This window comes from Hippopotamus amphibius, chromosome 1 (genome assembly GCF_030028045.1).
Source record: "Hippopotamus amphibius kiboko isolate mHipAmp2 chromosome 1, mHipAmp2.hap2, whole genome shotgun sequence".
NCBI lineage: Eukaryota > Metazoa > Chordata > Mammalia > Artiodactyla > Hippopotamidae > Hippopotamus > Hippopotamus amphibius.
In genome coordinates this window covers 16,889,785-17,033,963 of record NC_080186.1, presented here as the reverse complement: position 1 = coordinate 17,033,963, position 144,179 = coordinate 16,889,785, and the positions used below count along the sequence as shown (strand labels likewise).

At 47.4% G+C, this 144,179-nt stretch overlaps 2 protein-coding genes and 1 long non-coding RNA gene across 6 annotated transcripts; 1 reads left to right on the top strand and 2 right to left on the bottom strand.

Moving 5' to 3' along the window:
* Positions 1 to 33,873: 33,873 nt before the first annotated feature.
* LOC130831238 (uncharacterized) lies at positions 33,874 to 45,040 on the bottom strand. Of its 2 annotated transcripts, none has more exons than XR_009048016.1 (3): positions 44,974 to 45,040; positions 34,912 to 34,975; positions 33,874 to 34,788 (listed from the first exon to the last, which is right to left on the bottom strand). It is a non-coding gene; the product is annotated as an uncharacterized LOC130831238 (long non-coding RNA). The 2 variants fall into 2 exon arrangements; XR_009048015.1 differs by lacking the exon at positions 44,974 to 45,040 and adding an exon at positions 42,873 to 42,921.
* On the top strand, positions 42,880 to 68,731 carry WNT4 (Wnt family member 4). The gene is made up of 5 exons (XM_057699118.1): positions 42,880 to 43,004; positions 57,479 to 57,714; positions 67,058 to 67,189; positions 67,286 to 67,428; positions 68,160 to 68,731. Exons 1-5 carry the CDS (start codon positions 42,928 to 42,930, stop codon positions 68,625 to 68,627), a joined length of 1,056 nt encoding a protein of 351 aa, XP_057555101.1. The 5' UTR covers positions 42,880 to 42,927; the 3' UTR covers positions 68,628 to 68,731.
* A 20,046-nt stretch (positions 68,732 to 88,777) lies between these two features.
* Positions 88,778 to 133,569, bottom strand: CDC42 (cell division cycle 42). Of its 3 annotated transcripts, none has more exons than XM_057699039.1 (6): positions 133,461 to 133,569; positions 107,316 to 107,470; positions 104,763 to 104,835; positions 95,199 to 95,308; positions 94,879 to 95,076; positions 88,778 to 90,305 (listed from the first exon to the last, which is right to left on the bottom strand). In XM_057699039.1, the coding sequence occupies exons 2-6, from the start codon at positions 107,418 to 107,420 to the stop codon at positions 90,216 to 90,218; spliced, it is 576 nt and encodes a 191-aa protein (XP_057555022.1). In that variant the 5' UTR covers positions 107,421 to 107,470; positions 133,461 to 133,569; the 3' UTR covers positions 88,778 to 90,215. The 3 variants fall into 3 exon arrangements, with proteins under 3 accessions (XP_057555022.1, XP_057555041.1, XP_057555033.1); XM_057699058.1 differs by lacking the exon at positions 133,461 to 133,569 and adding an exon at positions 132,767 to 132,788; XM_057699050.1 differs by lacking the exon at positions 133,461 to 133,569 and adding an exon at positions 132,541 to 132,676.
* Between the last annotated feature and the right edge of the window lie 10,610 nt (positions 133,570 to 144,179).

Below are 144,179 nucleotides of genomic sequence, written 5' to 3'. Positions count from 1 at the left end.
GCCTGACCCCTTTCCCCGTCAACCCTTCCCCGCCTTCAGACTCAGCTTCATATCCTTTCACCAGAAAAGCCTTTCTCTACCCTCATTACGCCCACCCAGAGCTGCCTGCCCTTCTCCCCCAGTGTCACCCAGGGCACTTGTTATCACCTGATGTTCATGCATCTTCCCACGAAGCTCCATAAGGAGAGGAACTGTGTTGTGCCCACAGTCTGGCACAAAGTAGGTGCTTGGGAAGGACTTTAGGATGATCAAATGAATGAATGAGCTATATGGCTGTGTCCACAGTGATCACGGTCCCCTCAGTCATGTGACCCTCAGGAAGCCTCTCCCTTTGCATTGCAATGTACCCTTTGGAAAGAGATGTTTCGGCTCTTCTCCTGACAGTGTCTATTTCACTCCCCCAAAATCACGCATTTTGGAACAAAATCTACCAGGCTTGCCATGGCCTTGAATTGACCTTCATTACTCAGGACCATTTTGACTACAAGTGACAGGAACTAGCATGAAAGGAAAAGATTATTCACACACACACACACACACACACACAAGTCTGCTCTGGCTTCATGCAAGGCTGGTGGCAGACCATCAGCCATTACATCAGCCTTCTGTTTCCCTCTCCCCATCTCTGAGCCAGCCTAACCCTCAGGTGAACAGTCCCTCTCCTCATGGAGACAGAATGGTCACCAGCAGCTCCAGGCTGGCCTTTTACCCTCTCATTAACCCCAGCACAGAGAAGGCCTCTTTCCAACGAAAGTCCCAGATCTTGGTTTCATTGGCCAAGCTTGGGTCTATCCCTTAACCAATCTCTGTGGTCCAAGGGATGAAATGCTCTGATTGGCCAGGCCTGGTCATGTGCCCACTTCCTGGAGATGTAGACCCAGCGTGTTGGCGAGAGCCCCTGGTATGAGTTCTAAAAACAACAGTGACCATTTATTCCAGACTTTGCACGGTCCAAACCTTTCACTCAGCCCTTTCACTCAGTCCTACATCCGTGGTCCCATTTCACCTTTACAAGGATCCTGCAAGGACAAGATTATGATCTCCTTCTTAGAGACAAAGAAATGGGGCTCTTGGCAGGAAGTGACTTTCTCAAGGTCAGTGGTGGGAACAGGACAAGGACCTGGCTCCCAAGTCCACAGCTTTAACTAGGTCAGCTTCTTTCTGCTTCCATGATCCCACCCTCCACTCTCCCAATCTCCATCCCAGCCCACTAGTCCCTGCTGTCGCCCAGGACTCAGCACTCCCAGGTACCAGGAGAGCCTACAAAAGATGACAAAGGGCATGCCCTCCATCCCTCCATCTGCCCGGATACCCATCATGCCTCCTGCCCAAACAAGCAGGCTGGAGATGACAGGAACAGTCACCATGGGTCACTTTTGGCAACTTGCCACTCCAGTGCTCCTGCCCCCCACCTGTCCCAGCCAGGACCAGCTGCCATGGCAGGAGAGGGGGTGGTGGTGAACCCTGTCTGGGCAGCTGAGGGGTTCCTGGGCCCCCCAGTCTGAACGAGGCCAGCCCCCTTGGAAGGGCAAGTCCCCCCAAGGCTCCCACAGAAGAGTGGAGAAGAGGAGTTGAGCCCAATGCCAATCAAAGGACAAGACAGGAATAAATATCACATTTGGATTAGATTCATGTCTTAAATGTATTTGCCCTTCGCAAATCCTTAGTCAAACCAAGATATACCCCAGGTGCCTTTTTCACATCCTTCCTTGAATCAAGTCCCAGAAATGAGGTTCTAGTTCCAACCACACATGTGGCTCTACCCTTTAGGAATAATAACAATAGTAGCTCTTATATCACATCAGCTCCACGCCAGGCGTTGCTCTAAGCACTTCACAAATTGTAACTCAGTTCATCCTCTCAATAATTCTGTGAAGTAAACATTATTATAACCCCATTTTACAGGTAAGGAAACTGAGACACACAAAGGAAAATATAAAGCCACTCGTTGACGTTCTTGGTGATATCTGACTGCAGAGAAGCCTGCGTGACAAAGCCCAACACACTGGGCCTCGGCTGACTTCATTGGGGTTTGCTGCATCTTCATCTTTAATTGTCTACTTTCAGTATGTTCTGTTTTACAAACAATCCCAGAAGCTTTTGGAAATAGGTATGCGATAAATCCTAAATGATTTTTGAAACTAATTTCTTCCAGTCATTTGTACACTTAATTAATTTGCTGAACAAATAGCACCTGACAGCAAAGCTTGTAGGGACAGTGTAGGGGGAAGACCTGGGAGGCCCGATACAGACAGGGGCCAGATCACCCAGCACCCAGGGGCCACAGTCAGGCAGTTGGATTTTATCCCACAGCAATGGGAAGCTGATCAAAAAGGCCATAGATCCTATTTGGAAGTATGGGCTCTGGAGCCAGATGGCCTGGATCTAAACCCTGGCTCTTTCACCAACCAGCTGCACGACCCTGGGTAAGCTACTGAACCTCTCTGGGCCTCAGTTTCCTCATCTGTAAATGGAGTTTGAAATAGCACCAACCTCAAAGGGTAGTCATGAAGACTGAATGAGTTTGTACATGTGAAGTGTTAGAGGAGGGCCTGACACACAGGAAGTGGTCACCCTGAAGGTCTTTAAGCCATGTCCACTGGAAAGAGTAAGGACTCCCATTTTGCCACTAGGAAACTGAGGTCCAAGTGATGTGGCCACCTCCAAGTTCACACAGGTAGTTAAAGCCACTCAATATCCATGTATGAGGGCCTCCTGAGAGCCAGGGCTGTGCTGGTACTGGAGCACCGTGCTGCCTCAGACCCCATCCTAGAGGCGCTCACCCACATGAGACTCAGAAGGAGACCCCCAGGCCTGGGGTCTGGGGTTAAGTGCATTCGGTGTTCCAATGCTCTGCACCCTCACGGGGTTCCAGTCACTCTCTAATCAAACTCAGCTCCCCACTCTGCAGTCCAACCAGCGTGTTAACCTCAACAAACACCCACTGTGCACCCGGCACTCGGGGAAGAGGTCAAGGTGTCGCACGCATGATTCTGCCTTTAAAGAAACCCTCTGTTTTCCACATCCCTCCTGGGTCCTCCCCCAAGACAACAGAACTTGGTGATGTGTGCGAAAGCACCAGGCCAAGCCCTTGACACACAGTAGGCACTTTGTGAATACTCACCTACTTGCATCAAGGAATGCCTCACTGGACAGGTGCAAAGAACTGATTGCATTTGTCCGGAGGAAAATAAGCCCCAAATATGGTGGGGTCATGGGATAATTGAGCACGCCAAGCTCTGTCCCATTAGTGGTCTCTCACCATCCTGGCCTTGTCTGATGGGACAGACTCTGAAATGGGATCCAGGCGCTTGGGGCTGAGTCCTAGCTTTGCTGTTAATTCCGTTTGGGACTTTGGGTCTTCACGTCTCTGTTGGTGAAACGAGAGGTTTCGAGTAGGTGTCTGTGAGCTCTTACAGCCACTTGGCCTCTATTCAAGGCATATTCACTGCTCCTTACTCTGTGCCAGGCCCCTGGGCTCAAGGATCCCACAATGCTGGAGGGGAGCGCCTGTGCTGGGGGCACACAGTCACTTGACCAATCCTGGAGGACTTCCCAAAGGAGGTGATGTCTGGGCTGAGTCTCACAGGATGAGTAGGAGTTGTACAGGTCAAAGAGTGAGGATTCCACCTTGTGGTACTGTGCAGTCACAGTCGGACTAGTGTGACAGAGGAAACACCATGGCAACTCAGTGGAGCAGGGACTAGAGGGGATATCTGGAGTCCAGAGAACAGTTAGGGGCAGGTGATGGGATCCAGGTGGCCTGTGGACATCCCAGGTTGGAGCTCATTACAGAATGTTCTGGACTAGGGGCTGGGGACTTCTCAGGCTACAGGTGGCAGAAGAGGGAGGTGGGAGAACCAGCCCAGCATCCACCAGCCAAGAGCAGGAAGAGGAGGTGCAGACCAGGGACTATGCTCCCCACTGTGCTCTCCACTCAGGAGGACAAGGACCTGGAGGGTCTGTTTCCTGCATATCCCCCCGCCTCAGCACAGAGGGGACACATGGCAGGTGCCCAACAAATGTTTGGGGTTTTTTAAGTCCTTTAAATTAAGAGATTAAGGAAACCCAGGAGAGGTGGGGGAACGGAAAGTCCAGGGAGGAGAGTGAACTCCCAGGAGGAGGGAGCCACCTCCAGCTTCAGAGCTGCCGAGATGTCAAGACCATGGGGTTCTGTCCCAGGATGCTCCTCGGTACACTTGGTGGGACTGGGAGGTGGGGAAACAGACTGCAGGGGGGTGGTAAGGAGTGGCCAGCAAGTGAAGACATGGAGACCGACCATGAGTGCAGAAGACTCCCTCTAGACCTTCTGATGGAAAAATAGAGAAGGACGAAGGAGAAGGGGGAGGAGCAGGGGGTGGGGGGGGGAAGGAGAAAAACAATAGCTGGAGGAGAGTGTGAAGGCGATTTAAATCCAAAGTGGTTACTTGCTGAGTGAGCTCAGGTGAGTCGTCACCTCTCTGAGCCTCAGTTTCCTCAACTGTAAAGTAAAGGGAAAGAACCACCGCCTTACAAGGGATTGGGAGCACTGAGTGAGTGAACCACGCAAAGCACCTAGCACAGTGCTGGCATGCCACGGGTCCCCAGGTGTGTCTCTGTCATCCTCGCACCCGAGCCCCACTCAGCTCAGGAAGGGCAGGACACTCTCACTAACAAATCATTATCCCCATTTACATACAAAGGAACCGAGTCACGGGAGAGGCAAGTGGTTTGTCAGTCTCTACTGTCTCAGTCCTGCACCCAAACACACACAGCAGCCCCAGTTCTTCACTCGGCACAAGGTCTGGCACATGAAAACATCTGTTGTTTGAATGAATGGGAGAGAACAAGATAGAAACCAGAGGAAGGCTGCCTCAGTCTGGCAGCAATAGTGCCACCAAATAAAAAGAGGATCCTGGAAGGTAGCCAATCAGAGCCAGGCATCTGGGTCTTAGGGGCCAATCAGAGCCAGGCATAGGAGCCACAGGAACCATCTAGTCCAGGGAGTCTCACATTGGGGTATCTCTCAGTTCACCCGGAGAGCCTGTTAAAACAGAGTCCTGGATCCCATCCCAGACCTACTGGATCAAAACATCAAGGGGGACAGTCCAGGAATCTGCACTTCTAACCTGGGGCCCCAGTGATGCTGAGGCCAATGGCCTGTGGGCCACGCTTTGAAAGAGACAGATGGACCACTTCCTTATTTTACAGACGAGAGGACCCAGGTCTAAGCAAGGGAAGACTTAAGGTGGAGATCACAGGCAAAGCCATATAGGGCCTGACTGATCGCCTGGGTGTCCAGGCTCCAAGCCACTGTCACTCCCGGGGCCTGCAGGTCCTCTAAGGGTGGAAGGCAGGACAAGGAACAACAAAGGGGAAGAAAGAAGGGAAAGTATAGGGTAATAGTCACATCTAAGGCAAGTAAGTTTCAAGAGGTAAAGCCCAAAGGCCAACCTCAGAGCTGCTACGTGTCAGAACGTGAACCCAGATCTGTCTGATGCTAGCGTCGACTCCCTAACCACCTGGCAGCACTGCTTCCCAGAGAAGCCAAAAGAGGAAGAAGGAAGAGGAGAGGAGGGGGCAGCAGCAGAGGGTCTTGCGGAGGCCCCAGGAGAGGGAGGTGGTGGGCCCTGCGTGGAGAGGGGGCAGAGTGCTCTCTCGCCTGGTGGCGGAGACAGGCTGGTTGCTGCAGGGCCGAGAGTGCCTGCCCATCCTGGTGCCCGCGGTTGCCATGCCGACCCCCAGGCTGTGTTTGCGGATGTTGTATTTGATTTCACACGTTTGGAACTCTAATTACGTCACTTCGCAACACAGGGTTGCCATGACAGCTGGCCCCATGTTCCCCGGGTGGCTCACACCTTGGAGGAGGAGGAGGAGCTCGGCTGGCTCCCCCCTGCCCCCCCCCCCACCAAACCTCAACCCAGAACCCCCTGGAGCAGGGAGGCCAGGAACGTGGGTTTGGGAAGCACCTTAGAAATTAGTTATACTTCGTGGTGGGGAAACCAAGGTCTGGGTGGAAGCATGTGCCTCCTGACTCCCTGACCGGTGCGCTCCACACACCCTACACCCTACGTTCCTTTTAATGGAGTCTTTGCACACCTGGCTGCCCCTGAGCTGAGCGCCTGACAGCTGGCACCCAGCAACCAGCCTGGCCGTCTGCCCTGACCCAGCTCTCTGGAGCCTCAAAGCCCCTGGTTGATACGTTACATTTACGGACTCACACACATGGGCAAGTGTGGAAGAGGCTGAGAGCACCAGCTTTGATGTCGGACCTGGGTTCAAACGTTGGCTTCCCATTAACCAAGCGTGAGCTCTGAATAATTCAGACCACCTCACTGAGCTCCCAGTTCTACATATGAAAACAATCATAGAGGTACAGGCTGCTGGCTGCTGGGAGGATTAACTGCATTAGTACATAGAGAGCGCCTATTACCTTACTGAACAGATACAGAAAATAGTGATCTTTGGTTTCTTTTTTTTTCCTTTTCTTTTCATTTTTTTCTTTTTTTGGCTGAGTTGGCTCTTCACTGCTGTGTGCGGGTTTTCTCTGGTTGTGGTGAGCAGGGGCTACTCTTCATTGCAGTGCGCGGACTTATAGCAGTGGCTTCTGTTATTGCGGAGCACAGACTCTAGGTGCGTGGGCTTCAGTAGTTGCAGCATGCAAGCTCAGTAGTTGTGCGTGGGCTCTAGAGTACAGGTTCAGTAGTTGTGGCATATGGGCTTAGTTGCTCCGCAGCATGTGGGATCTTCCCTAACCAGGGATCGAACCCGTGTGCCCTGCACTGGCAGGTGGATTCTTAACCACTGCGCCACCAGGGAAGTCCCAATTTTGTTGTTGTTGTTGCCCTGTCACTGTAGCTAAATTCTAAACTCAGCTCCACCAGCCTGCTCTGTGACCTTGGGCAACAAACTTTCCCTCTCTGGTCCTCTAAACTAGTAAGGCGATGATCTTTCCCCAGTGCTCACTCCCTCAACATTAAACTCTCCATCCCATCCCTTAGCCCTAAATTCCAATTATTTAGCCTCTTATCCGCTGGCTTCCATCTATCAGGTAAAGTCAAATAGAAAGGCTGCTGGACTTGCTTCAAAAACCTCAGCGGTCCCAGCTCCTTCTCTCACCAGCTGTGAGAAGACAGCAAATCCGTCCACAGCCAGAGGCCCTGTCTTTCTTATCTGTAAACAGGGACTAGCGATCCTTCCCCCACCTCTCTGCCACAGGCTCCCAAGAGGAGGCAAAGTCTCTCAAAGCACGTGGGGATTTTGTCATCAAGGCACTGCCACAGTCACCCTTGCAAAGGATCTGTCCCCAGAAATCCAAAAGAGAGATGCTATTTTAATTCCCATTTTTCAGATGAGGAAAATGAGAGCCAAGGAGGTGACAGGATCTGCCCACAATACTAGCAAAAAATAAAATAAAATCCTCAAATATGAGAAGAGTTGTTACTACAGAGGATGGTCGTGCCCTTGGGGCAGCCACCATAGACTGAGGGCTTCCTGAGCCACCAGGGAAACTCACTTACTGCCCCCGAGGCCATCCAACTCCCCACCCAGCCTGGACAACCCTGAACGCTTCCCCATGCCCAGAGCCAGGGCCAACACAAGCTGTTTCCCCGGATGTCGCCTCCACCTCGTGTATACTCAAGTTGGCTGGAAAAATCAAACATTGCCACATGTGTGGGAGACATGCTCACTCAACCCAGTCTAACCCGGTGAGTCTCCCTGGGGCCCAGACTGTGGCCAGGAGCGGAGCACAAGCTTGATCCCCCAGGGTTCAAATCCTTGCTCCCCCACTGCCACTGCGTGATCCCAGCCCCTTGACCTTCTGAGCTGCAGTTTCCTCATCTGTAAAATGGAAATGATAATGTTCATTTCAGAGTCCCCACAAGGATGAAATGACCTGGCAGGTGCCAGCATACCTGGCACCAAGCTACTCCCTAAATGTCCACTCCTGCCTTTCTTCCAGGCAGCCAGCCCCACCCTGGGGACTGGGGAACAGGAGAACGGAGGCCACGGTCCCTGCAACCCAGGATCTTTTTTTACCAGCTCATCAGAGGCAAGACTAGTCCTCACGAGAGAACTGAGGTAGAGACAGGGTCCGATCAAATACTGAAATGGTATGTCCACTAGCTTGCAAGAGATTGTGAGCGCGGAGAAGATGGAGGGCACTGTGGGCTGGAGGAGTCAAAAAGGACGTCCTGGAGGAAGAGGTGGGAAGCTGAAGGATGGCCTGAAGACAGACATGTAAGCAGATAATCATAGCACGGCGTGATGTGTACGGCAATAAATGGAGACGGCAAAGGAGTGGTACAGAGGCCAGAAGAGACAGTTTAGGGAAGGCATCACAAGGGAGGAGACTCCAGAGCAGCGTTTTAAAGAATGAATGGGCTGTGCAAAGGAGAGAAGGCGGGGTGTCACTGCGAGTAGGCAGGGGGAACGGCACCTGCAAAGGCACAGAAGTATGAGCTAGCCCAGGGCGCTCGAGGGATTACTGGACCCCCAAAAAAGGTAGGTGTTGGCCAGGGAGACAGGGAGCACATCGGGGGGGCCTTTAAAGGCCAGGTTAAAGGGCTTAGAATTAGTGGGGACCCCGGATGGCTCTATGGGAGGAACTGACATGAACAGATTTGAGGTTTAGAAAAAAACACTGATTAAGAGGGAGTCGGGCTGTGGACACTGAGAGTGAAACTAGGGGCAGGGAGACCAGAGAGAAGGTTCTGCAGTGGTCCCACTGAGAATCAAAAGTATGAAGAAGAATAAGACAATTTAGAAAGTAAAATTTTTTTGTGGTAAAATACACATAACATAAAATTTACATTTTAACCACTTTTAAGCGTACAGTTCTATGGTATTGAGTACATTCCTATTGTTTTGTAACCATCACCACCATCCGTCTTCAGCACTTTTTCTTCTTCCGCAATGGAAACTATACCCATTAAACGCTGACTCCCCATCTCCCCTCCACCAAGGCCCTGGCAACCACCATTCTACTTTCTGTCTCTATGAATTTGACCACACTAGGTACCTCCTCTAAGTGGAATCACAGGATTCCACTTGCCCTTTTGTGACTGGCTTATTTCGCTTAGCATAATGTGAACCTTGAAGACAAGGTTCATCTGTGTTGTAGCATGTATCTGAATCCCTTCCTTCCAAAGGCTGTACGACATCCCATTGTATGGAGGTACCACATTTTGTTTATCCATTCATCCATCAATGGACATCTGGGTTGCTTCCACATTTATGCTATTGAGAATAATGCAGCTACGAACTTGGGTGGACAAACATCTCTTTAAGACCCTGCTTTAGTTCTTTGGGGTGTATACCCAGAAGTGGAATTGCTGGATCAAATGGTCATTCTTTGCTCAGCTTTTTGAGGAATCACCGTACTGTTTTCCACAGTGATTGCACCGTTTCACATTCCTACCCGGCAATGCACAAGGGCTCCAAATTCTCCACCTCCTTGCCAACACTTGTTAGTCCCGGTGTTTTGATAACAGCCATCCTACTGGGTATGAAGTGGTAAATTACTAGATCTTGATGAATGACTGCACATGAGGAGCTGAGGCAGTAGGAGGACAAGGAAAAAGAGGAAACTGACTCCTGGGTTTGCAACTTGGCCAAATAAGTGGATGAAGATTCAGCAGCTGAGCTGGGGCCCCTGGGAGGAGAAACTAGCATGAGGAAGAACTCGAGGGCCATAGAACTTGAGGGTTCTGGTTGAATATGGGAGTCTGGAGGTCTATGCTGCAGATTGTAAGTCACCAGCATATGATGTGAAGCCATGAGCAAGAACAAGATTACTTAGGAAGTAAGGGATACAGGGAAAAAAAGGAGACTGAGAACAGAGACCTGGGGTTCCCCACATTTTAGAAGTAGGATAAGGAAGGCACCCACAAATGGAGACAGGGGGTAACAGCCTGAAAGATAGGAAAGCCAAGAAACCATTCTGAAGTTGCATAGCCAAGGATTACATTCTGCTGTAAGCAACAAAAAACCTAATCAGTGGCTTAATCAAGATACAGGTTCTCCAGTGACAGGGCAAGAATAAGGATGCAGATGCAGAGAATGGACTGGAGGACACGGGATTGGGGGGGCGGGGGACAAAGGGGAAGCTGGGACAAAGTGAGAGAGTAGCAAAGACATATACACACTACCAACTGTAAAATAGATAGCTAGTGGGAAGTTGCTGTATAACAAAGGGAGATCAACTTGATGATGGGTGATGCCTTAGAGGGCCAGGACAGGGAGGGTGGGAGGGAGTCGTGGGAGGGAGGGGATATGGGGTTATATGTATAAATACAGCTGATTCACTTTGGTGTACCTCAAAAGCTGGTACAAAAGTGTAAAGCAATTATATTCCAATAAAGAGCTTAAAAAACATTTTAGCCTTTAAAAAAAAAAAAAGATACAGGTTCTATTTTCTCCCTTATAAAAGAAGTTTGGAGGGAGGCATCCCATCATCATCAGAGACTCAGGCTCTTTCTGTCTCTTGCTCTGCTATTTTTAGCCTTGATTTCCACATTCAAGTTCACTTCATGGTCACAAGATTGCTGCTGCAGCTCTAGCCATCATATTCATGTTCCTGCAGCAAGAAGGAGGAAGAAGCAAGAGTAGGAAATTTGCCTCCTTGCTGAGACTGCACAGACTCTTTAAAAGAGCTTTCCTGGAAGCTCTTTCCCATTGTCCCCCATAGCTTTCACTTATACCTCACTGGCTACCCCCAGGTGCAAGGGAAGTTGGGAAATATGCCCTTTTAGCAGAGCACATTGCTTTCTGAAAGAAAATCTGGCTTCTATTAGCAAGGAACCAGGGGAGAATGGCTCTAGGGGAGGCCATTGGCAGGCTCTACCACAGAAGGGAGAAGAAATTTCCAGAAAGGAAAAAAAATGATAGAATGCATTAGCTAAGACATAAAGGGTTAACACTGACACCTTTCTACAGGATGATGGGGGAGGGAGGATGGCAATGCCTTGAAGCATGAAAGGGGGAAATGAAGGATGTTAGCCTGACCACACTTGGGAGGTTCCAGGTGAAGGGATGAGTACCTAGAGACAAGACATGGCATGAAGGGTCCTTTATTTTGAGATATGAGGACTTAAAAATAATATAGGCTACAAGGGCTGAACCAGATAATTGGGGTGAAGGTGTCAGAGAGAATGGGAATTACTGAAGGTGCAAGGCCCCAGGGGAGATGGGAGAGAACAAGGGTCAAGAAGACAGGGGAGGGAGCAGCCATCACCAGGCAGAAGGCCTGAACCTGGGGGCCAGAGGACAGAAGCTGAAGACGGTGTGGAGGAGGGTGGGAGGGGTGAAAATCAAGGACAGTCCCACCAAGCCCTGGGGGTCTTGATGAGGCAACAGGCAAGATCGCCTCTTCCGTGTGAGGGGGTGGGAAACAGCGAGGGTTCCCAAGGAGGGTGGTGAAGCCCAGACAAGGTGATCAGGGCCTGGAGAAGGGACCACCTGCTCAAGAAAAGGGCCTAAAAGGAGGTGCTGAGGGCCCAGCTGAGACTGGAAACCATTCATCTGTAACAACTTTGACCCACCAGGCAGCAACTTTCTTCAGCGATGCTCAGGTTGAGAAAGCAGCAGAGAGAGCAGGGTGGGGTGATTAGGACCGGGGGCTCTGGCGGCAGATGGAGCCCGGGGGGAGGGAAAGAGAGCACTCGGGAAGGCCACCAGCTCAGCGCGGGGGTCAGTGCAGGAGGATCCAGGAGGACAGGAGCTGCTCACTGTCAGGGAGTAAGGCCTGGAATAGGGACAGGGATGACAAGGCCCAGGGTGGCCACGGAAGTGGGCAGGTGGAGGGAGTAGAGTCACTGGAGACGAGACGGTCCAGGAACTGAGTGACCAGGTGCTAGATGGGCCATCCACGAAGTCGCTAATGTCACCCTGGATGACAGTGGGATGGGGTGGAGGAAAGGGCATGAGCTGAGTCTTCAGGGAAGGTGGAGGGTGGCAGGGAGCTCAGGGGGGCAGCAATGGGGAGGACCCCAGCCTGGCAGAGCATGGCAGGGTTAGGAGGGAGTGTCCCCAAGGGAAGCAGGGTCCCAGGAGGGCAGGGGAGCTGGTGTCAGGCTGAAGAGGTGGCAGAGCATTTGTGAGCTGTAAAGACACCCAGGACCTGCACAGGGGACCAAAGGCCTGGGCAAGGACAGCATCCGTGGTGAGGGGAAGGAGGGCAAGAACGTGGAAGGATGAGACTGCATTATCCTATCATACAGATGAGAAAACAAAGAGCCAGAGAGAAAAGACTCACCCAGGGTCACACAGAAAGTGACTGCACTTGAACTGGACCCAGGCCTTTTCTCCGGCCACTCAAGCCTACACAGGGCCCTTCCCGTCTCTAGGCCTCAGTTTCCCCATCCATCAAACGAGATCAGCTGGTATGGTGACTGGACCTCAGCTGCGATCCATGAAGATTTGGGGGCTACACAAAAGTTCTTGGGGTGAGAGATCCCCTTCCCCCAACCCTGCCCTTTTAACTGAATCACCTCCAAAATGACAGAACTTTAAAAATTCCCCCAATGCTGTGTTGGGTCCTCAGGAGGACTGAGTCACAGGAAAGGTGACTAGTTGATGCAGGTGAAATGGAGCTGCCGCCAGGACCATTACACAGGTGCCCTCTTTCACAAGAGGCGGCATCCCATCTGCTCTTCGTAACCCACCTGTGTTGATCTGGACACAACAAACCCTGTACAGTCAATGGTCCTCAACACCAAAGGCTTATTCCCCACCTCCCTGCCTGTCTCCATCCCACCCCAGTTCCTCCACATGCCTCTCGACCCATCTTCCCATAGCCAGCTTGCTTCTTGTCCCTCTCCTGCTCTAAAATCTTCCATGGCTCCCCACTGCCTATACAAAAAAATCAAGTTCTTACCTAGCATGACAGGCCCACGTGACCCAAACCCATTGCCCTCTACAGCAACACCATCCAAGAGTCCTCCATTCCAACCCCACACGTCTCAACTCCAGGCCTGTGTCATGCCGTTCTCCCAGCACCACCCACATCCAACAGGAATGGCTTTTCCTCTCTGCTGATCCAAATGGTAAAAAAATAATACCATAACCCCAATGTCACCATATCCTCTAGGTTCAAAATAAAATAATTTAAAACTCTATACCCCATACTTAGGAAAGTCCAAAGCCCTTTTTGATATTTCTGGGACCTTGTGAGAAGGTTCATGGCTCCTGTCTCCTTCACTCCTAATTCTGCTCTTGGCCTGAGCCGCGCCTGCACTGCATCCTACTGTCGGCCACCCGTCTCTGCTCCCATGTGCAGCTCTGCCCTGACTCCCTCATTCCCAAAGGCCACAGACACAAGGCTGTGTGTGCAACAGAACTCACTGCAGGGTCAGGGAAAGGAGGGAAACGTCTGGACCTAACCAGCAACAACACCCATGTGACCAGTTCACTTATGGTTTGGAACGTTCCAGGGCCCTCCTGGCCAGCCCCCTCCCTGGCTCTGGCCGCCCCCACGTTCCCGAGCCCCTCTCTACTGAAGAACCCGCTGCTCACCCCCACTCCGCTCTGCGTCCTGGGCCTCCCAGAGTCTCTCTCCAGCAGCCCGGAGACGACCCCCAAACTCCTGCTCCTCATTACACAGACCCTCGTCCTTCCCTTTGTGAGGACCTTCCTCTCCTGGACCAGGCCTGATGTGGGGTGGAGTGGGGAGACCCTACCCTTTCATAACCAAAAAGGGCCCCTCAAGAGCTCTTCTGAAGTGAAAGCACAGCCTCCTTCTGTTATAGCCCCATCTCAAGCAAGGAGCCGCTGCCCTCAGGCCTTTATTTAAGTAGCAATGTTTTTGTTTTCATAGAATGGAATTTTAGAGTCAGAAGCAGGACCATCAAGTCCAAGGCCATCATTTAACAGATGAGAGGTCGACTGAGACCCAGGGGTCAGGATTCCACCAAAAGAAAGCCCAGCAATTCAGTGCCAAGCCTGGGGCAGGACCCAGTTCTCTGACTCCAGATCTGGGGCATCTCCACTCGCCATGCCACCTGCTCCTCCACACATAGTACAGAGTGAAGGAGAGACTTGACATTTACTGAGCACCTACTATGTGCCAGGCATGACGCCAAGCACTTTCTGTGCATTATGTCATTTAATCCTCACATCTACTCTTGAAATGGGAACTGCTATTATCCCCATTTTACAGATGAGCAGACGGACACCTGAAGAGGAAGCCCATGGTCAGTTGCTGAAGGTCCACCAGCTCGGAACTGGAGTTAAACCAAAGCCAACTCTTTATGGAACTGACCAAGCTTGGTCTGAAGCAGGGTTCTTATTCTAATAAAAGCAAATGTTGGTGGACTCTTTGATTGTGCCAAGCACCGGTATAAAATTTTACATGATTCATCCTTGTTTCATCTTCACAATAATGCCGAGAGGCATGTAGGATTATTCCCAATTTTACACACAAGGAAACTGAGACTCAGAGAGGTGAGGTGATCTGCCCAAGCTCTCATAGCTGATCCGCGGCAGAGGTAGATTCAAACCTAGATCCATCTGGCTCCAAGCCAATGTTCTTTCCACTCCCCTTCCCCCAGGGCCCTCACCACCCCCCTTCTTCTGGGGAAGGACAGGTGTGGACACAGAGCCTGCCTCTCTCCTCTGCCTCCCACCAGCCTCAGGGCCTCTTTTTCCCTCCATTTGTAGAAGCATGTCTAGGTACCCGGAATGTGGTTATGGTTATGGGGCCAGCCTAGAAGGGGCACGCCCTCCCTCCCCTCCCCTGGGCCCCACCATCTCCACTCCCAGGTCTCAGCAGAAAGGACTGGGTTTGGGGCTAGGAGGCTGCTCTGGGTAAAGTCCTGGCTGCCCGGCCCAGACGGTGCCTGGAGTGGGACATTGGGCACCACTCAGGTCCCATCCAGGGCCAAGAGGGATCCCCCTCTGTCCAGACCAGACACCCTCACCACGACCCTCTCCCCTCCGACTGGGGCCCTGGCTCTCAGCTCCTCTATCTCAGGAGTTTGTAGATTTGCAGGGAGTCTCCCTTGATTGCCAGCCACAGACTCCAATTTGGCTACCTTCAGCTTGAAGGGTGCTTACTGTGGGGCTCTGGAGAGCTCACAGAGTAGCAGGCAGCCTGCAGAACCAGGTCCACTCTCAAGTCAGGAGAAGGAGGGCTTGGGTCTGTCCCACAGCCCCAGCAGCATCTCATCATGTCCCACTGGCTCTTAATGAACCACCCCCTGTGGCTGAGGAAGCACAAAGACCAGGCTGGCTTAGGCAGCTCACATGTCCCACCTCGAAGGAGGAAGAGTCACACAAAACAGTGCACTGAGAGGGCAGGGCAGGATGCCCAGGGATCCTGGGTGCTGGGCGATGGTTGGGTCAAAACGCAACCAACTGCCTCTATAAGGCGAGCTACAGGCATTGTTTCTTCTATCCACGTAGACTAGAGTCTTCTCTGGCTTGTACTGTGCCTCTCACTTCATACTAAGAGTTCCCCTAGAGCAGGAAGGACCATGCTTCCACATTAGAGGGAGGGAGAGAGGAGGGAGGGATGATGGAAGGCACACTTTTAAGCACTGATTATGTGTATAACCCAGCACTGGCCTCTTTCACGCAGGCCATCCCTGCAAGTAAGGGAGGGTGATCCTAGGAGAGCAAACAGCCTGTGCAAAGGCCCGGAGGCGACACAGTGAGACTGCTGAGTGGTTCAGGTCTGGAGGCAAGGGAGGTAGGGCAGGGGAGGAGGCTGGAGGGGTGGACCAGGGCCTGACTGGGAAGTGCCTGGAACACCAGGCCAAAAAGCTGGCCTCTCGCTAAAGACTGGGCAGCCGCTAGGGCTCAGTGTGGTCTCCCTCCTCCCAGTGGGGCCCAGAGTCCAGCCACCCCACCAAATGAGACCCTCCTAGGAAGTGCTCCTGCCTGGGCCGTGGTGGGGGCTCTTCCAGGGAGCTCCCCATCACCCGGGGTGGGGGGTTCAGACCCCCCCACCTGGTGAGGCTTTCATCTGAACGCAGCCTATGCCCGTGCCCAGAGGGGCTGAACAGACATGCGAGGAGAGACAAGCAACAAGAGACGGGAGCCCAGATGCCACGTGGCCAGCCTGTCTGCAGAAGGGCAGGAGGGGAGCGCTGAGCAGAGATGAAAAGACAGCATAGATTTTTAAACTACTTTCATGAGGTTAAAAGTGAGCTGGAAAGCAAAATAATCACTGCTTTTTTAGCTAAAGACATACAACATTGTTCTTAGTTTTAACTCAACTAAGATGATTGCCTGGTGGTCACAGATTTGTTGTATGATTGGATCGGTGTGTGAACAGTCACCAGCCCCAAATCTCTGCAGATGACCTCTACAGATGCCCACGTGTCTCTGTACATTTGTCATCTCTTGGTCCAGTCGGTCTGCAACTTGTGAATGTGCTACTGAGGCGTACACAGCCCTGACCCACTAGGGCAGCTCGATCAAGCCTTGGGGTCTGGACTGAGTGGGATTGGGGTGGGTCTTAAGGAGAGGCCTCAGGATGTATCTAGAGAAGGTGAATGGCCAGGGAATGACCTGGACTCAAATCACAGCTCCACTTGCCATGAAAACTTGGCCAAATCACTTTCTGAGTCTCAACTTCCTCATCTGTAAAATGGACATAACAACATTGACCCCTTGGAATTGTTGTAAATATTAAGAAATCGGACGTAAAGTCACCTAGCAAGATGCAGCACACATAGCAGATCCACAGAACATGGCCACTTTCCTCTCCTTAATCAATCTGCTGGTTAGTTGAATCCATTCTCTTGCCTTACCCAGAATGTTCACCCACCCCTGCCCCAGGCTCCATCCTCGAAGCCTGTGGGTAGATAACATCCCCTTATGAAGTGAATACTGGAGCAGGGCTCACTAGGTGGGTCCCACCAGCCTCAGAAGGAGACACGTCCAGGGCCCCAGCCTGGAGCCCACAGCACGAGGGGTGATGGCTGCTGCCAGACGATGATCTACCTGAGTCACCGCAACAAACAAAGCCTGCAGCTCCCCCTGGCAACAGCCCCACCACCAGGTGAGCCCATTTATCTGCAGCATCTTGGCACAGCCACCACTGCCAGTGCTGCCAGGGCTGGCAGGGTACTTGATGAAGACCTAGGTTGAACATGCCAGGCCTCGTAGGAAGCAGAGCCACTGGACTCCACGCACTGGGCAGGGTCTCATGGGGCTTCAGAGATGCTGGAGGCCATCACAGATGGCAAAGGGCTCCATCCTTCCATTCATTCAAGGAGGGTCCGATGGCAGCCACCGTGCAGCTCACCCACCCTCTGCCTGCTCAGCCTTCTTTCTCATCAGGACCAGGACTGCCCCAGGCCCTTTCCTCCTCTTACTCACCCCCCAGAAGCCACAAACTGCTGAGGGGGCAGGTCCAGGCTGCAGATGGATTCTGTGGATAAACGCATGGGCTCTGGAAGCAGACTTAGCTGGGCATGCATCTTGCTCTGGCCCTATCTAGCCACGGGTCCTTGGGTGAGTTACACAGCCTTCCCATGCCTCTGTTTCCTCATCTGCAAAACAGAGGTAAATACCTCATAGAGCTGTTGTAAGGAAAAGGAGCTTGGAACCACCCGTAGTAAGTACTACCCAATTTTGCCTTTTAAGTTGAACCAACATTTTAAAATAAGGGTATTTCACAGAAAAATCCAGATTTCTGGCTTTTCTTGAAAAAAACTAAAATTTGGAAAGACACATTCCTGCAAGGCACCAACTGGCATTCCTTTTGGACCAGTGGTTTTCAGCTCTGGCTATACCTTAGAAACATAGAATCACCTGGGCAGCTATTAAAATATTTTGCTGTCCAGGCTCCCCCCGGACCAATTAAGTCAGATTCTCCAGGGATGGAGTCCAGGAATCCTATGTTGTAAAAGCACCCCTGGTGATTCTAGTGGGTAGCCTAGTTTGTTTTAGGCAGACTGTGGACTTTCCAGTTGGCCATGGGGACACTTCTCTTCATCATTTCACCGTGGTTTGTTTTAATTAGAGAGCAATTATTGGATCCCTACCCTTTTAAAAATGGGAAATAGAAGGAGACTCACAGAGCCGTAAGATCTCTCTCACACCTAACCAACTTAGCTCATTCATGTGCCTGCCTGGCCCCAGAAAGCAGCAGCCTGTGACCCTGGTCTCTGCTCTCTCCTTGGCCAGCCTCATCTCACATGTTACCTCAAGAAAGGCAACTTCCAAGTCCTTGTCTCTAATCCAAGCTCATCACATCAGGAACTCTTACTTTTCAGTGCCTTCACTTCCAGTGCCTTTCCTGCCTTCTTTCCCAGCAAACTTCTATTCATCCTTCATGGCCCTGCTCAAGGGCCACCTCCCCTAGGAAGCCCTCCTCAATTTGCCAGGCAGAGTTGAAGTCTTCTTCCTCTATGTCCCAGAAGCATATTGTACATCTCACTATCTGTACACTGAGGTCCAGTCTTCATTCCTTAGGGGTCTGATCCCACTAGACTGGAAGCTTCTCAAGAGTGAGGTCCTATCTGGAGCCCCAAGACCAAGCTCAGGACCTAGTTTCCTGCCCTCTCAGCCTCTCTCCATATCTCCTCCAGCTTCAGATCCCCCTGTCAGCTGCCTCGGCCTCTCCTCATTTCGAAGCTCAGGTCTGGAGTCTGCTCAAGCCAGTTTAGCACTTCTCATTGAGTCACAATGAGAGTCTGGCCCTGGGTTGGCTGCCTTTGACTCGGGACCCATTCTTGTCCGATTAACTGTGGCTGGGGGAGTCATGAAGCACAAACATGGACTCCTTGTGCAGCAGTGAAGATAGGAGCGCTTCCTCTCCCAGGGGGTGGTGGCCGCTGCAGGCGCAGAGATGGCCATGCTGAGTATCTTTCCCCACAGGGTCTCAGGGTCCCCATCTGCTGACATCCTCAGTGACCCTACTCCTCTGTGTTCTCTTCCCTCCCCACCCCGCCCCCCCAGGCCAGTTCGCTCCTCCCTGGTCATCTCTCACATCTCCAGGCTCCCTGTCCATCCAGTGACAGCTCACCATGCACCATGCCTGTCTCCTCCTCCTCCTCACCTTGTGAACAAACCTGTCCAGGGTAACTTCAGAGGAAGTCTGGGGTAGGTTTGCCAGATTAAATATGGGAAGCTCAGTTAAATTTGATGTTCAGATACACAATAATTACTTAGTATAAGTATGTCCCAAATAGTGCATGAGACATACTTATACTAAAAAAAAAAGTATTTGTTGTTTGTATGAAGTTCACATTTAAGGAGATGTCCTCTATTTTTCTGTGCTAAATCTGGCAACTCTAAAATGGGTCCCCTAGGGAGGCGGGTCCCAGTGGAATTCTCACCTTGCCAGGAAAGCAGGTCCCTCGATACACTAGGTTGAATTACACTGAAAGTGCCTTTTCAGAGAAGCAGGTCTCTCTGGGGTGATGAAAACTGGATGAGTCGCAGAATTGCAGCACCGCCTCTCCCCTGTGTCTGTGAGGACCCTTGAATGGCTTAAGGCAAAGGAGATTCTTTGGCTCCTGTCACTGAGGAGTCCAGGGGTGGGATGGCTCTGTGAGGCCTCAGCAGAGGCCCAAACTGCTCTCAGAGGACCCAGTTCCTCTGTGTCCATCTCAGCTCCCCTCTCCTGCATGCTGGCCCCGTGCACAGACAAGTTTGCCCTCAGAACGCATCACCTTCAGTCACCGAAGACCTCTGCGCCCCTGCAAGTTTAAATCCTCCAAGTCACAGGTGGGCGGCTCCTTCCCAGAAGCCCGAGAGACACTCCCATTGCTTCCTATTGGCTCTAATTGGGTCACGTCCCCATCCCTGAGCCAATCAGCGTGGCCAGGGAAATCCAATGCTCTGATTGGCCAGATCTGAGTCACGCGCCACCTTTGGAACCAGTGAGACCAGCCAGTCTCCCGGAGCTCTATCGGGGTGTGGTCCTGCAGGGAGAAAAAGTGGGTCCTAGGGGCAGGAAGGACAGATGCCCACTGTGGTCCTGCAATACACACCCTCCGCTCACCACTCCCACAACACTCATTCTAACACTTTCAAGTGGAGCATGCCTTTTCCATACAAACGTTCTCCCAGATTTTACATTTAGTATTGGTTAGATGATAAACCACCCAATTTTTTTTTAATGTGAATTCAGAAATTCCTTGAAACTAATTTGTATTCTATTCATCACTTCAGCATCACTATATATGTGTGTATTCAGCCTACAGACAATCCCTGATGCCTGACATTGCACTATGAATTTGAGGACACCCTTCACAATTACCCAGTCTGCCTTCCCAAGAATAGACCCATAGAGGGCATTGCCAGATCCTTGTGGGAAATCACCCAGCCTGTGTTTGAAAAGGCTCCTCAATGAATGACAGACTCCTCTCCCACCTTACTGCAGCCCCTTCAACAGGAGCATCACTGAGGACTCTGGTTGTAAACAACAGAAATGAATCTTGCTAGCTTCAGCAAAAGGAAAAATATTGGAAGGCTGCTACTAGGAACTCACAGGATCCACAGGGGGCCAGAGCACCAAGCTTGGGAACCAAGGATGCTGCAGAGGTTAGATAGCAAAAGGTACATGGGGTTCACGGCTGGAATAGTATGGTGAGGATCCTGACACTGAGATAGATGGACCAGTCTCTTCAGCTCAAGATTCGATCTCAGTAAAGGAGCTTCTGTTTAGCCCACCTTTGGCAAGGGAAGGTGGGACCCCTGCCATAATTCCAGGAAAAGAAGCCGGAGTGCTGGCCTGCAGGGGAAGAGATGCTGACAGCCAGAAGCAAGGAACATTCCCTGTAGGGATGACACACCCTTCAGGTGGTTTAGATTGGGATACACCCTCCTCAATCAGGAGTGTGGCAGTCAATTATTTTGCTATTAGAGTTGCCACCACTTTTTTTTCTTTTTGGTTATTCTGGAAGCATTCATTTGGATTTTTCCCTGCTCTGGTTTTCTTTATGTTTCCATAATCTTTCGGCTTCTGGGTGGTCTGGTTTCCGACAGGCAGCAGCGTCAGCTGGTTCTCACAGAGTCTATGTGCTCATGGAGGAAATGTGGCCTGAGCCGATGTCACCACACCCACAGAAAGGAAGTGACAGCTACACAAGGTGGAGAAATGTATGTGTTGTATCCGTAAGGGTGACTTTGGTTACTAGGAACAGAAAACTCAATTCAAACAGCCATAAATAATAAAGGCAATTTATTGGCTCACATTTTTTGAGAAGTCCTTCAGGAAAGGCTTGATCCAGCAGCTTAACAGTGCTAGCAAGAACTCAGTGTCTTTCTCTTACTCAACTTGCCTTTTTCAAGACTGGCTTCCCATACAGTCCCAAGCTACCTCCCAGCAGTTCCCAAGAAAAAGATTGCCTCATTCGTGATCAGTAGGATATCAGAGAAGCATCTTTGTTCCAGAATTCCCAGCAAAAGTCCTAAGGTTCACTCTGATGTGACAGATCTAGATCACACGCCCAACACTAAAGTGATCACTGAGCCAGGGGGTTGAAATGCACTTATTGCCATAACCCCGCTCCTGCCTGGCACCAGCAGTGGAATCAGTCCCGGAAACTACATGACTTCCCAATCCAAAATCAAGGTTATCTGGGAGGGCAGAGGGGTGCTGGGAAAGCCATGCACAGGGACCCACTGTGTTGGGCAGCCATATATTGGGTTGGCCAAAAAATTCATTCACCTAGCCAACCCAATACTTGGGACTTAGTTGATTAATCACCGTAATTGCAGCTCCCATCATGAACTGCATTAAGTACATCACATGCATGAGTTATATGATTTGACAAATCATCACAGAACCCTGGGAGGTGGCCTTTTAATCCTATTTTGCAGAGAAGGAAGCAGGTTGAGTGAAGTGACTGAAGCATTGTAGCTGTTATGAGTCAGAGACAAGATATGAACCCCAAATCTATCTGATCCCAAAATCCATTCTCCTAACCTGTACCCCATCCTGCCTCTTAATAATGTGCAAGGCTCTGCTGGGGACTCCAAAAAGGGAGTACAATTATTTGACAGGGCTTAACTGAGCACCTACTCTGTGTCAGGCATCCTGCCAGCCTCTGAGCACTCAGAGGTCAGTGAGGTATGATCCCTACTTTCTGTGAGGCTCGTGGCCTAGCAAGAGAGACAAGCACAGACCTGTAATGACAGCCCAATGGGAGGCACTATTTATTGCTGTGGTGGGCATTTCACATACATTATCTCACTGAATCCTTAAATACACTTTGGTGAAGATGGTCTTATCGCTCTGGATTCCTGAGTTAACAGGGGGACAGTAAGTTTAAGTCACTCCAGGTCACTCAGCTGGCTGGGCCACTCTGCCTGGTCTCGCTTTCTGGAAGCTGGGGGGTCACTCACAAAGGTCAGATCAGCAAGAAGACAGCCATGACAGGTACAAGTTCACTGAGAATTCATGGCCTGGAGGAGGGGAGGTGTGCTGTGGATTGGGGTGGGCTGGAGAGAAACAAGTTTTTCTGCGCGTGGAGAGTAAGAGTACAAGTTCAAGGTGCCCAGGCTGGCACTGGTGCCGACCACCTCCCCCACGTGCTCTGGGCATTTGTCTTTGCAATATTCCCACCTCTGGGAATTCCCATCCCAGAATCTCAAACAGGAAAACCTGCTTGATTCTCTTGATATGGCTCAGACCCCAAGGTGAACAAAAGAGAATTTTAATAGCTACAATTTACAGCCCTCCTCGGTGCCAAAGCTTCATCTGCCTTGCAATCACCCTGCAAGGTAGGAATGTAGACATCATTTTACAAGCAAAGAAAACTGAGTCCTAGAGACAGAGGTCAGAAGTCGTGGGGCCAGGATACAACCCCCAGGCCTGACTCCAGGGTTCTTGCTCGTTGCGAGATGCTGAAGTTCCCCAGGCTGTACACATCCTGGCTGTCAGGGGTGGAGGAGGCTGTGTTCACCCTGAGTCACCCTTCTGCAGGCTTCTCTCTGTCCAGCCTTCTGACTTGGGCTCCTGGCTATGGACATTCTAGGAGCCTCAGGCACCTCATTGCAGGTGATCCCTCAGCAGGGTTCCCCAAGCCTCTCTAAACCTGCCAATCATTTCTCAAAGCCTTCATGGAAGAGATAATTGCAGAGAAAGAACCATGGAAAATAAGAACATGGGTTTTGAAGATGGGCAGACTTGAGTTTGAATCCAGGCTCGGACACTCACATGCTGTGTGACCTTAAGCAAGTCATCTCTTGTCTCTGAGCCTTAGTTTTTTGAGCAGTTAAACGAGAGCCAATAATCCCCATTCCATAGATTTCTGTGTAAGCCTGGAACCTAGAAGCCGTCCTTCAATTGTTTATCTCTTCCCACCCCTCCCCCATTCAATCAGGTCCCAAATTTTATTGATTTTATCTCCAAATTGTATTTTTTCTTTCTGCATTGGCTCTTCAATGCTGTGTGTGGGCTTTCTCTAATTGCGGGGAGTGGGGAGGGGGTGTGGGCTCCTTATTGCGGTGGCTTCTCTTGTTGCAGAGCACAGGCTCTAGGCACACAGCCTTCAGTAGTTGTGGCATGCAGCCTCGTTAGTTGTGGTGAGCAGGCTCAGTAGTTGTGCCACACAGGCTTAGTTGCTCCACGGCATATGGGATCTTCCTGGACTAGGGATCGAACCCGTGTTCCCCTGCATTGGCAGGCGGATTCTTCACCACTGTGCCAGGGGGGAAGTCCCTGCAAATTGTATTTCAAATTCATCCTGTCTCCTATGTCACTTCCTTCACTCAAATCACCATCGCCTCCTGCCTGAACAACTACTGTAGGGAAATATTTTTTTCTCATCAGTTATCCATTTTATACATATTAGTGTGCATATGTCAATCCCAAGGTTCCCTCATTTATTGATCTCACCCTGTACTTCTTTGTGACACCAATCACAATTATAATAAGTATTGGTCAAATTGGTCCTTGAATATCTGCCTTCTTAGTCGTGGACACGTTATTTTTGCGTCTTCCTCAAGAGAACACCCCCCACCAGTGGTCACAGAAGTGGGTCCGAAATTAGATTGGCTATATGGATGTTACTAGATGAGGGGAAGATGTAGGGACACAGGTTGGGGCAGGCATCCTCAGGTCCCCATCAAGAATGCTCGGGTGGGAATGAAGCCCCAGGCAGAGAAGGTACAACCAAGAAATAGACACAGAGTAGCTGAGCCTGAAGTGTTCTTTTGCCTTGGAGCCAGCAGCATCAGAAAGTCTTCCCAATCACACGATGCTCCCCACCCCTTGTGTTTTGTTTCATTTTGCTTTGCTTGGGCCGGTTTCACCTTGCAAACAACAGACTAGAAGAAGCCAATATGTGGAACTTTCTAGACTGAAGCTCCATGAAGATGAGGACTGTGAGTTTGGCGACTTCAGGGCTGTACCCCAAGCTCAGAGCCTGCTCACTCACCATTTGTTGGACGAGAAATGAAACGGCAAGTAGACAGACCACAGTATGGGACAGAAAGGATGATTAAGAAAGGTGGTGTACATAGATAACCAACAAGGACCTACTGTATAGCACAAGGAGCTCTACTCAATATTTTGTATAATCTATAAGGGAAAAGAATCTGAAAAAGAATAGATACATACGTGAGTGTGTGTGTGTGTGTGTGTGTGTGTGTGTGTTAACTGAATCACTGTGCTGTACACCTGAAACTAACATGACTTTGTAAATCAACTATACTTCAGTAAAATTTAAAAAGAAAAAAAGGAAAAAAAGGGAAGGTGATGTCCTTCTTCTCTCCTATCCCACAGATGCTGCCAGGTTGACCAGAGCAAAGCCTCCCTGATGTCCTGACTCCAGGACCCTCCTCCCTGGCGAGTAGACAATGCCAGCCCTCCCCACCTTCTGTGACAGGAGACTTGTCTTGGGCCCTCCTGCTCGTGCCCTCCACCTCCCTCTCAGAACCCAAGGCCTCTGGTTTCTCTCCTTCACTTACCGGAATATTCCCGACCTGACCTATCACCCAGGTGCACACCCAAGTAGCCAAGGTGACTGTTTACCCTCTGCCCTTAGAAACCATCCCCGGCTTGTGGCACTGGGCACCCAACACAGCTGCCCTCTGCCCACAGCCTGGCCGAACAAGCAAAGGTGCTTCCTGCTGGGGTTGGCATTGCCAGGCTGGGTTTCCTACCCATCCACAACCCCACCCCATTGCTCCTGTCCACCCCGGCTCCCCACAGCCCCAGTGTACCACACACTCACCTTCTGGTCTGTCTGGGAGCCAAGGGGAGCGAGAGTTATAATTCACCTCTTCCTGCTCCTCCAGTCGCATGGCCCAAGGCGTCAGCAAACACCAGGCAGACGATGGAGATCAAGCCCTTGGGCTCGGGAGTTACAGAGCCCCAGGTCCAAATCCCCATCTCCACTTGCTGATCTGTGACCTTAAGCCAAGCACTCCATCTCTCAGAGCCTCTGTTTCTCCCTGTGTAGCCTGAGGATAATAACTGTCACCACCTCTTGGGGCTGTTGTGACAATGAAATTGGCACAGTGCCTGGCATGTGACTAAACACTGACTGACTGGAGGGGACCTGGCCCAGGGGCTCTACCCTTTTCTGGGGCAAACTGAGGGGTCAGTCCTTTCCTGGGGGGATGCTGTGCTGGGAGAGTCCTGACTCACCCCGTGGCAAGTCCTGCTTTTAGGGGCGGCCACCTGGTTGGAAGGAAACCAGCGGGTTTGAGTTGGGGCCTCATTTCTGTAATCAGCACCCTATATTAACTTGACTTGTGTTTATTTGGGGGGAAGCTCTGGGATGTCTGATGGTGGTTTGGGGATCTGAAGAGCTCCCAAGTTGTCCCTGGACGCTGCTGATGCCCTGGTGGTCCCAGTCCTCCTGTGTGACTGGACCCCGCCCTTGCCCTCTTCAGGATCTTCAGAACCATACCCACCTCCTTCCCCATCACCCTGTCACCACTCCAGGAACATAGTACATGCACCCACCCAAATTCCCCAGAGTTCTGTTCTTTCCTAAAAAATCTGTTCCCCAGCCTGTGAACACTGGCTTTGGAGTCAGCAAGTGCGGGTGTTCTACTGGCTGTGTGGCCTTGGACGAGTCACCTCGCCTCTCTGAGCGTCATAGGATGGGGAAAACATTACCTAACCCCCTGGACACTGTGAGGATTAAACATGGAAACTTAAAGAAGCTCTGGACACGGCAGGCCCTGCATAAATGATGAACATGTGTGGCTAGGAAATGACACATTTGCATTCCCCCCCCACCCTGCCCTTGTTTGCTGTCTAAGGAGGGAGCAGGCTTAAAGCAGAGAAGCCAGGGGTGAGTGAGGCCACTGCCTGGCCCCAAACGGCCCTGGAGTATGAGTGGACACAAGACTTCCCAGTTATGGCCTGGCCCCTTCTCTTCCCACCCTGGGTTCAGTGTGCAGACTCCTCAGCCCACACGTCCAAACTCTGTCCCATGTGCCCTAGACATCAGCTCCGTGGCCACCTCGGCCTAGCAGTGTGAGCACAGTGCAGTCCGCCCTCAGGAGAACAGGCCCAGGGAAGGGGCCCACACGAAGCCTGGAAGCAGCCTTGGGCTTCTTCAAGTGGAGCAGGTGTTCCAGCATCTGGAGGGGGGTCTGCAGGGGGATGTATCAATAGCATGAGCTCTGGGTGGGCACATCCCCTGGTCCCTCACTCTGCGGGAGGGAGGGCAGGCAACAGAGGACCAGAGCAGGGTCCAGGGGTAAGGTCAGGACCTCACTTGCCTACGTCTAAGGGCAGTTAAGAACTGACTCCATCCCTGCCCTTGGAACACTTACAGTCCAGCAGAGAGAACAGACGTTAAGCCAGGAATTACACGAAAGTGGGATCCTGATACAGAGGCCTGAAAGAAGAGAGAGCCTGGCTTCACTGGGGCGGGGCGGGGGGGGCGTGCAGGTCCACCCTCTGCTACCCTCACTGAGGGCCTGAGGCCCCTCCTGCTGCACAGGCCCCTCCCAAGACCCTCAAGGCAGGGTGCAGGGGAGCCACACCCACAGCTCAGTCCTGCTGAGCTCTGGGCCCTTCTGCAGACCAGGATCCGCCAGCCAGTGTCTCCCGAGGGATGGCCTCCAGACCTGCTGCAGGGTCCTGCCCACCCCAGACCCACTGAACCAGATTCTCTGGGACAGGGCCCAAGTCCGCATAGTTAACAAGCGTGCTGGGGCTCCGATGCACCTTGAACTTTGAAAACCGCTGTTGGAGGGAACGCACCCCATTCACGCAGTTATACAGCATCCTTCGACTGAGCACCTACTGTGGGCCTGATATTGTCCCAGGTACTGAGGACCCATCTGTGAACAGACACAGCCCCTGACCTTGGCGCTGACGTCTAGTGGGGGAGACAGTTAAGATGAATCAATATACGATGAGATCAGCCAGTCAGTGGTAAATACTGTGAAGACAATAAAACAAGGGTAGAGCAGACAAGGAAGGCCTCCTGGAGGAGGTGACATGCGAACTGAGACCTAAAGGATTCCGAGCCAGGTCTGTCTGCGTCCGCACCTTAACCATTTTGCAGCACTGCCTCCCTTGGCTGGCCGGCCTCCCAACTCTGAGAAGCCAGGAAAAGCAAGGATGATGGAGGAAAGAAGAGCATGCTCCACCCCTAGAGAAAAACCTTCACAAACTCAGCGTGGAGGGAAGTGGTGATATGATGCCCACCACATATAAATAGGCCCGTCCGCTCCAGAGTCACCCTGGAAACCTGCGGTCAGTTTGGACTTTGCTTAAGGCCGAGCTCCCTGCCACCAGGAGCCCAAAACGGCTGAACAAACTTCGAGCTTCACATGGGGCCGGCCCTCGATGAGTTCAAGGCCAGAGCATTTCTCCAAAGTCAAAACCGCAACAGGAAGGCACAGAAGCAGTCTTCTGAGGAGGCATGGCCTGGTGCAAGCCTTCCCGAAGGCCTCATGGAGTAGGAAAGAGGACAGCTAGAAATGTCTCCCCCGCCCTGCTCCGCCAAGTTCCAAAACCTCTGCCCTGCCCAGGTGCCACCATGCCCGAAATTTCACTATGAGAACTGGGGATTTGGGTTAAGCATTGCCCTGCGTCCTCACTTCCGGAAGAAGCGATGTACGTAGCCCCTGAGATGGGTGGGTGCAAGAGGAGGGACTCTGTGCGGTTTAGTTGTGCTGACCGTGTGTCTCAAATTTTCCTTGACTGTTCTGATGTCAGGTCATTTGTTCCCGTTTCCCATGGGGACTAGCTAGTGACTTGTTGGGAAGTAGGACCATCCTGGGAGTTCCATAGAAGAAGGGGACCTGGGAAGGGCATCTGGAGCCCAGGTTCTCTGTTCTGGCTCTGCCACTTGGGCTAGTCCCCCTTCCTGTCCCTGGGCCTCAGTTTCCTTACAGTGAGGACCGTGGCCTAAATCAAGCGCAGGAGGCCCCAGACTGATTCTCTTCCCTGACAAGAGGGAGGGGTGTGGGCTCCAGAATGAAGGTGGTGGCGGCCCCGGGTGGAGGGAAGGGCCCTGGGAGTGAGGGTGAGGTGTCAGGAAGCAACCTGCTGACTCCCTGATGCCGCCACCACCTGCTGCCCAGCGGCCCACTTCCTGCTCCTTTTCTGCCCCCTTCCTGCCTTTGGGCCCTCAGGGAGCTTGACCCAGAGCAGACCTGAGCCCACACTCCAGCTGGGGTGGCAGCCAAAGGCAAGCTCCAGGGCAAGGCGGCCTCCTGTGGGTGCAAGAAGAGGCTTTGGCAGAGCTGCACGGGCTGTCACACAACCTTGACTGACAGTGGAGAGAGTGATCGGTACAGAGGTCTGAGTACTGTTTATGTGAGAAGGAGCACAGCAGTTGGGCGGCAGGGACCTGCCGGAATCTTCACTCCATCTTCTATTCCTTCTGGTCCTGACCAGACCCTTGACCTCTGAGCCTCAGTTGCCCCATCAGTTAAGTGGGGCTAATGATCCCCCTTAGAGCACACGTGAGGCTGCTGAGAAATCATGCACCCACTCTGCTCACCTCGGCATCTGTCACGCAGTAGGAGTTTTAGAAAAGAAAAATTCCCTTCCCCTTATAAATGTAAGCTGGATTGTGCCCTTGACCCTGGTTCCTAACATTTAGCCCCAGGGACTAAGCTTCCTCCACAAGAGGAACTGGACTTCATTTGAAAATAAATCACCACTATCACCCTTATTCTTGCTACCCAATCTCTGCACATTTGTCACCAAGTGAGGTCCTGTCCAGTGCACAGTGCTACCACCACTGATAGTAACTACCATTGTTGCACACCTACTATGTGCCAGACGCTTCTGTTACTACCCCATCACATTCTCATAACAACCCTTCAAGCTGAGGAAAACCCCATTTTACAGATATGAAAACTGAGGCTCAGAGATCTGCTCAGGGACCATAAGGAGGTGGAAAGGAACTCAAGTCTCACAGTTTGCCTGTAAAGCCCATGCATTTACCCCTAGGGTACCCTGCCTCCCAGGCTGAGGGAAGCCTCCTCTCTCAGTCCTGCAGTAAGGGCTGCTAGGGAGACCCCAGAGGAAATAGTGAGGCCTGAGTAGCTCCCCTAACCAACCTGCATGTGACAATTTCACTAAAACTTGATTTCCCTCCATCAGGGACTCCTCATCCTTATTTTCAAAGTCAGACCTGTGTTTCAAGGTGGACCCCAAGGCTGCTCTAAACCCTGGAGGGGCCAAGAATGGAGCTGTGATGGTGGAGGCACATTTCTAGAGTGATCACGTTTGCCAAACCCAAAATGGACACATGAGGCCTGCCGAGGACAAGGGTCCCCAGATACGTGCATTTGGGGCCATTCTGGCAATCAGGGTCCCAGGGTCACCGCAGCCAAATTCCCATGACATCTCAGCTCTCTCTGAGAAAGTGCAGTTATGTCTCCAGGCTGTGACTCAGTTGACACGTGTGGCCCAGTCATGGTGATCAGGGCTCTGTGGTCTCTCCAGCCCCCTTGGACACCCTGGCTGGGCCTGGGAACAGGTCAGGGAAGCCTTCTTGGAGGAGGAAGGGTTGAGCAGACCCTGGTAGACAGGGAGGTTTGGGGCAGGTAGAGAGAAGGATGTGTCTTCTCCAAAGAGGCATCCTGGCACAAAGGAGAAGGTCGCTCTTCATGCCAAGCAGACCTGGGTGTGAATCCTTAGATGGACAGATGGATGGGTGAATGGTTGGATTATGAGTGGATGGATGGACAAACAGACAGATGGTTGGACAGATGGATGGATAAACAGACGGATGGAAAGATGATGGATGAACAGATAGACAGATGAATGGCTGGATAAATAAAGGAAGGAAGAAGGATCAATTAGTTAATCCTAAGGCTACAGTCTCTCTTGCTGTCCCATCGCTTCCCCATCTCAGAACCCATCGGTCAGGACACACAGGTTACATCACAGAAACAAACTCCAAAATCTCTGTGGCTCCAAACAGCGAAGGTTTAGTTCCTCTTCACCCTACATGCTTGTGGGTTGGTGGGAGCTCTGCTGCATGTTGTCCTCAGGACCCAAGCCACCACCATCCTGCTAGTCGCTGGTTGCTGTCACATTTCATTGGCCAAAGACTGCCCCATCATCATCCCTAACTTTAAGAGAATGGACAGTGCAATCCTACCACGGATCTAGAAAGCAGGGAACCTGGATATTTCTGAACAGCCCTAAGTCCGCCACACATGCTGTGCCCCACTCCAGCTGCCTGGGACCACTGTCCCCTGGGTCAGTGGGATGCAGACCAGGGGGAAACAGAGAACAAAGGCCCTGGCCCCATTCCCCTGGGCATCTTCATTCCCCAGCCCTTCGGCCCTGCCTGCTGTGTATAGAGACTCCAGAATCGGCCGTGAGCCCTCGTCTACTTTAGGGGCTGGAGCGTAAGTCCTGTCCTGATCTAGTCTCAGATGGCCCTTTGCTCCCAACTATGCCCTTATGGACCCAAGGAGAGGCCACGGGGTGCCCTGGAAGAGGAACATGGGGCATCCAAGCTGAATTGTTCCTATAGGTTATCTGGTCCAACTCTGTCATTTACAGAGAGAAACTGAGGCTGAGAGGGTGAGCTGGATTCCCATGGCCCAGCGTGTAGAGGGCAGAACTCTCTCCAGAGTTCCCTCCTCCCTCCATCTGCAGGCAGGCACCTTTGTAATGGGATGATAGTGACCAGGCTAAAATACCTGCCCTGCCCCTGGCCAGAATCCCACTGCTAAGCCTGGCATGCGAACATGGAGCTCGGGGGATGCTGGGAGGACCTTGGGGCCCCTTCCCATCTGCAGGAAAAGGAACACTGGATCTGAAGTTAGACAATCCTGTGTTCCAGGCCCTGCACCACCACATCCCAAATGAGTGTCCTTGGGTGAGTCATTTCACCTCCCTGAACCTTAGTTTCCTAATCTGTAAAATGATTAACAGCCCTGCCTAACTCACTGAGTTCTAGGAAATGTGGAAATGTTTCTTTCATCATGACATGTCACACAGATGTGTACAAGGCACTGCTTTCATCCCCTTCTCCCCAAACAGCCCTGTCAGCCCTGGATCCCCAGCTGCTGGCTCAAGTCCTGCATGGAATAGTGTTCAGGAAGTTTTGATGAACTGAATTGATTTGTTCCTGATTCATTTCAGCAGGTACCTGCCAACTCCAGGGCCAGCACTGTAGATGGACTGGATGACAAAGTCCCTCGGTCCTAGGACTCCTCCACAGTCCAAACACATCGCTAAAGATGCAGGAGAACAGGAGGTCCCAGGTCATGCTGGGTGCTGGATGCTTATCTGTGTATCACTCATTCACTGATTTATAGCCCATCTCCCCCACCAGGCTGTGAGCTCCATGGACACAGGGACCCTCTAAATCCTCAGCACCTGGCACGTGGCTTGACTTCACTGAGTATTTATTAACTGGATAGAGGATCTTGTGGATCCCAGATCTGTCCCTTCGTGGCAGACCCTCCTCTTGAGCCTCAGATTCCTTATCTGTAAGATAGGAGGTTGGGAAAATAAACTCAGAAAACAAAGAACTTAGATAACTTAGTCTGCAAAGTTCCTGGATCATCACAAGCCTGAAGCAGGCATGGCTGTTGTCAACTTTGTCGTGATTATTACTAAGTGCTGTAATATTGTAGAGATGGAATAGATCTCTCCGGGGCTCAGTGGGCTGGGGGAGAGCTCCAGCCCCACCCACAGCTAGCCCTGAAATACCACTCACATTGCAGTCCCCTACCACACCCACAAGTCCATTTCAGCCACGGTTCTTCTCATCTTTTCAATGAGGAAACAGAGGGTCAGGTCAATGAGAGAATTCAGGTCACATAGCACCTAAGAGGTTTGACCCAGGGAGAGAGCATTTCCTGAGTGTCTGCCGTGGACCTGTCACTGCCAGGAGTGACAATTCCTTTGCCTTATTTTATCACCCCCATCTTACAGGTGAGGAAACTCAGACTCGCAGAGGTAATGGGCTTGCCTTAAGTCCACAGCCAGTTAGTAGCAAATGAGCGTCTCCCGCCCCTGCCCAGGGTCTCAGCCTCAGACCTCCACCCCCCAGGGGACTAGGATCTGAGCAGTGCCCTGGCCACCCTCTGCTGCTCCCGGAAGTGCCCTGTGTCTGCACCTTGATCTCCACACCCACGATGCCAGGAAACCCCAGCAGCGCGGCTGAGCTGCCGGATATTTATAGCGGACATGCAGAAAAGCTGCCACCCCCAACTGTTTACCCAACAACTCTTCTAGCTGGACACTTTCAGCCCCGCCGGCCACAGACAGACCCTCACCGCCGCCTCATCTATTTTTTCCTCCCCACTTAATTTTGCATCATCCCAGCTTCCAAAATAAACTTCCCCAAACCAGCCAGGCTCATTCTGGCCCAGAATCCCTAACGGAGAGCCCCCTTCAGCCCCAGCCCCCACATCAGCCCATAGGGCAGAGCCACCAAACCCAACCCGGCCCCTCGGCTGCCTTTGGCCTTGATTTAGAAGCAGCTGCTCCTGCCCCGGCGGGTTTCTGACACTCCAGTGCCGGGGTGTCTGCATCTGTGGGGATGCTTGCTGGGCATCTGTGTGCATGGTTCCTGGCTGGAGGCCAAGGGTGCTGCCCCTGCCCTCGAAACTACCCCCTCACAAATTCACATGTACATGCATACACACACATGTGTACACATGCGCACACACTCACACATGCATATGGTGTCCTGAAGCTTGCAGTGTCCTTCAGGGCATCCCTCCCATGTTGGTGGCCTCCTCCTCTCTGCTCTTGCCCAGATCCCTACTAAACTCTTCCAGCTTCATCATAGGACCCACCCACTCCTCCATCGCTGCCCACCCACCACTCTGAACTTCTTTCATTTCTCAGACACATCATGCCATCTCACCTCCAGACCTTTGCATATGCTATTTCCTTAGCCTAGAATACTTCTGCTCTCACTCTTTGCTGAGAGAACCTTACTACCCCTTCAGGCTTGAACTTAGACATCACCTCAACCAGGAAGTCTCCCCTGGCCAGTGCAGGGGAGCACACACAGGCAAACCAGCTCTTTCATCCCCAGGAGAAAAGGCTCCTTCACCTTGGGATCTGAGAGAGTCATTCAGCCCATCCCCCTGTGGCAGAAACCAGGGATATCTCAATCATTCCAGAATTATAATTCCAACTTTATGAAACTCCTTGAGTTGTGGAGTTTTCAGGTGAACAAGTCAAAAGACCATTTATTTCTTCTGATTTTTTTGCACAGCATGAGGATAGGAAAGGTACTAATGTTTGTCTGGTATGTCTATTCCCATTTTTACCAGAAGATACTCATAGGCCCCTTTTTTGGATGATGAAACTGAGCTTTAGGGAATCGCTCTTCATGTATTCATTCGGCCGTTATTAACTGAGCTCTCACCGTGTGCCAGGCACACAGTGACACTAGGAACACAGCAATGAGCAGGACAGGCACGGTCCCCGCCCTCTTGGAGATCATAATCCACTGGAAGAGACACATTACACAGATAATCTTACAGAGAACTATTTAATAACCATTGTGATTAGGGCTTCAAAGGAAACGTCCAGGGGGCTGAGAGGAAATATGTAACCAGGAGACCAAGGAAGCCTTCTCGGACATGACATGTAAGCCGAGACATGAAAGGAATCAGCCCAGTAAAAGGCAAGTTGAGGAGCATTCCAGCAGGGGAAACAGCACATGCAAGGGCCTGGAGGGGAGAAGGAGGCACAAAATAGATGGTTTGCTGAAAGCCACACAACCAGTAAGGGACAGGCCTAGGTCAGATCCCAAGGTGAGCTGACCCCAGGGCCTTTGCTAATGCTTCCCCAACATGAGGGCAGATTGCTACTGAAGGAAAACAGCACGGAGCTGCCTCCTTTACTGCCTCCTTGTCCAGAATGTTGGATTTCAGATATAAGCATGACACACAGATTTGTTTTTTAATTTTTGCATTTTTCAAACACATTTGAAAGTATTTAATTTTCTTGCATCATCTTTTGTCATTTATTTTTTTATAAAGTTTTGTTTGTTTGTTTATTTGTTTATTGGCTGTATTGGGTCTTTATTGCTGCACACAGGCTTTCTCTAGTTGCGACGAGCCGGGGCTGTGCGGACTGCTCATTGTGGTGGCTTCTCTTGTTTGGGAGCACAAGCTCTAGGCGTGCAGGCTTCAGTAGTTGTGGCATGAGGGCTTCAGTAGTTGTGGCACTCGGGCTCCATAGCTGTGGCTCGCAGGCTTTTGAGCACAGGCTCAATAGTTGTGGCGCACGGGCTTAGCTGCTCCACAGCAGGTGTGATCTTCCTGGACCAGGGATGGAACCTGTGTCCCCTGCATTGGCAGGCAGATTCTTAACCACTGTGCCACCAGGGAAGTCCTGACACACAGATTAATAACACTTATTCTACTAGAGAATGTTTGAGAAAATTAAGTCCTCTATGAAGACATCTTAGCCATCTACTTGTTTAGGAGCTAATAAAAACAAGTCAAGAAGAGAAACATTTGAGAGCAACTTGGCACCATATGCAGAAATCCTTAGCTGTCAGTTACATCCCCTGGTACCACAACCTCAACAGAATGCCTCTTCTAACTTACCTTGGATAGTTTTTTACAAATCAGACCTTTTTCTGAGACTCCAGGATTACAAGTATCCAAGGACCTGTAGGTAATATGAATTGAGAAAGTCAAGTTCATTCTACCCACCCCCAAGTTGCCTCCAGGCCAATGAGCTGCTTTACAGTTCCACAATGTGCAAGAGAGGGGTCTAACAGGGCCTTCCTACCCCTGAAGAGTTTGTTTCCTGGGTTGGGTCCTAACAGCAGCTTCAACACAAGCTCAGATTCAAACTTCTGGCACAAGGCAGAGTGCTAACAAAGCTTCCATGTTCCCCAGATGCCACTTGGCTTCCCGAAGGTTCCAGCATCACTTCTAGCTCAAGCCACTTTCAAGAGTCAAGCAGAAGGCTCAGCCTCAAAAAGTATTCACCCCAGCTCTGTTTCTAGAAGGAAAGAGTGAGTTCCCAGCTGACTCAGTAAGGTGGAGACGGGGCCCGAAGGAACAGACCAGAGGATAAAGGTGGGAAAGAATCAGCTTCTGGGATTCAGTCCAGATGGGAAGAATGGACCAGAACAAGAGCCCTGTCAGGGAACCAGACACATCACTTAAGGCTGGGGTGGTAGACAATATCCCAGGCCTGCCAGCCAGGGAATGCAGGGGTACCCCAGGATGAAGGGCAAAGAGGAGTGCCCTCTGCCTTGATCTGTGAGGACCCCTACCCTGCAGGTGGGTGAAGAAGGTATGCACAGCTTCTTCTAAGCAGGGGCCTGAAGGCACAGCAAAGTCAGAAGCACTCTGGGGTGAAATGACTACCACCTCAAGTACAGGATTTAGATTCCTGGAATCACATGGTATTTTGGTTTGTTTTTCTCCTCAGCTCTCGAAGAGATTGGAGAGTGGAGAGATTAAGAAATTCCAGGGTTCCAGGTAGAGAAAATGGGCTTGACCTAAAGCAGGAAAGACTGCAGTTAGACATGAGATAGGAATAGCCAACCATTCAAGTAACAGCATACTGGAATGAACTCCCAACGGCACTTCTTCAGCCCTGAGAGCGGAATGTAGAAAGACCTGCCCAGACTGGTGAGGGCCAATCAGAGGGGTCCAGCTTTCCTGAGTCTGACGACCCCTCCTTCAGAGCAAAATATTCCATAGTGGTTGTACTTGTCATCTATGGTGATGAAATAGCACAAAGCTACCATAGATGTTTTAATGCTTTTCTATGACTTTGTATTTCATTCATCACAAAATCATCTACAAGCATCAAACAATTAATCGTACAGTCCAGCACTATCTATGAAGTCTTCTGCCCCATCCCCAAAAATACAGACAAATGAAAAAAAAAAAAAAAAAAAGGTGAGCTGAATCTAGAATCTATTCAGACTTTAAAGACAGAAAATACAGGGATGGAGGTGCACATTAACTGACAGAACATACAGCCAATGCAGAATGGGGACCCTCTACAGATCAACCAACCTGAGGTCTGAAATGATCAAGGCCGTTAAAAAAAAAAAAAAAAAAAAAAACGTGGGGGATAAAGTAGCATGCTCTGCATTAAGAAAAATTAGGACATATAACAACTAAATATCATAGGTAGATACTCGATCTTGTCTGAGTCCTGATTAGACAAACAATCTGTAAACAGACATCTTTGAAACTTTGGGGGACATTTGATTAGGATGCGGGTGTTAATTTCATTAGGGGAGATAAAAGCACATGGTGGTTATGTAAGAAAATGTCCACGTGTTTTCGACAGTGGTGTACTGGCAAATGTTTAACAACCGGCTCTCGGGAGAGGAGAACGGAGGAAGCCCTGGTTTGAGAATTTGTCAATTTCCGTGGTGTAAATACTCCCATCACAGCTGATTTCAAGCTACCAACATGACATCACTGAACGCCAGGTTGAGAAGAGACCACCCAATCAGCTCTCAGCAGCCAGAACCAGCTGGCTCCGACACACCACTGGTTTTAGAGATCTACACTGAAGTTTGTGCAGGAGACGCGACAAGATACCTGGAATGTGTTTTGAAATAATACCCTAAAGAAAAAGAGAAATAAGCAACCACCCAAAAAAAGGAGTAGATGAAGCAAATGGAACAAAATATTGATAATGGCTGAATCTGGGTGATGCATACATGGGACTTGATTATACTACAATTTTCTACTATTGTGTATATTTGAATGCTATCATCATAAAACATTTAAAACTACAATCATATATAGGCAAGAGAGCTTTATTCCAAGACTTCTAGGTATGCACACTGATTCCTGGACTCCTACCCTAGCTCCACAGACCCCCAGGGGTCTGAAGATAAAGAATGGGAAGCGCAGGCATTGACATCACATGCCTAAATCCATCTATCAGTCCGTCAACAGGTAATAGCTAAGCTGTCTCCCTGGACCCTGTGCTAGGCTGAGGGTGGAAGGAGAGACCCTAAGAGAGAAAAGTGACACGGGGCCTGATTGGAAGTCCTGAGTTGTACCGTCTGCTGACAGAGTGGGCAACTTATCCCAACTCTCTGAGCCCCTATTTCCTGGTTGGCAAAATAAGGGCATGAATAACCTATGGTGAGAATTAAATTACAATTTGTAGGCACAGCTCCTGACACAATCCCTGACACGCAGTAGGATGCTCGGGAAATACTGGCTTCCTTCCTTCCCCTAGGGCTCTGTGGGGGGGGGGGGGGGGGGGGTGCTGCAGGGACACGTGTGAGCCATTAAAGATGTGCAGAGGTCACTTTCTTCACCAGAGAATGTGGGTGCCCTGTTGCCAAATCTCCCCATTTTTCAAGAGAAGCTGGGGATCCCACTTCTTATGTGAAATCTCCTAATCTTGAAATGTTGTCAACAAGTTCATATATTTAAAAACACTGGGCAGGCCAAGCAAAACACACCTGCAGACCACTGGAGTGTGACTTCTGGTGTAAGTCATAGAACAAGATGAAGAGCTAACCTTCACTGTGGCTGGGCTCCGTGCATAGAAGGCTTTACACACAGAATCGCACCGATTCTTCACAATATCTCTTATGATCCCCAATGTACAGGTGAGAAAACCGAGGCTCAGATTGGCAAAGAGAGCTGGCAGGGCTGGAAACAAATATAGGTCTTCCTGAGAACTCGAAGTTCCACTTTACCCCCCTCTCTAGATTCCTAGAAGGGTCTTTAGGGAGCAAACGCCAGGCGCAGAGAGGGGCAGGGAGCTGTCCCAGGCCACACAGACGCACCTGGCTGGCTGAGACTGATCAGGTTTCCTGTCCCCTTCTGGAACGGGGCCCCAGGGTGGGGACAGCTGTAGAAAAGGTGCTCAGATCTGGCCATCCAAGCCTGAGATGGTGCAGGCCATGGTGGCAGGAAAGGCACCCTCTGATTCTTATGTCCTTGAACAATGTATGTATGGGCTTAAGAATGTTCTAGACCACAAGCCTAGGCCCTCAGTTTGTCCATCTCAAAAATCTTGGAAGTTGGACAGAAAATCCCCATCATCAGCTGAGCAGATGCTCCACTACTCAGTACTTCTAAGATTGGGCTGGAGACACAGCCAACCACATTGCTTTGGACTCATTCACCAAGAGCTGGCAATAATTTAGACACAACCGTATGTGATTCTTCCTGATTAAAAACTTGGCCAGGTTTCCTGTCCTTGGTGAATTTTCATAGTTTTACCAATGAAGAGGGAGAATTCACTCCAAAAAAGGGCCATTGCAGGAGAAAAGGGAACCCTTTTGGTGGGAATGTAAATTGGTGCAGCCACTATGGAAAACAGTATGGAGGTTCCTTAAAAATCTAAAAATAGAGTTGCCATATGATCCAGCAATCCCACTCTTTGGCATATATCCAGAGAAAACTATAATTCAAAAAGATACATGCACTCCAATGTTCATAGCAGCCCTATTTACAATAGCCAAGACATGGAAGCAACCTAAATGCCCATCAACAGATGAATGGATAAAGAAGATGTGGCATATATTCATATATGTAATGGAGTACGACTCAGCCATAAAAAAGAATGAAATAACACCATTTGCAGCAACATGGATGGACCTAGAGATGCTCATACTAAGTGAAGTAAGTCAGAAAGAGGAAGACAAATACCTTACAAGATCACTTACACGTGCAATCTAAAATACGACACAAATGAACTTATTTATGAAACAGAAACAGACACACAGACATAGAAAACAAACTTACGGTTACCAAAGGAGAACAGGGGGAGGGATAAGTTAGGAGTTTGGGTTCAGCAGATACAAACTACTATGTATAAAATAGACAAGCAACAAGGTCCTACTGTATAGCACAGGGCAGTATGTTCGATACCCTGTGATAAATCATAATGGAAAAGAATATGAAAAAGAACATGTACATATATATGTATAACTGAGTAACTTTGCTGTACACCAGAAACTAACACAACATTGTAAATCAACTATACTTCAATTTTTAAAAAAAGAAAAAAAAAAAAAGAGGACACTCCGAAAGTTAAAGAATGGTTTCCTTCAACCAGGGAACAGGAAACAACCAATACACATTCAGATTCCATTTGTGTGGAGCACTCAACACACTGGGCACAGAGAGGAGGTACAAAAGGGGAGACCCCACCTCAGTCCTGGAGGATTTACAGTAACTGCCAGGAGGAGCCTAGAGAAACCCCATGACCTTCCCCTTCTGGACCCAGACATTAATCCTTACCTGTGGAAGACTCTTGTCTACTAAATAGTGTAGTGGGTGATTCAGCACCCAGAACCCCTGTGTCCAAACCTTACTACAAGCAAGCCACTTTAACCCCTCTGTGCCTCAGTTTCTCCATATGTAAAATGGGAGTAACAACGATAGTGCCGACGTTAGAGGGTTATTGATATATCTTAAAGCACTTTAGAGCAGCACCTGGGTTTCACCACCCGTAAATGGGAATAATAACAGCATCTACTTCCTAGCGCTGTGGCCAGGATGAAATGAGTTAACATAAGCAAATCATCTGGAACAGTGGCCGGCAACATAGAAAGCACAGTTGCTATTATTCTGTGTGACTATGTATGAAAGAGCTATTGATGATTGAACTTTTAATTAATTTGTATTTATATCTTCACAATTGAATCACGCTTGAAAGTTAGAAGAGCATTTTCTCAAAGAGACTTTCACATTAAGACTTTCCACTGACTCAGACCAAAGGACTCCTCCTCTCCCTTATCACGATCAGGGCGGGCCTTTCTGGCCGGGGGCCTCAGTTCCCTCCCTCCTTCCTTCCCTCCCCGGCTCATCTCTTTCCAGCTTACAGGACTCACACTCACTGCTGCACGTGTGTCTCCCAGCAGTCCCAGGAGAAGGTGAGTCAGGTAACACTGTCCCCACCTGACAGTACAGACACTAGAGGTCCAGCAGCTCCCCAAATGTCAGGGACATGTGCTGTGGGACAGGGGCCCCAAACACCAGAGCCCCAGGCACAAGGCAGCCCTGGGGTCACCACTTTCCTTGGGCAAGTCACTTCTCTAACTCTCATTTCCTCATCTGTAAAATGGAGAAAAGAACAGTACCTTCTTCTTAGGTTTCTTGTGAGGATTGAATATAAAGCAGTTACAGCATGTAAAGCATTTAGTCCAATGCTTGGCATATGAGGGCTCAATATTTTAGCAAAACAAGACATCCTAGTCTGCCTGGCACAGTCCTGCTTTATGCCTGATTCCCCAGTAAATCTTCCAGTTAGAGTCCCCAGTCACTCTCAAAAATGTCCTGGTTTGGAAGAAAATTATATGGCCACCCTAAAATAATTGTCCATTGCTGCTTAAATTATTATTATTATTATTATATTACTATTATTATTTTCTGCCATACCACTCTGAGACTCTAAGAGTGAATATGTTGGCTCAAAGTAGTTCAGGAATTCAGTACCACTCTTAGGTGAAGGTGGTTCCTGCCCCGGGGACCGCAAACTCTAATCCTCCAGCTGAGCTCTCACCACAGGGAGAAGAGACCATGGGGCCAAGGGGACGTGCCACCTGGAGCCTGTGCCCTCTTTGGGTCACACTCTGAGTGCCCAGGGCCCTGAGATTCCCTGCCCAGATGGCCCTAAGCCCAATTCCAGGACCTGGGCAGGTCTCCTCTGAAGATCCAAACCCTGAGGTCAGATGTCACCACTGCTATGCCCAGCCCTGTGGCCGAGGGGTGGCCAGGGCAGCTCTCTCGGGAGTGGGGTGGGTGGTCCGAGCTTGTGTGTGCAGGCAGAGATGGTCACACGTGTGTGCACAGGGCCCCTCCACCACCATGCTCCAGTGTGGGTTCTGAGGAGTCTGAGAATTCTACATTCAGAGCTAGTCTTCCAGGTTGTTATGAAAGTGTGCTTGTCAAGGTAGGAGAATAGAACATATTTCATTTCACATTTTGTTAGCTTGATTTATAACTTGCAAATATTTAGACATATGGTATGTGAACCTCCATCTGTACTCTTGCTCGGCCCCACAAATCCCTGCCACCTCCTGCCCACTCTCAACACCGAATGTTTACTGAGCCCCTCCTCCGTGCTGAGCCCAGGGGACTCCACGGAGTGAAGGGCACCCTCCTGGCACCCAAACGTGACCATCTACGTGGCAGCAAACCTCTCGCTCCTAAAACAGTGAAGAGCACAGTGTCAGGCGTGAGGGTGTGAGGCTGGTGTACGGCTCTGCCCCAATCCTAGCTCCCTGCCCCTCTCTGGGGCTTAGTTTCCCCTTTTAGACAAGCGATCTCTCCAGCCCTGAGAGGCTCTGGTACCCAGGCTGAGGCAGGGTGAGGAAGACACAATTAGATCAGGGACCTGGAGAGGGCGTGACCTGGAGATGGGCAAATAACTCTCACCAGTCACCAAGGTGTGGAACTGAGCACTCTGCACTAGGGAGGCACAGGCTGCAGCCTATTTCATTCATTCATACATCCCACAAACATTGCAGCCACCCATGCTGTGCCAGCTAGGGGCTGATCTACTGGATCTGGAAGGATAAATAAAACAGGCACACAGGAAACGAAATCGCAAAGCAAGAGTTGGCGAGTGTGCTAAAAAAGAGATCTTCCCTAATCTCCTTCCACCCTCACAACCCTGAGGTCTTATGTCCATTTCTCGGAGGAGAAAACGGAGGACTGGAGAGGTAAGGGGCTCGGTCAAGACCCTGCTGCTTAGGGCGCGCCCAGATCTTGTGGCCAGCCAGAAGCGAGGTTTCGGATTCCGGCAGTCTCCGGCCACTGTCCCAAGCTGCCCGAAGCTGGGGAGGCCCCGTCCAGCTCCCGGAAGGCTGGAGGGAGGTGAGCGCCAGGGAGGGGCTGGGCCAGAGGACGCGCCGGCCGGGAGGCAGGGAGGGGCCTGGCGGGGGGCGGCCGGGCGGCACCGAACTCCCCGGTGCGCAGCTCCGGGCGCCCCGAGCGCAAGCGGCTGAGTGCGCGCGAGCGGCAGCCGCGCTCTGGCCAGTCCGCCCCGGTCGGGCCGGGGTCGGGCTCCGCGGCGCCGGCGGGGGGCGAGGCGGGGCGGCGAGGGCGGCGCTGCAGTGCCCGCAGCGGCGGGCTGGGGGAGCTGTGCCCGCCTGTCCCCCAGGCTCGGGCGGGGACCGGGCAGCTGGGTCGCCGCGCCTCTCGCCCGGCCGAGCTAGGCGACGCGAAGCCAGGAGCGGGCTCCAGCCCCAAGTCCTCTCGGGCGCCCGGCCGGGGAGGCCCCCGGAGAAGCCAGTCCCCCGGGCCAGGGCGGCCGCGGCCGCCGCCGCTCCGGCCCGCCCCCGGGGGGTGTCCCGGGCCGCTGGGCCCGCCCAGGTAACCCCATCCTCGGCCCGCCCCCGGCCCGCCCCCCCGGCCGCCCGCCCGCCCGCCCGCCTCCGCCGCAGCCGCCGCCGCCGCATCCCGGCTCTGGGGCGGCGCTGACAGTCTGGTCCGCGCCGGGCAGCGGGCGCAGCAGCGGGCAGGGCTGCCGGCAGGCACGGAGGCAGAGCCCCGCCGCGCGCGCCCCGGCCCGCGCCCGGCGCCGCGCCCCAGCCCGCCCGCGGGGCGCCCACCTGCCGCCCCGACGGGAGGCCCTCCGCGGCCGCAGCCGCTGCCCGCGGCGGCACCATGAGTCCCCGCTCGTGCCTGCGTTCACTGCGCCTCCTGGTCTTCGCCGTCTTCTCGGCCGCCGCGAGCAACTGGCTGTAAGTCGGGCCGGGACCCGGCTGGGCCGGGCGGGGCGGGGCGGGGCGGGCCAGGCCCCGGGGGGCAGCGGTCGGTGCCAGGCGGCGCGGGGCAGCGGGCGCGGGGGCGCCCGGCAGGTGTCTCGGCCGCGGGACGCGAGGCTCGTTCGCCCTCTGCGCTGCCGCCGACACCGCCCCGGCCTCCCTGCGGACACCCCTCTGCCCGCGTCCGGCTCCCAGCCCAGAGGCGGCAGGGGTGGTAGCAGCGTCCGCACCCATAGGCGGCCTCGGGAGCCCGAGAGCGCAAGAGGTGAGAGCGCGCGGGACCGCGGGCGGCGCGGGGTGCCGGGCGCGGGGCGCAGCCCCGGCGGGGCTGACAGGTCGCCGAGGAAGTCCATTACGGGGAAGAACCCTGGCTCCTAATAACAGGTTAATCCCCAGATGTCCAGCGGAGAGTTCCCCTGCGCCGAGCTGCCCCGCGCGGCGCTGCGGGCAGGGCTGGAGGCGTGCAGGGACCTGTTTCTGCTTGGGGGGCGGGAGCCGGGATAGGAGGGGAAGAGATGGGAACGGCCGGCCTCCGAGAGCCCACAGCTGACGCTGGACAGCCTTGATTCTCCCTGGGGCAGGAAGAAACTCGGTCCAGACCTTAAAGAGGACAACAGCCCCCCGCCTCCCTAAGTCTCACCTAAGGAGGGAGGGGTAGTGACCGCTGATGACCCGTCTGTCTGATTCTCCTTGACTGGGCCTGGCTCAGGGGACTCCCTGGGAAGATTGGCTGGGGTGGGGGGGATTCTAAAGGGATGAGCTTCCATGAGTGAGTGAACAGGGTAGCAAGAGGACCCTAGACCCCTTCTTCATCCCCCTCAGTGACTGTTCCCCGGCCCCAGGCTTAACCCTGGTCCCCACTCCTCCTGCCTAGAGCTCTGCCCCCATCGGCTGTGGGCAGCCAGTGGGGAGCCAAGCTCCAATATTGATCTGAAAAGCATGAGGTGGGAAGGGGGATAGCCAACAGTGTAGCTGGGGTTTCCATGGAGACAGCGGGAGAGGAAAAAATTCTCTCTGCATCAAGACCAAAGAACAAATATCTCCCATGAAATTGCCCCAAGTGTCCAATGGCTGTTGCTATGAGGTCACTGCGGCCGCCGGGGCCCTGTAGGCTGGAAGGAGTGTGTTCGTTGGGGTCAGAGCCACCCAGGGCTTGGGGGACGGAGGTGATGTGGAATTCTCCCAGCTGTTCTGAGAGCGAGAGTGAGCGACTCCAAGGCAGCCCGAAGTGGCTGCAGAGCTTTTGTTTTTCTTGGAGACTTAATTTGGTTAACACTTCAGGGGCAGTGGCAAAGTGTACAAAAACCAGGGCACCACCTCCTCCTCCTACCAGCCCCCAGCAGGCCATCCCCCTGAGTGGGGCCTGGGTCGCAGAGCCGAAGAGGGGAGCGGACTTGGACTTGGGGAAGTCCAAGGTGCTTGGAGCTGACTCTGGAAAGCATGGGTTCAGAGCCTGGGTCTCCAAAGCAAGCGTGAGCAAGAACTGGGTATGACTGGCCCAGGGCTGAGGGACATGAAAAGGCAGGAGAGAAAGCGGCAATTCAAGGGTCTGATCCAGGCCTTCAGGGAAGAGCATGACATCCACAGTGGAAAGTCCATCAAGAGCATCTAGTGTTTGGGCTCATTTTACAGATGAGGAAACTGAGGCCCCTGGAGGGGAATCTACTTGCTCAGACTCAGAGCTGAGACCTGAACCCATGTGCTCTGACTCCCAAGCAGTGACATACCCCCTTCCCTGAAGCCATCCCAAGGTTGAGCCAGTGTGGCCCAGGTGGTGTCACTACCCTCCCTCAGCCACATCCCAGCCCGAAATCCCAGCCAAGGAGGCAGCCCCAGCTTTGGGTCACGCAAACCATGGGGAATTCCAACAGCTCAGTTCTTGTGCTACGCTGTGGGGGGTGGGGTGAGGAGGGGCAGCCTAGAGGGAGAAGAGAGGTTGGCAAACCTGTTCTCTGCAGCCGTGATGGTTCAGGTTGCCACGAAGCAGGTCTCCGGATGACCCAGCTCACTCCTGCTCCACCCCAGGCTTTGAGCCAAGGGTCTCTCTGCTCAACCCAAGGCAAGAGGAACAAGGGGCTTCCCAGGACTCTGCCAAACCAGAGAGGCTGTAATGGAGAAGAGATTTCTGGGCACATTCCAAGACTGGGTCCATCTCCAGGCCAGGGACTGGGCCAGCTCTGGGGAAAATAGGTGTCACAGCCTGGTCTCGAGAGGAAGACAAGATAAAAGCACATCATGAATGGATGAGGCCATGAACATGCTATCAGAGGAAAGAGTTGAGTGTGAGCTAGAGCAGTCCTGCAGGGGACTCAGCCTGGGGCTTGTAGAATCATGACGATAATAATTATAGTATCTCCTCCTGTACTAGCTAAATCCTGACAACATCTGAATCCCATTTTACAGATGAGAAAATTGGAGATCACAGAGGTAATTGCCGCAAGTCACCCAGCTGGTAAATGGCAAAGGCATCTGACCCAAAAGCTGCCTCTAGAAGGAAAAGTTTCTGGCAGGCAGATGTCCATCCAGGCATGGTAGCTGGCACTGTGTCTTTTCAAGTGTGAGCCACGCTGGAGGTCTGGCCCCAAGAGGACAGCTGGCAGCGCTCTCCAAGGGGCAAGTCCTGGGTGTCCATTCCCCTTCCGATACCTGGAGTCAGGCTTCTGTCCAGAGTCGGCTGGCTGGCCATTTGCAAGAGCCAGTGCTATCTGTTGTCTCTGAAGGGCGGGTGGCCTGGCGGGGAGGCCAGGTGTCCCACTGCGTGCAGCTGTTGGGCAGGATGGAGCTTGGAGCTGGGAGGGCCCTGCAGCCTGAGGCCTGGGCAAGCCCAGAGAAGCTGGAAGCTGTTGATTAGACTTGTGTCTGGCACCAGGAGTGAGTTGACAGCTTGTGGCAGCTCCCACCAAGGGAGGGATGGATGGATGAAAACAGTCCATCGGTGGAAGGCCTGAACTCTGCCATAGCTCTGGGCTCATAAATGTCTCTGAATGTTCCCCCGGCACTGGGGCTATGCTGGAAGTTGGGAGACCAGGGTTCCAGTCCCTGCTTGGTCCCCAGTGCTGGCTTTGGATGGGCCTCTTTTCCCCTCTGAGCCACAGTCCTCAGCAGATTGTTCTGAACCCCAAATGGAAGTGCTGGAAGAGTTAGAGAATAGATAAACTAAGGTTTCATCATTGTGGGTTTCCTGAAGAAAGGCAGAGATGCACTGAGCTGGGACCCCAGCAGAGGCCAAGGAGGCAAGGGCAGGGGCCTGTGCTACACTCAAAGGGAGTCCAGCACACTGGCTAGGACAGACAGTACATAGTTCCATCCCAGGTCTGCCATTGACCAGAGGAGTGACCTTGGACAAGTCACTCAACCTCTCTGAGCCTCGGGTTCCTCAGCTGTGAAATGGTGCCCAAGCTTGGGGGTGATGAGGCCAGAGAGAGCCCCTGCACGTAGCACGCTGAGCACAGTGCCAGGCACAGCGATGGAAACGGCAGCCATGGCTGCTGCAGGACGCGGACAACAGCTGTCACTGAGTTGGGGGAGCCGTGGCCCTGGTTACAGAGATGATGGAGAGAACAGGACTTTGGGCTGCTGCACCCACGCCCTATTTATCCAAAACTGTGCTGTCCAGATCCCATGATCTTACACAGGTTACACAGGTAGGATCCTAGGATGCTGCCTCCCTGCTCTTCAACCAGGGCCCCTGCAAGAGCTTCATGGAGCCAGGGAGGCCAACCCGGCTCCCAGGCAAATCTTGCCAGCCAGAGGAGTTGCTGCTGGGAGCGCCCTTTGGTGCCCCTGGGGGAGGCATCTCCCTCCGCACCGGATCTGACTCCCCACAGGTGTGCATCTCTGTCTCCGGGCCAAGCTCCCAAGTGCCTGCTCACCCAGTGAGGGTGTGTAACTCCCCTGCCCTTGAGCAGAGTGAGGCCTGGCGCTCTGGGCACATCTTGCTGGACCAGGTGTGGGCAGAGCCAGCCAAGATGTGCAGTGCCAGCCCCACAGGTAAAGGTGTGGTCTGTCTCCCCCAAGAAGTGTCCCCCAGTCTTCAACTAAAACAGACCCCTTGCTCCCTTCTAAAGAGCAAAAACCAGCCCCCTTGGATCACCTCCCATGGCTCTGGGCATTGAATCAGGATCACAACACACCCACAGTCCTTTACAGTTTACAGCAGGAGTTCTCAAATCCCACCATTGATATGTGGGCCTGTCCTGTGCACTGTAGGACGTTTAGCAGCATCCCTGGCCTCTCTACCCACCTAGACAGGAGTGGCATCCACCCAAACAGGTGCCCACCAAAAATGTCCCCAGACATTGCCAAATGTCCCCTGGAGGGCAAAATCACCCCTGGTTGAGAATCAAAGGCTGACAAAGCACTTTCACAGCCATTTCCCTATGAGACCTGCCCCTTCAGAGGAGGGAGTCTGTATTCTCTTCAGCCCCACTTCAGAGGCCCAGAGGTGCAGTGACTTCCCCAAGGACATTCTGTATGTCAGAAGTAGGACTTGAACTTGGATTGCTCTCCCATGTCCAGATCTCACGGGTTTTATCCCCTGCCTATAGAACTGTTTCGTATTGCATATAACTATAGTCTAATAATGTGGCTTCTTCTACAAGGTTATAAACCTCTGGAGGCTGAGGCTGTGGCATAAACCCTGCCCAGCAGCCTCAGTGCCTAACATGTCTGGCATGTAGTAGGTACTCAGTCAACATTTGATGAACAAAGGAAGGACGGGACTGTTCACTCCAGAGGTTGTAAGTTGCTGTCACATCATGCCTCATCTTCAAAGACCTCGAGTGGGAGGGAGGCTCTGCTCTACTGCCCTGAGCCTCAGGTGATGCTAAGATGTGCCTGAGTGGGGGTATCAAGACATGTGGCTGTCACCCGGCAGATGTACCGCTCTGGCCCGCAGCTCTGGGCCAGGCACCCGCTCAGAGCCAGGCTATGCGCTTCTCCCCTCACCCTCCTCGCAGGGCCCCGGGACGAGGCTCTGCCTGAGGGGTTTGCTCAGGCAGCAGTCACAACCCAGCTGTCTGCTGTGGCTTGACTTTCTTCCCCCAACCCTGGATTAGCAATTGAGCAACTCAGCATCTGACAAGACAGTGCTCCCCAAACCTGTTGAAACTCGCCCAACTTGGGCCCTGTGGGTGCATTTGGAAAGCTGAGCATTTGCACTAAGCCTCCTCCTCTTGTTCCTCCTTCTGGGAAGAAGGGCTTGGCCTGAGCCAACTGGGCACAGAGTTGGCCAGGGAGCCACTGATGCGGGGGGGGGGGGGGGTGGGTAACAGCTGCCCCCCCAATCACCCCCACTCCAAACAAGCTTGCAAGAGCCGCTCGGCAAACTCAGCTGGGAGGTGAAGCTGCGACCCCGTAGTTGCTGTCCAGATTTCCACAGGAGTTGCCAGGTTTTATCTCTGAGTCCTGAACTGCGTCTTCTGTGATTCAGCCAAACCCAGGAGAAGGCTCGCTCCCTGCCGTGACCCCCCAGCTCCCCCTTTCCCCCTCCAAACCCTCTCCACCTCCCCCATCTCCTGGCAAACTTGAAACCAAACTCTGTTTTAAAAGTTTCCTGGCCAAGTCAGAACCCCCGCAGCGGAGGGGACCTGGTCTGAGAAGAGAGGTGGGGGGAGGAGGGTGGAAGGAGGGAGGGATGTGTCTGGGGAGGGAAGGAACCTCCCAACAGCTCGCAGCTCACTAGCGAACTTTGGAGCCGCCTGTTAGGAGCAGCATGAAATTGCTGATGAGACTAGAGGGGCCTCTTTCCTGCTGTGACTCTGAAGGGTCCTTTCAGACCCTGCTTCTCACTCTGTTCAACACAAGTCATATCATTGCAGGGTTGGGTCCCAGGAACTCTTCCCCAAGGACTGCAGATAGCAGGGTATTCCTCTTGAGTCAGGGATGCCCAGCCATCCTGGCACCCCAGGCACAGAGGGCCCGATCACAGCTATCAGAGTCAGAGGGGTTCTCAGAGGTGATCAGCTCAGCCCCCTCCCGGGACACAGAGCCTCCAAGCAGGAGAGTGAGTGCCTGGTAAGCCCCATTCAGTCATGTCAAGCACTTACTTGTCCAGACCTACTCTCCGTCAGGCACTGTGCTAGGCACTTGGGGTCACAGAGCATATTAGTGGTAGAGCTGGAACTCCACCCCAGGTCTCCTGACTGTCTTCCCAGGACTTTTCCTGCAGCAGATGAAAACAGACCTGCAGCCCCTACCCCGAGCCAGTCATCTCTGCTGGAGGTGATGAGCAACAAGGGAGGAAGCAAGATTTTCCTGTCTGCCCTATGGAGATGGGGGTGTGGGCTCAGCCATGAGCTCTCCCAGGATCGGACCTTTAGAAGGGGTGCACCGAGGCCAAGGAACTCTCTAGAAACCTGAAGCCACCAGAGCGTGAGCCTCACTCCAGGAAGCCAGCACCAGCCCTGGACAGCTCATGTGGTTTCCCCATCGCTCCCTGGTCCCCATCCCTAGGGCTGCCTCAGCCAAGCTAGGGAGGACAGTTCAACAGTTATGGCTCCAAGGACAAGAAAGGCACTCCAGGGATGAGGGTTGGATGGGTCTCAGCAAGGGAGAAACTCTCTGCTGGCAGATTAGGGTGCAAGGCAAGGTCAGGAAGTGCCTTAAATTTGATACCCACTTACCCCACAACCACACCTGCCCCAGAGAGAGAAGAAAAATCTCACCTTTGGCTCAGCTCTGGAACCGCCCAGGTTCAGGTCTGAGTAGCTACTTCCTGGCCCCGAGTCAGCCACCAGCTCCCCCAGGAGCAAATACTGTGAGATGAGAAAGGAGGGGGGGCTCCTCAATAAGAGGTAGGGGGCAGGAATGAATCTAGGGAGCTGGGGCACCAGGGTGCTGAAGATAATGGAAACTTGGACGTCAAGAGACAGAAAGTACGGGTTCTGAGGCTTCTGATGATGGGGAGTAAAGGGAACTAGGGATCCCAGGAGACAGGTAGAGGGGGAATGGCGCCCTAAGGTACAGGAGTGGGGCCTTGGGCTCTAGAGGAGGCTGGCATTTCCCCCCAACTGAAGAAATGCACTTGAGGCAAAGAGAACTTGACCTAGACATTGAGAACTTTATAGAGTTATGCTATGTCTGGGAGGAAGGTGGCTTGGAAGCAGCACCCACCACCCCACAACCACTGGGAGTGTCTCCAAGGCCAGCCCCTCCTCACTGGCTGCCCCTCCAGGGATTTCAGGCCAGTGACAGCAACTCCTTCCACAGCCTGAGAAGCTGCCGAGACCACAGGCCCAGATGCTGTCCAGGCAGCCACATAACCACTGACACTGCCCTCCCCAGCATCCCTCAGTCCTGAAAGTTGCCTTTACTGTACTTCAGAAAAGACACGGGGCTCTAGAAAGATTCATCAGTGGAAGAATAAGACCACCCTCCTCAAATCATTGTCCACTGATGCCAAACCATCATGCCGTCCATGCCCTGGGCCATCTCTGGAGCCTGATTTCAGCCAGCCCAGGCTTAGGAGCCAGAATGACCTGTTTTCAGATCCTGACCATCCCTGACGAGCTGCATGGCCTTGAACTCATGCCTATCTGAACCTCAGTTTCCTCATCTGTAAAATGGAGGGGATGTTACGCACCTGGAACAACCCTGCATGGATATATGCACATATATCCACATAAGGGTAAAGCATGTGGCTGTCATGTGAAGAGCACAAGTGACAAGGGATGTAAGGTCCCTCTCTTCCAGTCATCTAGTCCCACGAATGGTTTCCAGGTCCCTGGGCACACCTGAACTTGTCCAGATCCCCACTGTCCCCGCCCTCCTCACCCCAGTGTCCTCAACTCCTAATCTCCTAACAGCACCATCCCCCCCCACCCCCGCCCATCCCATCCCCCATACTCCCACTCCTTAGAGGAGCCATCTGATGGGCCAGACTCACCAGAAACAGGTTCTCTAACTCTGCATACTCCATCCAGAGACTCTCAAAAATCTACAGTTGGGGGGACTTCCCTAGTGGTCCAGTGGTTAAGACTCCGCGCTCCCACTGCAGGGGGCACGGGTTCCATCCCTGGTCAGGGAACTAGGATCCCTCATGCCGTGCGGCCAAAAAAAAGAAAAAACAATCTACAGTTGGGATTGAGGCTAAATTGATCCACTGTTCCCGATGGGCATGTATTTTGCCCTCAGGGATGCTGAGCTGAAAAAAAGGCTGGAAACCCAGGTCGAAGAGAGCTGATGGAACCAAGCCAAAGAAGACAAATGAGCAGAACCAGTCTGGGGTCCGGAAGAGGGTCCAGCTCAGCTGGACTGTGGAGAGGCTTGAGATGGCAGTGATGAGGATAAGGATGCGAGTGATGGTCTACATCTTCACAATGGTGATGTAACACACTGTTGCCAACAGGGGAAGAGTGCCTACTATGTAACCAGTTAATTCACTTAAGCCTCCTGCGATCAGAACTAGTCTTCTCCCCATTCTAGAGGGGAAGACACTGAGGCTCAAAGATGTTCCCTCTAATGCCTCAAGTAACACAGAGCTGGGATGCCGACCTAACAAGTCCATCTCTCCTGCACAGTGCCCCGTGCTGCCTGCCACGCGAAGGGATAAGAGTCTCTGGGACAGGGACACTGTGGGGGAGAGGACAGTAGGAGACTAAGACCACGGGTACAGAAACCCTCAAAGGTCTGAGAACGACTAGGGGCATGGAAGGCTCCTGGGGAACCAGGTGTTCCGCACCCGCACGGCCCCAGATGAGTCTGGGTCCCTCTTGCCCTCACACGGCCACGTCTCCCCAGGCGGCTCTCGGTTCAACTCATTTCCTTCCGGCTCCTCCTCTGGCTGCTTGGCCTCCTTCCTCCCTGGTGTCGCCCGGCAGGCACGACTGCTCCTGAGGAGGCTCTAAATGTGGCCTGGCGGCCGGGCGGGGAGGCCAGAGGGAGGGGGCAGAGAGGCCTGGGCTGGTGTCCCAGCCCCCACCTGGACACCGCGGGGCCAGGACCCATGACACTGATCTGCTTGGCCTCCCAAACGCTCCAGCTATTTCCCGTCCCCTGTGCTCTTGACGCGCAGAGCAAGAGCTGGGCAGGAGTCGGAGAGGTGCGGATTTTCCTCTAGGAATTTGTATATTTTTTTAAAAAGCGAGCAAACCTGGAAAAGCTTGGGACAAGCCCAGCTAATTTTAGTTTCTAATGAAAACAGCAGGTGGCTGAGAGGATCTGATCTCCCTGGCAGGGCCAGGGCCCTCCAGCCTCGCAGGCTGCAGGCACGGGCTGGGCATGGGGAGGGCCTCCTGGGAGGAGCCTGAAGGACCAGAGCCCCCACGCTAGAGAAGACGGGCATGAGCTGGCTGGCAGCAGGGCACCCAGGCTGGGGGGTAACCTGATCGATGGCATGGCTGTGGCTGGGGTCCTGGGTGGCTGGGGCAGTGGGTGGCAAATGGCTAAGCCTGTGCTCAGCAGTGGCAGGAAGAAGCCTCAATTGGGACAATTCAACCAGAACCAGAAGAAGCAGGGATGGCCCAGGCCCTCCACAGGCTGGCCGGGCCCAGCGGCAGCCAGCCCCACTCATGCCCAGGCTCTCTGTCTCCCTCAAGAATGGCTTGTGCGGTTGACATTTGAGCCGGGCCCAGTGCCAGGTCAGCGAGTGGCACGCGTGTCTCTGGGGGAAAGGTTGAGCCACCTGAGGGTGCCAGGAGGGGATTCCTGAGGCCCCCAGGATGAGCTAGGCCTCGCCCCTAAGGGTCTCCAGGTCCTCAGCAGACAGAAAAGCTAAGGAGCCCCCACATCCTCCCCTCACTGCCATCCCCCACCCTGAGCACTCTGCCAGGAAGGCAGCAGAGGGGACCTAATCAGGACAGAGCCCTCCATTTATGCTGCACGCTTTTATTGAACACCTTCTACATGCCACACGCTGTGCTAGGCATCATGGAGGCTATAGACTGGACTTGACACTGCAGGTGGCATTAGCCCTCTGCAGCTGCCAGACAAGGCAGATCCACAACCAGGGTACAGGGGAAAGACAGGTCCCAGTTTGAGCTGGGTTTGCATTCCAGCTTTGCCACTCACTAGCTGTGTGACTTTGGGGAGTCACTCCACCTCTCTGGGCCTCAGAGTTTGCTCCCCTGTAAAATGAGGCCAGGCACCCTAACCAGAATGAGCAAGCAGTGTGGGCAAAGTCCTGTGATGCCTGGGGTCCTAACTCTCCCACCTCATTCCCAGTTCCATTTCCAGTTCTGACACCCAGCCCTTCCCAGGCAAGACCCTGGGATCTGAGAGAACTGGGGTGGGGTGGGGCCGTGCCTCCTGTGGCATGGAAGGGGACAGCTGTGGGGCCAGATGAAGGCAGGGGCTGGGGGCGGTGGGCATTGGTGCCCGCCTTGAGGGCAGGGACACTCCTCAGCGGAAGAGGTTTCTCAGCTTCTTCCTGGAAGCTGTCCCAGTGACTCACGGCCATGGCAGGCCAGCAGCTCACCCCTAAATCCCTACTACTGTTATTTCAGCCCATGTCCCTCGTTGAGTCCTGAGCTTACAGGAGGGGGTGGGTGGCTCCTCCGGTCCCTCCTCGTTCAGTGGCAGGGGCTCCATCTTTCAGTCTGGTGTGGAGCCAGGAGGCCTGTGAGGTTTGAACCCCCCATCCCCAGCGGACTCTGACACAGACACATTCATTTACGGTACCAGGAGGAGGCAGGCTCCAGTGGGTGGGGACTGGCCCAAGGTCACACAGAGGGTTGGTGGCTCAGCCAGCCCTCCGCAGGGTGCTCCCCCTGCCCAGAGAACCCCTGCCTTGAACACAGAAGCCAGGGCCCAGCACAGCCCCACCTGGCCCCTTGGCAGGGCACAGAGGGAGCAGAGGCTGAGATGGGGACAGGCCAGCTCTGTGCCCCCATGTCACAGAAGGAATAGGGGCCCCCACCTTCCCCTAGAGGCCAAACCTGGCATCTGAGCAGGAAAGGATCCAACTTTAGGCCCGACTTGTACTCCCCTCACCCGTGGCCTCCCCAATGTGGACCTGGACCACGGCCAGTATCCAGGCTCTTGGCGCCCCCTGCAGGCCAAGAGTGCCAGGTGGTACTAGCTCCAAAGCTAGCAGAGAGGAGGGGGGAGCACCCAGGCAGGGCTGAGGAGTCAAGTCGGCCCCTTTCCCTTGCAGAGGCACCATCTCCCTGACCCTCAGCCATCTTTCCGCCCTTGTCTCCTTTCTGAGAAGCTCAGGCTTCTGCCCAGGACACTACTAGCCTCTGTGCATCCTCCAGGCAGGACCTGGTAAAAACAACTGGGAGGATCCCAGGAGACAAGGAATTCGGGGTGAGTGAGGGGAGGTGGGACTGCCTCCGCCCAAGGCCACCCACCTCCCGAGTGCCAGGGAAGGGCGAGGTCCTCACAGCTATAGCGTACCCAAGATGTGCCCGGCCAAGAGCCAGATGCACCAGCCACATCAAATCACAATTTTTCATAGCAGGCTATGGAATAGGAACCGTTTCCTCCATTTCCAGATCAAGAAAGCCAGACGCAGAGAGGCCCCACAGCCGGGGGCCAGTACAGCAGTGAGGAGGAGAGAGGGTCCCAGAATCAGATTCCCTGGAGCTTAGAAGGAAACACCCCCAGTGGTTACCCACAGGCTTCCTCTAAAGTGCCCTCCAGACCAGTGCCAGCCTGGCTTCACAGCTGCTGCTGGGAACGTGTGAAAAGCCCAGATGCCCACCAAGCCCTGTCTGGAGTGGGGCCCAGACACCTGCGCTTTCAACAAACCCCACGAACGTTTCAACGCACAGCCAGATCTGAGAAACATCGCTCTGGTCCAGCCCAAGGGCCTAGCAAATAGCATCCAGCTGCCGTTTGTACACCCCCAGGGGTGGAGAGCTTGGCAGTCTGCAAGGCGGCCCACTGACTGCACCTTGACCAGCGAACCCAGCTCCCAGCCTCCTCTGCCCACTGGTGACATTCAAGTCCTTGAGCCATGTAAAGGAATATTGTCTCTATCAAAGGCTTTGAAGTCAGGCAAAACCAGGTTCCAGTCCTGGCTCTGCCTCTTACTAGCTGTGTGACCCTGCACACAAAGCAAATTGCTTAACTTGTCTGTGCCTCAGTTTCAACCTCTATAAAATGGGGGTTCATTGGCTTGCAGAGGATTAAATGCAATCAAGTAAGTAAAGTCTTAGGCTTTACTGATAAAGGGCCATACAAGTTAGCTATTCTTATTATCATCATAAAAATCTCCCATATCTTAACTAGGCTTTCTGTGTGCTTTTCTATTTGGGTACCATGCGTTTATTCATTCCTTCACTCAGCAAACAGATGTTGAATTCCTGCCCCATTGCCTGAGGCCCCATGTAAGACCATCTTTCATATACAGGATCACTTTAGCACCTGACAACGGTTCCTTGACTTGGCCACAACTGGTAGTCTCCCCGTCACATCACAGGTGCCGAGTCCCAGAGAGTGGTGGCCTTCCCCCTTTATTCTTCTTCAGACAAGAAATCTGTGCAGCTTCCCTTGTAAGATGCACTGGCATCTTCAGCTCCACCCCCGGAGAGCCATCGCCGCACCCCCACCCCCCCACACCCCCACCCCCCCCATCAAGGAGACCTGGGTTGCTGGGCTGGTTCACTATGGAGTCCAGGGCAGTGGGACACTCACTCTCTTTTGTTCAGAGCCCCTGATCTATGCGGCTGAGGCTGAGGGTAGAGCCAGGGTCTGAGTTTCCTACTGGGAGGTGGTGGGAAGGCCCCTCTCCTTCTCTGAGCTTACCTGTAAAATAAGGAGTCTGGACCAGACCACCTGTCACATTCCTTAAGGCTATGATTCTGTGTGCCCTGCTGCTCCTCCAAGACTCTGAAAGTCAACGCTAGACAGCCCTGCCCTGGGAGGTGGCAGATGCATCTCCCACTGAAGAGGTGGGAAGGGGAGGCAGGGGAAGGAGAGGAGGCCTTCCAGAGTCACCACTCAGTTCTCCTTCCACCATTAGGCTGCCGCTTGTGCACCTATGACGTGCACTGGCCAGGGATGCTGGGATGGAGAGAGGGGAGAGGCTGAGGGGCAGTGGTTGGACCACAAGCCTCAGGGTCATCCAGGCCCAGGCTCCAATCCACGTCTGCCCTTACAAGTTGGGTGACCTTGCCAGTCATCTCACTGCTCTGAAACATAGCTGGTACTTAATAGGTGCACACACTTCCCTTGAGAGAGAAACCACTTCCTTCCTCACAGGGTCTTTCCCAGCTCTGCTCCCATCACAATGGACATTTCTGTGTCTTGCTCCTGGCCGCCTCGCCTCCTTGCCCAGATCACAAAGGGGCCATCATTAGGGACTTCCCTGGCAGTCCAGTGGTTAAGATGCCATGCTTCCAGTGCAGGGGGCGCGGGTTCAAACCCTGGTCAGGGAACTAAGATCCCTCATGCTATGCAGCACAGCCGGAAAAAAACAAAACAAAACAAAACCCACAGTGGCCATCATTCGACAGGGCAGAGCCTTCCAGGGCCCTCATGCAGGGGACAGGCAGGAGAAAGGCCCACAGGGTTTGGAGGGGTTTGAAGCTTGGCTCTTGCACTTGCTACCTGGGTCACCTTGGGCATGTCACCCTCTTAGCCTTTATTTTGGAATCCATAAAATGGGTATAATAATTGTCACCTCTTAAATTTGGGGTGAGATGGCAACAGGAAGACATGCCTGCCGTTGTGCACAGCATGTAGTAGGTGTTCAGTCAACAGTAGTGCTCTGTGTCCTCTGCTGAAAGGGATGCAGTAAGGCCCCTCCCCACGTATGCCTGGTCCCAGAGTGCCTTGATGTAAGCTGTCTCATCTGGACTGTGATCCTTGCTGTAACCCTGTGAGGTGGGACAAGCACTGGTGCCCCATCCTCCGGCTATAAAGACTCCAGGGGTTGAGGGGAGGGACGGCACACTTTGTTTGCAAAGCCCCCCTCCTCCAACACCATCCCCATTCCCCCAGCCCTCACTGCCCTTATTGTCCTAAGTGCTACAGCAGTGACACTGGTCTCTGCCTTGTGGCCCTAGGATACAGCTGGCAGTGAGGACCATGACCTTGTAGCCACAGGTGGGCTTAGGTCACTGGGGGCCCTGCCTGGGGATGAGGAAAGAGAGTCACCAGGGCACACAGTGGCTCCAGCCTCCCAGCTAGAGGGCATTTCGACGTGAAGGGCTCAGAGCCCATGGGCAAGGCCTGGGGTGACCTCAGGGCACAGATACCAGTGCAAGGGGCCACCCAGGCAGGGAGAGATCCCACAGAGGCTCTGTCAGCTGCCCTCCCGGTGCTCCCCCTGCTTTGGCTAACTCGAGACAGAGGCCTTGTGCAAGACTGTACTTCCCCTCTTCTGGCCCTGGGAGCCAAGCAGGAGGGCTGTCACTGGATCCAGAGAAAAGCCGACCTCCAGGGCCCATCGCTGGTACAAATCGGCTCCCAGAGACCTGGGCAGGGTGTGGCCTCAGCCTGGGCGTGGAAGGAGGAGGGAAGGGGCTCAGCATCCTGTCCCACCCCCACCCCCCTCTCCCCAGGTACCTGGCCAAGCTGTCGTCGGTGGGGAGCATCTCGGAGGAGGAGACATGCGAGAAGCTCAAGGGCCTGATTCAGAGGCAGGTGCAGATGTGCAAGCGAAACCTGGAGGTGATGGACTCGGTGCGCCGCGGCGCTCAGCTCGCCATTGAGGAGTGCCAGTACCAGTTCCGGAACCGGCGCTGGAACTGCTCCACGCTCGACTCGCTGCCTGTCTTCGGCAAGGTGGTGACGCAAGGTGAGGGAGGGGCTCACGGGGGTGCTGCGAACCCTGGAAGGGACCACCGTTTCCCGGGGTGAATCATGTGCTCGTGAGTGGCCTGACTGGTCCATCACTCATCATAGGATGCAGGTGGAGGCAGGGGAGCGGGCAGGACCCAGCGGGCGGGAGACCCGGGCAGGAGGGCCATCGGAGGAGGATGCTGTTCTTTGGCTGTGCAGCGCAATACGGCGTGCAGTGTTTTCAGTCCTGGAGCCGAAGCTCAGGCAGGGGCAAGGACAGAGTTGCCCAGGGCTCCTCAGATGGTGAAGAAAAGAAAAAAATTCAGACCTGGGTCTCCAGACCCCCAGCGCTGTGCTAGTTTTACGTTAGCACTGACCTCTCGTATGCAGGCCCATCTCGTTTGTACCTTTGATGAACCATGTTGAGAGCCTCGCCGTGCCCAGCCCTGAGACCCCGGGAAGAGCAGCACGCAGATCCTGTCCTCCTGGGCTCACAGTCAGGCAATGACAGCTCAGTAGGGGCAGTGGCTCTCACACCCATAGCACCAGCTAGGGACCAGACACTGTTTAAGTGCTTTAAGTGATATCAACTCTTGTGGCCCTTTGAGATATAGGCTTCCGTATTGCAAATGATGAAACTGAGGCACACAGAGGTTAACTCATCCAAGGCCACAGAACCAAAAAGTGACCGAGCCAGGACTTGAGCCCGTGCAGTCCAGCTCCAGGGTCTTACCCACAATGAGAAGGGACACAGGAGCCTTGGGAGCACAAGGTTGGACCCCTGCCCCAGCCAGGGCGGGTGCTCAGGGAAAGCCTTCCCAAAGAGGTGGGTCCTCGGCTGACACCAGAAGTAAGGGAAGGCATGGAGCCAGAGGCAGGTGGCCCAGGACATAGAGAACATTCCATGCATCTGGAAGGCTACTTAAGAGGTCACCGGTTCAAGCTGCTTCCCTCGAGGGAGCACTGTAAACCAAGTGTCTCTTTTTCTATTTCCTGAGCCTGAAACTGACACTCTGAGCCACCAATAGTCCACAGGCCCCTTGACTTGCTCAGGCCGCAGGAAGGCGTTCCTGGGCCAACCTTTGTCTTGGCACCTGTGGTCCTGGACGGCTAGGACTGCTGGGCCTGTGGCAAACCATTTGGGTGTTGTTGGAAACCAACTGTGATAGAAATTTGGAAGCCATTCTCCTGGGAGCTGGCAGGGGCCAAAAAGGCACGCTCACGCTTGGCATAACTGAACGTTGCTGCTTCGGAGAAGTGAGCCGCCTGGTAGCGGAGGTCCTCCTAGGACCACGGTTCCCCTGCCAACAGCCCAGGGCTGGCTGTCTGATGAGGCCCAGATACTAGGCTCAAACAGCAGACGCTGGGCATGGGAAGCCCCTCACATACAATAGGCATTGCGTGTTTTAGGTGGATTGGTGAACAGACTGGCAGGGTTTCCCGTGCCAGGCCCTTTCATACCCTTGTGCCTTTGCACATGCTATTTCCTCCACTCCAAACACCCAGCCCTCTTTCTCCACCAGTTCAGCAGCTCCCTCCTCCAGTCTTCCCAGCTCCTGCAAGCAGGTGGTTGCTTTTTTCACTGGGCTCCAAAGCTCTTTGTTCATGCTGGGGTTTTTTCTCTTTTTTTGGTAATTGTTTTGATATAATTTCAAACTTACAAAAAAGTTGCAAAAACAATACAAGGAATTCCCATATACTCTTTTATAAATTTATTTATTTATTTATTTCATTTATTTATTGGCTGTGTTGGGTCTTCATTGCTGCACACGGGCTTTCTCTAGTTGCTGAGAATGGGGGCTACTCTTCATTGTGGTGCACAGGCTCCTCACTGTAGTGGCCTCTCTTGTTGTGAAGCATGGGCCCCAGGCACGTGGGCTTCAATAGTTGCAGCACATGGGCTCAGTAGTTGTGGCTCACAGGCTCTAGAGCACAGGCTCAATAGCTGTGGCGCACAGGCTTAGTTGCTCCGCAGCATGTGGAATCTTCCCAGGGCAGGGCTCGAACCCGTGTCCCCTGCGTTGTGAGGCGGATTCTTTACCACTGCGCCACCTAGGAAGTCCTCCCATATACTCTTTTAAAAAAAAAATCTCTATCTAATGGGTTTATTCAGTCAGCTACTTTCATTTTCTTCTTTTTTAAACAGGGTATAATTGACATATGTTATGTTAGTTTCAGGCATGCAATATAATGTTCACTGAGTCTCATTGACATCCATCGCCATACACTTACAAACTTTTTCTTTTTTTTGGCTGCGTTGGGTCTTCATTGCTGCACGTAGGCTTTCTCTAGTTGTGGCAAGCAGAAGCTACTTTTTGTTGTGGTGCGCGGGCTTCTCATTGTGGTGGCTTCTCTTGTTTCGGAGCACAGGCTCTTAGGCGCGCTGGCTTTGGTAGTTGCAGTACGCGGGCCTGGTAGTTGTGGTGCACAGGCTTACTTGCTCTGCGGCATGTGAGATCTTCCCAGACCAGGGATCCAACCCATGTCCCCTGTATTGGCAAGTGGATCCTCAACCACTGTGCCACCAGGGAAGTCCCCAAACATTTTCTTTTCTTGTGGTGAGAACTTTTAAGATCTACTTTCTTTGCAACTTTCAAATATGCAATACTGTACTGCTAACTATAGTCACTGCACTGTACATTATATCCTCACGACATATTTATTTTATAACTGGAAGTTGGTACTTTTTGACCCCTTTCACCCATTTTGCCCAACCCCCATCCCTGCTTTTGCCTCTGGCACCACCAATTTGTCCTCCAAATATATGAGTTCAGTTTTCCCTATGAAGAATTGCCATATACTCTTTACCTAGATTCACCAGCTGTTTACATTTTAACCCATTTGACTTATCAATTTCTCTCTCTCTCCGCTTTCTCTCTTACACTCTTGCTCCTTTAATACATACACACACACACACACACTTTTGTCTAGACCATTTGTGTCCACACAGCTCTCATTACACCTTTCACACTCAGCTGTGATGCCTGTCTTCCCCCACCCCACTCCCCCATCCCCAAACCTTGAACTCTTCCAAGACAAGGGTAATATCTCATTTACCAGTTTCCCCGCACAAGGCAGGACCTGGCGTGGAGGAGGCAGGCAATGGATGCCATCCAACGGCAGAGAGCAAATTGGGGCAAGGACTCAAGGGGCAGAGAAGGGGAGGCATGGGTCATGCAGCCTGAGGCCAGTGAGGGACCCTGTCGAGAAGTGCTTTCCTTACCTGTGTTTGTGCCAGGAACCAGGGAGGAGGCCCAGCCCTGGCTCATCAAGTTCAGGGAGATGCTGAGAATCCTACCAGGCTTGGCTGGAACCTGCTCTGGACTAACGTGCAAGTGACTTGGTCAAGTGTCCAGTCCCCTCAGGGCTGAGTCAAGGGCATACACTCGCCAAGCCAGCCACACCAGGCCAGGCAGGCCAGGCAAGGGCAGTCATGTTTGGAGGAGTCTGAGCTCTTCCCATTTGTCCATCTCATCACTTTTGCATTTTCCATTTTCTTCCCTAGTAAAATTTCTCCTGGAAAAGTCTTAACTTATCTCCACTGAACAAGAGAAGGGACTTGTCCCTCCCAAGTCCACAGTGCTGCTCTCGGGGGGTCTGGGGTTGATGAGGCCATGTGGGGAGGGACCTCACTCCTCCAAGCCTCGGTATCCTCATCTGTCAGTGGGACCCGGTCATGTGCTTACCTCATAGGGGCATCACCATTTAGGGTGGACCTTGACCCCAGAAAAGCCGTCTGTCATCACCAGCTGCTATGATTTTGGGCAGCAGCTGGTCTGGGCAGGCCTCTCTTGCAGCCCCCAGGTTTGGGGGCTGGGGGACTTGGCCAGTGCCCACATTCATGAGCTGCCTGGCTGTGGTCATGACCTCAAACCTCAAAAGGTAATAGCTCACAGACCCCTCCAGGATCCAGGCCATACTTGGAGGAGAAAAGGAGCCCCATTTGTTTAGGGCCTCCTGGGTGCTACCTTGCATCCGACCACCCTCACGACAGCTCCAACAGTGTTGTATTGTTCCCATGTTTCAGCCGAGAGAGGAGGCCCAGCAGGCAGATGGTGTAACGCACCAGATCCGGGACCTGCCAGCTCTTTCACAAGACCCTGGGCAAGGTCCATCCCCTGTCCCAGCCTCAGCGTCCTCCTCCCTGGAAGCAGGGCCACCCCAGGCCCCAGCTCTTGGGCTTCCCGTTAGGATTCAGAGATGATGTCTCAAAAGGCCTGACTGACTCCCAGGGTGCCCTGGGGGTGGGGGGAGAGGGGCAAGCTCTCTTACTGCCAGCACTGCCTAAGGTATCGCAGCTCCAACCCTGTACCCCCTCCCCGCCCCCACCTCAGGCAGTGGAGGCCCCTGCTCCTGGCCAGGAAAGGCAAGACAGACGGGGACATAATGGTGACCCGTGAGGACAGTGTCTAAGTCAGGGCGAAACTGTGTGCTCTAGGCTGAGAATCTGCCAGAAATTTGGTGAAGTTGGCATTGGGGGCAGCCAGGAATGGGGCAGGTGGTGGTTCTTGGCTTAGCAGGCGTTCAGGGCCAGGTGTGGGATGGCCTCTGTGCGGTTTGGTGTCTGCTTGATTCCCTTGCCTGGGGCAGCACCTGCACATGGTAGGTAACTGATAAATATTTGTGGAGTGAGTGACGAGGTTTTGAGGGTGGGAGGGAGAGGCCGGGGGGTCTGGCAGAAGTTCATTGTCACCGTGAGCAGGATGTGCTTGGCCTCAGAACGGGCTGGCCCGAGCAGAACAGGGAGAGGTGCAGAAGGCAGTGCCAATGCCCCTGCGCCTGCTTCCCTGCATCTGTAGACGAGGCTGGGCCTCCCCCACCTCTTCACACCCTGCTCTGTGAGCCTGATCGCGTCCTTGTCCTGAGAGACAGGGGCTCCGTGAGCCCTCAGGCCCCTGCGGGCTCTGGCTGCCACGCTGGGAGGGGATGTGGTTCACTGGTCGTAGCCAAGTGAGGATTCAGCCCCGGCTGCGTTTCCAGCCCCTGAGTTCGAACATCAGGGCCCCTTACGGACGGTAACGTCAGGCTGGATCTAAGAAGCAGACGGGAGGTCTGGAGAGGGGGTACCCCAGAGACACTTCGCACTGAGGGTTCCTTGAGGACAGACTCACCTCGGTCTCCCTCGTGCTGGCACAGGGCCTGGCTCACAGCAGGTGGCTGATAAATGTCTGGTGAGGGAGGAGGTATCTCTGCCCTAAAGAAGCTTTTAGCTCCGTGGCAAATACGTGGACAAGTGGCCCTCAGGGTGTAAGTGCCCTACCGATATGTTAGCCAATGAATAAAATGGCATTAATCACCCAACAATAACATTCACAGTAGCTACTATGTCTCAAGCTCCTACTCTGGGCCAGTGACTAAGCACTTCCCATGTTTTACATCATTAGATTTCCATACCCACTGGAAGAGGTCAGAACTATTGTCAGCCCCATTCTATGCACACAAAACCTGAAATCACACATCTAGGAAGTGGCGGAGCCAGGACTAGATCTCAGGCCTGCCTGGCTGAGCGTCCACGCTCCTCCCAGTACCCACCTCTGTCTCCAGGGAGCTGGGAAAGTCCTGTTTTTGCCAGCTCTGTACTGGGCTCAAGGTGGGCAGAGGAGAAGGTGAGGGTCAGCATGGCTCCTGGAGCTTTCAGTCTGGCTGCAGACAAGCACACAGACGCTTAGAAGATGAAACAGTCCCGAGTCCAGCGAGGGGAGGGCAGGCCAGCGAGAGTGCCCGGGGTCCCAGGAATCCATGATGGTGGGCGGGATATGCAGAAGTACCAGGGCCTGGCCTGCCAGGGCAGCATTATTGTCCCCATATTAGGACTGGGAAAGGTCACAACACTAGTAAGAGTCTTAACACGGCTTATGTCCAACTCCAAAGCCTTTACTCTTTCCCCTGCCCTACACTGTCTCTTAAATCCAAAGAGGCTTCCTGGAGGTGGTTTCAAGAAAAGGTGAGCTTTTGCAGATAAGAGAGCAAAGGAAATTGGAAAGGCAGGCTCGGGGCAGGGATGGGGAGAGAACGAGGGCAGTGACTTCCTCAGAGGCCTGTGCCTGTCCTGCCCCACCTTCCTAGGACTCCGCTGGGTCTGCCTTGGAAACATGTGAGTTATGACACTGCCACCAGGACACCTGCCTAGTGCCCCGGGGATCCCCATGCCGGTGGCTTCCTTTCCAGCCCAACTCATTCTCATCTGTTTCTCCTCCTAACACTCCTTCCTGCTCAAATGTCCTTCCTTCCAACATCTGGGGAGACTGTACGTGTGATGTGCTGTCAGACAGGCCACGGTTCCAATTCCCGCTTGGCCACTGACTGGCTGAGGGACCCCAGACAAGCCACCGAGCCTCACTTTTTCCTCCATAGAGCAGAGCTGGAGAGAGCTGCTTGCTCAGGGTGCCAGGAGCACATGGAAAGGCCCTGGCACATCGTAGGCTCTCAGAAAGGTTAGTTATCACTAGATCCCCGGGACAACCCTGAATTCCCAGCCCCAGGCAGCCTGAGCACCTTGGAAAAGATGATAGTGAGGCAGGACCCTGAGGACACTCAGGATTTAGGCCAGTGGAGCCAGGGAAGGAGGTGCTCAGGGAAGAAGAAAGAGCAGGAAGAAAGGAATTGTGTTGAATGGGGCAAATGGCTTTATGGAAAAGGCAGAAGGCTGTGGGGCAGCTGCTAGCAACTTCAAGAGCTCTGCCTTTCCCCAGCTGGCTCTGCTGTCCCAGCAGGACAAAGCCAGGACCATCCTCCCCCTGCAGCTGGAACAGGCAAACCCCCAGACCAGGCAGCAGTTATTGACAAGGTCGCTGGGGAACTCCCCTCTGCTGCCCTCGCAGCCACACCACAATCCTTTTTCTGCGTCTCAGCGATCTCTGCCAGGTGCCCCGCTGGTGAGCAAGGCTCCAGCCGGGCAGAGGGGACAAGCCAGGAGGGGTCACAGCCCTGGAGTCAAGGGACCGGGACCCAGGGCCAGTCATAAAAGGCTGGAGGAGGCACTGCCATCAGCTCTCGGGACACAGTGGCTCAACCACATGCTCCAGGCCTTCTGGGGTCTCCTGTGCTGAGCACAGGCCCACTGCTCACCATCCCCCAATGAAGAACCCACAAAGGGAACTGGACGTGTTCCACAGCTCGTGGCTTCACACACGGAGGTGGGAAGAGATGGGCTGTATATTCCCGGGGGCTCCAGGCTCTGGGCGGCAGGATCATGTTAAGGTTGAAACTCTGGAGCCAGGCTGCCTGAGCCTGGATTCTGGCTCCATCTCTTCCTGGCTGGGTGTCCTTGGACCAGTTGTTTCACGGCTCAGTGCCTCAGTTTCCTCATCTGTAAAATGGGGAGTAAAAGTCTCTACTTCACAGGGTTGTTGTGAAGAGTATATAAATTATGTCCAGTGCTTGGACAGTGCCCAGCACAGAGTGAGCTCTCTCTAAGCTTGAGCTCGTGTTATTATCTTCCTTCCAGAACCTCTTCCTTCAGGCCCAAGCGGAGAGAACCATGGCGCCCTTGCTCCCGAGGCCAGGACAAGGGGGCCTGGAGTTCTGGCAGATGGGTGTTGGTTGGGGATGAGGCAGGGGTGTGTCTAGGCCCTCTCACAGGGAGCCCTGCACCCAGGGCTCCTAGCGCTCAGGGGAGGAGGTGAGCCCAGATCTTGGGATGGGCTGGGGGCTCCTGAGGGCTTGGAGAAGCAGAGGAGAAAGGACCAGGCCAGGCCAGGAGCTGGGGCCACCCTGCCAGTCCCATCCACCCTATCTCCTGCTTTCCCTTCCCCCTTGGTCTTTGGGGCAAAGATATGTGCTGTCTCAGGCCTGGAAATACCAGAAATACCAGAAACTAAAGTCGTCTCTCTTTGGGCGGCCACAGCACAAAACCAACCAACATGATCCTGCTCTTAACCTCCATTAACTTGGAGAGGATTCCATCTCAGACTGTCAAGGCCCCCATGGCTCCAGCCAAGCCCCCTCATGCTGGCCTGAAGTGGCCAGGCCAGGGCAGAGGGTGGGCCGTGGAGAGTGGGTGGCGGGGCAGGATCCCCAGCTCAAGGGCCAACCTGAGAACAGGGCGTCCTGAGCCATGGGGGCCTGAGCCGCCCCCAACCCCAGCACTCGGCCTCCACTGCCTGTCCACAGACACGGGCACAGAGGAGGTGATTGTTTCCGCCTGACCACGGCGACTGCTCCCCAGGGCAGCCAAGAGCACAGGCCTGGGTGTCGCAGAGGTAATTGCCAACCACGAGGCCAAAGCCTGCCCCTTTTGCTCCTGCGGACACAGGCGCTCCAACAAGAGACAGAAGGACAGTCACGGGCACACACAGAGGCCCTCACAGCACCCAGGAGAGGCGCTGGGCCCGCCTGGTCACACACCCAGCCAGCCGTGTGCACACGTACCACGCATGCACGCGCACACACACACACACATACACTCCCTCCCACCACCCACACCCCCAGAAAGAGGCTACATAGCAGCCACACTCCCTGAGGCACGGTTCCTAGGAGGATAAAAACACCCATTCAGGCAAGAGACAGAGCAGGCACCAAAATAGAACCACCAAGAAGTCAAGGGCCAGAAGGGAAAGACAGGCAGCAGAGGCGGACAGACCAGAGTTTGAGTCCTAGTTCTATCACTTCCTGACTGGGCGACTGGGACCCACTTCCCCTCCCCAAACCTGCACTGTGCCATCTGTGAGATGGACACAGATAAAGCTCCTGGTGGTAGAGGGCATCCCCTCAGCAGCAGTGGTCCTGGTAAGCGGTGGGGCCATTGTTATCACAGTTTACTCTTAAAGGTATAAGGAAGCAAGGTGGTCTCCAAGATGGGCCCAGCCTCAGCAGGAAGGGGCTCGCAGCCTAAAGGGGCCAGCTGGGGGACAGACACAAAAAGAGCTGGGTTGACAGGCCAGCCCTGCTATTTCTGTAGCCTTGGTAAGTTAACTTACCTCTGCAAGCCTGTCTTGCCGCTCATAAAATGATGCTAACATCACTAATCTCCTGGAGAGGTTGTGAGAACTGTATCTGATGGTGGCTCAGAGCACTGAAGCTGGACCATCTGGCTGCTCAACCACGTGCTGTGTGGCCTGGGACAAGTTGGCTAGTCCCTCTGAAAATGGGGATAATTGTACTTACCTGACGGGTGCAGGAAGGATAAATGACGCGCACATGTGAAGACCGCAGAGCAGTGCCCGGCGTGTGTGTGTTTGGCCGTTGGTGTGGTAAGAATGAGCCAGCACAGGGTGACTCCTGACCCATGGGAGTCAGCCTGCTTTGTCCTCTCCCAGGCCTCCAACATTCAGGAGGCCCCATCTACCCCGCTCCTCTGAAAAGGAGGGTGCAGGGAGGAGCCCTGGGACCCAGCCCTGCCTTCCCTCTGCCTCCCACAGGGACGCGGGAGGCGGCCTTTGTGTACGCCATCTCTTCGGCAGGTGTGGCCTTCGCAGTGACGCGGGCGTGCAGCAGCGGGGAGCTGGAAAAGTGCGGCTGTGACCGGACAGTACACGGGGTCAGCCCACAGGGTAAGTGCGGGCTGTGGGGAGGGCGTGCCGGGGGGGGGCAGGGGCCCGGGCCCGGGCCCTCCCTCACCCGTGGCTCCCCACGCCCACCCCACCCAGGCTTCCAGTGGTCAGGATGCTCAGACAACATCGCCTACGGCGTGGCCTTCTCACAGTCATTTGTGGACGTGCGCGAGAGGAGCAAGGGGGCCTCGTCCAGCCGGGCCCTCATGAACCTCCACAACAACGAGGCCGGCAGGAAGGTAGCGTGTGCGGCCCCGCCACCCTCACCACCGGGAAAGGGCGGGCTCTGCGAGGTCCCCGAACACTCTCCCACCCACCTGCCCCTCAGAAAACACTTGTTTGGCTCTGGCCGGTACCAGGCACCTCCTGTGGGGCGGGGGACGCAGGGCAGGGGAGTGGAGCAGACAGGTGAGCCGGCGTCACAGAACAGTGTGAGCGGCCCCCAGTGTAGCACACACGTCCCCCAACACACCCCCACCCACACATATATGTGTACACAGGTGTGTCTCCTCTTTGTCACACACACACACACACACCCTCAATAAGTAGCAGGGTTAGGATTTGAAGCTTTCTCTGCGTCACTGCAAAGATCATATGCTTAACTAAGACACCATCTGCCATCTCAGTGCCTACACTTCAAGGTTCCTGTGCAGGTTCAATGCAGCCATGTTCTTCCCCAACACAGCACTTTTCACTGTTTCACATGACACTGCCCTTTAAATGTCTCTCCTCCATCAACTCTGAGTGCCCCAAAGGCAAGGACAATATCTTCAACTGTTCCCAACACAGCTTACCAGCCCGCCATGGCATACAGCAGGAGCTTAATACAGAGGAAGCGCAACCATAAATCTTTCTCCAATTCTGCGGCATCCCCCCGTCCTTGCCCCCCCATTGTCCGCCCCCCAGCGGCCCCTCCACGGCCTCCCCTGGCATCTCCTGATGGCCCCTCTCCCCTCCCTGTCCCCCACAGGCTATCCTGACACACATGCGGGTGGAGTGCAAGTGCCACGGGGTGTCGGGCTCCTGCGAGGTAAAGACGTGCTGGCGAGCCGTGCCGCCCTTCCGCCAGGTGGGCCACGCACTCAAGGAGAAGTTTGACGGCGCCACGGAGGTGGAGCCACGCCGTGTGGGCTCCTCCAGGGCGCTGGTGCCGCGCAACGCGCAGTTCAAGCCACACACAGACGAGGACCTGGTGTACTTGGAGCCCAGCCCGGACTTCTGCGAGCAGGACACGCGCAGCGGCGTGCTGGGCACGAGGGGTCGCACGTGCAACAAGACATCCAAGGCCATCGACGGCTGTGAGCTGCTGTGCTGCGGCCGCGGCTTCCACACGGCACAGGTAGAGCTGGCCGAGCGCTGCAGCTGCAAATTCCACTGGTGCTGCTTCGTCAAGTGCCGGCAGTGCCAGCGGCTCGTGGAGCTGCACACGTGCCGGTGACCGCCGCCCGGCCCTGCGCCCAGCAACCATCTAGTGGCCCGGGGAAGGCCGATAATTTAAACAGTCCCCCACCACCCACCCCGAAAGATACTGGTTGTATTTTTTGTTTTGGTTTGGTTTTTGGGTCCTCATGTTATTTATTGCTGGAACCAGGCAGGCGACCCCAAAGGCACCAACCGGGGCCTCCCTGAAGCCTGGGCCTTTGTGGCTGCCACTGACCAAAGGCACCGTGCTTGTGCCTCTGGCTGTCCACATGTGGCCGCTGCTGACCACTCACTCGTTATCTGTATCCGTTTTTCTACTTGCGGACTTAAGGTGGGTAACGAAGAGTGTTACAGCCACACGCCTACTGACCCCGCCGTCTAGGGAAAGGGGCGGCCCTGTGGCAGGGGAATGGTGCCATCTTGATGGCCGTTGCACCCCACACTTACACACGGACCCCTGGCAGCTTCAGCCCAGCAGCCTTCTCTCTCAAGCCCCCCTGGAAAAGGAATGGGCAGACTCCAGGTCCAGGGCAGAAGGTTAATTTCAGGCCTCCATGAGCAGCTGGAGGTTCCGTCTCTGTGGGACCCCCCAGGCAAGAACAGCTGATGAGGCAAGGGCCAGCGAAGGCCGCAGTGGTCTCTCCCAGGCAGGACCATGGCTGCGTCCTGGATCAGAGACCCCAGCTGGGCCTCCACAGTGGCGCCCCATGAGCGTCTCTTCACAGTGCTGCTCCTCCGTGAAACCAGGAATGGAAGTGGCACACACACGGGAGAGGGCCGTGTGAAAAAGCCCTCCCCCGACTTTTATTTCACTCCCTCAACCAAATCCATTGAGTAAATACTGTTCTAGGCCCTGTACTGAGCCATCTCACTGGATGACCACAACAGGCCTCAGAGGCCAACAAGACAGGGATGCATGTGCCCATTTTACAGGAGAAAGGGCAAGGCTCAGCGGGGTCCCAGAGCCAGTAGATGCAGAGACAGAGCCAGAAGAGCCCTCCAGCCAAGGCTCCTCCTGGGCTCCTGTACCCACAGGCCCAGAAACTGTAGGTCCCCTTGGGTCTGAGCCTTGGGGAGCCAGAGCCCATTTGGTTCCCAAGGGAAGGCACAGCAGGCTCTGAGGGAAGACGTAGACAGCAGGAAGGCTGACGAGGTGAGGTCTCAGCAGTGGAGGCACCCCTGCCCCCAGGTACCGCGGGTACTGAAGCAGAGTCCTCCAAAGCCAGCACCAGCAGTCCAGGCCTGGGCCTGCACACCAGCCAAACCATCAGGAGCCCAGCCCAAACTTCTGTGAGCGGGACCTGCACACAGCAAGCCCTGGCCTGACCCAACTGCTTCTCAGGTGGGCTCCCAACCACCAGAGGACCTCACTCTCAGCCCACTCTCCAAGCCACACCAACACTGGGGCTTTCAGCTCCTGGTTTGAGGTGTTAAGCTCTGGGATCCCCTTTGGAGGTTCCTAGACTCCAAGTTCTTGGCTCCAGGGTTCAGCATCTGAATTCAAAGTCTCAGATCCAGAGTACGGGCTCCAGCCTGCAGACGCGCTCCTCCAGGCCTTGCGGTCTGTGCCTCCTGGTGTTGGCTCCCTCATGAAGACAGGGTCAACACCCTTGGCCCCCAGCCAAAGCTCTCTGCTCAGTGTCCATCCAAGAAGAAGGCCAAAACCAAGTGAGATGCTGGACCCACATTCAAATGTGGGGGTAATCTTGGGGCAGGCAGGCTCTGATGTGGATGAAAGCTGAGCCGACTAAGTGTCCCCACAGCTGCCCAGCTGGGCTCACTGCTCCTCTGGCGGGCTCTGTTCAGCTGTCTGCTCAGAGCCAGGGAAAATACTATCCCTCACTGGAAGAGGCCAGACCCACACACAGGAAGCAGTGGAGACCCCTCCCCCACCCCAAGTCCTATCCCCAGAGCCAGGGGAATAGTAGATTCAGGCTGGATGCTGGTATCATGGGCACTGCCCCAAGAAAAAGAGAGTCTGTGCTTGTTCATAGGCTTCACCTTTCCACCTACGAGGGGGCTCCTCAAAGCTGATCCTCTCGGGGTTCTGATGGGTGAAGCAGACTAGATTCTAAAAACCTCTGTCCAGTCCTACCACCCCTGCCACCAGCACCCCAAAGGCCAAAGGGATCCACAGTTACAGGAAAATGGAGCTTCCTTGGACACACCCAGCTCCAAACTGTCCCAAATAAAAAGGAACCAGCACAGGACTGACATAGCCACCCACTCTGGAAGCTGGCCAGAGGGTTCAAGCCCTGCCTGAAACTCTCTCCACTAGTCTTACTACTGTAAGGCAAAGATGTCCTCTGGGGCCTAGGGCTGGACAAGCCCCAGCTCTGGATGCTGCTACCCCCTCTGCTGCCCCCACCTTGTCCCCTGATTTTTATACTAGGCTCCTTGCCTTTGTGACATCCCCATGAAATAGTCTGATGCACGATAAAATGATTATTTCTTTATCTTGCAATTGTGGCAGTGACTTTTTTTGTAGAAGAGGGAGAAGAGAGACTTGGGGAAGGACATGGGAAAAGCAGATAAACAGTGGCAAATTCTAGATATGGGGACCCTCTTTGCCCCTCTCCTGAATAACTGGGTTGAATTCACCTTTAACACCCAGAGGCTGTGCCTGCATTTCACTGAGCCATAATCAGCTGTTTAAACCCCAGCCTAATCCAAGGTCTCAGAACCCTTCTTGGGCATTGACGTGGAAAGGAGAGACAGATACGATGACAGAGGAGGGTCTGGTGAAGTGGATGTCGACGGAGGAGGTGGAGGACAAATGGAAAAGAGCTTAGTTCCTGCCCAAGGACACAGGATTCAAGGCCTGCAAATAAAAGTAAACTCCAAGATTTGGAGCCCAGTCAGGATGAGGAGTCTGGGTGGAAAACTCCATATTAACTCAAGTCACAGCTGCTGGGGAAACCCAAGGGGGCTTCTCAGGAACCTCAGCCTAGTGGACTGAAGTCCTTATCCTTACCAAGGGGGCTGTGGTCCCCCACCCCCACCCTGCCCCTACTGCAGCCAAATCCACCCCAGCCTGGGAACAGTTAGGTTACTATGTGCTTGGCTTTCCATAAATTTAGTGGGGTATAAAAGGGCCAAAGCAAAGTGCTTTCAGGATAGCGGGGGTACACACAAATTTGCAAAGGGTTGGAGAGGGGATGGGGTCTAGAGTACAGGTGGATAGAAAAGGACACATCCTCAAATCAGGGTCAGAGGCAGAGAGAAAGGGACTGGTGATATAGGGGGTCCAAGATGGTGGAGCAAAGAGGTGGAGATGTCCATGCCCCACCACCGTTTAGAACTGGGAAAAGGACCCAGGCTTTGCCATCCAACACACCTGGGTTGGAATCCCAGCACTGTCACTTCTTCACTAGGTGGAACCTTGAACGACTCATCCCTTGCTGGAACTCATTTTCTTCATTTGTAATATGGGGCTGCTTCCCCTGCCCCAACTTCATTCATAATATGGGGCTAAATAATACTAGATCCTACTTCTTGGGGATGTTAAATAAAACATGTAAAGCTCAACAAATAGCAGCTGTTAAATATTCTTCTTCCCTTTTCAGGATTGTAGTGAGCAGCTAAGGTAGCCCTAAGATGAGGGGCTCAGAGGGCAGATGAGATGAGGAAGAAAGCAGACAGTGTGGGATAGGTTAAGGGCTGAAGGCAGGTCCCCCAAGACTGTGGTCTTACGTTGGCCCCATCCCAGAGATCAGAAGCAGGCAGATGTCTCAGGGCAGGAAACAGAGAATCCAAGGGATCGGGACACCCAGGGAGCAAAGCAATGGCAAAGCTGCCCCTAGGCACCAACAGGAGAGGCTGAATCAAGGTCCCAATGTGGGTGAGAAGCAGGACTAGGACAGGGAGTGGGGGTGAAGAAGGGCACAGTCAGAAGTGGAGGTGGATGTGTCAGAGCTGTGGGAAGCTTATGTAGTGGGGCCCAGGGGCTCCACCTGTGAGGGTGGAAGGTTTCCAGAACTCCCAAGCCGGGTCAGCTCACAGAGGGGCTGTGCCCAGATCTATCCTTGACAATGTCCTCAGGCCCCGGCCTGAAGTTTTCTGGGAAGGCTGTGAAACCACGTGATAATAAAATGGACCTCCTTCTCAGCTCCTTCTGGACAGCCAGTGGTCCAAGGAAGTCTTGGGGAGACCAGAGGCAGGGTTTAAAGTGGATCTTGGGCCAAGAAAGGGCCAGAGAACACAGGAAAACGAAGGGTAGAAGGAAGTATAGGGTTCTGGGCAACTGAGAGGGGCTATGAAAGGCTGAGCAAGGAAAAGGCAGCCGGTGGGAGGGCAGACACAAGAACAGAAAGACACCAGAAGAAAGAGAGGAAGGTGCTAAGGGAACAGAAGGCATCTGGGCAGAGGAGCCCAGCAGCTTCCTAGTAAGAGGAGAAAATGCTGAGTTTCAGGAGAAGGTGTCTGACTCAAGAAGGTCTAAGGGATGTGGGGGAGGGGATGGAGTGTGGCCTGGCCTGGCTCAGGCGATGACTTCATAGGCATCTCCCCTCATTCCTTCCTGAGCCGCCAGCCCTGCTGACCCCCTGCCCGCATCTCAAGGGTCTAGGCCAAGCAGGCGCTGACAGGGGAGAGAAGGGGCCCTTCTGGGCCAGGCCCTCAAGGCTGGCATAGTGCCTGTTGGAGAGGAGGGGCCTAGAGGCCCAGCCCTTGTCAGCATCCCGGCCGGCACTTCGGAGGCAATTAGCAGCCCAGCTGAGCTAATCCCCCGCCTGGCGAGGCCAACACAAACAGGCCCAGGCTGGGTACACACTCGCCTCCCTGTTTGCTGAGGGGCCCGGTGGTCCGCCAAGAACAACACCAATAACCTGGGGCCTTCTCGAGGTTAAGAGGAGGACCGGGGCTTGCAGAAGAGCTGACAGTGCCCGACAGAGCATACTCTGGCCAGGTGCCCTGGCTGCCCCAGAAAGGCAGCCACTGTTCCCAAGCCTCTGGCCAGCCAGGAAGAGGAAGCTGGACACAAGGAGCCATGTACTCTGATTCAGCGCCCAACCCCACCCCCACCCATGCCACCTGTGAGGGAGAAGGGCCATCTTGGGCTTGTGCTGCCTCGGCCAGCCCAACAATGAGGCCGGGGGGTGCTGGGCCCTCTGGTCAGGACTCAAGGATTACACGCTCCACACTGGACATGGGAACCCACAGGCGATTCAGACCTGGACCCTGCCCTCAGCGGGCTCACAGTCTAGCGAGAGAACAGACTGCATATCACCTCGGAGCAGGGCCAGTCGCTGGCCCCATCGGCAGCTCCCCCAACTTGGAAAGGCCATGGCAGAGCCCCTACAACTGAGAAGGCAAAGGGGGACCCAGAAGAAACAGACTGAGGCCCAGAGACTGATAAATGGGGAGGCAGGAGGGACCCAGAACACACTCTGGCACAGGCTGGTCCTGTTTCAAGTCGGCAACCTCTGGGTGATCCCAGAGACAAGGCCCTACTCCTGCACCCCTGCTTCTTGATTCCAGCCCAGTTTCACCTGCATCAGCCCACGGCCTGGGAGCACCTCCTTTCTGAGCCAAACCCTCCATCCTCCGTTTGGTTCCTCACCCCACCCCCACCCCCGTCCAGGTACTCGTGGACTTTGCAGCAACATCAGGAACCAGAGCCTCCTTGAAGCACCTGCTTGGGAAAGTGACTTGGCCTCCTGCCTGGCCAGGCCCCTGGGGACACTGTGCGGATCACCAATGTCTAACACCATCACCATTTACTGAGGACCTATTGGCTGTGGAGTCAGACCCACACTAACACTGCCTACCAGCGCTATCCAGTGTCATGGTCACAAGCAAATAACAGGAGTACCTGCTGTTGGATAAACCAGCTGGGAGGCAGGTGCATGATTTATCCCCACGTCACAAATAAGGACACTGAGGCCCACAGAAGGGAAGACTTGCCTACAGCCGGAACCCAGGTCCCCAGGCTCCTGGTCAGGATGTAGTGTGTCACCAGGCCCCTCCTCCAGTTCCATTCACAAGCCTCTTCATTTTTCTTCACCCCATTGCTGGCCTAGACCCACCTGTGATGCTTCCTGGGCCACAGAACCTCAGAGTCTTGAGCCTACCCTTCCCCACAAAACAGCATTATCTGTCTCTTACTGGGCTAAGCTCAACTCTGTCAACTCTGCTGGGAACCTACACATGGCTATGTAGACAGCTTTCTCTAGGACAGAGGGCGAGGAAGGCTGGAGTCACTCTGATAGGGTGGACAAAGCCACAGTGAGAAACAGCAGCCCTGCCGACCACTGCCCCTTGCCCTGGCTGGTGTGGCAGAAGACTAGGTCCAGTTCCAAGCCTGCCAGACAGGCTGTCAGGATCCTGCCCACCACAGGACGGGGCTGACAATCCATGACCTGAACCCTCCTTGGGCTGCTCCCATACCTGGCTCTAGAGCATCTAGCCTGGACCAAGGTATAGATGAACAGATGAGCCATTTTCCTCTTCAGTTCAGCCGAAAGGGGAAGTATTTTTCAAAAAGATCTTTTACTAGGAAACTGAAGGAAAACAGATTGTAAGTACACAGAAACAAGCAGATTCCCAAGCAGGACTTTAACCAGCACCTAACCAGAGCCCTGTGGACACCACTTCTCCCTTCTTTCTTGGTGAAGCCTCCTTCCAGACACTAGGACACAGGGGTCTCCTTCTAGCTCCACTGCTGGCAGCCAGTGGAATCTGAAGAAAGCAAGTAACCTCTAAATCTCACCTGTAAAAGAGAGATGAAGGTAACGGCAGAGCCAGGACTGAACTCACTTCTGACTCCAAAGTCTCTATTCTGTACAGCCTCCCCACCCTGCCCCCACCACTATGGCTTTCAGAGGACCACAGGAAACACTGAACAGGGAAGTGCTCTGTGGACTGGGAAGGGCTATAAAGGACACTGAGGGTCGTCATCAGCCAGCACCCTGGCTCTTTCTCTAAGAATGAGGGAAAGCATTCGCAGGAGGTGGGGATGGCATTGGAGGTCCCAGTCCCACCAGGTTTAGATGACGCAAGGATCTGCTGGGTCTCTCTTGTCCTGGGAGTCTTCCCATCCCTCCACCTCCCGCCTTTCAGCACCTCAGGCAGCCTGGGCCTCCTCCTCATCTCCTTCTTGGACCACGGCTGGAGCCACCTGGGAAACTTCAGGAATAGCTGATGGTTATCGCAGCCAGGACAGGGCGAGTTGCTGCCCCTCTGATTCATCACAGAGCTGGAGTGGATCCAGAGAAGTGACCAAGAGGACACAGGGCTGCTGCTATGACTTCAGACTGCTTCAGTCCATAAAGAGGGAAGCAGAGTGCTCATTCAAATCATAAGGGGATAAGGAAAGGGGACTTGAGGATCATTCTTCAAAAGAACAGGCACGGTGCGGTGGAAGAAGCCTGTGCTGAAGCCACACAGATCCAGGACTGAACCTCTTCTAGGCCTCTCCCTAGCAGGGTGACCTCGGAGGTGTTGACCTCTGTGAGGCCCAGCTTCCCCATCTATGCCACCTGAGAGGCTACTGTGGGGATGGGCATAATGGAGACGGGTGTCCAGTAGAGTTCTCTGTCCCACTCCCTTCACTTTGACCTGGGACATGTGTTCTCCCCTTCCCACCCGGCCAGGTACCAAAGCCACACGGTTGATGGTGGCACCCCTCGCACATACCCCAGCCCTCTCCTCTCGGCACCAGGGAAGCTCAACGTGGCATATTCCTGGGCCCCATGCTGCTCAGGCGCCCATCTGCAAGCCTGCCAGGCTTCAGTTAGATAGGAGGACCCCAGCTCGGTGAGGGGAAAGGCAGCTCACTCACCTCCAACTTGCCCTCAAGGGTAAGAGCATCACCCAGCAGAGGCTTCAGCTCATTAGCAAGAAAGGGGTTCTCAACCTTTAACCTACGCCCCCTGCCTCTGAGCAACAAAACCCTTGCTTTCTTAGTGCTGACATTTCAAAATAACTCCTGTGAGTAAAACGAGCACTTCAAATTACATACACCATTTGTCCCCTGGCTATTCTACTGATACTACTTCCCCTCAAGGGAAGCCCAGTGGTCAAAAGCTCTAGAGTCCAATAATCCCAGTTCCACCATGTCCTAGCTGTGTACCTTGGGTAAGTCATTTAACCTGTTTCCTCAGCTATAAATTGAGCTACTGTGAAGATAAAGCACATAAAGCACTTAGCATGTTGCCTGCCACGTGGCTGGTGCTCAGTCATTAGCTGTCACTACCGCTGCTGACGGCAGAGAAGGCTCCTGAGCCCGAGACTCGCTGAGCCAGAGGTGTCAGCTGGCAGAGGACACACTGCACAGAAAAATGGGTGGGTGCCCCTCTTACAGACCCGTGCTCCCCGAAGTACCTGTCACACCGTGCCACACACACACTGTTGCTTCTATGTGTACATCCTCCTCCTCAGACTGTGAGCTCCTTCGGGGTGAGATCTGGATCTTCTATTTTACATTGCAGGGGGCAGGGCAGGGTCGGGAAGCACTGAATTACACATCCAATGACCTGAGGCATGCACTCGAAAAGAAAATGCAACGCAGCCACTTGCCAGGCACGAGATGGCACAAGGCAGGCTGCTGGTCTGATAAAGGGCAGCAGAGCAGTGGGCTCACATCCTTGAAAGCACTGAAACTCTACAGTTCTATGGCTGTTCCTCTGGATTCCTTCTCCAGAACACAGGAGCCAGGAGAGTAAACTATCTCCATCCATTACTACTACTGGATTACAGGACCCCACTCCCTTCTCAAGGCCCCTGAGAAAAGCCCTGGCCTGGGCCCACAAGCCCTGGTCTCTGAGCAAGGCCTCCCTGGAGGGCCAGCTCACATGGCTTTGTTATAAACGATGCCCTGACAGCCATCTGACCGTCTCCTGGTCTCCTCATCTCCAAGTTCTTAAAGCCTCAGCCAAAGACAACAGTGAGGACTCGTTTCTTCAGGGCCCAGAGTGGAAGGCTCCCCAGCACCTGGGAGCAGCTGGAAGTTGGAACTCAAGGACTCATCGCTGCTGGTCTCCCCATCCCGTGCCAAATGCATCTGTAAACAAGCTTTCTCAGTGGCTCCCTGCAGCTGCTCCCCAGGAGTAAAAAGGGAGAGAAGCAGGCTAGAATCAGGACAGCCCAAGGCTTACAAGCAAGAACTGAGCCAGGCAGGGCCTGGTCTGAAAGACAGTCCCTGGGTATGGCCAGGCCTGCGCTGCTGGCCCTGTGCCCAGAGCTTTGGATGGGTTCACCACTGCCCAGGACTGCTGCCCTATGCCAGGCTGCTGGGACCCAAGAAGCATGGGGCCTGTGTCACACTGCTGTAGGTCCCACTGTTTTACAAGCTGGCGGAGAGAAAGAACTTGCTGGGGCGGAGATGCCTGGATGCTGGGCTGTTGTGCGTGATCCTGTTTGCTATAAAACAGCCAGACATTCCTAGGACCTGGAATCGCGCCGAGGCCATGCAGCTAGTCTTCCCGGCCATATATCTCCAGGCGGGGGACAGGCCTGAGACATCTGAGATAATAAAGACGTGATTGTCTCAGCCCTGGGGCTTGTCTCCCCTTTGTCCCAGGGCCCAGCAGCCAGCAAGAAGTTTAAAGACATCCTCCCCCTTCTCCTGGGAAAGTACAAATGCATCAGATTCTATAGCCCCTGGGGGTGAGCTTCCCAAGAATTAGGCCTGGGATTCTTGCTCTCAGCTCACCAGAGCAGAAGACAATCCCAGTCCATCCTGTGGCAGCACACAAATAAATGGGATGTAGAGCACTCACGTGGGGAACAGGCCATACTCTATGCGTACATCTCAATCCTCACCAGCCCTACAACAGAAGAACTGTTCAATTTTAGGGATGAAGAAACTGAAGCTGAGAGGGGGGTTAATGAACTTGTCCAAAGTCACAGGTATTCAATAGCAGATGGTTTCAAACCTAGATCTGTTTTACTCCAAAGCCTGCAACCTCCACGTTAACTCTAAAACTCCCCCCACAACCCGACTTTTTTTTAATGCTTCTTCCTCAATGTCTTTTCTCAATTCCAAAGCAAAAAAGTTTACCCTTTAACATCTGAAGGGGAAAAACTCATGAAGGAAGCAAAACCCAGACTCCTGAATCTGGAAGCCAAAACCACAGCTGCCAACCTGGTTTCCCCTGAGTCATTTCTACCTCAATCTGACCAAGTGACCACCACCACCAAGGGAGGGTGGCTTCACGAGGGAAAATAGACACGAGAGGTGCTGAGGATGAGCCCCACCCATTTTGTGAATTAGTGGAACGCCAGTGCTGGCTCTCCTAACCACAGGGCCCACGGAGAGGAAAGGGGGCATCATCCACATGCAAGTGTGAGCTCGAGGAGAGGAGCACTGGACTCAGAACCAGAAGACTCTGATTAGATCTGTGAATCTTACAGAAGCTCAACTCTAAGCCAGTTTTCTCATTTGTAAAATAAACACCTGTTCTACTTGCTTCACAGGATTTTCTGAAGGTGAACATGAAAGCACTTTATCAACAGTTTTACAAATAGATGGTATTATGACCCATGCGTGTTTCTTCCCCTGTTGGTTTCTTCTGCATTCCTGGTTCCCTCCTCTTCTCCCTGCCATTCTTCTGTTCAAACATCTGAACTCACTATGTACTTAACACCAGGCTAGATACAAGGAGAGGCTCACACACAGGGTAAGAAAAGATGACAGAGACATACGATCTGACAGTGTGAGACCACAGCCAACTGGCTCCTAACGAACTGAAGAGCCAGGCCCACTGACGAATGGCCAGGGTCTGGTTAAGCCTCAGGCCTGCCCAAGGCCCTCTAGGCCTGGCTGTGGGGCCCTAGGACTAGAATTTTAGCTTTCCCCTAATTCAAACATTCATCTGCCCATAGGCAATGATATGGACATGACCCTGCAAGGCTACTTCCAGCCCCAGGATCTCACCAATCTGCCACTAACTCCTTGATTTCTCCATCCTCTACTCATGGGCCTTACCAAATTGAAGATCCTCAACCCTATTAGATATAAACTTCCCTCCTTGGGAGCAAAAGGGCACTAGGCAAAACCAAGCAGTAGGAAATCTTTCTGAATGCCCCCAGGGAAAAGCTGAAAATCCCCCTTACCCACCCATTCTGGCCATCTAGGCTCAGAACCCTAAGAGGATGTGGAGGTCATCTCATCTAATGGTCCCAGGGTACACCTTTAAGGAGTTCTCTGCTTACACTCTGCTTACACACATGCCAACCAACCCCGAAAGCCCTAAAATAAACCAATTCCCTTCAACTCCCATGCCACACATAGACATTTCAACTCTTCTCTGGCAGCCCATATTTGATGCTGCTGCTTGTAGGGACAGAACATATCTGTCTATACAGAACACGTCTGTCTATACATGTCTGCAAGGTTCCCAAAGACAGAGCCTGTGCAAAGGCTTGGTTCATGATCCAATTTAAAGAAAAAAAAAATTGGGAAAATGAAGACTAATACTTAGCTGAAAGTTAATTGAAAGATATTCGGTTATTTGAGAAATGAGAAGCAAGCTCATTGGCTCTGGAAGACAGTAATGGGTCTCAGAAGTTAAGTACAGGCTGCAGGTACGGGTGACAAGACACTGAGCAGTGGGCTCTTTTCCCAGCAGTTTGAGCATTTGTACTCCCTTCCCAGGGGCAATGAGAATGGCAGAATCTCAAGAAACCTTGCTAAGTCTCAGGTGCACAATCAACCAGACTTTTCTTACTGTTTCTCTGCCATCTAGTGGCTCCTCTGGAGCACTACAGGTCCACCTTGTGGCCATTTTCCTCAGCCCCTCCAATATCTTCCTAAATAACGGTACCACTCAGACAGCCAGGCACTATGCTGATGCTTTATCTATATTACCGCTGGTCTTCATGACACTGCAAGGTGGGTACTGATTCCACTTTTCAAATAGGAAAACCCAGGCTTACAGAAATCGTCATTTGTGCAGGGTTACACGGAGGGTCAGTGGAAAATATGATGGTCATCCTCATGCCACTGTATCAGCCCACCTGGAGGAACAGAAGGTCCCAGGACTAAAAATAATCTCAATTCTTCCATAAATCCCTACATGCTCCAACTTCCTTACAGTTAATCACCATCCTGGTCAAGTAGATGGTACCACAGCCTGCTCTAGCCCCCGGATACACTGGACACAGCACTGGGAGTTGAGCAAATCACCCCACTCAATCTCTCTGTCTGAAAATTAAGAGACCACACAAAAACATCTACACAAATGCTCACAGGATCATTATACATAACAGCCAAAAGGCAGAAACAACTCAGGAGTCCATCAAGTGATGGATGAATTAATCAGACAAAATGTTACCCATACAATGGAACATGAGCCATAAAAGGGAAGGAATTTCTGATACCTGCTACAATATGGATGAACCCTGAAAACAGTATGTTAAGTGAAGGAAACCAATCATAAAAGACCACACATTGCATAACTCCATTTATGTGAAATGTCCAGAACAGGCAAATCTATAGGAACACAAAGTGGTATTAGTGGTTGCTTAGGGATGGAGGAACTGGGGGCCAGGGGAGGAGGGTTTAGGAGGTGATAGCTAAAGAGTACAGGGTTTCTTTCTGAGGTAAATGTTCTAGGGACTCCGCCAGCAGTCCAGTGGTTAAAACTCCACGCTTCCACTGCAGGGGGCGTGGATCTGATCCCTGGTCGGGGAACTAAGATCCTATATGCCGCGTGGCGCAGCCACGAAAAAAAAAAGAAATGTTCTAAACGTATCATGGTCGTAGTTGCACAACTGGGTGAGTATATAAAAACCACTGAAACTTCCAGTTATTAGATAAATAAGTACTAGGGATGTAATGTACCATATGATAACTGTAGCACTTCCATATGTTATATATGAAAGTTAAGAGAGTACATCCTGAGTTCTCATCACAAGGGAGAAATTTTTTTCTATTTAATTTTGTATCTACATGAGATGATGTTCACTAAACTTACTGTGATAATCATTTGATGTTGCATGTAAGTCAGATCATTACACTGTACACCTTACATTTTTACAGTGCTCTATGTCACATCTCAAAACCAGAACAGGCAAAAAAAACCCCACTGAATTGTACACCTTAAATAAGTAACCTGTATAGTATGTGAATTATATCTGAATTGTTGCACTGCCGCCCCCCTGCGGGCCCCCCCCACCCCCGCCAAAGTGAGTGGATTGGTCTAAATAACCTCGAAAGGCCCTTCCAACTGCCATTTAGGGACAGAATCATCTATCACTGTCAGTCCAGCACTGGTTACTTGGCCTAAATGGATGCAACCTGGTATTAAGACCAGTCCCATCAAAGGCCACCTGGATAACTTCGCTTCATGCCCTCCCTCCCAAGCCCCAAGCAGACTCTGCCCTCCAAAAGATGGATGCCCTCTCTTCCTACCTTAAGGAACCCAAACCACAGACATCTACACACTCACTGACTCTAGGAAAGAAAAACAGGGCAGATGCAGCCCACCTCAAGCTCTGGTCTTTTCTCTTTTTACAGGTCCTCCAAAGGTGTGGCTCCAGTTTGAGTTCAACCCTTCTAAGAATGTTCATTCACACTTGGGGGGGGGGGGGAAACCACTTGGAGGGGGCAAGCATGTTTTGCAGGAAACACATTGGCTTTGGAATCAGATCGCTCTGGAGCTGAATTATGGTTTCATTATTTTTGAAGCTTCATCTTAGGCAACTTACCTAGCTACTCTGAGCCTAAATTTCCTGTCAGATGGTTATGAATATTAGCTCCCACTACTGTTATGGAAGTAGCATGTATATCATTTGAGGATATCATTCCGTAAGCCATGCACACTGTACAAGACATCAGGAACACCCTCTCCTGTGAGCCCTGGCTCAAAAATTCTATCCTCGGAGTCAGCAGTCCTATATGATAGCCCCACCTCACTAATTATCCCCCTCACTTTCAATGGTGCTGCTCTAGAGGCCACTCTGTGAGCTGGTCAAGAGAAAAGAGAAAGGGTACCAGGTTTCAGAACTGGCACTCCCATCATCCCCCTGGCCTTGGATACTCACTAAGGTCTAGCTTTCTCATCAACAAACCCTGCTCTGCCAACCCACAGAGCTGCTATGATGAAAAAAGAGTCTCTACAGTTGAGCAGAGACTATAGGCAAACTATCCAAAATCAAATGCACAAGATCCTCTAAATCTACACAAAGGAAGAGGGTATCATTCTCTCATGCTACAATTGTTCCTAAAGCCACCTTCCCCAATAAACCTGCCACTGTAGATGAAGCTTTGTATACTGCTATGCTTGCCTTCAGCATTATAAGATGCTTGAACTATAATTTTCAGCTTTGTAATTAGTCACATACATTTTTATTTTCACAACAAGATACGTATGGTTAAGCACACAAGTTCCAGAATCAGACAGCCCTGAGTTCCAATTCTAGTTGGAGATATTAAGAAATTATGAAGTCTTGGAGTCCTTATCTATTAGAAAAAAGTTACTTGTAGCATAAATCTCACAGGGCTGTTTTGAGTACTAAATGTAATACTGTGGGTTCAACACAGTGCAAAGCACACAGAAAGTACTCAATAAACATAGCTATTCTTTTACCAAAGAATATGTTCCTTTCTTTTATGAACCTCAATAATTAGAGCAGAGCCCTCCGTGACTGTGATTAATGTTCCCTCTTTAACTCATCTGTTTATGGAGGCCCCTAAGAGCTACCACTCTTCATACTACACCTACCCCTAAACAGCGCTCCTGGCTCCTCACCAGGTATTTCTCATCTTTGTTCACCTTCCTTCCACCCAGAAATCCATACGCATCCCCTGACCCCCCATCTCCATCCCTGTATATCTCTGCATGTCCAAATCAGACCCATCTCGCAGGGTTTTCAAGAAGGCTGTCTTGATTTATTTTCACCAGCCTCCCTTCCTCTCACCAACAACATACACACACAGCTAAATGTGATTTCTCTTCTTCCTGGTATGTTCAGTTACCCTCCCTTCCTTTCATTCTTATTAGAATCATTCTCATCCACCTTGCTATCTGACAGAGGGCCTCTTAGTACTAAATAAACATGTAACATTGACACTGCATAGAACAAAAGCACTGGGGAGATTCGTAGTTCTTTTTTTTTTTTTTTTTTTTTTGGCACATGGGCTTAGTTGCTCCATGGCATGTGGGATCTTCCTAGAGCAGGGATCGAACCTGTGTCCCCTGCATTGGCAGGCAGATTCTTAACCACTGCGCCACCTAGGAAGCCCAGATTCGTAGTTCTTAATAATGTTTTCTTAACAGTCCTTATGCCTTGATGTTCACAAACCGGCATGGAACAGCAAGATCCTCATGCTACCTTTGGGGATTTGGCCAACCTGAGACAATAGTCCTGGTAATTCTGGGACACAGGGGAAACTGCACAGCTGACCTGATCTTCAGAGATTTTTTTGTTTCCTACCTCCCAGGGGTCCTAGAAAGAAAGTAATTTCAGAGATGAAGCATCTAAAGCTCTTTCGATACAACGTATTATGCACATGAAGTACTTCTATGAAATTAAAAAACTTGGCAGAAACCCCATCTCTGGGCCTTAGGTCCTTCTTAAAGAAAGCTCTGTACTACCTTGAGCTCTACCACCTCAGCTCTATAAAATAGTGAATTTGTACTTACTAAAACACAAAATCTCCAATATACACCCAGTAGCATGTCACAATGATATTAGTAAATACTTCCTCACACAAACCTAAATTCTTCCCATTGCAAAGCAAATCTGGTAGCTGTTAATATCTGAATTGCACTTCTATGTTTACAAAGCACATTCACATATATGATGTCATTTAATCCTCACACGCATCCCCTGAGATGTAAAAACTATCATTATCCCTTTTTACAGATGAAGCAAATGGAGCTTAAGGACATTCACTGACTTATCCAAGATTACACAATTAGGCCAGAGTTATAACTTGGGGCAATTATTTCCCCACAGCACACACCATCTTGGGATTTTTACATTTTGACTGACTACCAATTCTCTGACTGACTCTTTTACCTCTCCTAGATAATTCAAAAATCTCCCTCGTCCACCAGCAAATTGGCTCAGCCCCTATTCCTTTCTGCCTCACCACCTTCTCCCTATCTTCTGCCATCAAGATCCCACATAGGGAATTCACTGGCAGTGCAGGGGTTAGGGCTCCATGCTTCCATTGCAGGGGGCACGAGTCTGATCCCTGGTCAGGGAACTAAGAGCCCCCATGCTGCACAGTGCGGCCAAAAACCAAACAAACAAAAAAGCCATACCCACATAAAAAGTAGTGTTCAGACATTAGGTAGAGTGCACCCTGGAATCAACTGCTAGTTTTAACTTAAATTCACCACTAGGTGGAGCCAATCTCAACAATCCAAGAAGTTCATGTGTTAGCTCATTGGGAAAGAGCATGGAGGGGCCAGAATTAAAAGTAGCTCAATAAATTGTTTAAAATAGCTAATTATCAGGAGTTAAGAAAGAATTTTCATTTCAGAGTTTGCGGCTCAAAAGCACTAAACATTTGCAAACCTACACAGGTAATCCACTCCAGTTCCTGCCTGTGAGAAGACTGGTCACATGACTTTGCATCAACTTACAGCTAAACCACAAACCAAGACACAGAAACTAAGACTCTATCCAATCAAATATTAATGCATCAGTATGAGGTTAATACAAACGAAGCAACTGTTTAGTCAGTCAGACTTCAAAAAAAAAAAAAAAAAAAAAAAGCAATCCACCTGAAACTACACTCACTGAGGAGAGGAGGAAATAAAGCCACATAACACTGGCCCACACCCTGCCCAAAGGTCTCACGAATAACCAGGGTTTGTGTGGGGGTGCGGCAGGGGGACCTGCAGCAGAGAAACAAAGTGACCTTGTTATTAACTTAGCAAGAGATTTCAACTCCTAAAAGTGCAATTTAGTCTGTTGGAATAACTTCAATTTCATACTCATTTTTAGCACTAATTTACACTTTGGAATCTGAACCTGTGTACTCTCTGCAGATTAGAGTATCTCTGGGAAAACTGAAAAGGATCTCTATCCCCAGTGAAATCTGTATACTATAGTTGTCTTGACATTATCAGGGAAATACAGCCTTCCTCTACATTTTAGCTTTCACTTAGAAAACCTCAGCGAACTCTACAACTCAAATACCTGCCCCCTTCTCAAACTGTTGCCTAAGTAATCTAATTACTTAGGGGACTACACAAACCATCTCAGTGCCAGTCCATCAATAAGACTATTTGACTATGAATTTTGTAAACCTTCTTTCTGATTAAGGAGTAAGAACTGAATGCTGGTTTGGAAAACCTCTTCCTAAAAGGAGAAAAAGCTGTGAAGATTTATGGCCCAAAATTACGCTAAAATTCAGGTCAGATATAAATGAAACCTTAAGAGATCATCAAGTGACACAGTTTTCAAACCTGGGGGCATATTAAAATATCTGATGAGCTTTAAAGAAGTGATCCTCCTACAAAAAATAATTTGAAAAAACTGTGATGCCCAGCCCCAGTCTCCAGAGATTGCCTAAGATTGCCCCAGGCATTATTTTCCTTTTTCTAAATGAGCTCAAACCTCTTTCTGAAGTTATCAAATACGAGGGGATGAATGTATGAATGGCAGACTTTGGGCTTGGCTATGTGGAATCCTCTGGGCAACGGAACGTGAGAAATTTTAAATGTGCTTGACCTTGCACCTCTTTTGGCACACCACATGAAGTCCTCTCAGGAAGGCACCACTCTCTGGAGCCAGGCTCCAGAATGAGAAACATGAAGCCAACCTGAGCCCAATCTGAAGCCTGGAGGCAAAGCCCAATTGACCCACGAGCAAGAAAAATAAATGCTTGCTGGAGTAAGTCACTTGAGTGTTAGGCTGGTTTGTAATGCAACATTATTGTAGCAATAGCTAATAAAACGGTATTGGTTGGGGGGGGGGGGCTTAGAAAAAACTCGAAGTAATATACAAAGTATTTTAACAGCCCTGGAAAGAAAATATTAAGGTGAGGTCTTCTGTTGAGCTATGTAGTTAAATCACCATGCTCTGAAGTTGGGGGAACATGGGTAAGTCTTACAGAAAATAATGAGAGCTAAATTAGGAATGTGATTTAAAGATACTCCCCCACATATTATTCTGATACCCTAACCATGAAGAGCTCAGATCTTTCCAAAAGATAATGGAGTTGCTACTTCTTGGTGAAATACTATCCCTTCCCCACACTGTTATATACCAAATTTGCTATGTATGCTAGCTGCACCCAGTGGAGATTAACTTCCAAACCTCAAGAAGCAGGGTTCTTGTATACCAGTTTCTTTAGTACTCAGCACCCCAAAAACCACTAACAACATCAAAACTGGAGAAGAAAAAAAGAAAATGGTCCAAACCTAATAATGAAGAAAAAGTATTATTTTATCCATTCTATGAAGATATTGTGAAGATACCAATTATAAGACAACCAATGATTTAATGACAACTTTTCAGAGCCAAAAAAAAAAAAGCTCCACTACATTAAATGTATACACAAATTTTAAGAGGTATTCTGATTACACTATGAAAATGAGCCCCCTCCCCCAAAAGGAAAAATACACCTTAGAATAAAGGAAATATTGCAATCATTCCTTAGATTCCACAATCAATCCTCTCTTCCCCTTAGAATATATTCCCTCTACTGGCATAAAATCCAACTCATAAGGGAATTTCCTGGCAGTCCAGCGGTTAGAACCCAGCACTTTCACAGCTGGGGGCCCAGGTTTGATCCCTGGTCAGGGAACTAAGATTCCACAAGACACGTGGCACAGCCAAAAAAAAAAAAAAAATGCAGCTCGAAGGATGCCTATTTCTAAGACCTTCAGTAAAACATCTGGTATTTTAGAAACACAGTGATGTATTGGTGTTGTATTAGCCTAGATATTGTAAATTTTGCCATAAGCTAAGTCTGCTAAGGACTGTTTCTTGGCCTATTTCCACTCTCTAGATCACACTCCCTGGGCAGTATCAGTCACTATGCCAAAGATAACAGACAAGTTTGTTAAGTCAAACAGAAAAAAATATTTAAACAAAAAACAATGTTAGCTTCATCCATTTGCCACCCATGTTCATCTGATACGTGGAAGTCAAATTGAAAATATTTAATTAGAAAACAATGTTAGCTTCAATCAATCCTCTTGTCACCATTGTTCTTCGATGTGTGGATAATTCATCAACACAACCATGTAATCTGCTTTATTTCATTTATTCATTGTTGAAACCATGTACCCATCAATGACTATTTTTAGAGCCATCTCTTATGTGTAGGCAGCCAGGGCTACAGCAATAATCAGGATGGACCTATATGCCACTGTGTGCTCAGAACAGTTCCTGCTCCCCAGAACATGATCCAGGTGTCTCTCCCTGGTATGGTCAACAAGGAACAAGTAAGACCCATTGGTTAAAACAGTAAAGCTTAGATCTGCCTCTTCCTAAGCCCTTCCCAACCAGCCCAGCTTAGTTCTAGCACAGTATGCAAGCAAGTCAAACATGACTCCATACAGAAAACTATCAAAATGAGGCTACACACTGTATCAATCTTATTAACTGGATGAAGAGTCCTTAGTTTCTAAGATTCTCATACAGATCAGTATAATGCCCTTCAGGTAAATGAATCATTCTTGTCACCTACAGAAAATGTGTCCCATATTCAGATTCAAAGCACAGAATCTGGAATCTGATAGAAGCAGTCTGAGGTTAACAACCTAGGAGCAGTGGTTCTCAAACTTGGCGGCATGACAGAAATACCTGGAAAGCTTTTAAATAACCCACTGCTCAAGCTGCACTCTACTAAGTAGCAAAGTTTGAAAACCACTGATTCAGAAAACTTGGAGAAAAAATGGCTGCTTTCCAACTGATTGATGGATTGGAGGTTTGCTGCCATTTCCTTCCAACAACATGAGCAGTGAGCTTCCAGAACATTTCTTCGCTAAGAACTGTTACGAACCCACTTTGTATTAAAGAGAAGGAGTTTGTAGGCTACCTGCCAAACTTAGGGGAGAAGGCACAAATCTAAATATGAGGAGGGAAAAAAAACCATCTCAAACTGAATGCCAGAAAACAAAGTACATTAAATCTTTACGCTCTAAATCTTTATCCTGAAATTTGTTAGAAACTGATGTTAATAAGAGTCAAGTTCCCACTCCTAAATATCTAAAAATTAAGAGGCGGAGGAAAAATAATAACCCCCAGACTGACTTGTGAAGGGTTTTTGTTTGTTTGTTTGTTTAATATATCTGAAAAGAATGCATATACAAAGAATTGAGACATGAGAAAGCACTGGTTCGACACTAATGAAATCTACAAGAATTAGGATTTGGGGAAGGTGGGGAAGATTACCTAACATTTTTAAGACTTGAAAACTGCAACCAAAATAAGCTGATAAAATCCCTATTAACACTTACGAAGAGTCTTCATAAGGCTCTCCCCAGGATTTTTATTAAACTAGACAGCCTCACCTGGCTGCTCTAGGGTTCCTCACATGCAAAACAGAAATGAGGGGATTCCCCTGACTGGTCCCCATGTTGTTAAATGTTCTCCCCACCCCCACCCCACCCCCAGCTTCTTAATGAAGCAGGTCTCCATCCTCATAACTTGAAAGAGGATGTGAATCATCCCACAGACATCTGTCTTCTAGCACCACCCCTCGGATTTCCCCTATATACCAGATCTTCCGCTGTGTTCTAGGAACACCATATCATACACTATTAAGCTGCACATCTATGCTAAGCATATTAAGACAATGACTGACAGGGAAAAAAATGTTTTTTAATTATGTACTCGATCCATTTGGTGTATTTCAAAAGGTGCAATACTTTTCTTCATTTATCAGTGAAAGAAGTTAGAAATTAACTTCAAAAAAAAAATCAGCAAATGGCAAACAAATTTCCTTGAGAGTCACAGTCACAAATATAGTGCATCCTAGAAAAGAGGAGGGGCAAGACAGGTTCCACCCACTTTCATGAGTTTCATCAAATACTGGACCTACTCAAGGGTGGAGAGAAAAGGCAACTTTCAAAAAGGAGTATATTATTAAATGAGGCGTTTACTATACTCCTTCCTAAGAGCACCAGGTGGGGAACATGTTTTCTAAACTAGATCTAGGAAGTGGAATGTGGAATCAATCCGTCCTCCTCCCCTTAAAGGCTGTCCAATGGTTAATGAATTAAAAAAACATGACTAAATAAAAACAAATCCCACACACACTCCCCCGCCCCCCCCCCAAAAAAGGAAAGAAAAGAAAAAAAAAACAAAACACACTAGATATCCCAGATCACTCGCCAGAGTGGAACCCGGGAACAGCTTCAACAACCCAAATTAGTCTGTTACAGAGTCATCACAAGCATGCCTTGCTTTTAAACAAACAAAAAAAAAATAATAATTTTTTTGAAACAACAAAACAAAAACTAGTACTGATCACTTTTCTGACAATACACAATTACTCAAAATTAACCAGTATTGAGAGGGGGAAGGGGGCCATACCTATGGGTCTTGTCTCACACGAGTGCATGTGGGTAGGTGCAGGGCATTTGTCATTATTGCAAAAACGAATTTTAATTTTTAATCTTTAGTTTGATTTAAACATTGCTTTTAGTAGGATGCCAACACCAGCTGTGCAGAAAGGGCTCTGGAGAGGCGTTCATAGCAGCACACACCTGCGGCTCTTCTTCGGTTCTGGAGGCTCCAGGGCAGCCAATATTGCTTCGTCAAATACATTCTTTAGGCCTTTCTGAAAAGGGGTAGAAAGAAAAAAATGGGCAGTCTGATATTCAGTATAACAAAGTTGAAGATCAAATTTAAAACATTCAACCCCCAGGAGTTGGCAAAGAATGAAACATTAAAAACGACCCTGAATCTCAACACAATCATCTCACTTCACCAAGTTTTGTCCAGGCATGGCACTGGAAGGATCCAGCAATTCAGGAGCAGAGATTCATGAGTGAGACAGTGGTCCTTTGAGAAAGCTTTTTGCAGACCAATGTATGTCACAAGAAGCAAACAAGCACGTGTCATTTGCTCATTCAATATGAGTTTTGTAATGTGCTGCAGAAACATTTTACATAAAAACAAGTAAGCAGCTCTGCATTCAGATGAAACAGCTGGATATGGAACAGAACTGAGGGGTTGGGCATCGGGCAGTGGCATCCTTATTATATGGAAGGCGCAGGCAAAGATGGAGAGGGCGATTACAGTAGCTGCATCAAAGATATTCACTCTGAGGTCCCTTTATCCCACCAATGAGAGCCAAGGGGACTCAAGGAAGCAAAAATGTGGGTACCTGATACATATGTAAACTAAAGCCAGTCAGTGCAACAGGAATAAAGCTTCATCAGGCATTTATACAAACAATTGTATATTTTTAATTTCAAAATTTGAAGGTAACCACAATTGTATGTTTCCCTCACAACAATAAAATCAGAAGCAGGAAAATATAAAGATGGCAGCTTTACATCTCAACATTAACAAACCTTAAGTCAACTGTTAAAATGGATGCTATTCTTAAAAGATAATGTAACAAATGATCTCATAAAGCAGTAGCAAGTACATCAATATCTTTCCCACCCAGACTGACAAATACTCCACTACAGCACAGACAGCCAAAGCAATAGCAACACAAAGTTTCACTGCACAAAGGAAAACCAGAAAAGAATCCTCCCTTCCCCATTACACTCTACTAGCAGGTCACCCTTTTTCCATAAATTTTGTCATGCAATTACAATTAACAATTGATCATAAGAGTAAAATGATGTTTGTATTATTTTCTTCATCTAGAACTAAGATCTAGAAGTGTTAAAACTCTTCTTATTTTCTCCAAGAGGACATTCTTAACGCCAGACCAAGTTCCCTTTTGCAATAGTAATCCAAACCAAAAGCTCTGAGCATCAGGCAACTCAAGCAGCAGAAAGTTAAACAAGTCCAACTTGACTACTGATCACAAAAAATATTCTATAAGATATTGCATTCTTGATCAAAAACTAATACAGAAGTTGCTCTAAGGTGGTGAGTAAAAAGACGCAGAGGCTTTCAAACAGGATGGTTTTATTCCTTTGTTTTTAAACGATCTTTCTACAGTAGTGGGACAGGAAGCAGCAGCAAAGAGGGGAAGGAGAAAACAGTTTAGAATATACAGCACTTCCTTTTGGGTTGAGTTTCCGGAGGCTCGAGGGCAGCTAGGATAGCCTCATCAAACACATTCTTCAGACCTCTCTACAAGACAGAGGGGAGGAGAGAGAATAGCAGCCAGGTTAGAGGATTAGAAAGACTAGCAGATACAACAGCAGTCTGGATTAAAAAGGCTGAATTCACAGAAGCAATGTGCCTTAAGAAAAATAACTGCTAATCTTAAGCCCACTATCAAGAGAATAAGTAACTGATCAAACTTCTTACCTCAAAAAAGGTTAACTGAGCAAGAAAGCAATTTTTATGAAAATGCCATATGTTGACTTCTGTAACAATCACACTTTGAAATCTAATATTACAACATTTTAATGAAAATAATGCCAGAGGAGAAAAATGGATATGTAAACATGAGATACATGCACTGAATTCCTCAGTACTTCTAATGATAAGAATGGCGCACACATTTTGGAACTAAACCTATTACAATTTCAGGCTTCTGTGAATTCATCCCCTGAATAACTGAAGGACACAAATAGCAGGCTAACAGGCATGCTACATGTTTCTAGATTCAATGACATATCTGGATGGATTAATCAGGATTTAAGAGTAAACCAGTTTCCCGGAACAAAAGGTTCAGACATTTAGAAAAAGTGTTAATTGTTCAGCAGGACCAACTGGGAGAAGTTTAAAGAACAGACTCTAGAAACAGCATACACTCCAGTTATTCAGTGATGTTATTAGAGCAAGTAACCACCACCCAACAGGAAAACAAAGAATGGGGTCCTAGAATGAGTTTTAGCAAGCAGTCCGATGCTTTTAGATGTCTGCATGGGTATCAGAGCATAAAGCATGGAGTGAAAACAAAGAATATTCTCAGATCTACAAGGATTAAAATGCAGAAATACACTTACACCTCAGCCAGAACTCCAGCGTGACAGTGTGACTCAGTAGTACTGGTACCGGTCTACAGACTCACCTAAACTCACCTAAATCTGAAGCCACAGGTTTACCACCCAAAGAAGTTCCACATGTTCTTTAGGTCAGTTGGATCCCAAGTAAAAATTTCTCCCAAAGCCCCAGAGCACAGCTTCAATGACAAGTGCCAACCCCAGTCTACCCCAGCTGTCCCCACCTTGCCCGCCACCCCCACCACAGAATCTTAGAGGACTGGCACCCACACATTCCATTAGATACAAAATAAATGAGAAATAACAATAAGCACTTAAAAAGAAGCAAAGAGGTTAAAAAGTTTTCTTCCTTCTGTGTCTTTTACAAAGTAGAAATGCTGAACAAAAGTTAAAGTTCCTCTGAAGTTCTTTCTACACATCTAGGAGCAAACTTTGGTTGTCAAACATAAAAGGAAGGAGGGAAGATGGAATGGGAAATACATCTCATAAGGGGAAAAAAGAGGAGCACGACAATTAGAAACTAGGGCATCCCTTAATAAGAAGCACATATTTTCTTGCTTATTGACAAAGATCAACTAACCCCCTAAAAGACAAAACTAACCTTTGCTTTAATCACACCATCTGTTTATATAAAGAGCTCAGTTTTAGAGGAACCAACAAACAGAATCTGGAGTCCTAAAAACTTCTAGCTCACAAACAGTACCAGGGACCCCATTTTGTATCTTCTCTTGATTTCTCCAAACTTCAAAATCTGATAAGTGTCATTGCTAAGACCTTTTCAAATTTCTATTCTCTGGAAAGTGACTTACTATATAAACCTGTTCATACTGTAAAAAATCTTATATGGAAGCATCCAATTCTTTAAAATAAGCTTCACTGGGACCTAAAATAGGGTCCACATGGCCTACTTGCCTCCATTTCCCCCCCCCAAAGTACCCCAAATGTAGAGAATGGGGCTATGCAACAGTTATCTGACTCTAATGTTCCCCACACATCCTTCTTCAATACACAGATACCCACACACTTTTCTGGGAATGGTTTCAAAACCAGAAGCATCGGGCATTTTTAAAAATCTCAGTCAGTGCTATGTGTGAGAAGATGTAAAATCATCTCAACTTTTACATATCTGTAATATCAATACAATAGAACTAAACTGCCAAGGAAAACTGGGTTTGGGAGAATGAAACTAAGCCTTGAGGTTATCCTGTGAAATATCCAGCTAAGAACAAAAATTTTACTTTTACATATCCAACCCAGGGCTAAACTGGAGATTATTAAATTATCTCTACACCCTACATCCTAAATACCTAGTACATGTACAATATGTAACTATGTATGCCATTTACCTTTAGTATACATATAATCAAGAATCTAATAGTGGGGTTTTTTTTTTAACTTATTTAAAAAAAAAAATTACCTGAAAAAGTAGGATGAGAAATTTTAGTGAATTTGATATAATTTAAAAAAATCTCTACCCTTCAGCTCTGCCTTATTTTAATTAGGCATGTTTGCCCATTGTTCAAATGTCACAGCAGAATAAAGTTTTGTGTCATTTATTTCCATTATTCTTTTCTTTGCCCCCCAGAACAGTACTCACAGGGATACCATGAAGGTAGAGAAAATGAAATCACACAGGTCAGTTATAACTCTCACTCTAAATACTGTTCCCTGTCCTCAGAATCTGAAGTTTCCCATCAAACTATGAGAGTAGTTCCAATTAAATCCTTTAGAAAGAGAAGACTACATAAGGAAGCAATGCCTCCCAAAACATAAGAATAGAGGCACTATATAAAGGCATGCTTGAGAAATGGCCAAGGTAGTTTTCTCTGACATGAAAGTCTCAATGATTACAACCAATTCCCTACCCCAGCTGAATTATCCCAGAAACAGTATAGCATCAATTGTCGGTACTGATAAAAGATCAGATTTATTTAGATGAAATTTTAAGGGGAGGAAGGGAATCATTCACAAACTCTTTTAAATTTGTGCTAATCTGGACCTTTCCATTATTTTTTTTTTAACACAATCCCTGAACACTACAAATGATTCAGTAAAACATGGAAGCTCACCAACACACAAGCTTTATTTAGAGCCTATAATTCTCTCCATAAAAACAGAGACCTCTAACAAAAGAACATACTCTATGAAGCTGGTCATTGTCTTCCTGGGCAGCCTTCTTGAGCACTGCAGACCACTGTCAGAAATAACCCCGAATCCTAACGCTGCTAAAACTACTCCACTGTAAATAAACATGGGGCTCCATGCAGTCCTCACCTGTGTGAGTGCAGAACACTCCACATACTTGACAGCCTTCAGGTCACGGGCCAGTTTTTCAGCAGTCTCTGGAGTGATAGGCTTCTGTTTATTCTTGGCAAGTTTCTCAATAGTAGAGGGGTCATCTCTGAGATCAATTTGGGTCCCAACAAGCAAGAAAGGAGTCTTTGGACAGTGGTGAGTTATCTCAGGCACCCACTAGAGAAAAGATATTTTAAAAAATACACCTGCATTAATCCACAAGCCTCCAAAGCTATTTACAATCAATAGAAGTTCTATGACAACCTTTCTTTCAGGGCAAGAATATCTGACTGACTCACCTTTTCTTTCACATTTTCAAATGAGGATGGTGAGACCACTGAAAAACAGACTAGAAATACATCTGTTTGTGGATAACTCAGCGGTCGTAATCTGTCATAATCCTCTTGCCCTAAGGGGAAAAAATTGGAGAAATCAGCAACTGAATCTTGGTGCCCTCACAGCATTAAAATCACAAGTCAGTCAACACAGTAAGCATGCAGCTAACAGCACACTTATTAATGAGAAAGCAACTTATCTAATAAAATGTATGACTTTGTAATAGAATATCTGAGCAATATTCTCACTCAGCTAACTCTAGTTAAGAGGTACAAACTATCAGTTATAAAGTAAATAAGTCACAGGGATATAATGTACAGCACAGGGAATACACTCAAGAATACTATAATAACTTTGTATGATGTGCAATATATAAAGATATCACATAACAATGTTGTACACCTGAAACTAATATAATATCGTGAGTCAACTATACGTCAATAAAGAAAAACAAAACAAAAAACAAAAAACAAAAATTTCAGGTCCTTACAACAGCAATGAATTTGTTATTATTAATGATCTGCTTTGTTACTGATTTGTAATTTTCAATCTTTGTGTCTATTAGCAACCCAACAATAATATAACAAAAATAAACTACAGAAATGATTAAAAATCAAATCCGGGGCTTCCTAGGTGGCGCAGTGGTTAAGAATCTGCCTGCCAATGCAGAGGACACGGGTTCGATCCCTGCGCTCCAGGAAGATCCCACGTGCCGCAGAGCAACTAAGCCTGTGTACCCAAAAAAAAAAAAATCAAATCTACCCAGATCTGATTAAGAAGCAATCACAGTGAAACTATTTAAGGAAGCAAAAATCTCAGTGAAACCCAGCTAACAAAATCCACTGCCCATGACTACCAAAGCAGGTTCACATGTTTAGTTAACGTATACATGTAAGACCAGTACCTGAAACTGAAAATGCATAGAAAAAAAGAATTCAATAAGAATTAATGGATGCTAAATCATTATGGAGGAAACTCTGGTGAAAAGGAGAATTTTGTATGGTCCTTAAAGGTTATTTATAAACTGCAAGGGGAAGAACATAGCTACACTGTAAAGAAACAACACCACCTTGACTGAGGTGCCTCTACATTTATATCCTGAGGAAGAGAACACCAAGGTAGTATTCCAACCAAAATAGCATAACTTGTATCTAACATGATGAAACAGACAAAACACAAAATGAGGGACATTTTTATAAGGGGAGGAGGGAGAGGGGATTCTTGGGCCTGTAGTCGATAAAAAATGTCATGACAGACCAATAAGACCAAAAAAACAGGGGTGGGGGTGGGGGGTTGAAGAACTGATCCAAATTATAAGAAACTAAAGAGATATGACAATTAAATGCAATACATGGTCCTGTACTAAAAGAAAAAACTGGACTTGGATCAACTGACAAAACTGGAATAGTACGGTATCAATGCTAAATTTCCTAAAGTTGATTACCATTATACAAATATGTCTCTGTTCTTAGGAAACACATACTTACTATTCAAGGCTAAATGGCAACTTACTCTCAAATAGTTGAGGGGAAAAAAATTATGTATAAATATGCTGAAAGAGAAAAATGCAGCAAATAGGGTAAAATGTTAACAATTGGTAGATTTGGTTAAAGGATATATGTGGGCTCCTGGTACTATTTTTGCAACTGTTCTGTAGGCTTGAAATTATTTCCAGATAGAAAGTGTTTTAAAATATCCATAAACATTTCCAAAACTGTGAAGGGAAGGGAAGAGTCACAGAGGGAGTATTTAACAGTCCAGTTTCAAAAGTGAGCTACAACAATTCTGTGTATTAGAAGAATAGCCCAAAAAAACAAACAAAAAACCACACAAAGGGAATTCCCCGGTGGTCCAGTGCTTGGGACTCTGTACTTTAACTGCATAGGGCACAGGTTTGATCCCTGGTCAGGGAACTAGGATCCTGCATGCCACTCAGCCAAAAAAAAAAAAAAAAAAAGGTAACTACTTAATGACACTGAACTGTATGCTAAAAATGGTTAAAATGGTAAATTTTATGTTATATGTATTTTGCCACCAAAAACAAAAAAAACCTTAAGGGGAAAAAAAGAAAAGTTAAATATTTTGTATGCCAATGAATATATTTTTTTTGCCACCATTGAAAGTATACAGGAATTTAGGGTAGCTATCAAAACATGATATCATTATTATTGCCATTTAAATAATACATCATAAGTAGACAGTAAAGGTACTGTCAGGATAATACTCTACAGAAAGTGAATAAAGGTTACAGGAGTCAAAATAAAGGAGATTACAAAACAATAAAACCACCATCAGTACCTCTAGCATTTACTGAATACTTACTATAACGATACGCTAGGATTAGAATCAAAGGAATTCAAAGGTATGCACTAATATGTGCAATTCTCACTTCTTAAATTATTAATATAATGTACAACTGTAGAAATAAAAGGGATTAAAAAGGAAAGAATGGGGAAACAAAATCAGCCAAACTCTAACCATTCTCTCAAACTGCCTGAGCTCTAATGCTAGCTTGGAGCTTTGAGGTATCACTGTTCAATAAACAAAAAGTAAGGCTACCTTACATCTACATTTGCTACAAGTGATATACATTTAAGGAAACAGAATGAGTACAATCCCTTAGATGAGCAAGATTCTTCAATATCCAAGCATAATTTGTCCAGCTAAAATCTATCCTCTAAGTATGTCACAAATAGCCATTATTCACTCCAGACAGAGGTAGCACTATCACTTAATATCCTTTAAGATACACAACACGAAAATTTCACTCTACAGTGTAAGACAGGTTTTGACTACAAGTCTTAAATTATACTTACTCTAACAATACACCAGCTCACCACTTAACTTCTAATACTTGACAAAAGCAAGAATTCATCTCATGAGTTGCTGGGTTTTTCCCTTGCTCACAATCTCATATACAAAATTTAAATTCAAGAGGAACTAAGTCAGCTTGAACTGAGGACTCTGGTCCATATGAAAAATTTGAAATTATCTCATGATATGAAAAATAAGAATACCGCTAAAAAACAACACTTTCAGAGAATTCCAATAGAACATTATAAACACAAGAAGATAAACATGTCATAGAATTTACCACTACAAATTAAAACCTAAATATTTTTTCTACAACCAATTACTCAAAATTTAATGGCACTTAGTTATCCCTGCTTCATCTGTGCTATGAAGCTTACTCCTAAATAATTTCATACCTTTTCTATCATGAGAAAAAAAGAAAAAGAAAAAATTCAAAAATAAATGAGGACACTCTGGAACCCGAGAACCCTACCATTTTACATATACCATCTGTAAAAATCTGTACTATAGCATATTAATGCAGAATTTACTGAAGATTCAAATCTTAGTCATAACACCTTTGGAAGATTCTGTAATAGCACTAGAGACCAAAGCAGCTATAAATATCTCTATGGAGAGTGTTGTCATTCCTGATAATGTAATTGATCAATAACTGCAGAAGGTTGCCAGATATTAGAAAACACCTCAATGAAAGGAGCTTACTTCTAAAAAACAGAATCAGCTAAACCAGGTCAAAGGGCAACCATTATGATTTGTTCGGAATATTATTCTTCTAAGGAAGAGAGTAATATTAGCTGTGCACCAAACATTCCAGTCATTGTGCTGGGTTTTTTTAAATAGTAAAGTGTATTAATGAGTTTTTACATCTGTATACACTTTATTAAACTATCACTGAATCTTCACAACACCTCTAAGAGGAAAATATTTTAAACATTTTACATATCAAAGCAAATTAAGCTCCACACAGTTAAGTAACTTGTTAACCATCTAGCTAACTGGTCTATCTACCATCAAAGCCCAACCTTCCTTTCGTGTATCACCATGGTGACGCCTGAAATGACTGACTGTGATTACAACAATTAAAGTTCAAAACTGCAGCTATCTTCTGAAACTTGAACCTAAAAAACAATTAAGAGTATATATATAAATAAAATAAATGAGAATGGGGAAAACAAATTTAATGTAAACATAAGTGAACCCAACTGTATTCCAAATAACACAGCCACACTTGGGGGGGGGGGGGAGGTGGGAGGGGTAACAAATCCAAGTAACTTTTGAACAAGGAATGTTGTATGCTATTAGACCAAAGAACAAAATTACTGCAAACAAATCTTGAACTCTTATTACGTATGTGTTTTTCACAGTGGTATGGTACAGCAATTCTGAACTATTTTATGTGTACTGCAGCACTGAAAATGAGTGCATTTACTTATCTTCTGTGGGACCTAGCTTCTAACTATAGAAGAAATGGAGATGAACATACGGAATTGGTGAAGGCAAAGACGACTGCCTGAGTTGTACTGAATTGGAGGTATCAACAAAAACTCATCCACATTCAATGTGCTAATGTCACTTTCTTCCCTAGTTGTATGAATGATATTCAGTTCAAGTCACTTGGTGCAGAAGTCGCTACCATGTGTTACAGCTATTTTGCTGTCTTACCTCTGTCCAGACCTCTGTAGCAATGAGCATGTCTAGCACCTAGATTCCCATTTTGCAACAAATGTAGGAAAAGTTGATTCAGGCATGTCAATGGTTATTAAATTTAGAGGGGATGCTATTTAATGACAACAGAATATTTACACCATTTTAAAGTATTTCATCACAAATTAATTATTAATTATACAAGGAAAAATTCTAAACATATAGTAGGAAAACTGGAGAACACCTTAATCAAATGATCAAAATTACTTTTACCAAAAGGTGATACCCTGAGATGAACATAACATTACTAACCTGGTATTCTAATCAAATATGCATATCTGAATCTACTCATGAGGAAATGGACAAACTGAAAAACATTCTATAAAATAAGTGGCCTGTTTCCTTAAAAAAAATGCCAATGCTATAAAGGCTAAGGTTCCATACTGAAGGATACTGACCAAAGAGAGTGACAACTGCATGCAACATGTGATCCTAGATCAGAAGAAATTTTTCTGTACAAGAAAAATTGCTATATGGGACAATATTAGGACAACTGACAAAATTAGAGAGCTGACTACAGTTTAAAGTTTAAAATGTTATATATAATGTTAAATTTCCTAAATTTGATAAGTGCACTGTAAGAGAATATCCTTGTTCATAAGAAATACACACTGAGGGACTTCCCTGGTGGCACAGTGGTTAAGAATCCACCTGCCAGTGCAGGGGACACAGGTTCGATCCCTGGTCTGGGAAGATCCCACATGCCGAGGAGCAACTAAGCCCATGTGCCACGACGACTGAGCCTGCGCTCTAGAGCCCGCGAGTCACAACTACTGAGCCTGAGTGCCACAACTACTGAAGCCTACATACGCCTAGAGCCTGTGCTCTGCAACAACAGAAGCCACTGCAATGAGAACCCCCCCCCACAAAGAGTAGCCCCCACTTGTCGTAACTAGAGAAAGCCCACATGCAGCAACAAAAACCCAACAAAGCCAACAAAAATAAATTAATTTTTTAAAAAAAGAAATATACACTGAAGCATTAACAAACAGAAAGGCATGATGCATGCAACCTACTCTTAAATGGCTTAGAAATAAAAGCAATATGCATACAGAACTGGAGAATGTCAAAAAAGGTTAAGAATATGTGAATCTGGTAAGGAGTTCTTTGTATCAACAATTTTTCTGTAAGCCTGAAGTTAAATCAAGATAAAAAGTGACAAAAAAGAATGTGTGTCCAAATACTAAAACATTTCTATAGGAAAGATCATAATATGAAAAAAAACTGCAAACAGACCCCTATATTAACAAAAGAAGTTAAATTGTGGTATGATCTGCCACACAAGAGACTGCTGTGTAACCATGAAGCCTATGACACACAAGTACCACATTGAGAGATATCACCACATTTTTCTTTTTAAGAGATGAAGTCACGTACAGAGAGGGGGGAGAAAAGAATATTCTTTTTTCCCTATGTATAAATACAATGAATGTATAGGAAGAGCTCTGTTTAGGACATGCACTAAGATGTGATTGTACCTAGATATAGACGCTTTTTCATTTTCTCCTTTTGCTTATCTATATTCTGATTTTCTTGTAATAAGCAAAACCTGTGTATTGCATTTATAATCTTTATATATTCAGTTTTCTATTTTAAGCAATTCAGTTTGACCTGACAAGTGAAACATTCCCAAGTTTTTACATCTGTAACTTCAATAAACCTGATAACTTATGATTTTCTCTGTTTTATCTTAAACAGTATTATTAACAACTTTCACAAAATTCTTAACATTTTCAACAAAAAAACATCAGTTACTCAGTTACACAATTTAAAGTAGAATTAGAAAACTAATCTAGGACTTCCCTGGTGGCTCAGTGGTTAAGAATCCACCTGCCAATGCAGAGTTCATGGGTTCAATCCCTGGTCCAGGAACAAAGCCCATGCACCACATCTACTGAGCCTGCACTCTAGAGCCTGCAAGCCACACTACTGAGCTTGCATGCTACAACTAATAAGCCCTCGCGCCTAGAGCCTGTGCTCTGCAAAAGAGAAGTCACTGCAAAGAGAAGCCTGTGTACCACAATGAAGAGTAACCCCTGCTCTCTGCAACTAAAGAAACCCCGCGCACAGCAACAAAGACCCAATGCAGCCAATAAATAAATACATACAAACATAAATAAAACCAAAACAATCATGATCCTTTAAAAAAAAAACCTAATCTATCATGTTCTTTCACATGGTGATTGTTTTAAATATTATAGACACAGTGTTAAGTAAGAATAGGTTATTCCTAAATGTAACTGAAAATTAACAGTAATAATATTTGATTTATTTCATCTCTATCTTAGATCCTGAATCTTTCTAGGGGTTGAAAGACACTCACTGAGGAAGTTATTTTACTATACCAGGCAAGTTGGGGGGGGGTTCACCTCAACTGGTTAAGGTCGCTGTAAGCCAGAGATCTTTTCTGGCAGGCACTGGAGACCTGGGACTGTAGGCATCCAGATTGAGTCTCCTGTCTTTGACACACCTAAGAGGAGATTCTGTGTCCTTCTCCAAAGGCCTTAAGCTCAGAGTCCCCGTTCAATTCATGCCATTAACTCAATTTTCTTTCTGCTAAAGCTTTTATTTCCACTAGATAGTCTCTGACTTCCTCTGTTGACTGTGTTATTTTATTTTGAATTCTTTATTCTTTTTTTTAAATCTTTTTAAAATTGAAGTGTAATTAATTTACAATGTTGTGTTAATGTTAGGTGTACTGCTGTTAATCACTATTAAGTGATTCAGTTTTATATACATACATAATTTTTTTTCCTCTTTTTCAGATTCTTTTCCATTATAGGTTATTACAAGATATTGGGTATAGTTGCTCTGAATTGTTTTTATACTGTTCCTTGGCTTATCTCTGGCTGCAACTCTTAGATATATTAAAATAATGTCATTTAAGACCAGATATAGGGCTCTCCCTCTGTCTTATAGCTTTATTTCTGCCTCTGTGGTTACAACACCAAATTCTTTTTTTTTTTTAATATTTATTTATTTATTTGGCTAAGCCACAACTAGAGAAAGCCCACGTGCAGCAACAAAGACCCTATACAGCCAATAATAAATAAATAAATAAATAAGTAAATAAATTCTTTTTAAAAAGGCTTACCCACTGCAAAACTATGACCACACAAAGACCTGTATACAGATGTTCATAGCACCACTATCCATCATAGCTTAAAATTGGAACCCAAATAACATCAACTCATAAATGGATAAAACTGCGCTATATTCAGACTGGAATACTCCTCAACAATAAAAAGAAACCATTGATACACATAACACAGATGAATCTCAAAAAAAATTATGCTAAGTGAAAGCAGTAAAACATGAAAAGCTACAGATTAAATGGTTCCACTGATATGAAATTCTAAAAAAGCAAAACCATGTCCTTATGACAGAAAGCAGATCTGTGTTGCCTCAGGCCAGGTCAAGGGAAGGGACTGACTGTACAAAAGGGCACAAGGAAAGTCTTTAGGATGATATATCTTGATTATGGTGGAGGTTACACAATTATACAGTCAGCAAAAATAATCAAACTGAACACATAAAATGAGTGAACTCTACTGTATTATACCTCAATAAAGCTAAAAAATTAAACTGATTAAAACGTAAAGGTTTATAAAAAATAAGCTTTGAAATATGAAAGTAAAATTTAAAATTAATTTTCAACACCAAGTAGCCACAAATTGTGTTCTCTCTGTATACAGATTGCCTTCAAGGGCACACAGAAACACAAAAAAATCCTTTACCTACCATGAGATGTAAGTCATTACCTTATTTTGTCTAGCTTCCAAGTTTCCTTTAATATACCATTACTCTTATAATCTTTAATTCATAAAAATTTTAAAGGCCTAAAACACCATTAGCAAGCCAGTGGTCTCTAGGGACTTCCTGGTGGTGCAGTTATTAAGAATCCACCTGCCAATGCAGGGGACACAGGTTCGATCCCTGGTCTGGGAAGATCCCACATGCTGAGGGGCAACTAAGCCCGTGTGCCACAACTTCTGAGCCTGCACTCTAGAGCCCTTGTGAGCCACAACTACTGAGCCTGTGTGCTGCAACTACTGAAGCCCGCTCGCCTAGAGCCTGTGCTCTGCAACAAGAGAAGCCACCGCAATAAGAAGCCTGCGCACCACAACGAAGAGTAGCCCCTGCTCGCCACAACTAGAGAAAGCCCACGTGCAGCAACAAAGATCCATTGCAGCCAAAAATAAACTTCTAAAAAAAAAAAAAAAAAAGCCAGCAGTGTCTAAACTCAACTGTTTACTATTGTCTCTCCATTTCACACGTGCCGCTCCGCCCCCCCCCCCCCCCAATTAAATCTAGACCGTTCCTTAAAGCGGGCAATATGATACACTCCATAAGAGCAATATGTCAGCCGGCAGACACTGAGAGGGAGGGTATCTCATAAAAAGCAAAAAGTTTAGAATTCCTACATACCAAAAGGATACCTTTCTAAATTTTTCCTTTGCCTAACTGAGCTGATAACAGAAACAACAAAGAAAAGTCAGAAATTAAGATGTGCAGCTACTGTTAAAAGGAGGAAAAAACACTGGGAAACTGGGAATACTTAAGAAAGAAATTTATTCCTTCAATTTGAAAAGCTGACCACAAAGGTCAACACTATGAGCTAGATGTTGGTCTGCCCTCAAAATATTCTCCAATGTAGTATAAAGTAACAAGCTATAATGTGATTATACAAGAAGCTGTCTGTGCAGACACATACACTAAATAAGTCTTCAAATATCAGAGTGATAGTACAGCCTGTCTGATGTACTCTGCTCTCATCCTACTTTATCTCCTTTTACACCATCCATTCAGGGCACTCCAAATGCCTATTTGCCATTCCAGGCCTACGTTTGCTTCTTAGTCAAGCATCAACCATCATAATATTCAATACTGCTATTAACAACAGGCAAATGGTTTGCTAATATTCTAGTTTCCCAAAATGTCCAAAAGAAGACATCCAGCAAGTGTTATAGTTACAAACCAAAACATTATAAAAGACATCAAGTTTTCACCTGCAGTATCAAAAAGTCCAAGAGTATATGGCTCTCCACCAATCATAACTGTGACTGCATAGTTGTCAAAAACCTAAAACATAAAAATACAACATTGTTAGTGTGCAAGGGGATGATCACAAAAGGATAGGACAACTCTTAAGCTAAGACAACGTTTCCTTCCCAAGACTCAATCCTCTTAGTCCATCTTTCTTATATGATCAACCTTGCCAACGAAGCCCTTGCATGACCTAATAATTCTTGAAAAAAGTGATAGGAGATGTATTCTGGGATATCTGCTCTACCCCAGCAGCCTGGATAAAAAGCCACAGAAGGGTTAGAGGTGTCACAGGTAGCAGGGACTCCATGCAATACAAAATGATTCTATTCAAGTTTGAAACTTTCAAGACAGTAAATTAAAGTTTACCTCAATTTTCAATCTGATTTCTAAGAAATTATTTCTTCACAGACCATTTCCTTTTAATCCAGAATTAAAATCTCCTAGATCCATGATAATCTTTTCCCCTTCAGGGTTCAAGACAAGAGCAGCCTTGTTGCAAACACTCCTATTAGAGAGAAATACAGGTTCCCTCAAGGTACTCAAGGACAGTGTCCAAGAAAAGGTTGGCAAAATATTTGTTGGGACTTCATGAATAAAAGTCATGTTATTGGGTGTAAATCACATGACCTATGATACCTTCTTTGAATTGCATATACTTAAGGATAGTACACAGGCAACGGTGTCTCTGTGTGTGTGTGTGTGTGTGTGTGTGTGTGTGTGTGTGTGTGTGTGTGTGTGTGTGTGTGTGTGTGTGCATGCATACACTTAAGGATAGTGAACAGGGTATACTATTCGTAAATAGACTGCAAAACCCATAACAAACTCAGTATGTACTAATATTGGTTGTACTAAGTTATTTGTGAAAATGGGAGGTAACAGTGCTAAATGAAAAAAGACCTAACACTAATTCATAGACTAGACTCCTCTGAATTAATTGACAATTGAAAAGCAAGGCTTTCCAACCAGGAGAAGGATGTTACATTTTAAGACCAGCTCTGCTAACATTTTCTGGTTCATGTTTTAGCTGGATGCTGTGAGCTTGTTTATATGTAAACAAGAGTGGACTGGAAGAAAGGGCTTGGGAAGGTGGTATTTAAAGGAAAGTCAGTTCTTGATAACAAGAACAAGGAAGTGTAAAGAATGTGGTTAAGCTCTCAAACCATTCAGGTTATTTTCTTAAGTCATACCTAACCCTTCTCCAGAGGTCCACGTACAAACACATACGTGAAACACCCACAGGCCCGCCATAAATAGAACACCTAGACTCAGAAATCATGTTTACAAGGAAATAACTTTAAATGGAGACTGAAACACAAACACTCTGAAAGCTGCCCTCACTCAAGATCCACAAAATCGATATCTCTCTAAAATTCCCCTAAAAGTCCCTTTCAACCTCAGAACTTCTTTCACTTACAAATGTCCCCAAATGGACCAACTCAAAAATATGATTTTGTATTTAAAAATATGATTTCTCCCCCTCCAAGAAACCTAATTTTTCCTCCTATAGCCCGGGCCTACCTCAATCACTTTATCTGCCCTGGGACATTACAGACTGTCAATTACAATTAAACATAATTACCAAGCCTTTAATCTGTCACGCTCTTAAATATGTTCTCATCTCTGAAGATTAATCTAAAGTAATATTTTCTTCCCTTTTACTTCCAAACAATACTAGTCCCATATTAATCATACATAGGTGCTTCAAATCCCTAAAATAGCTCACTTAACAGAGGTGGTTACTGCCAGGCCAGGCCAACCCTAGCTCGTCTCTCACCACAGAATGGACATCTGTGTTTAACATAATTATATACCACTGGATTGGTCAACCAACCTGGGACAAACACTGGATCCCCAAACACATTCACAATGAGCGTGACTCTAAATAACTGTCTCTCTCTTACTTCAATATCTTTGTTATTCCCATTTTTCCTCTACTCTTCCAAGGAGCTGATAAAAAGCATTTGTGGGAGAGAACCCCCAAAGGCTTATTTGATGTTCTCATAAGAAAAACAGGTCTTCTCTGCCTCTAAACACCAGTCTGGAGCTCCATTACTGCTAGCACAACAGCTCCATAACCTCTTCTTCTATTCCCTAAGGAGAATAAGTGGAGACATATACCACTTTTCCTGAAGTTACAAGACCCCCAAAATCATCCCAGAAGACCTCCAAGCACTGATTAATCATTGGCCAAGATATCAAAAAAAAGTCACCTCATTCCAAGATGTAGGGCATACTTCTCCAAACTGAGACCACCACTCTTTAGAATCTTGTCTACTGGAGTTTTGCCTCCCAGCACTTCTTGCAAACCCTTCTGTCACCCCTTCTGACTTTCCACTGATTTTTTTCAGCTGTTTAATTTTAAAGTGTATATAATTTACCCATGAGAAGTCAAGATCTTTAAAAACAGGAAACAAAGGTAGACAACAGAAAAATTTCAGTACACACAGAGAAAGTTTTCAAAAGGATATCAAATTATAATACATTTCACTAACAGATGGAAGCTTTATACTTACAGTCGGTACATACTCAGATGGAAATTTGTTTGTTGTGTAGGATATCAGGAGACATGTTTTACCAACGGCACCATCACCCACAACAACGCACTTAATTGTCTGCATTGCTGAAACAGTTTTGTATCCACTTTAAATATTTCAAATTTGATGATGACCTACAAAAAGATTAGAGATTTTGTCTTAATTATTTGTACTTATACATGTATTTTTTTCCTTCAGTTAGCAACAGGCTCACTTATTCAGGGCAATAACAGAACCAGCAACCCAACTACTAGGGCTAAAGGAACCTAAAAAGAGAAATAGTAACTTGCAAATAAGAGTCAGTTTTCTAAGTTTCTGATCCTTGGTTGTTTTCGACTTAAGCGTTGTAAAAAAAAAAAAAAAAAAAAAAAAAAAAAAATCAAACAAAGAGCAGCATATTTCTTTTTATAATGAAAGAGAAGAGGCTATTTCAGAATGAATTCCATGTAGTTTGTCAAGTGTTATCTTGTGCAACTTTTCCTTCAGTTGTATGTGCCCACATGTATGTACACATATATGTGTATTAGACTGCAATACAAAAGCTACTGCTTCAAAGAATGGTCCATTTACCCAACCTTAGAGCTGCAGTTACTCAGGCTATAGCCAATAAGCAACAGAACACCACCACCTCTCCCCTGTAATAGATGAGCAACATGAGGAGGAACTGGACAAGGATCAGGGTGATCTCTAGTCTCAGTAGCTGTTTTAGCACCAAGTTGCCTAGTTACTAATCGCATATTCACAGCACGGAGAGGTCGAAACCTAGATTTTTATAATGAAAAAGTCAGATCACTCTAAAGCATTTTAACACAAACAGATACAATTACTTTAGCTTCTCCTACTGTAGAATAGAAGCTATTGATTACAAATGCACCAAAGATTTATTACATTTCATCAATTCTGAGATGCTTGTTTTTACACTTAAACATTTCTAAAATCAGAACATATCTTTACCGAAGGTTCCTTACACTTGTAACCAGCCATTTTTCCCCCACATTTGGACATCTATGACACTGGGATATATGAGATCTTAGAGTCAATGAAAATTTTTAACATTTTTCTGGAAGAATAAAGAAGAAACACCACACCCTGATTACCTGTATTTTAAGATAAAATCCTTTTTCAATTATAATCCTGAAGGGATTACAATTTCTTGTTAACTAGAGCTGCCACCTTATTAAACATAAAAATGTCACAAAACCATCTAACTATGGATTGGATGCCAGGACTATATGCTTCTATAGTAACCTTCACAACTCTTAATCACGAGTTATAAATGCCTGTTAACATCTCTGTATATACATTAGGAGTGAGTAACCTACAGGAAATAGACATTTTCCTGTTCCTCATCAAAAACCATCTTGACTGCATTTTCCCTGTAATGACTAGAGAAGCACTCAAACTAGCATACTCATACTAGGTTAAGGATCTTGATCCCTAAACTAAATCAAATTACTTATCAAAATAATCACACTAAACCCAGTGCTAAATTAATTCTAAAGAATTATTCTAGAAGACTGTCTTTTACTTAATAATAAAAGCAAGAAGAGAAAATAGGAATAGCTGTCTTCTCATGGTTCCTCAGTCCACCTCTGAAAAACAGGGTAACATTCTGCTAAAAAACAAGGTCTTCTGTAAAATTTCTTTCTAATTCAGTGTGAAGAAAAGAAAGGTAAGTAGAGAGAGTTCTGATCAACCCACAGAATATTTTCCAAGTGCCTAAAAATCAATTTCAAGTTCAGTTCTTGTTATCTATTTCTCATGACCATTATCATAGGGTAATTTTTTTAACATAGAGTTTAACCATAAATACTGGATAGAAAGTAAGTTTGATCACTGTGGCAGAGACTGCTAGCTGTCTGCTAATTCTTCCTCTCTTCTTTAGTAACAGAATTTTACTGAAGCATATGGCTCCTAGTAAAGACTACATTTCCTAAATTCTTTTGCAGCTAGATGTGACCAAGTTCTGGCAAATGGGAATGGAAGTGATGGATGCAATTTTCAAGACTAGCCTTAAAAATAAGGGGAACAGTTTCTCCTGTCCTGGCCTTTAGGCTGGGATGCAGACATTATAATGGAAGCTGAAGCTGTCACACTGAACCAGAAGACAGAAATTACATGCTAAGGATGAGTAACACAATAGAAGGTGCCAGCCCTGTACTGCGTCTCAGGACTTTTACGTGAGAAAGAAACTTCTCTTTCTTTAAACCCCTAGTATTTTGGACTTCTCTGTTACAGCAGCAGAACTGAAATCCTAATTACTATATCTCACAGACTCTAAGAAGACAACAATTTTTAAAATACATCCTAAATTTAGAGGTGTTAAATGTAAGAGAAAAAGTCTTAAAATCAATAAAATTATAATGTTTGGATTTATCAAGTAACTTTACAGTAAACTTGACCACTTTTGAGACACTGCCTTAAAAACACCTAAGGTAAATGCTACTGTTAAATGTGAATTGTGGTTAAAATCAATCGTCATCCCTAAATATGAGGATCCTTATCTTCAGTCTACCTACGGTATTCACTTTTAAGACTTATAACCCTACTACCTAGCAAATACAAAACCATCAGGCCATTTATAAACTTGAAACTTCTAGTGAAGAAAGAGCTACCGTTTCCTGAAATTTTCATTAAAATTCTCTAGGAAATAATGAAGAGGAAATTGAAAGCAAGAAGTTTCCAAGACATGAATACAACTGCCACATGCCTAAGTCACAAACTATCACAAGCTGTGATGGAGAAGGTTTGAGCTGGTCTAAAACATTCCAAAGAAAAGAAAAGCTATCATTAATAACTGTATTAAAAGAGAATAATTTAAACCTGATTCAAGCTGAATTCCTTTTTTTATTATAGATATACCTGGAAATTCCATCAAAATGAACTGTCTTCAGGAGACATTCACAAATAACAGCTTTAGAATACTGGTTCTTTATACAGTGAAAACCTTAAACATCACCTTTGTCTCTGATACCAGCAAATGTTAAGAAAATACTAAAAATGAGACCATTCTGCCCACCAGGAAACTTCCAACTGTTGAGTAAAACATAACAGATACAACATAATTTGTATCAGAAGTCTACAAGGTAAGTTTAGAAACAAGGTAAGGATATTTCAAACTGGCTAATCAGTTTTATCCTTTGAATGTAATTTTTAAAAATATATCTGCCTTCTTAAGAACAAAATCACTACAACTAAATGCCAAATTTTCTGAGGGAGATCTCTAAGCTTTTCCAAAGAAAGATAATGGGTGACTAGAATTCATGTCAGAGAAATGTGGTGGGCAAACAGGCCAGATCACTAAACATTACTATTTTGAGAACCAGAAAAGTCTGGATCTTTCCTGAGCAGGAGAAACAGCCCCCAAGCCAATCAGGCCCTTCTTGTGTGTCCTGCTTAGTAAGCTGGGAAGAATTTCCAAACTACATAAACTTAATGCATAACAATAATAATTTTCCTAACTCTTAAGTCAGGAAAACCCTGGATTTTAATCTCTGCTTAGCACTTACTAGTGACCTGGACAAGTTTCTCAGTCTCTTTTTGCCTCAATTTTCTCATTTGTAAAACAGAACTAATTATAACTTATACCAACACCTTGCAAGGTTATAAAGATTAAGTAATATAAAAGGAACTGGCTCCTAGCACATACTCAATATACATGAATTCCCCTACTAGGTATGCCAGTTAAAGCAATCCCACCATACCTATTTTTGTCCAAAGGATCAAAACTTGCACTGCACTTTCTTCTGTCTTTGGTGGACTGTTACCTAATCAAAACTTTTCACACTCTGAACAAAGCAGGTGCACCAAAAAACAGGCTAAAATGAATTGAATATATTTGCTGCTATTTAGCTAATGACACCAAAAAACAAGAAATCCACCCAAATATTTCTTCTTCACTTGAAGACTCTCGTATTATTTCTCTCTGTATTTCCTGCATTTCTCTGTAGTTACAGAGCAGTCCCTAAAACCAAGTTAGTTTACAGATATTAACAATATAATTTAGGTATGGGAATAGACCCTATCACTATCTTTAAACACCAAATTAAATGCTTTTTTAGTTTATAAATCATCACTGCCCAAATGCAAACTTATGAAAATCTGACAGTGGTTAACCTAAAACAATAAAACAGCCAGTTATTTTACCTTCTCCCTGTTGGAGATACAAAGGTACTTCTCAGGTCTACAACTAAAGTCTAGCGGTAGGGTGTGAGAGCTCCCCCTTCTGGTCGCCTAACTCCATCTTAAATGAGGTTTCTGTTTATTAATGTCTTTTATACTTTTTCCTGTTATGCTTGAATTCAGTCTCTATATTAGCAATTCCAAAACCATCACTTCAGACAATCAGAGTCAGAATTACCCAAAATGAGTTTAACAATTCAGATTCCTGGGCCCTCACCCCAAATTTAACAAATCAAAACTCAACACTCCCTCTGTAATTATAATGCACAGTGAAGTTTGAGAACCACGGCCTTATATGCTAGCAAGACAAAAAATACCAGTTAACAAAAGAATTTAAACTAAGATAAACACTACTACCTGGAAGTGAGTTTCTTAAAAGCAGAATCCAAATTATCACTGTGAATCATCTGTATCAACCAGGCATTTTACATATTTAGTAATGAAAAACTCGTGTTGGATATTGAGATCATGAAGCAAGATACTTCAGAGGTATCTTTAATACTGGTTCAACCTAAGTGTTCTCAAATAATAGTACCAATTCATGCAGCACTATGTGCCACACACTGTTCTAAACATATTACACATATTCATACATTTCGTCCTCTCAACAACTCTGAGATATGTGCTGTACTGTCCCCATTTCACAGGTAAGAAAAGTAGGGCTCAGTGAAGTTAAGTAACTAGACCAAGATTACTAAGCCAAGGGACCCCCCTGGTGGTCCAGCGGTAAAGAATCCGCCTTACAACGCAGGGGACAAGGGTTCAATCCCTGGCCAGGGAACTGGGATCCCACATGCTGCAGGCCCACGAGCCTCAACTAGAGAGCCCGCATGCCGCAAACTGCAGAGCCCACTTGCTCTGGAACCTGTGCGCCACAACTAGAGAGCCTGCACACTACAACCAGAGAGAAGCCCGTGCATCGCAACAAAAGATCCCTCGCATGCTTTTCAATGAAGACCCCGCATGCCGCAACTAAAACCCCACACAGCAAAAAAAAATATCTTAAAAACAAACAACAAAAAAACCGATTACTGAGCCTGTAAATGCAGAAGTGGAATTTAAATCTGAACAGTCTGTCATGGCTCTGCTTTAAAACATACTATACTACTTTCTCCTGAGAAGTGATATTTAAATATAACCACTACAAATGGAGTGGCAAGTATATACCTACAACAGTTGCCAGACTGGGAAGAGGAAGGCAGAGGAGGAAGCGAGAAATGGGTTAAGTTCATTTCCTATTTCTTCACCCTGCAGACAACCACTCACCGTACTGGGGAGAAGGGAAGCAAGAAGAGAGAATTTGTAAGCTAGAGTTCGCTCTTCCCCTTTCTATCTATATTCCCACAAATCTTCCATTTCTTAGGCTTCCTGACCTGACAGTTCAGCAATTTATCAGAAACTGGTTGTGGGTCCCCAGTTAAGAGCACTGGTTCAGGAGTCAGACTGGCTCTACCACTCTAGCTGTGTGACCTTAGGCAAGCTATATAACTGCTCAGTTTTCACTTATCTCAAAAATGAAAATAGTACTACCTTTCTCATAGGGTAAGTTGACTGAATAAGATAATATATGTAGGGACTTCCTAGGTGGTGCAGTGGTTAAGAATCCGCCTGCCAATGCAGGGGACATGGGTTCAAGCCCTGGTCCAGGAAGATCCCCCATGCCTCGGAGCAACTAAGCCTGTGAACCACAACTACTGGGCCTGCATGCTGCAACTACTTAAGCCCACGCGCCTAGTGCCCGTGCTCCACAACAAGAGAAGCCACCGCAATGAGAAGGCCACACACCACAATGAAGAGTAGCCCCCACTCACTACAACTAGAGAAAGCCCGTGTGCAGCAATGAAGACCCAATGCAGCCAATAAATAAATGAATAAATTTATTTAAGAAATGCTATAGCAATACTCATATCAGATAAAATAGACTTTAAAATAAAAAATGTTACAAAAGACAAGAAAGGACATTACATAAAGATCAAGGGATCAATCCAAGAAGAGGAGATAACAATTATAAATATATATGCACCCAATATAGGAACACCTCAATACATAAGGCAAACGCTAACAGCTATGAAAGAGGAAATGCAAGGTAGAAACAGAGAGACAGGTGTAGAGAATAAACACATGGACACCAAGTGGGGAAAGCAGGGAGGGTTGGGGAGGAATGAATTGGGAGATTGGGATACCAAATTGTACACTCTAAATATATGCTGTTTATTATCTGTTAACTGTATCTCAATAAAATTTCTAAAAAAAAAAAAAGCTACGGCAGCATTAAAAAAAAAAAAAAAGATAATATATGTAAAGAGCTCAAAATAGTACCTGGCCTCTAGTAAATGTTTAGTAGATGTTTGCACCTACCTTAAATAAGTAAAGGCACTTTTACAGTACTCGCTGTCTTACTACAGATGTAGTCAAATTTAGAGCTATCCCTACAAAGGTGGTCATTTCAGAGTCCAGTTCCAATTTAATTAGGACTTTCTGCATTTGACATGTATTATTAATTATTTCATGTATTAAAATGTCAGCAGATGATCCACAGATGGGGAGGGAGTATGGGGCTGGGGAGAGACTTTGCTTTTGCAATATATATAATGCCAACTTCAACAACATGGAAGAAACTAAGCCAGACATGTTTGTAAATCCTATGTTAACTTCCTATTTAAACAATGTCAAACCACTATAATAGCAAAGAGGCTATGTAGTACCAATTTACCATTCAGCTATTCAGAGTGGCTAGAAAAGTTATTTTGAACCAATAACTAAACACTATTACTTTTTAATAATGAAGTTCATTTGTGCCAGAACTTGGAATTGGATGGTGTTGAGCCAACTTAAGGCACAAAAAAATGATTCTGCCAATCATAAGGAACGTATGTTGAGAAATAAGGTGGATCTTCTACATTCCTTCCAAACACCTATTGCTCCTCCTAACAGCCACACCAAAACCCTTATGTCCTAGGTTCTTAAATGCTTTGGAGGTCCATATTACCCTTTGAGAATCTCAAAACTAAAGCCCCTTTCGTTTTCTGGGGTTCTTGAGCTCTAGATTTAAAGACTCTGTGGAACTCTCTTTAATATCATTATTATTATTGACTGGATGTCAGCTAAATGCCACCAGACAATGCAGTCCCTGAGGAAAAGAATTTGTATGGGGGAAGGGGAAAACGCTCCCAGCTACAGATGCCCTATCTTCCCAGGCCCCATAGTTCATTCTAGGCACAAGGCTCAAAGAGCATATGAAAAGATTTAGGGGTTAAATACTTGCTAATAAGCTTCTTTTGCAAAAAATGTATCTTCTCAGGTTATTATATCCCTTATAAAAAGATGTCAAATATTAACAGTAAACAGTGTGAATAAAAGCCACAACCAATTTTTGGTTATTTACTATGGTGAAAATAAGTGTTTGGTCTTTGCCCAGAATTCCTGTCACGGAGCTCCTAAAACCTTTGGAATTCCCCTAAATGATAGCAGTATGACTTAGGACAGAGCCCCTGGATAGCCCTGGGATGGGACTGCTCACCACAAAGACCAAGTGATAAGAGGGTTAGAACTGTCAGCCCGAACTGCCAACCTCAGGAAGAGGGAGCACTGGAGTTTGAGCTCTGTGAAAACTGTTGAACAAGAAGATTGAGAGAGCTTCCAAGTTAGTCAACACACAGTGCTGGAGAGTGCCTGCCTGGTAAGGACATGTACCCCATACCCCAAATTTGCTCTCAGCCAGGCAGAAGGGTGGATAGCCTGCGCACCCCATCTGCAGCTGGTGCCTGAAGTGCAGGCAGTCTTGTGGGGTGCTGAGCCCTTAAGTTGTGGGGTCTACACTAACTCTGGGAATTAGTGTTAGAATGGAACTGATAGAAGTGATGTCGGAAAAAGACACCATATTCACACCAGCACAAAATATACTCGAGGTAATGCTCTTTTCATTTGAAATAATTTACCCCTGAAGTAATCCATTTTCACACTAAGGATACAGGAAAGAGATATCAAGAATCAAGAGACTCACAACCCTGAATAACAAGCCTTTCTGACCTACCGATGAAACAGCTGTTCTGGTTACAGGATTAGACAGAATAAATAAAATCTGCACCACCTGTGTCTCCTATCAAATCCAGTCACTTTAGAAAACATGGTTTATGTAACCTTTTGCTGTCCTACCCAAAAATTTTATTACACCTCCACCATAGTTAACTTTCTCCCCCAAAACAAGCTATACATTGTAAAAAGAATATTTTTAAACCTTGAAATAAACATTTAGCTTCAAACAAAATTTAAGAGTTCACCCAACATTACTTAAAAGAACCAAAATAAAGGTTTTTTTGTTTGTTTGTTTTTCAGAATTGGAATATTCCTTAATGAACTAACTGAATCCCATCATTTTTCAGATATTCTGGCCTAAATGCAAAGGACTTGCCCCAGTGCCAGAGTTAACGCCCATGTAACCTGACATTCTTTCCCAACTCTTCAGAATTCAGGCAAATACAGAACAAGCCACATAAAGACAATTCTTTTTGAACGTTATAATTTGTTTTCAGAGTCCTCAGTAAACAGGAAATAATCTTAGAAAACTTTGGCACTCATTCAAAAGGTCAAAGCAATTCAACTAGTGCTCAAACTTATTTGCCCTAATAAAAATTCGAAAGAAACTTAGTATGATCAAGTAGTTTGCCTCAGCTTTCAATAATAAATGTATGCATTCCAATTTGAAAAATAAATTAAAATTGGAATTCTATAAAATAACTTTCAATTAATAAAAAGCAGACAACTCTGTGTTGAGAGAAACAGTCCCCCATGGGTCTCTTGTGGTCCTACCCATCTTGCTAGGTATGCTAAGAATGCAAGGCCCTGACCACTCTACCTAGGCCATGTCACAGGTTGTTTGCAGCAAACAACCTTGAAGTAATGGTAACTGTCTCCCTCTGGGACAAAGAGCAGGGTTGCCCTCTGTATGCTATTAAATAGTAGGTTCCCCAAGCTCAGTGTTCCTCAGCTATGACATCAATCCCCTGCACCTCCCGCACAGAAGTCTTGGGGGTGAGCAGAAGCAGCACACAACATACTGATCTCCTGCTGCTGGCTGTGGCTTACTTAAACTCTTTGTCTCTGACCCTGGAGTCTCACATCTTCTGCCAGCATCCATAAAACAATACCAGGCTAACATATTAGCTTGTAAGGAGAGTAAAATAAAATCCCCAACCCTGTTTACTTAATTGACTGAGCTTTGTGAGACATAATGATTTTGTTGTGAAATTAAGTTGTGTAAGTAAATAACAGAGCAATTAGATGGTCTCATAGAGTAATTATTAGAGGAGAGGCTAAGTAAGAGCGCCAGGTCTCAAACAGCTTTATTCACCATCCAAAAGTCTTCTTTACAGAAAATCCTCCTGAAATAATTAACATTTTTTTGCACCTTGTCCTCCTTACTCAAGCCAGGACATGTTCCCTAGGAGATGAACGGTTGTTTCAACTGCTTATGTTCCATCTTCTAGGTGAATTTAGTGTAAGCCAGAATCCTACCATCAAGAAAGGTGGTAAAATAAAAATAAGAAATTAAGTATTTGCTTGTTTTGCTTTAAATAAGGCTAACAGAATTTTTAACTTTTCAAAAACCAAACCATATTTTGTTCTCGCCTATCCTTAAATAGTTGTAAGCTTATTTTCCCCCCAAATTCCACTTATTCACCTCTAGAATTAAGTCATTATAGAAAGTAAAAGGACAAAGTCTCCATGGTACATGTCCAAGAGCCTTGTTGTTGCTTTCCTCTTACTGATTTTACAATGTGAGACTGGCAAATATATGCAAAACTGGTAGATATTTGGCCAAAATATAGTCAAAGAAATCGGGAAGGGGGGGATGAACTGGGAGTTGGGATTGCCATATATACGTTACTAATAAAAAAAAAATCAAATTGTACACTTTGAATCTATGCAGTTTATTGTATGTCAATTATATCTCAATAAAACTCCTAAAAAAAGGAAAAAAAAGAAAAAGAAAGAAATCAGGGAAGTAGACTTGGGAGAATGTAAGTGATAACACTACTACAGCCTTTGATCATTGGGAAAGATACTGGGTTTTTCTCCCCGTCCCCTAAATGTATTTTTCAGATGTTTCATAAAACGAAAGTGTCTTTGGGAATTCCCTGGTGGCACAGTGGTTAAGAATCCGCCTGCCAATGCAGGGGACACGGGTTCGAGCCCTGGTCTGGGAAGATCCCACATACCGCGTAGCAACTAAGTCCATGCACCACAACTACTGAGCCCACGTGCTGCAACTACTGAAGCCCACGTCCCTAGAGCCCAAGCTCCGCAACAAGAGAAGCCACCTCTACGAGAAGCCCACACACTGCAATGAATAGTCCCTGCTTGCTGCAACTAGAGAAAGCCCACACACAGCAACAAAGACCCAATGCAGCCAATAAATAAACTTATTTTTTTTAAAAAGTATCTTTGGGCAAAAACATCTTAAATTCTTCATGCATCTCTCCCACAAAATGGCTGCAAAATTCCTAATATCTCCAGCTGCCAATTAAGTGTATTAACATATGCAAAGTGTTGAAAGAGAAACATCAGTCACTCATTAAAGCAATTATTCAGTTCTTCCATTTTCTGCCACTTGTGAAAGGGACTGAAATATATTGTGAAACCACAATCTACCAAGAGAGAGTAGAGGAGCGGGTGCCAAATTAAGATTCTATGGGTCCTTGAAATGACAAAAATGAAGCAACTGTCAGGGGAAAAAGTGCTGACAGTAACACTCATAAAATGAAAGATTATGATTCTATGTGGTAAAAGATGTTTTCAGCAGGGCTAGAGGTTTGCTGTGTCAGCTTCATTTCTGAAAATGACTTCATTCTGAAATGTCTGATCCAATAAGAACATGAATCCTTATTTTTACTACCATGCTGAGTTTTCCTTCCTCAAATTGGCAAAAACTAAGGATGCTAGCCAAAGTAATCATTTTACATTGTCTTTGTGACCAAAAAAAAATTTTAGTCCAATTAGTAAATATCTACATAAGCTATATAATTTTTGAATGTAATATTTCTAAACAATTTGGAAAAACTGAAGAGTATGCAATAATGTATAAGAGCACTAAGTATCTGATTAGAAGAGAATGGAAATTACAATAAGATTTTCCCTAAAAATATTCAAGACTTGTAGCTTCATTCATTCATTCAACAAACCTTTATTAAGCACCTAATATGTGCCAAGCATTGTCCTATACACAGCCATATGCCCCTATGCCTGAAACAAAGTTCATGTCCGCTTTGGGCAACAATCCTAAGTGGCATATAGAGACAATAAGCAAATAAGCATCACCCCCGCCCACACCCTCACATTCTTCCTTCAATAATATTACTTAATACTGATACCCTTATATGCAATTTTCCCATTCTGGTCTCTTAATTAAGGGCAACATAATTCTGTTCTCTTAATAAAGAAAGGGCAAGGAGATATTAAAACACACTCAAACCTCCCCTCAGTTTCCTGCAAAAGACCAGATAACAAAAGATTGGGCATTTCACAAATCTCAAGCCTGAATTTGCTACAGCTCTGAGGTCTTGACAACCTGGGGAAAAACAGGGCTGAAATTGCTCAACTAAGTATGCGTCTTACCTGGCCCGCCTAATCAACTGCCAATTGTCTGACACTATTTAAGTTATCCAATACAGTTTGGTGCTTATTTCAATGTCTATGCCTTTATCCACATCATCTCCCCAAACCTTGGATGTCTAGCCTTACAACTCATCCTATTTCTAACCTAACTTTCCACCCCAAAATCCCACCTTCCCTAACTATTCCAGTTATCAAAAACTGCCCAAAGGGGGGACTTCCTTGGTGGTCCAGGTGCTGAGACTCCGCACTCCCAACGCAGGAGGCTTGGGTTCGACCCCTGGTCAGGGACTAGATCCACAATGAAGACCTAGCGCAGCCAAATAAATAAAATATTAAAAAAACAAACAAAAACCCTGCCCAAATTCTCTGAAATTCCATGGCAAGGCCCTTCTTAGCTCTTAAATCTCATATTTCATACTCCTATCCCCTTCACTCTCCATGCTCTAGCTACACAAGTCTCATTACAGTCCTCCAATATGGCAGGCCCTGTCCTGCCTGCAGGTCTTTATATTTGCCAAATACTCCTTCCCCTGCTCCTAATGCTGTTGACCTCTCATCCTTCAGATCTCAGCTCAAATCACCATCTCATCAGAATATTCTCCCCTAAACACACTATCCGGAGTAAGTACTAGCCAACCCCCTCCCTCCTTACTTCTATCATATTACCCTGTTTATTTCCTTTACAGTATGGTCACAATCCATAATTATCTTGTTTATGTTACACTGCAGTAAAGGAACACAGATAAAAAATAAGGAAATCTCTGTGAAGGCAGGGACTCGGATGTATTCTCAGAACACAGATCAATACTGGACACAGTAGGTACTCACTGAACAAATGTAAAATACAACTGAGCACTTAATCATATTGTTTTTATTCACATAAGTTTGTATTTATTCTAAAAGATTTTAAGCTCTCTGACAGGAAAAACTAGGCTTATACTTTTTTATCTCCTTCCCAAGGTACTTAATACAATACTGAGCAAGAAAAAATTAAAAATTTTTATGTGATCCCAGCAACTTACTTTTATACCTTAATTTTCTCTACAATAACATCTAACTCACAAAACTGCTACAAAGAGAAATGAAGCAATGTATATAAAACTATTAATTACCGCCTGGCACAGTAAACACCTAATATGGCACCTTACTCTTATCCCCATTAAAATTTGCAAAAACCAAAATGGTCCTATGATAAAGATCAGAACCACTGTTGTTAAATGAAAGCACCTAAATAGTATAAATAAGAGGAAACTAAGAAAAATCCTTGCTTCTACTTGACAGGGTTATTTGATCAATCCTTTCTGAAATCCCCTCTGATCTCAAAGAACAGTTTAAACTAAATGTCACATTTGTACCAAGATGATTTGGAATGTTACAAAAAGGGCTGTAACCCATCTTCACTTAAAGACAAAATAACAATTAATCATACAACAAATATTTATCAAGTCTCTAACATGCCCAAAGAAGACAATATAGAGTAGGAGTCAAGCACAAAATCTTTCAAGTATAGTAGCCCTAAGCTCACATCCCCATTCTTGTGTGACTTTGGGCAAGCTACTTAACCTCTTTCCAAGACTTTGTTTCTCCATTTGTGAAACAGAAATAATATTAACATCATAGGTTGTAAGAATTAACTGAGTTACTCCTCTGTACAGCACTTAACACTCAAATATGAGCTTTTTTTTATCATTGTGAAGTGATCCAGATAAGCAGTTAATTCAGAATCTGATCATCTAAGCAAAGGGGGTTGTGTGTATACTCGGTCAAAGTGCAAAGTGAAAGCCAATCATGTACCCTTGAAAACAAATGTAGTTTTAGATTAGGACATGATACACAAGGCAAATTTTTACTTTTAAAAACTAACAGAAACAATAAGAAACAAGGCTTCCATGCCTAGGCCAGTACCTACCAAAATTTAATATGTACATCCTTTGACCTGGCAATTCCACTTCTAATACTTTCTCCAAGTATGCAAAGAAGTAGGCACAAGGATATTTACTGCAGCCTTCCTTGTAAGAACAAAAGACAGAAGACTACTGACACGTCCACCAACAGGAGAACGGTAAAATAGGTTATAATACAAATGAATATCATGCAACTATTTAAAAAGAATGAGCTATAGTGCCTGTTATGGACTAAATTGTGCCTACCCCCAACTACCCCCCACCCTGGCTGCCACAAGTCGACATGTTGAAGTCATAAACATCAGTAACTCAGAATATAACTGTATTTAGAGATAGAGCTTTTAAAGAAGTAATTAAGGTAAAATAAGGTCATAATGGTGGGCCCTAATATAACTTGGTGTCCTTATACAGAGACTAGGACACAGACAAAGAGGGAAGACCAATTGAAGACACTAAAAGTCGGCCACTTATAAACCAAGGAGAAAGCCCCTCAGAAGAAACTAACCCTGCCAACACCTTGATTTTAAATTTCCAGAATTCAGAACTGTACACAAATAAATTTCTGTTGTTTAAATCACCCAGGCTATGGTACTTCACTAGAGTAGCCCTAGCAAACAGTGCCAATACAGTGCCAGTGTATAAGATCTCCAGCATATATTAAGTTTTTTTAAAACAAAGTGCAGAAGTGTGTGTATAACATGCCAATTTATGTACATGAATTTTTTTTATGGAGAGGAGATACATATATACTTACAGGTGCAGAGACTATGTACAAAGACACAGGTGCAGAGACAAAAACACATCTGCTAGACAACAGTGACTGCTTCTGGGAAGAAGATAAGCGTGTGTCTGGGACAGGTAGACTTAGTTCTCATCATATGCATGTAGTATTTTCTTTAACTTTAAAAACAGAGCTATTACTTAAAATGAAAAGATCTCCAAAACACATTCAACAAGTAAGAAAAATACCATTAGCAAACCTGGTCTAAAAATTATCAAGTCCTGAACTCACCAAAATCTTCGATCTATTTCATAAGCACAGGCATTTTTTTTAATGTCCTGAATTGCACTGCATTCTAAGAGCCATAAAAACATTCTACCTTTTGTCTCAATAACTGCATTTCATCCACTTAGTACTGCAATTTAAATCACTCAATTTACCAATGTATTTCAACAATTAAAACATTTTCTCCCATTTTTAAGAAAAATAATTCCACTTCAGATAATTCATCCAAAATGAAGAAAATACTTTATCAAGAAACAATGAAATGCCATAACATTACAATAGGAAAAAAAAAAAAAAAGATTCAGTAACAGTACACCAGAAGATGAAATGTTATACATATTAAAAATAGTTCTGAAGACTCCCACCATAGTAAACAATGTAAAAAACAAATGCAAGAAGAGTAACAGCTGTACTGGACAGCGTATCTGTGTATCAGTTAAAGAACAAGAACCAAGTGCCTAAGGGACCTTTATCAATTTTCAATGCATCAGGACACAAGTTAGAATCTAGAACATGTTACAAGAGGCTTCTGTTCTTCCAAGAAACAACCCTGTGTACAACAAAAGTCAGCAAAATATTCAAGCACCTATTACAGCACTACACTGGGTAAAGCAAAAACCCTGACTTCAAAACATTTTAGTAATTTACTGAATGCCTACTCTGTGCCAAACACGATGCTAGATAGCTTGACATACATCGCCTTGTATATTTTACTGGTTATAAGCAGAAGAGACTAAAATAATTCTAGTCTGACTGCTACAAAAATTATATTATAAACTACAAGTTTCATAGATTTTCAAAAGAGTAATTAATAAAATATGGGCGTTGTCGAGAAGAATGAGAACAAATCTCTAGTTAGAATACCAGGAGAAAGGGCACAAGTAGTGCTAGCCTGCAAAGTGAAAGAAACAAACACAAACAATGAGTTCAAGTCATTCAGAACCTGAAAGCTAAGCAGAGGAACTTTCATTTAACGTGGGTGGGGAACAGGAGGCTATCACTTCTTTCTGATCCACACACAAGCTTTCTTTAGGAGTATCAATCTTGTACCTGTATTCCAAAGTGAACTATCAAAGGTAAGCAGATGAAGTACAGGAGCTGAGCTAAGAAACTACTTTAATAATCCAAGATTTACATGAGGGACCTGCACTAGGGTAGCAGTTACAAGGCAGTAGAGAAGAAACAATTGACCAGTTTGGGTATGGAGAGTGGGTCTGTTTAAGGAGGTGGTAAATTATGAGGAAGTTTTTTTAGTTTGGGAAATTACAGGATAGGTTTGTACCACAGATAAATAGAGAAGTTGGAAAAAGAAATCTTAAAGGTCAAGCTATTATGTTCTTAAAGGACTCTTGTAAGAAAACATGCAAGAGAATAGCCTTTGCAGAATCAGGAGACAATAATTTGTTCCTGAGTCTATCAAGGATGAAATCATATGCCAGTCTGTATCAGAAATCCCACATACAAGCATACATTTGCACAAAAAAAAAAAGAAAAAGAAGTCACTATATTATCCAGACAACACATACACCATAAAATGAGTGACAAACTGAGAACATTTCTTTGAACAGGTTACCAGGTGAGATGCCAACTACAAAACTAACCATATCATTTAGACTTTATTATATCTAACGAGGCAGAGGTACCTACATTCAGATCCTCATACAATCTATTTTACAAACTATAAGCCATTTTTAACCAGATTACCAAGGTTCTGAATCAAAGCAGTCCACCAATTTTGATGTAAAATCTGTTGTTAATGGGGTGAACTTCTACAGAAGTATTCAACTATGTACTTGAAGAAATAATTCGACAAAGAGATGCTATAACATTTGCACTAAATTCTACATCAGTGCAGCACAGCTGGCATGACTACAGGCTGCACAGCAGTAACAGCATAGTTCTATCCACTAAAAGAGATCAAGAGAAACAAAAACAATAAAGATAAGAGTTGCAAAGACTCTGAGAAACAACCAATATGTGTTGGCAATACACCTGCCTTTTACTTTGCAAACAGAGGCAACACCATCAAAGCACAAACTTCTACCTTGATCATCAATGTTTCTATGGAAAATATATACATACACCATATTTTGAGAAGCTAAGTTCCTATAATGATATTCCAGATGCATTACAGAATACATTTGTTTAATGTCTATTTTTAATAGACATTTAATATGTTTCATATAAAACTAAGCATGACTCATCACTGATTAAGAGTGACTACAGTAGTTCCCTCTATCTAGAATGCTGTTGCCTGGAGAACTCATTCAGTCACATCCCCTACAGGTCTTTGCTCAAATGTCATTCTGGAGTGAGAACTCCTCTGACCACCTTATTTTAAATTGCAACCCAAGTTCCACAAACCCTGAACCACTTCACTGCTGGAGTGCAGTGGCAGCATAGGATACTGCCTCCCCTTCTTCATTTTTAGCCAAACACGTATCTCCAATTCATACATCAGTATCTCAATTTCATGGAGACAGAGATCTGTCTTGGTCTATTGTATTCACTGCTATATCCCCAAAACCTAGAACAGTAACTTTGCACACAAAGGGTTGTTGAATTCACAAATTAATAAAATAGTATGGGTTAGAGATGCAGCAAGTCAAAAAACTTGTTCTTTGGACTCAGAATATATCCGTTAGTTAATATAACCTCTAAACTCCTAAACCCTCATCTATTACTATCTAGATAAAGAACAACAACAACAAATTAATACCCTCTGAAAGAGAGGCTTAAATCAAGTCCACAGCCCAAACCACCTAAAGTAGTTAACAGCAAGTGTTTAAAAGCCACCCAGTATCATTTTGGGGATCAACATGAGCAACTCTATTCTGTTCTAGGAACGCACAATGCTACCTGCACTTTTTTGGGCGGGGGGCAGGCACGCTCCTCAGCATGCAGGATCTTAGTTTTCTGACCAGGGATCTAACCCTCACCCGCTGCAGTGGAAGCACAGAGTCAACCACTGGACCACCAGGGAAGCCCCCTACCAAATTTTAAACTAGCAAAAAAAGATACTTTCCTAGAAAAAGCAGGATCCCCACAAAGTATGTGTATCTCATTGTGCTTGCAACTGTATCAGAGTGAAATAGTTAATGTAACCAATCATACACTCTGTCATTTTATAATTAAAACATGTTTCTAATTTTGAAACAATTCACTCAGATTTAAATCAATTAAAATAGTGTATAATGAATTTAAGAATCACATAATTGCCAAAAAGTTTTCTCCAGAATCTGAGTCTTCAAAAAATCTACTGATTACCTCTATTTTAGCTCTATTTTAAAAGCTGCTTCTATGTCTTAGGTTTCTTTTTTAGAGTGTGTGTGTTTTAATATTTGTAAAGAATCATCTCATCTTCATATTTAAGAAAAGAGAGACGGAGAGCAAGAGACAGATTGTTTTATAAGAGCAGAAATGATACCAATTTCTCCAACTGAAAGTAGCAGAAAGAAAGAATTTGGTGTCAACAAAAATAAACTTTTGTATCTTCAACATATGTCACATCCATGACATGAATTAATCTTGATCCTAGGGATTCCCTGGTGGCACAGTGGTTAAGAATCCAGCTGCAATGCAGGGGACATGGGTTTGAGCCCTTGTCCAGTAAGATCCCACATGCCTCAGAGCAACTAAGCCCATGCTCCACAACTATTGAGTCCATGTGCCGCAACTACTGAAGCCCACGTACCTAGAGCCTGTGCTCCGCAACAAGAGAGGCCACCGCAGTGAGGAGCCAGCGCACCACAAGGAAGAGTAGCCCCCACTTGCCACAATTAGAGAAAGCCCGTGCACAGCAACGAAGACCCAGCGCAGCCAAAAATAAATAATAAATAATAAGATAAATCTTAAAAAAAATCTTGATCTTGAAGAAAAATTACTCAATTACCAAAAAACAGCAATTTTTTAAAAAGAACTAAGACACCCCAACCTAAGTCCCTAACTCCAATCCTGATACATAAAATGCTGTCTTTCCCCACTCTCCCACCCCTCTCAGATAACTATTCAATAAGTAAAACGATTTTTCTGTTCCTGGCTCTAATTTAACTAGAACCAAGGACAAGTTTTTAGAATACATCTTCGTTTCCATGTAATACATGCAATCAGAAAAAAAAATTAATGTAAAAGATGGGCTCTGGGGTGGGTTTTTGTTTTTGTGAGGAAGAAGAGTTGTATGTATGACAAGAAAAAGCAAAAGAAATATGTCAAATTATAAAATACAAAGAACTTACACATTACTGCCACAAACTCCTAAAAATTTCTCATGTATGTTAACAATTATTTTTTTAAAACACAGAAATTCTTTGGATTGCAAATAAAAGTTAAAAATTATATGACTTTCAGAGCTTTAAAAAAAATGCCTTTGAAATTATTGCAAGCTTTCCAGAATATTGGAAAACAATAAATACTTAAACTAGGATCACTGACCCAAGAACAAAGGAAACTGGAGACAGTGACTCCATTTCAGAAATTCCCTTTGCAGCCACTGGACAATCCAATACCTTGCCTCATTTTTAAGTTGAGATGGAGCTACTCCCCCACAGACACCCCAAAGATGGGTTTTATATATAACATGCTAAGTTCCAACCCAAGGAACTACATATTACAACTTCTGTACAATAGCTCTTGAATGGGGTTTAGGCCACAGCAAAAATAGATAATCTATAGCCTCTGCTGAAGTCTCTATATCTTTCACCTGCCTCAGGAACTTGAGAAAAATTTTCCCATTTTGCTACCCATAGCAAACCCACACCAACAGCCCCTGAACCTAACAGAGACTAACAAGCCACGAGACACCAGTATCTCCCAGTCCATTTTCTCAAAGTTTTACAGGGTGTTTCATGGGTGGGGGAGGCAGGGCCATCATTAAACAAGTTTAAGAAACAGTGAATTAGGACTTCTCTGGCAGTCCAGTGGTTAAGACTCCGCACTCCCAATGCAGGGGACATGGGTTAGATCCTTGGTCAGGGAAAATACCACATGCTGCGTGGCACGGCCAAAAAAAACAAAAACAAAACTGAATTAAACAGATTCCCTGACGATCTAACTTCTATGAACCTTTAATAAACTTACATCATGAATTTCCAAGATGGGGATATAATAAGCAGGGTTTCCAATTTATTTGCTACCCACCCCCATGGAAATCTCTTCCAGGTATGCTGAAACACACTACAGAAACAGCACAGGCATTACTCTTAAATTTTAAATTATCTCTTATCCCCATCACCACTGATTTATAAACACTCAGGATGAACTAACATTTCCTTTGGCCCTATGAACAAATAAATCATAAGACCTAAAATAATTCAAACATTTTCATAGCTTGTATTTTGTAGTACGTATATTATTTGCACACTTTCTGAAACAAATGAGGGTATTACATATTGATTTAAACCCCTAGCACTAATATTTCACAGGAACTGTCCATTCGTTCTTAGTAATCTGATTAAATGAAAATTTACATTTTAAAGTCTAAGTGTTTTTAAATCTTACTGTTAATCTTCAACTTCACAATAAAAATATGGTTTTCTGGCAAAGCAATAAGTTTTATAGATGGTTTAATTCCACTTCAGAAGATTCTAAAATTGAGCTCCTCTCAAATAGCATTCAGCTGGTGAAACAAATACTAGCAGCTATAGTGAAGTTGTATTAAAATGAAAATCCTTGAAACCACACATAACAGTGATTCTTTGTTAAGAAACTTTATTCTTGCACTTCCTACTCCTCTTCATCTGCTTTTAAACAGATTTAAAAGCAAACTGAAAAAAAATTACAAATATCCTTAAATTTAAATCCTTAAATCCAACAAAGCAAATGGATTGTAGCTGAAATCTTGCGTATGCTTTCTTTTATGAAATTTATCACCTCATACTCCTTAACAATAATTAACACAGTATTCTTTCATTCCACCTCTACTTCTCCCTCTGGTTTCATTTGCTTCTCATTTGATCTGTTATTCTCCACTTCTTCTGTTTTACACAAGGAGTAACAAAATGTGATAATGCTTTTAGCTGAAAACGATGGCTGTGGCTTAATACCCAACAGTAGATGGCTTTATACTGCCACTTAGGACACAGAGAATGGACACAGGTGTGCCTGAGACACTGATCCCCCAGCTCTCCTGGGGCTGCAGCACCTCCAGCCAGCCAAAAATAGTCTCATCCATTTACTCCAGTGTAGCATACAATATTTTTCTCTGTCTCCCTTGATTTGATAAGGGTTATGAAACACTGCTCCAGAGCATACACTGCACAGGGATATTGCTGGTGAACCTCTTCTACATCAAATAGGGTAAGGAAAAAGAAAAATGAGAGGAAAAATTCAATCGAGTCCTTTAAAAATAGCAATAATTCTTCAGGATGGTAACTAAATAAGACTAGATTTTAGTTATTAACATTTTCCCTTGAGATTGGAGATATAGTTTATTTTAGTAAAAAAAAAAAGCAGAAAACATTTTTTACATTTGATCAGCTAAGTGCCAACTTTTATTTCACCTGTTTTCATAACCAACAATTATGTGAAAGATCCTAATTATAAGCTCTTCATAACAACAATTAGTTTTCCATAAAAGTCACTGACTTCAAACGTGTAACTGAACTCAAGTTCAAGCAATTCTAAAGCTAGAATTTAAGCTTATTTAGTTATTACTGAGTGGGTAATGACTCTTTAGTGACTAAACAACACATCAGTTCCTGATAATGAGCACAGAGATGAGGCAAGAAACTACAACTCATTCCCTCAAAACCCAAACAGGTTTCGCACTCACTTCCAGATTACGATCCTTGCAATAAATTCTGATACACTGCCTACAAGAGACCAGGTTATACTTAAGTAGGGGGTAAAACAAAAACAAAGCACTCAACACTTTCTGTGAAATCCAGCAGTCTTAAAAAGGATGCTTCAAACTTTAATGTGCACAAAAATCACTTGGGGATCTTGTTAAAATTCAGATTCTGATTCAGTAGGACTGTGATGGAGCCTGAGATTTCTAAGGAGCTCCAAGGTGATGCTTATGCTGCTGGTCCATAGACCACATACTGCACACTTGACAACTTACACCCTTACTTCTATGACACTGGTTAAGATAATGGATAAAAATTTAAAGCAGACACCAATCCCCACTTCATTTAATTTTTATGGTTTCATGAGATTAATCTGGGAGGAGGGATGGTTATTAAACTGCTGATGTTTGAGAGAAATGCAGATAACTTCTCAAAGGTAGGGGCATTAAGACTGTAATAATAACAAGAGCAAACACCTACAGAGCACTTATATGTGCCAGAGAATTGTCTTAAGTACATCACTTAGATTAACTGATTCTCCTAACACTGTGAGGTATAGACTATTGCTAGCCCTATTCTACAGAAGGTAAATTGAGTCACAAAGCTGTTACTCAGATTGCATGTAGCTAACAAATGCCAGAGCCAGGATTTGAATCCAAGCAGTCTACTCCCAGAGTCTACACTCTTAATCACTGTACTAACAGTGTCTCTCTCAAGAACACACAGCAACAGAATTCAAACAGCAAATCGAAATGGCTTACTCTTAGAGAAGATGATGCAAGTGTTAAAGTGTAAAGTGTTGGGCTTCCTAGGTGGCGCAGTGGGTAAGAATCTGCCTGCCAATGCAGGGGACACGGGTCTGATCCCTGCTCCAGGAAGATCCCACATGCTGCGGAGCAACTAAGCCCGTGCGCCACAACTATTGAGCCTGTGCCCTAGAGCCCATGAGCCACAACTACTGAGCCCATGTGCTGCAACTACTGAAGCCCGCGCGCCTTGAGCCCACAACAAGAGAAGCCATGGCAATGAGGAGCCCGTGCACCACAACGAAGTGTAGCCCCCACTCACCGCAACTAAAGAAAGCCTGTGCACAGCAACAAAGACCCAACACAGCCAATAAAATAAACAAATTTAAAAAAAAAAAGTGTAAAGTGTTAAGGAACAGAGTGAGCAACAGAGGTTCTCTTCAGGTGACAGACCACTGAGGCTTGGTGAACACCATGTCTTAACAACATGTAGCTTTTTGCTATATTAGAAACTGTTCTGGACTTCAGCATAATAGTTAAATATTTGAAAAAAATTTTTTTTAATTTGTTTTAATGGGACACCATTTTGGTGGCAAAAATGGGGTTTTACTTCATGGAATAAGCAGTTTGAGACCAATGTCCCAGGGGCAACTAGTCCCAGGACTTATAATAGCAGCAGTGGCAGACAGCTAAAATGACAAGTAATGCAAATTGCTTCAGCAAAAATATTTTGGACTGAAGGGATGAGTAACTAAAAGTAGAAACATAAGGGACAAAGCATAACATGACCAGGAATTTGATACTGTTGAGTTGAGGGGAAAAAGTGGCAAAATTAAGATGCTATTTCAAACAAAGAAATAGAGGAAGGAAGCATATACTAAAGTCTGAATAATTTTTAGGAGACTGAGAACTGGTCGTCAGAAAATATTTTTAAGCAATGGTTAATTGTTCAGATAATATTTTTAAGCAATGGTTAATTGCTCAGATAGTACAGCTGCAGAAGATATAGGACTAAACAGATGGATACGGTCAAGCAAAAGCAGATTAATAATCATTACTTCAATGAGCCCAAATATGAATATGGCTGACCAAGCACAAAAGAGGTCTCAGGAAACACAGTACACAGGCCTATATGCAGAAAGAGAAAATGTTAACCCTTAGACATCACATTCATTCATTTGACAAACATTTCTTGAGACACGTGATGGGTCTGGCACTATTCTAAGTGCCAGGGAGACAGGGGTGACCATACCAGGTCAAAAGACCTACCTTCACAGACTTACATTCTAGTGGGAGAAACTAACAGACTTGGAACAGAATACTGAATACTGAAAGCCTACACTGAAGCCCTTTAATATAGGAGAATACATAGATCTATTTATGGGACACAAGTTAAAACATTAGCCCCTTCTTCCCCAGCAGAGAAGGCTCTGTAGCCTGCAGTGTTCCTCATTAAGCGTTCCTGTCCTCTCAAAAAAGATCCTAAAACGATAAATGCATTTAAAATATATCTACAAAGAACAATCTTTTACTTCCAAGAATGGCTATAAATACTATTCCCAGACAATCAGCACAATAAATTGTACTTCAAAGTTTTCCAAATGCAACACTTCTTGGATCAAAACATTTTATTAGCGTAACCATTTTCAAAGTAACTAGAAATGCTTCTCTAATATACCATAAAATTATAAGTGGAAAAAGTATCTGAATAAAAGAAAAATCTTGAAGTTACAAAAAAGTCAAGATTTGGGCTTGGTGGGCTTTAATAGAATCTCATTGATATTTGATTTTAGCCCCTGACTACTCTAGGCTGTAACACCTGCCTCAGATTCCCAAAAACTTTAAGTTCAACTGAGTACAGGTGTCAGTTATTACGTGCAAACATTTTAAGAAGCTGTGACACCTTTTGGGTCTTGAAGAAATTACTTAAAAAAGAGCTCATTTTTAACACTACTACCAATCTCTTATCTCCTTGCCTCAATCTAAAATGTAAATCCAAACTATTCTGCTATACCTTTAAAAGGGAAGATGAAAACTGACGTGTATTTAAACTTAAGCATAGAAGAGTCAAGAAATATGGCAGCAGATAAGTGCTCCATTTTTATATTCTTAAAAAGAGATGCATTATGGCAAACAAACGTACAGTATTTCAGAAGATCCAAGCTCCACACCTACCCAATCATCTACCAACATCTACATGCTACAGAAAGTTGATTTAAACCTACCACTTCTTTTAAGCGTTTCTTAACAAGCAATCTGTTCTCTCTACATAAATGAGAAACAATAAGAAAATACTTGTTCCAACATGAATTATCCTTATAACAATGCATGACACAATTGGATCTCATTAGCTTTACAATGCTAACATTTTTCTGTGCTACAGTACCCTGTAGTCAGTAAAGCATATACAATTCAGAATGTACCTAACATTCTGGAAAACCCCGCACTGGAAATGTTACTTTTGGTTAAAAATTCAAAACTCGTTTTTAATTACAAAATTAAAGTGACTAGCAAGCAAAGACTGGATGTAAAATGAACTGATTCTCTTTTCACCACACCCTTGCAACAAAAAGTGCACGTGAGTCGACTTAGGTACCCACTCTGAATCAGTAAGTCGTTATGGGAGAAGTTAAACAATCTGCGAATTTCATTTTGGACCAAAGAAATGCTTCCACAAATAAACTAACTTCATTCCAGTACAGTCAAAGGATCTTTAAAGTTACTGCCTACGCAACTGGCTGCAGAAAGTGTTGTCTTACGCTTTATTCCCTGGCACAAGCTCATCCTGAGATTTTAAACCTTCCTGGCTTTTAGATACATATGAGACGGCCAGGATTTCAAAAGATCACCTCTGAATACGATGAGCTGAAAAACAAGCAGGATATGCCACTGGGTGACCCAAACCAGGCTACAAAATGCTGTCTTAATTTAGTGAGTCCCTGACTTGTAGGAGTTAAAAACTCTCACCCCTTAGATTGCGATGACGTAATCTTCCCCACTGCATTTCGCTCGGACTTAAAGGGGGGTTGGGGGGAACAACGAACAAAGAAAATTTCCCCCTAAAGAGAGGAATTAGGCAAACGGCGGAACGACAGTTTCGGGAGGCGGTTAGGTAACTCCCTGAACGGGAAGCTTCAGCTGAATAGGCAGGGAAAGTTGGAGAAGCAAAGGGAAATGGTATCAGGAACTCGACCTCAGGCAGGAATTAAGGAGACCGGAGAGGCGGCGACCAGGCCCACCCTGCGGGACGAGGCGTCGGGCTGCGGGGCCGTCCGCTCGCCGGCCGCCACTTCCCCGCCGCGCTCGCCATCCTCTCCCCTCCCCCCGCCCGCCGCAAAATGTCCGCGGCGGCGCCGGGCGAAGCAGGAAGTCGCAGCCGGGGCGCGCGGGGCGGACCCGGCCTCGAAGCCCGGGCCACCGCCACCCCGCGCACCCCAAGCGCCCACCAGCGGCTCCGCGGTCCACGGCGCCCCGGCCCGCCGCCCGCCCTAGGGGTCCGCGGGGCCGGGGGGAGGGGAACAGGGCGGCCGGGATGGGTGTGACCCTTTCCTTCCGCCGCTGCCCGGTGACAGCCCGGCCCCGGCCGCGCCCTCGGCCCCGCTCCCGGCGCCCCGGCCGCGCACCTCTCGGCGGACCGGCGCCCCCCGCCTTGCCCGCCGCGACCCCCTCCCTTCCGTCCCCCGACAGAACCCGTACCCGCGCTCGCCCGGACGGCGCAGCGAGAGCCGGGCATCCCCACCCCCCACCCCGTACGCCCCGCGCTCCCAGGCTTCCAGGGATCCCAGAGGTGGGCTGTCCCCGCGGACGGGGAGAGGCCGGGGGCGGCGCGGCGGGGTCATGACGGTGCGGGAGCCGCTCCCGCGGGGAGCCTCGGGCCCCGCACTCACCTCAGCTCCTCCGCCAGGGCGTTGGCAGCACTGCGCGGGGTCTCCTCGGCTGCCGGACAGGGGCACGCGCCTGACGTCAGCACGCAGGCGACGCACGGTTGGGTGCCCGCGGAAATGGGAGGGATCGGGAGGCGAAAAGCGGCCGAGCGGTTCCGGGCGGGGCCTGAACTCATCCTTCGCCCTGGCTCGGGCCGCCTGACGCGCACGCGCCAGACAGCGCGGCTTGCTAGTTGGTGGTTGGGTTCCGAACCTCTTTCTCCAGTGGCTCTGCTGTATTTGTAATAATGCTCTAAACGGTCGTTTGCAAAGCTCGTCCACTAACGTCTTTTGATCCTTGCCAACTTACAAAGTGTTATCATTCCCGGTTTTACGGAGAAGATAGTGACTACTCAAACAGGGACAGTGACTGGCCCGAGACCGCACAAGTGGACGGCCTCCTGACTCCCCAGGCCTGTATTCAGTACGCCTTGGCGTGAGAGCCGAGGGCTCGCTTCTCATCTCTGCCTGCAACCACTGTCCCTCGCTCCTACCACATCTGTCGTCTTTTGGTTTAGAGACTTCTTCCCCATCGCAGGGCCTCGCACTCACTGTTTCCCCTGGCGGCCCCCTCTTCAGCCCTTCCGTTGGCTCTCAGCCTCCAAATGACACTGCCTTCCTGATCGTCCTATCCTCACAGCACCTGTTTCTCATCTGTCTTTCCGGCTGGTGTGCAAACTTCGGGAGAATAGGAATCTTCTCTGTCTTTTCTCAGATGTTTCCCAGTGTTAGAGGAAAATAGCTTATCTTAATTAATACTTCGTTTATTGATGACTACCACAGTTATTTGGCCAAGAAAGACACCTATTTTCAACATATTTGAGTCATATTTTCTTTTGGATTTTTTAAATTACACAAGAATAGCTGCATTTTTGAGTGTTTACTATAGGTATGGTGCTAACAGGTTTACATGTAATAGTAGGTAATGTAAAATTCATAACCACCCTATGAGTTAAGAACAATTACCCCCCACTTATTGATGCATGCACTGAGGCTCAGAGGTGTTTAGAGACTTACCCAACGTCGTAGAGCCAGGCAGTGGCAGAGCTGGGACTTGAACCCAAGAGGCTGGCTCTAGTTGACCTACACACTGCCTAGCAAGTTTATTACAATGAAATCGGAAGATAAGCTTCAGCTGTAGTCCTACCCCTAGTGATACCAACTATTAACATTTTGGTGTACACCCTTCCACATATTCACAGCTATAGATATATACATACACATTTATTGCACAAAAACAGATTGTACTCTGCATTTCTCTCTCAAAACTACATTGTGAGCATCTTTCCATGTCAAACAACGCATCGTTTTTAAAGGCTGCATTCTACTATATGACCATTACAATGTTTATCCAATCAATCTCCTACTGTTGGAATTTAGGTTATTTTTGGCTATTGTAAATTTTTGACTATTGTAAAAATGCATGAGCTTAGTTTCTTAAACTGGAGGGAAAACTGCTGTTTTCTCCCCCTGCAAAGCCAATTGGCAGTGACCTTTCCTCCATCCTGTCTCACAATTCCATCAGTGTCCCCAGACAATGTCTGCCCTTTCCATCAGCAGCAATATCTCAATGGGGTGTCACCCAACCCACTTGGCTTTTCCTGCCTTTATTCTGAGGACAAGGACTTACTTAGCACTTTATCTATTATGCTGTCAGGTTTTTGTCAGAAGGACCCTCCCCAAACTTTTCACAGCCACCAAGGCAACAGCATTACCATTTGACCCCAGTCTACCCCTTCCCTTGCTGCCAGCTTAGACCCCTGCCTCCTAGTGCCCCCTCCCCACTGCCCCACTGGCTGCAGCTGCTTCACATTGGCAGGAGGGGCAGCCTGTGGGTCTCCAGGTTTCCTTCCCCTGTGGTTACCAGCCCAGGGTCCATTCCTCCTTCCTCTGGTTATAGCACGTCTACTTCTCCTGGGCAACCCTTCCCCCAGTTCTCAATTCCTGTGGCTCTAGAGGAGATGAGTCTACCCCCAATTGCAGGGATAGACATGTGACCCATGCTTGGCCAATCAGCATTTTAGACAGCCCTCTCGCCACAGCATCTCAGCAATGGGCATATGACACAGTATGAACCAGTAAGATTCAATTCTGAGCCTGTGGTCAGAACTGTCCAGTTGAATGAATCTGTCTTCTGAGGGCAGGATGTAATCATGGCACTGCTGGCAGCCATCTTCCCACTGTAAGCCGAGAGACTGCCTGAGAATGAGACCAAGACAGAGGGCAAAACAGAGCTGAGAGATGGGACAGTGAAACCAAGTCCCAGTAGCGTTGTTTGAGCCCTCAGATCCAGTCTTGCTTCAATTTTCAGTCATATTAGCCAATAAATTCCCTCTACTGCCTGGGCCAGGTGAAGTAGGTTTCTGTCACTTGCAACCTGCAAGGCCCTTGATGAATCACTCTGCTACCGCTGCCCCCCATGTCTGCCCCTGTGTGGTACTTGCCACCACCCTCTTACATAGATGATTCCCAAATCTCTACCCTCTCTAGCCCCTATTCACCCCAATTTCCACATTTTCAGCTACTCATAAGTCCCATTAGTACCACTGAAATCATCTTCCAGTTCCCAGCAGCTTCAGGTTCTGCAGTGCCTATATCTGCTTTGGGTCCCTGCACCTTTGTACATCCAGGGTTCCCAATCATTTTTGCATCATAGATCCTATGCCCACAAAATTAGTATCCAATTTCTAGAGGCTTACTTTAAGAATCTCCGTTTTAATTCATTTTATACAGCATAGCCTTCATCTTCCAAGATCTCAGTCTTAGCTCCCCAAACAGGGATCAAACCTGTGACCCCTGCAGTGGAAGCACAGAGTCCTGACCACCGGACTGCCAGGGAATTCCCTGCATCTCAGTTCTTATTAAGTTGCTTCCCAGTTCAGAAACCCCAATGTTTTCTCCTTTGACTTCAAAATAAAATTCAAAGTCCTTTAGCCCCGTATTCCATGTCCTCTCAGATCTGGCACCAAGCTGCCTTTTCAGTTATTTCCCTTTCCCTTCTCTTAGAGTTCTCCAGAGGAACAGAACCAATAGGAGATAGATAGATAGATAGATAGATAGATAGATAGATAGATAGATAGATAGATAGATAGATGATAGATAGATAGATAGACAGATTGATAGATAGATAGATACATAGATACATAGATATATAGATATATAGATACATAGATAGATACATAGATATATAGATCTACCTACCTAAATCTATACTGTTTATATTTTCTATTAGATCTCTGTCTATCTACCTGAAGAGATTTATTATAAGGAATTAATCCACACAATTATGGCAGCTGATAAGTCCCAAGATCTGCAGGGTGAGTTGGCAAGCTGGAGACCCAGGAACTGGTAAAATAGTTCCAGTCCAAGTCTGACAGCCTGAGAACCAGAAGAGCCAAAGTTTCAGTTGCAGTCCAGTGGCCAGCTGGCTCAAGACCCAGGAAAAGTCAATGTTTCCGTTTGAGTCCAAAGTCAGAAAAAATTCTTCCTTACTCAAGGGCAGGTCAGCCTTTTTTGTTCTATTCAGGCTTTCAACTGATTAGATGACGCCCACCACATTAGGCGGTGCAATCTGCTCTACTCAGATATTAATATCGTCCAGAAACACCCTCACAGACACATCCAAAATAACGTTTGACCTAATATCTTGGCACCCCATGGCTCAGTCAAGTTGACATAAAATTAACCATCATGATTTCCATCACACACCTTTTGCTGCAGGTAAACTACATTACTTAGTGTTGTACATGCAGGTACCAAGATTTCTGGTCTCTGTGACCTTGCTCATGCTGTTCCCCTTGCCTAGAACACCTTTCCTGCTCATCCATTCTACCTGTCAGGTGGTCCCACTCTCATTCCCACCAGGAACTGTACCTTTTGCCAACACTGACCTTGTATCTTTTCCCACCTCTGTGACTCTGCAGATTCAGTGGTTCCCTTCTCTGTCTGCCCAACTCCTATTCTTTTCTTCAAGGACTAGTCTAGATCTCAGCTCTCAAAGCTTCCCTGACAACCCCAGGCAAAAAATTATTCCTATTACACTTTGTATTTAAAGCATACCATATTGGGAGCTTCCCTGCTAGTGCAGTGGTTAAGAATCCACCTGCCAATGCAGGAGACACAGGTTCAAGCCCTGGTCCAGGAAGATTCCACGTACCGCGGAGCAACTAAGCCCACGTGCCACAACTACTGAAGCCTGCGCACCTGGAGCCTGTGTTCCACAACAACAAAAGCCACCGCAATGAGAAGCCCGTGTACCGCAACAAAGAGTAGCCCCCACTCTCTGCAACTAGAGAAAGCCCGTGTGCAGCAATAAAGACCCAACACAGCCAATAAATAAATAAATACATACATACATACACTTATGTTAAAAAAAAAAAAGCATACCATATTGGAATCATTTATATCTGCGCTAACTAAACCAGTAGGCCATGAGCAGGCAAGGGCCTTATCTTATTCATTTTTGTTTCCTTTTACCTGATTTCCTGGCACTGTGCCGGCCCTCAAAAATGTTTGATAAATATAATGCATGAATGAGTGTCATCCACCTCTCCCACAAAGCCTACTCTGCTTCCTGCCACCAAAAGTGATCTCTGCCTCTTCTAAAGTCCCATAGCACTTATCTGAGGATTTCTTGGGGCCTCTCCCTCTCCTGTCATGTTTATCCATGCTTTCTCTGCCTGACTGTAAGCTCCCATGGGTGGGATCAGTTTGGGTTGCATCTTCTTGCCCCTAAGAGTGCTCTTCAGGCGCCTTAAACGTAGTGAGCACTTCAAACCTGGCTGAATGAGAGAAGCCTCAACACTGCGTTCTCTGCCAAATGCCAAAGACCACAAAGCCACTGCCATCTCCCCAGAGCCTGCTAGGATTTACTGAAGCAGGATCCATATTAAAGAGGATCTCCTTTGTGGCCTTCAGTCTTAGGATTTACATGAGAAAATCCTAAGTTAAGACTTTCCCTGTGATTCATAGGCGATAAAACTATCAAGAAAATCAAGAGAGTGATTATTGTAAAAATCCAGCGACTGGCTACCTCTAAAGGAGGTTGCAATCTAGAAAGGATGGGGGTGTGCAGGGTTGGGGGGATGGTGTTGACAATGTTCTGTTTTGTGACCTGGGTGATGATTACCTAGATGTTTGCTTTATAATTATTCATTGTACTATGCATGTGTGGTTTTTTTTGTTTTTTGATTTTTTTAAAAATGTTTTCATTTATTTATTTATTTATTTGCTGCATTGAGTCTTCATTGCACACGGGCTTTCTTAGTTGAGGCGAATGGGGGCTACTCTTCATTGCAGTGTGCGGGCTCCTCGTTGCCGTGGCTTCTCTTGTTGCGGAGCACGGGCTCTTGGTGGGTGGACGTCAGTAGTTGAGGCACATGGGCTCAAAAGTTGTAGCTCACAGGCTCGAGAGCGCAGGCTCAATAGTTGTGGCGCACAGGCTTAGTTGCTCCGTGGCACGTGGGATCCTCCTGGACCAGGGATCGAACCCGTGTCCCCTGCATTGGCAGGCGGATTCTTAACCACTGCACCACCTAGGAAGTCCCTATGCATGTGTTTTACGTGCTTTTTCTCATGTGTAATATTTCATAAAAATTAAGGTTAGAAATAATTAAATAAAACAAAAATACAGTCTCACTGGTGTTACTAGAAGGTTGTTGTTGTGTAAATTGCTGTCACTGAGACTCAAGCCTTCCCTTCCATTCTGATGTACTAGCTGGTCTTTCCCTCCACTGACTGGTCATGGCCCAGGCTTCACCGGTAGCCCCATTTTGCTGCTAGGACTCCAGGTGAGCTCCTGCTTTGGCCTGCCACACCTTAGGGGGCTAGAGCTGCTGCAGCTTCAGGCTACTCCAAGGGCTTCGACCCCACCTCCTACCCTTTATGCAGCCCCTCCTGCTGCTCAGCCCCCCTCCTCCACTTTGTGCCACATCATTACGCTTGTCCAGGGACCTGGACCCTTCTTGGAGTCAGAGAAAGGAGAAGAACTGACCAAACCTGTTTCCTACTTGCCTTTTCTCTAACCGGCCCAGGCTTGCCTCCGTCATCTCTGTTACACATCTCTGGTGGAGATAATCTGGGTCACTGAAGAAGGGTGGATGAGATGGGATAGGGAAGAGGAAAATCTAGAAATAACCGAGCAACTCCTTCCCCATCCGGTAGGGTTTGGTAAGAATCAAGAGGCACATGGCACAATGATGAAGTTTTAACTTGAAAATGATCTGAGAATTGCTCGGGTGGACTAACAGGTCATGGGCACATTGTCACCAATACTCGACAGTTAGTAGATGTCTATTATGTACTAGGTACCTTGGAGGCAAAGGTGAGTGATATCCCCTTGCTTAACTGCTTCAGTGGCTTCTCCTTCTAGACCACACACACACACACACACTCACTGGGCTCTAGCCAACGCTGCCCTCTTTGTTGTGTCTCAGACACATGGGCGCTTCCTGTGCCTACCCCAGAGCCTTGCACTTGCTATTCTCTCTCCTGCTCTGCACGTGCCTGCTCCTTTGCACCCACAGGTCTTTGCTCAAATATCACCTCTTCAAGAAGACCTCCTCCCCACCCAGCTCCAACCCACTCTCCCACCACACGGCTTTACTTCCTTCCTAGAGCTTATCACTATCCAAAATGATCTCACCTCTTTGTTTTTCTTATTATTTGTCTCTTCCCATTAAAAAGTAAATTCAAGCCTTCCATCACCACTGTAGCCTCAGTGCTAGAATATAGTGCACACTCATATATGACTGTTGAAAAAATACAAAGAAGGAAGATATAATCCCTACTCAGAAAATTAAGGTCACATAATGGCACAGACAATAATCAAAATAAGTGTGAAGGTGGGATGTGTACAAGGATCTGGGGGAATAAGAACAGTATTCACAATAGTTATATGTAACATTTATTAAGTACTTCCTAAGTTTCAGGTATTGTTCTAAGTAGTTAATATGTATTATCTCATTTGAAATTCACAAGACCTCTGGAATATAGAAACCATGATATCCAACAAAAATGAGGAATGAAGAGGTTCGTAACACATGGCTGAAGTCACAGAACTGGTAGGTAGATTCAAACCCAGAGCTGATCAAGGAAGATTTCCCAAAGGAGTGAGGTTTAATCTGAGTCTGGAGGACTTGCACAGACTGGTCAGGCCAGGGTGAGGCGTGCTGACAGACAGAAAGATTCCTGGTAGAAAGAACAAGCATGTCCAGGTTCACAGGCATGAAAAAACAGGATGCTCAGGGGACAGATGAATTGCACAGATACAATGTTGAACATAAGAGGCCAGACACAAAAGGGTATACACTCCACTCAGTTCAGAAACAGGCAACACTACTCTAGGGCAATAGAAATCATAACAGAGTTACCTTTTGGAGAGTTGATGACTGGGAAAGGCCACAAGGAAGACTTCCAGGGAGCTGGTTAAATTCTGTATCTTCATCTGGAAGATGGTTAGAGGAGTATGTCTACTGTGGATAAATTCATCGTCATACAATTAAGATTTGTCCACTTTACAGGATGCATGCTATATTTAAATCTTAAAAATTAAAGGTCACTACATCAGTAGTATTGGCCTACAAACTAAAACACTCAGGATTTTTTTAAGGAGTGTAGAATTTTTTCAATGATGAGATTTAATGCCTGTGGATAAGGTAAGCAATGAGGAGAGGGGCGGGGAGGAGTGGGAAGATAAAAACAGGATTTTATGTGGAGAAATGAGCAATGAGAAGACAGAAGCTGTTTGAGAAAGGGGCTCAGAAGAAAAGAACAAGATCAAAGGGACAGGGCTTCCCTGGTGGCGCAGTGGATAAGAATCCCCCTGCCAATGCAGGGCACACAAGTTCAGTCCCTGGGCCAGGAAGATCCCACATGCCATGGAGCAACTAAGTCCGTGCACTACAACTACTGAAGCCTGTGCACCTAGAGCCCGTGCTCTGCAGCAAGAGAAGCCACTGCAGTGAGAAGCCTGCGCACCACAGAGCAGCCCCTGCTCACCGCAACTAGAGAAAGCCCGCATGCAGCAACGAAGACCCAACGCAGCCAATAAATAAATTAATTGATTAATTTAAAAAAATAGACTGCAGCCCATGTTGCCCTTTATATATATATATATACACACATATAAAGATCAAAGGGACAGCTGAGAAGGAATCACTCAGTGAATCTTCCCTTAACCAAGCAGATTCAGAGACAATAGCATTTATTGAATGTTTCCGTGCTTTCGGTGCTGTGCTAGGGTGACCCTAGCTGGGAATACAGAAACGAGACAGGGGTGGGACCTGGAGCTCAGAGAAGTGACATGACTTGTCTGAGGTCACACACCTCATAAGTGCTGGAGTTACCTTTGCTAGAAACATCCCACTTGTGCTCCTAAGACAGGGCTCCAAACCACTAAGTATTGGCCCCAGCTGAAGGCGGAGTTTTGGCTTGGAGGAAGTGAAGGGGAGGCCCTGGCTGCTTTGGTGGTGTTGGTGGCTTCCTGCCCAGAAGACACACCCAGCTTCAGAATCACTATTCTGGGCAGCCAGGTTGTTGCTAGGCACCAAGGGGGCCCTGGAGCTCTCAAGCAGAGCCAGCTAAGGGCTGCTAACCTCACCTCACTGCAATGTCAGGTACAGAACAGAGAGGGAAGCCAGCCACCCTAGTAAAGCCTGAGTGAAGCCTTTCTCTTTTTTTTAAATTAATTAATTAATGTATTTATTGGCTGTATTGGGTCTTTATTGCTGTGCATGGGCTTTCTCCGGTTGTATCGAGTTGGGGCCACTCCTTGCTGTGGTGCATGGGCTTCTCATTGCAGCGGCTTCTCTCGTTGCAGAGCACGGGCTCCAGGCGCGTGGGCTTCAGTAATTGTGGCACGTGGGCTCAATAGTTGTGGCTTGTGGACTGTAGAGTGCAGGCTCAGTAGTTGCGGCACACGGACCTTGTTGCTCCCCGGCACACAGGATCTTCCTGGAGCAGGGATTGAACCCACGTCCCCTGCATTGGCAGGCGGATTCTTAACCACTGCACCACCAGGGAAGTCCTGCCTTCCTTGTTTTCAGAGTTTTATTTTCACCATCATCTCCAGCCTTAAACAGGAATTAATAATCTCACTCCCTGCCACCTCCCCAACAAAATGCTTGTTTCCTGTGAATTCCAGTTGTGTTCGCAAGAAGGAAGCACCTTAAGTCAGGCAGCAACGATGTGTTTCCTACAAAAATTAAGCTAGTCCTAGAGGATCAGTCATGTGCAGATCCTGTATTGGAGGCCAAGAGCAGAGATCCCCTCTGTGTGGTTCACAATCTGCTTGGGGACACAAACTAGGCACCGCATTACAGTGTGAGACTTAGAACAGGGCACAGCACATTGGGTACACAATGCATATTCACTGAATGAACAGGGACTTAGAATTAAAGGGAAGGTGTTATAGGAACTCACAAGGGGGATTCAAATGCTGATTCAAAGCAGAAATCAAAGAAGGTTTCACGAAGGTGACCATGGCCATCTGCGTCATAAAGAATGAATAGGAGTAGGCTGGCAAAGATTGGGGGAGGCGTAGGGGTGGGGCATTTCAGGCCAAGGGAAAATGGCCAATAAATGCATGGTGGTGGGTGGAAAACGCTTAGCAAAATAGTCAACTCATTGTCTAGGGCATCATATTGAGCTGCCTGTGGAAACTGACCACACACGGGGCTCCTAGGAAGGCCAGTTACACTTGAATTCTCCAGCTGCCACCACCATTGTGGTGAACTCCTCATGGCCCCCACGCCCCCTGGAGTTGGCTTCCTTTCCAGCTGCCAGGGCCTGGCACCCACTCACTGCTCAGGGAGTAGCTGCCCAACAGATGACATTTTTCCATGGCTCCAGCCAGTTGCTAGGAATCTCATATTACCTTGTGGTCAGAACACTGGTTTTCACCAGCAGCCAGCTGGCAGGAGCATTTTTCAATAACTAGATGCAATTATTCTCTTGTGGAACCGGAGTCAAAATAATCACTCACAAAGGGAAAATAAGACAAGACATTTTAGAAATACTTCCCTCTAGCTCGTCTACATTGTCCTCCTCTTGAGCCATCACTCACAGAGTTAAGTGTTTAGGGTTCTTTAGAATTGGGGTCCAGATTGACTCAAGAAATGACAATGACTGGCATTGGTGACAACTACTCGACTGGGTGGAGAAGGCACAGGAATCATCTTGGAGAGTGGCAGTAGAGACAGAGAATGACTGTACTCCAAATCCCCACAGGGCCCTTCAAACACCTGAAGTTGGTTTACTCTTTAGTATCCAGGCAGTGTGACCTCATGGCAAGGGCATGGGACTAGAGCCACACGAAATGGAGATGAATTCAAGCTTCTCCTCTTACTGGGTTTGTTTGGGGTAAGGATTTGCATCTGTAAGTTCACTTCCATGAGAAAGTGCTGAGAAAGTGCTGGTACTACAGGTTGCTGGGAGACAGTGCTGGGTGTTGTACCAGCTCTGGTTGGAGTTCTGACTCTGTAACTTACCTCTCTAAACCTCACTTATGCTTTGGAGGTCTGACTCCATACCTAAATCCTCTACCTTGCATTTTTTACTGAAAGTGTAAGGCTATAGGTATTAGCCATACAGAGTACTATGCAGCTGCTAAAAAAAAAATTTTTTTTAATAAAATAGACCTCTGAATGTTGATAGCAAAAGACTGCTAAGGCTTATTGGGCAAGA

Excerpts from the sequence above, each read along its gene's own strand:
- WNT4 (XM_057699118.1), top strand. The coding sequence starts at position 42,928 with ATGAGTCCCCGCTCGTGCCTGCGTTCACTGCGCCTCCTGGTCTTCGCC. Across the intron at positions 43,005-57,478 it reads GCCGCCGCGAGCAACTGGCT|GTACCTGGCCAAGCTGTCGT; the intron begins GTAAGTCGGGCC and ends CCCTCTCCCCAG. Across the intron at positions 67,190-67,285 it reads ACACGGGGTCAGCCCACAGG|GCTTCCAGTGGTCAGGATGC; the intron begins GTAAGTGCGGGC and ends CACCCCACCCAG.
- CDC42 (XM_057699039.1), bottom strand. The coding sequence starts at position 107,420 with ATGCAGACAATTAAGTGCGTTGTTGTGGGTGATGGTGCCGTTGGTAAA. Across the intron at positions 95,309-104,762 it reads TGGACTTTTTGATACTGCAG|GGCAAGAGGATTATGACAGA; the intron begins GTGAAAACTTGA and ends TTTTCCCCTTAG. Across the intron at positions 95,077-95,198 it reads TTGAAAATGTGAAAGAAAAG|TGGGTGCCTGAGATAACTCA; the intron begins GTGAGTCAGTCA and ends TCTTTTCTCTAG.